This window comes from Pleurodeles waltl, chromosome 7 (assembly GCF_031143425.1).
Source record: "Pleurodeles waltl isolate 20211129_DDA chromosome 7, aPleWal1.hap1.20221129, whole genome shotgun sequence".
NCBI classification, from domain to species: Eukaryota; Metazoa; Chordata; class Amphibia; order Caudata; family Salamandridae; genus Pleurodeles; species Pleurodeles waltl.
Window position 1 is genome coordinate 1,035,042,416 of NC_090446.1, and position 144,179 is coordinate 1,035,186,594.

General features: G+C 45.1%; 1 protein-coding gene and 1 long non-coding RNA gene across 5 annotated transcripts; one reads left to right on the forward strand and one right to left on the reverse strand.

Moving 5' to 3' along the window:
* Positions 1 to 29,788: 29,788 nt before the first annotated feature.
* On the reverse strand, positions 29,789 to 63,603 carry AXIN2 (axin 2). Of its 4 annotated transcripts, none has more exons than XR_011194182.1 (12): positions 63,108 to 63,303; positions 56,763 to 57,697; positions 51,753 to 51,893; positions 46,249 to 46,351; positions 43,135 to 43,275; positions 41,237 to 41,715; positions 37,811 to 37,993; positions 37,393 to 37,623; positions 37,195 to 37,284; positions 36,090 to 36,190; positions 35,119 to 35,286; positions 29,789 to 32,423 (listed from the first exon to the last, which is right to left on the reverse strand). XR_011194182.1 is itself a non-coding variant. In XM_069199878.1 (11 exons), the coding sequence occupies exons 2-11, from the start codon at positions 57,581 to 57,583 to the stop codon at positions 32,297 to 32,299; spliced, it is 2,484 nt and encodes an 827-aa protein (XP_069055979.1). In that variant the 5' UTR covers positions 57,584 to 57,697; positions 63,108 to 63,603; the 3' UTR covers positions 29,789 to 32,296. The 4 variants fall into 4 exon arrangements, 2 of the variants coding, with proteins under 2 accessions (XP_069055979.1, XP_069055978.1); XR_011194181.1 differs by lacking the exon at positions 63,108 to 63,303 and adding an exon at positions 61,899 to 62,033; XM_069199878.1 differs by lacking the exon at positions 36,090 to 36,190 and having other exon boundaries at positions 63,108 to 63,603.
* Positions 63,604 to 63,735: 132 nt separating this feature from the next.
* Positions 63,736 to 112,537, forward strand: LOC138247356 (uncharacterized). Its single transcript, XR_011194465.1, has 3 exons — positions 63,736 to 63,751; positions 101,993 to 102,040; positions 112,417 to 112,537. It is a non-coding gene; the product is annotated as an uncharacterized lncRNA (long non-coding RNA).
* The last annotated feature ends 31,642 nt before the right edge of the window (positions 112,538 to 144,179 follow it).

Here is a 144,179-nt window from a genome sequence, read left to right on the forward strand (position 1 = left end):
ATTATACAGACTTGTTTGTGGCAGAGGCAGGATTCCCGGAGACCAAAAGTTGCGTGTCGTAAGCTTATGAAATGTCACTTCAACCCTCAGAACATCTCCTTTTGATCAGTTACTAATTTCATATGTGCGTCCTTATGGACCCTTTTCACGTCCTACATTAACTCCCTGGATCAAATGGATTTTTTCTGAAGTGGACATTGACGCTTCCAGTTTTTGGTACCCACTCAGTCAGAGGTGAGAAGGCTTCCAAATCTTTCACCATTGTAGCACGCATAGAGAACATCATTCGCAGGGCAGACTGGTCATCAGACTTTATGTTTAAGGAGTTCTATTACAAACAAGTAAGTAATCGGTTTACCGTGATTATGAACAGCTTTCAACTTGCAACAAAATAAACAAGTTAAAGCCTCTTTTATTAGTGAATCCAGGATGAATGTACGCTTTTAAAACATCCCCCAAAGCTACGCCCCTGGCTAGCAAACGATTATTGAATTGAGCTCCTGTCTCGTGTTACTATTTTCAGTCTGTTAGCTCACTGATTGAGTCTCTGCTGCACAGAGGCGTACATAACCTCAAGTTCCAATGCTAGTTTCTCAAGTTGGGATTGGAGGCTGGAGCCTGTACCCCATTGCCCCAATTTACCCTCAAGAAACAAACACAAGCATTGGCAATTCAATAGGTCTTGCTTTTGGGACTTTTTGGTTTTGCCAATTCCATCTGGCAATGATGTACAGCATCAGGGAATAAAAGCAAAATGTTTTTACCTGGTGATACGCACCAATGGGAAAAAAGTAAGAAAAAGGATTTGAGGACATGACCGGTGCAAGAGTGTGTATCGTTCCTCACATATGCGTGTTGATGTATCTGCAGTGGTGCTGGTCCATATGCGCCAGCGGAATGGCATAGGCACCATTCGCTAGGTTTTGCCATTTCTTGATCCAAGATGGCAGACACCATTTGGATTGGTAAAAAAAAAAAACGATATTTTTAGAGTAAAGGAGAAACATTTTAAAAAAAAGAATGCATGGTTGGGGGTCAATGAAGGAAGGAGTGGGGGGAGCCAGTAGGTGGACAAAGGTAAAAGCAACTCATGAGGGAGACAGCAACAAAGGAGAGGTGGAGAAGCACAGTGGGTGAGATCCACAGGGGGCAGGGCAGAAGCAAACGAGAGTGAGTGGAACACTGGGGGGAAGCATATGAAGGAGAGAGTAACACAGAGCGCAGAGTGCAGGTAGAGAAGTACACAAGAAAATACCACACTTGCGAGACAGCAACAGTGGGGAGCACACAAGGGAGAGAGGTGAAAAACTTGCCTACTCTCATGAAGAGCTGAATCAAAAAGAAAAAAAGGATTTTCCTAAAGTTGTGCAGTGGAAGGATGAAAGTCAAGCAATTGCAGAGATTGTAAAGAGGCTGTGCTCCATTGGAGGGACAAACACAAGATAGACAAACCTGGACAAAAAAAGCCATCGAATAAGAAGCAAGCAAATGAGAGGAACAATAAGGCCACTCGTTGTTAAACAAATGGCTCTAAGTCCATATAAGATATTGAAAGCCGACAGTAGGGCTTTCAAAACCAGACATCTTGCACTGTCATGTGGGCAAGACCTAAAATGTAGCTCCAAATATTTGTATGAATGGATTTTTAAGAAGAACGAAATATGATGCCCACAAATTTCCGTACATGTCTGAAAGTGAGCAATGGAGCAAAGTTTTTTTGGGGGGAAGATTCATCATGGTCTCAGAAAGGTGACTTAAAAGAATACCAGTAGATAAAACTAGCTGATGCTAACAGTCAGCAACTCTCATCGGAGTATTAGCAAAAAGGAAGAGTATTTGCTTGTATGAGGTAAGTGTCTTCCCTCACATGAATTATTGATACAAAAGCAGTACAATCTGAAATAAGGCGGTTAATATGCTCAGACCCTCATTAGGAGTGTGATGGATTTTGGATTGGGAATACTGGAGCCTGGAATCTCCAATTCTGGCTGGTATCCATACACCAAAATCTGGTAAATATAAATGTTGTCTCTAGATTGAGCACTAGCCTGTGTTACTCCTGAATGCCAGGTTCTTTTGGGCTAGCGTTTCTCCAGTTCCAGGAGCAAACCCACTGATATTTTTGTCTATTCAGAGCATGCAGAGAATGTCACCATGAAGGGAGGATGAGGGGAGGGATTTAGGGAAGCAATAGGAAAGGCCATATAGTGGGTGTTCTACTCCCCCTTTGTGCAGAAATAGGGGGCTGAGTGCAGCAGATGCCATAGCCCCTGCAGCACTCCTGGAGCTCTGGTGTTAGTTGTATGACCAACAACAATATAAGAATATTGTGACAAAAATATCAACTACACAAATATCGAGTTTAAGTACTCAGGGCTGCGGCAGTCTGATCACCACATTACAAGTCTGGCGGTCAGACTGCCAAAAGACCACGTCTCCGCCAGGATCTCTGATCCCGATGAGCTGACGGCATCTTGGTTGTGATCAGCCAGGGCGGCGCTGAAGTCAGTGCCACCCTGCTGATTACAACCATGTTCTCCATCAGCCTTTTAATGGCGGTTCAACTGCCATGAAAAGGCTGGCTGATAACAAGTGCTGGGGGCCATTGTATGGGCAGTGTAGGGCCCCTCACCCCAGCACCGTCAAAATGCACGCTGTCTGCTCAACAGACAATGTGCATTCCGAGGGTGCTAGGGAGGCCCCCTGTGCGATAGCATTGGACTCTGCTCCATGTGGAGGCGAGTCCAATGCTGGCGGAAGCTTTTCACTGGGCTGACCGGCAGAAACATTGGTTTCCGCCAGTCAGCCAAGTGGAAAACTCCTAATAGTGCAAGTGGGGAGACTGCCAGTTCCGCAGCGGTCTCCTCACCACAGGTCTGATGGTTGGGTTTTCCCACCGCCAAACTCGTAATCAGGCCCTCAGTATGTAAACTGCCACAATATTGTGTCAAAAATATTGCTGAACAAAATATTGTGAAAAAGGAAAGTATACTGGCATTTTAATACATATTGGATTATAAGTAATTTACTTAAAATATTAAACTAGAAAATAATATAATTAAAAATACATAGTTTTACAAGGTATGTAAATAAAATAAAACAATAATTATTTTTTAAAATACATTATCTTAAGAACCTCAAAAATAGCTTTAAATTAAAAAATGACAACTATATACGTAACCAAAACATATCTGTAACCTACTTTAATTGTTAATAATAATATAAAATAGTTTTAATTATTACTGTGAAATAATTAATTAAAAGAATATATATTAAAAAATATATATATATATATTTACACGGTTTTCAGAAATACATGAATAATTTTAACAATAACGTAAAAAATCATATTAGCAAATACATATTAATAACATATCACAATTGATAAAAAAAATTCAATTAACATTTAAGAAGTAACTTTTAAATTAATTTAACATTTACAAAGTAACTTTTCAATAAAAACATTTTAAAATAATATAAGCATTAAAGATAAGAACAAAATATTTAAAAAATAACAACAATCAAAAATTAACAAAGCTAGCAAAGGTGTTGGGCTTCAAAGGAGTAAGATCGTCTAATCTAACTCCAATGTAAGCACAGATAGGAAAAGTAGTAGACTTTGGAGGGGTTGGATTTACTATTCCCACCCCCTCCAACGTAAGGAAAACCAGGGAAAGAGTTGGACTTTGCAGGGTTAGAATTATTATTGCCACTCCAACTTAATGAAAAGCAGGGAAAGTGTGGGTTACAGTTACTACATTCAGTAGCACTGGCCACTGGCTTCTGAGCAAAACTTTGGGCCCCAGCACTTATTCCTTTACAAATTAATCACTGAGCACCAGCACAATCACAGATCTTTACATGAACCCCTTTGTGCAAGCAATTATATCCTGTTAAAGTAAAATAGCAGATAAGGCCTCCTATGATAGACTGCTCAACTTGTTCACAACTCACTATAAAGGCAGCACACTTCAAGTGAGAAATTCATGATCTTTGTGCTGCAATTTCGATTACGCTGGCCTGATTCTCGACATGCCATAGCACAGCTCTATCCCAATAAGGATGATACCCATTTGTGCGGTTTGTACTATGGGTGACTATCGCGATTCATTTTTTCAAGCATTCCACAGCATCCAGCACCTGCCTTCCTTTGACTGGTTGGTCATGATTTTGAGGTTGTAAATTTGGTATTTGTTTAAATTGGATGATCTACCTCTTTTTGCTGCTTTCACTTTTCAAACTGCAGCACATCGTCTGCTTCTGATAACGCATGTCTACTGACCTTGACGTCATTCTTTTTGCTTTTTTTCTGAAAACGCAAACAATGCTACCAAAAATCATTCATTACATCACTTCGGATTTAAAGGCAAACAATGTTGTGTTTTAGCTTTCTATCTCTGTTGCTCATCAGAGCTGTGCATCTTTTCCATAATAGGCAATAAAACGCTGTCCACCAAAACCCCAAAGGCAACACAACCACCCTTATCACTGCCTAAAATGTATTCACCCATTTTCCTCATCCAGTTACAACTCACTGGACAGATCGCATTTCCATTGACGACCAAGGCCCATATAATACTTTTTTAGCGCCGCATTTGTGTCATTTTTTGACGCCAAAGCGGCGCAAACTGGCAAAATACAATTGTATTTTGTAAGTTTGCGCCGTTTTTGCGTCAAAAAGCGGTGCAAATGTGGCACTAAATAGTATAACTATGGGCCCAAATCTCCAGGCCTTCTACTGACAATCATCTACACTACATTAACTGCTATCCACCCACTCACGTCCCTAGTCTGCAGAATCAACCCCAAAATGTATCATTAGGATTCCTTCCAACTGTGAGACCTACCAGCTCTATTCATCATCTTCAAGGAAATGAAAGTATCATCACAGGCGAAAGCCATTGCATCCTAAGGTGGAGGACTCTGGATGGTGTCCCTAACTTCCTTTCAGTGGGATTGAGTTTCACACAGGTGTTGCTTTATTTTCAGAATTTACTTACATGGGCTGCTTCACTAGGTACTGAAATGCTTTTGCCATATGACAAATTCTTTGAATTCACACCTGATTCTATTTCTCGTTATGTCACCATGTCACCAATCTCACGGAAAGCACCTAATTTTAACTACTCTTAGGGATATATTTAACAAGGGTTTTGTGTCACCCTTGCACCACGCAAGAGGGTGCAGGGCAACTCAAAACCTATAATGAGATTTACCAAGCAATGGAAGGCCACCTTGCATGGCTACGTGGCTTGGTAAATTTGGAGTCATCAAAAGCAGCGCAAGTCACTGCCTTGCATTACTCTACCCAGGGAGGCGTTTCCTGGGTGGAGCGTAAGTGTTCCCATGCATCCACCCATGGATTCTGAGGTATTCAAAATGTACCAATACTGGTAGATCTGTGAATTGAATGTGTCAGAGTGCTACGCCTTCCCTGAGGAGGTGTAACAATGAGAAATATCTTTATTTCTCCATGCTTTTTCTTCATTTTACATGTGCAGCATTCTGTGGTGTATTACTGCCCTCTCCAATTCATGTAACCCAACAAGTATCATGCTGCATTGTGTTGCGTGAAATAATGATAAATATGACCCATAGTCTGGAAGATCCATTTTTATCCCTTATCGCAACCGATGACTGTAATCCAATCAATGACCCTGTTTAACTTGCACTGCTGCAACACAATACTTTCTGGTGTACCTCACCCCACTCTTGCTTTCTTTTAAAGCCACCTTTCAAGCAGAAGTCCATCTCATTGTAGGTCCTAGAGAGGCCGGATCATGATGTGATCTAGGCACACTGACTGCCTTCAAGAGCCTCAATGAATATAGCCTGCAACCCCTAAGTTGTATGGAGAAGAGGAAGCTCTTGAAGAAGTTCCCCATTGTTGGAAAATGGCCCTCTCTGAAGGATCAACCCAAACTTTTTGCCATCCTCCTCCTCTTTTTCTTACCTCATTGTTGTTGGCTTTAGGACTCTGGTGGACACTTTGCCACCACTAACCAGTGCTAAAACATGGTAACAATGGCTCATACCCAATTGGCATATTTCATTTACTTGTAAGTCCCTAGTAAAGTGCACTACAGGTGCCCAGGGCCTGTAAATTAACTGCTACTAGTGGGCTTTAGCGCTGATTGTGCCACCCACATAGGTAGCCCCTTCACCCTGTCTTAGTCCTGCCATTGCAAGGCCTGTGTGCGCAGTTTCACTGCCTCTTCGACTTGGCATTTAAAACTACTTGCCAAGCCTTAAAATTCCCCTTTTTCAAAATATACATCAACCCTAAGGTAGGTCCTAGGTAACCCATAGGGCAAGGTACTATGTAAGTAAAATGCAGGACATGTACTTATGTGTTTTACATGTCCTATCAGTGAAAAGCTCACAAATGTGTTTCTCACTACTGTGAGGCCTGTTCCTATCGTAGGCCAGCATTAGTACTGACGTTATGTACTTTAAGTGGTAGATTCTGATCTGAAAGGAGGAGACCCATCAAGTTAGTGTGGTCAGAATGGTAATAAAAAATCCTACTTACTGGTAAAGTTGGATTTAATATTACTATTTTAAAAAATGCCAATTTTAGAAAGTGGGCATTTCTCTACACTTACTGCCACCTGTGCCTTACAGTCTGTCTCCAATCCATGTCTGGGCTTTGCTAGTTGACAGCTCCCCTTGTGCATTCCACCCAGACATCCATAAACACAGGACACTCAGCTGCATCTGCATTCATCTGCATTTGGGTGGGTAGGAAGGGTGGAGGGGCTCTCACTTACATTTCAAAGGCAAGGGGCCTGCTCTCACACAAAGGATTGATAACCTCCCACAAGGACAGGGCTGGGTTGAAAGGGGACCTTGTGCACTTCAAAACCGCTCTTTGAAATTTCCCCCACTTCAAAGTCATTTTTGGGTGTATATATACTGGGTCTCTGACCCCACCAAATCAGACACTTCTGGACCTGCAACTAGACTCTGTCAGAGGGACTGCCTGGCTTCCCAACGGTCTCATCTGGACTACTTTTCTGAGAAGCACTGCTTCCATGCTTGTTGCCCTGCTGCCTGCTGGCCCCTGACTCTGCTGGGAGGACTCTGCCTTCCCCATAAGTGCTCTCCAATGGCTTGGATTGGCTTGCCTCCTGTTCTGAAGGAAATCCCCATGCATAAAAAAATCAACGCAACGCCTGCAGAAATCAACGCGGCGCCTGCCTCGTGGCTGAAAAATCACTGCATAGCCTACCGGATCGACGCAGCACCTGCTCCTTCTTGCCAGTCTATCAAGATCAAGGATTTTCAACACATCGTCCTTGGGCGTCAAACTATCCCAACATCACAGTAAAGAACCAAGGCTGTGCTCCTGTAAATTGATGTATCCCCTTGCAGTGTGGAAAGAAACAACGCAATGTCTGTGCCGCAACAGAAAATCCAATGCTGCACTTTATTGTTCAACACATCTCTTCGGAACCAAGCCGGCGCTCCTGTAAATCGACTCATTACTTTGTACCGTAGAAAAAAACAATGCATTGTCTGTTGCACACCGAAAAATCTGATGCAACACCTTATTTTTCGATGCATCTCCTCCTCTGCGAACCCATGCGTTGTTATTTTTGATGCATCCCAGGTACTGTGTGTTACAAGGATATAACCACTGATTCTTATGGATTGAGACTCATTTAAACCTCTGAAAAGTTATATCTCGACTTGTGCATATTGGATTTTTATACTTTTGTTCTTATTTTATTCAGATAAATATCTATTTTCCTAAACTGGTGTGGAGTACTTTTGTGTTGTTTTCACTGTGTTACTGTGTGAATTATTGCACAAATACTTTACACATTACCTTCTAAGTTAAGCCTGCTTGCTTTGTGCCAAGCTACCGGAGGGTAAGTACAGGATAATTTGGATTGTGTTGTGACTTACCCTGACTAGGATAGTGGTCCCTACTTAGACAAGGGTGTATACCTGTGCCAACTAGAGACCCCATTTCTAACACCCATGAAAATAGAATTCAATGATGTGACCTCTTGCTGAATTGGGCACTTTATCCATAAGGTTACGAAGATCAGCAAAGAAACCATTCCAGCAAGGCATTCCACCCCCTCTGTTTGTAAGGTGTAAACCTACGTTCTATCACACAAACTGTAAGGGTGCTCAATGGTCATTCTCAGCAAGCATACTCAACCCGATAAAGAACTTACAGTAGGTGATTTGACCTACAAAGAATGAAATACAAACATGTTTATCCTACTTTATTTGAGTGATTTGTACCCTAGATTTAATTCCATTGCTCCCTTTGAGGGTGGCCAAGCAGCCTGTGAAATTCTGGGTGAAAATCACTTGGGTTTCATTCTGTTTTCCCTTTCAGCAGTATATTCCAGAGGGTGTGGAGCCAATAGCCCCAGCAAAGGTTGGTGTTTTGCTGAAGCTCTGCCAAAGTCTATGTCCTTGATGATCTAGCAGCACACCCGACCTATGGCACGATTGTGACAGTCCCGGGTCAGTGCAGGTTCGACCTCCGGACATTGTCAGATTCACAGGTAAAGACCAGGAATCGGTTCATGCTGATGTTCATGTACAAAGAAGGTTGCGGGGGAAGTATGCACTTGAGCAGTGCACAGGGAGAGAGATTGTGCACAGAGCACCAGCACGGCGGGGTGGGATGTGTCAGAACCTGCAGTGAGCAAGACTCTGTGTGCCAGCAACAGTACAGACTTCTGAGGCAGAGCGATGACACGAGAAATTGTGGAAGCCAGTGGAAGGCAAGACCTCAAACTGGAGGGCCCGGCTTGGCCTTATGAACATAGAAGAATTATGGGGTCTAGATTAGTTTTGCATCCTGAGTGGAGTGCTCTGGAACAACTGTGCTGGGCCTTCACCATACCTAGCAACAGCACTCAACCCACAAACTTTCAAACCCACCCATAGAGGAGGTTAATCATGAACCTGACACTGATAGCGTCCCACTGTTACTGGGTTTTTCCAAGTGGACATCTTGGCCACAATGCTGAGAGTACCTGCAAACCCACATGCATGTCAACAGAGTACCGTCTCGCCGTGGGAATAAGAGTGACTGTCCTCTTACTGTGAAGTGCCACCAGTACATAGTCCAGGGAGCAATGATGTGAATCTTGATGAGAGGAGGGGACTTGCGGTGCCCCCTACCTTCCCAGAGCAAATAGTACAACTGGGGGTGGAGTCCCTAGCAGTGGTGGAACTGTTTCCTAAGCGAACTGCACTGACACACACCTTAGTCCCTTGTTGACCCTAACATTTCATGCCCCCTCTAGCAGACCTGTGGACCAAGCTACGACACAGAATGGCTGCTCCTCACTTGGGCTCTCCAGCTTTTTGAGTCTGCAATACTGAGCCCTGAGTGGGGTGCAATACTTATCCACAACGCCTTTACCACAGTACCTGCTAACATGTCCAAACCAGCATGACATCTGCTCTTTACTGAGACAGTGGCCTGTAAATTGACTAAGACTATGGCTTGAGACCATCCTGAATGATCTCACCACGTACGACTCTCAAAGGCCACAGTAGAGGATACCACAACCAATTCTGCTGCAGAGATCCTGTTGACATGTTCAGAAAACATATTGTTCCAAAGGTGACTGCAAAGCACAGAAGGCATATTATCCTTAGTGAAACAGAAAATTGATACATCCATAGATTGCGAACAGGATCATCAACTCCTACAATTTAAGATTAATGACTTGGAGAACAGAAGCCAAAAACATAATCTGCATTTTGCCGGTATACCTGAGAAAAGTGAGGGGTAATTAATGGTTGTGTTCCTGACAAAACTTCTCCAGGAGCTCTTGAATACGATATTTGCCCCCACTGGAAATCCAAAGAGTGACCAGACTGAGATCAAGCAACACCAGAGTGCAGGGAAACCCACACAAAGTAAATTGCATGCTTTCTGACATCAATATACCAGGCAAATAATCACCACTGGAAAGACAAATGGTCACTTCTCTGTTCTCTTTTGGTGATCACCGGGTCACTATCAGGTCAGACTTTTCGAACAAAAGAAACCTAAAATAGAAAAGGTTCCTGATTCAGCGCCCGCAACTCAAGAAACTAAAAATCAAATACGAACTACTAGAACTGGCAACAATGCTCATCATGCACAAAGACATAAAAATGAAATGTGATGACCTGGGTCAATTGGAAGTCTGCTGGACTCACTTGAAGATTCGAACGTGAACAAATACTACAACAGTGATGATGATACATGCCAGCCACACCAACCAGCTGTGATTCTAGAGACAGAGAGGCTAAGAGAGAGAGAGATAGTGAATAGGGTGACCAAGCAATGAACTATGAAATCTAAATCAACCCAATAAGTCATTCCCTCCCAGAGACAAATCACGATCACCTCTGAAACCTTACTGATGATGAGGAGAATGGAACTGCAATAGATATGAGACTTTCATTTGTTGATCCAGTTCTTAAATATGCTGTAACGCTATGTGGCTCATCTTTCCTTCTCCTTTTCCTCTGGTTACTGCTCTCCTGATTTCTGATCTTTTGGGGGACCTGCATACATGGTACTTCTTCTGCGTTTCATATACAACAAGGAATGCACAAGGGGTGCCTGCTGTTCCCATTAATATTTATCCCAGCACTCAAATCCTTAGTAAATGCCATCAGGAAGCGCTACTCTATGGCGATGGCATCCTGATCACGATGTCCAACCCAACCACATAGCTCCCTAGCCTTATTGAGACCTTTTCACACTTTTCACCATTCTCCGGTTATGGACTAGAGCAGAACAGGATCTGGCAGGCCTGGATCAGAGCTGAAGTAAAACTAGAGCAGAAGCATAGATGGAGCTGGCATAAGACAAAGACTCGAGTAGAGTTGGGGTAAAAGTAGAACTGATCTAGAGCTGAAGTAAGACCAACACTAGACCAGAGTTGGAGTAAAACTAGAGTTAGAACAGAATTGGAACAGAATTGGAGCTAGCATGCCTGGGGCTGAAGTAAGATCAGGACCGGATCAGAGCTGGAGTAAGGCCACAACTGGAGACGAGCTGAAGCTGGTATGCTTGGCACAGAACTTGAGTAAGACCAGGATTGGAGCAGAGCTGGAGCTGGCAGGCCTGAATCAGAGCTGGTGTAAGATCAAGATTGGAGCGGAGCTGGAGTAAGACAGGACTGGAGCAGAACTGCAGCTGGCAGGCATGGAGCAGAGCTGGAGTAAAACTGGGACTGGAGTAGAATTGGAATAAGACCAGGACAAGAGCAGAAGAAGAGTTCAAAGGCCAAGCGCAGAGCTAGAGTAAAGCCAGGACTGGGGCACGATAGCCGCTGGAGGAGAGCAGAAGAAAAGAATCCAACCACAGAAGATACCAGAGGAGTTGAGACGCACTGGTACTCTGAACAAAGGTGCTTTATTGAAAATGTCACTTACCCAGTGTACATCTGTTCGTGGCATTAGTCGCTGCAGATTCACATGTGTGGCACAGTCCGCTGCCTGGTGTTGGGCTCGGAGTATTACAAGTTGTTTTTCTTCGAAGAAGTCTTTTTGGTCACGGGACCGAAGGACTCCTCCCTCTTCGGCTCCATTGCGCATGGGCGTTGACTCCATCTTAGATTGTTTTCCCCGCAGAGGGTGAGGATGGAGTTGTTTGGTATAAATAGTGCCCATGCAATGGAGTGAATATGTATGTACGTTAAGAGTTTCTAATAATTATTTACAAATGTTCAGATGTTTAAGATTTATGATCTACTTCTAAACGGCTACAGGCTTCCCGGGGAGGTGGGAGGGTACATGTGAATCTGCAGCGACTAATGCCACGAACAGATGTACACTGGGTAAGTGACATTTTCAGTTCGATGGCATATGTTGCTGCAGATACACATGTGTGGCATAGATTATAAAGCAGTTACCTCCCCTAAAAGCGGTGGTTTAGCCTGTAGGAGTTGAAGTAGTTTGGAATAATGTTCTTAGTACAGCTTGGCCCACTGTAGCTTGTTGTGCATTTAGTACGTCTACACAGTAGTGTTTAGTAAACGTGTGAGGCGTAGACCAGGTTGCAGCCTTACATATTTCGCTCATAGGAATGTTTCCTAGAAAGGCCATTGTAGCACCTTTCTTTCTGGTTGAGTGTGCCTTTGGTGTAATAGGCAATTCTCTTTTGGCTTTAAGATAGCATGTTTGAATGCATCTGACTATCCATCTAGCAATGTCTTGTTTAGAGATTGGATTTCCTATGTGTGGTTTTTGAAAAGCTATGAACAGTTGTTTTGTTTTTCTGATTAGCTTTGTTCTGTCAATGTAATACATTAGTGCTCTTTTGATGTCTAATGTATGTAGTGCCCTTTCAGCCACAGAATTTGGTTGTGGGAAGAACACTGGCAATTCTACTGTTTGATTTAAATGGAATGGTGAGATTACTTTTGGCAGAAATTTTGGATTTGTTCTTAGAACTATTTTATTGTTGTGTATTTGAATAAATGGTTCTTGTATGGTAAATGCCTGTATTTCACTTACTCTTCTGAGGGATGTGATTGCAATGAGAAATGCGACCTTCCAGGTTAGATATTGCATTTCACAGGAATGCATGGGTTCGAAAGGTGGACCCATGAGTCTTGTTAAGACGATGTTAAGATTCCATGAAGGAACTGGTGGTGTTCTTGGTGGTATAATTCTTTTTAGCCCTTCCATGAATGCTTTAATAACTGGTATTCTAAATAGAGACGATGAATGAGTAGTTTGTAGGTAAGCAGATATTGCTGCGAGGTGTATTTTTATAGATGAAAAAGCGAGATTTGCTTTTTGCAAATGTAGTAAGTATCCTACTATGTCTTTAGTAGAGGCATGTAATGGTTGTATTTGATTGGAATGGCAGTAGTAAACAAATCTTTTCCACTTAGATGCATAGCAGTGTCTAGTGGAAGGTTTTCTAGCTTGTTTTATGACCTCCATGCATTCTTGTGTGAGGTCTAAGTGTCCGAATTCTAGGACTTCAGGAGCCAAATTGCCAGATTCAATGATGCTGGGTTTGGATGCCTGATCTGTTGTTTGTGTTGTGTTAACAGATCTGGCCTGTTGGGTAGTTTGACATGCGGTACTAGTGAAAGGTCTAGTAGAGTTGTATACCAAGGTTGTCTTGCCCATGTGGGTGCTATCAGTATGAGTTTGAGTTGGTTTTGACTCAACTTGTTTACTAGATATGGAAGGAGAGGGAGAGGGGGAAAAGCGTACGCAAATATCCCTGACCAACTCATCCATAGAGCATTGCCTTGTGATTCGCGGTGTGGGTACCTGGATGCGAAGTTTTGGCATTTTGAGTTTTCTTTTGTTGTGAACAAATCTATCTGGGGTGTTCCCCAAATTTGAAAGTACTTGTTCAGAACTTGGGGGTGAATTTCCCATTCGTGGACTTGTTGGTGGTCTCGCGAAAGGTTGTCTGCTAGTTGGTTTTGTATTCCTGGAATAAATTGTGCTATTAGGCGAATGTTGTTGTGAATCGCCCACTGCCAAATTCTTTGTGTTAGGAGGCACAATTGTGTTGAGTGTGTTCCTCCTTGTTTGTTTAAATAATACATTGTTGTCATGTTGTCTGTTTTGACAAGAATGTATTTGTGTGTTATTATGGGTTGGAAGGCTTTTAACGCTAGAAATACTGCTAACAGTTCTAGGTAATTGATATGAAATTTTGTTTCGTGTATATCCCATTGTCCTTGAATGCTGTGGTGATTGAGGTGTGCTCCCCACCCTGTCATGGAAGCGTCTGTTGTTATAACGTATTGAGGCACTGGGTCCTGAAATGTCCGCCCTTTGTTTAAATTTTTGCTGTTCCACCATAGAAGCGAGAGGTATGTTTGGCGGTTTACCAACACCAGATTTTGAAGTTGACCCTGTGCCTGTGACCATTGTGATGCTAGACACTGTTGTAAGGGTCGCATGTGTAGTCTTGCGTTTGGGACAATGGCTATGCATGATGACATCATGCCTAGAAGTTTTAGCACATGTTTTGCTTGTATCTTTTGGTTTGGAAACATAGCACTTATTACGTTGTGGAATGCCTGCACTCTTTGTGGACTTGGAGTGGCAATTCCTTTTGATGTGTTGATGGTTGCTCCTAGATATTGTTGTGTTTGACACGGTTCTAGGTGTGATTTTGTATAGTTGATGGAAAACCCCAGTTTGTGAAGGGTTTGTATGACAAATGTGGTGTCGAATGCGCATTTTTTTACTGTGTTGGTCTTGATTAGCCAATCGTCTAGGTAAGGGAACACATGTATCTGTTGTCTCCTGATGTGTGCTGCTACTACTGCTAGACATTTTGTGAACACTCTTGGTGCAGTTGTTATTCCGAATGGCAACACCTTGAATTGGTAATGTATTCCTTTGAATACGAACCGTAGGTACTTTCTGTGAGAAGGGTGTATTGGTATATGAAAGTACGCATCCTTTAGGTCTAATGTGGTCATGTAATCTTGCTGTTTGAGCAGTGGAATGATGTCTTGTAGTGTGACCATGTGAAAATGGTCCGATATGATGTAGGTATTTAGTGTCCTGAGATCTAATATTGGTCTTAATGTTTTGTCTTTTTTTGGAATTAGAAAGTACAGGGAGTAAACTCCTGTGTTTTTTTGTTGTACTGGTACTAACTGTATTGCATCCTTTTGCAGTAGTGCTTGAACTTCTAGTCCTAAAAGTTCTAAATGTTGTGGTGACATTTTGCGTGTTTTGGGGGGGATGTTTGGTGGGATGTTGTGGAATTCTATGCAATAGCCATGTTGGATTATTGCTAATACCCAATTGTCTGTTGTAATCTGTTGCCAAGATTGGTAGAATTGGCTTAGTCTTCCCCCCACTGGTGTTGAGTGAAGGGGTTGCGTGACTTGAAAGTCACTGTTTAGGTGGAGGTGTTTTTGGAGTCTGGAATCTTCCCCTACTCCTTGGGAATTGACCCCCCCGATATCCCCTGAAACCTCCCCTTTGGAAGGAACCCTGATATGGTGTGGTTCTTGTTTGTTGGCTGGTGGTGTCTGTGGGTTGGCCACGAAACCCCCCTCTAAATGGAGTTTTTCTGAAAGAGCCTCTGCTCTGCGGGGAGTAGAGTGCGCCCATGGCCTTGGCCGTGTCTGTGTCCTTTTTAAGTTTTTCAATGGCTGTGTCCACTTCAGAGCCAAAAAGTTGTTTCTCGTTGAAGGGCATATTAAGGACAGCCTGCTGGATTTCAGGTTTGAAGCCTGAAGTGCGTAGCCAAGCGTGTCTCCTTATGGTGACAGCAGTGTTGACTGTTCTCGCTGCAGTATCGGCTGCGTCTAGTGAAGAGCGGATTTGATTGTTTGAGATCGTTTGTCCCTCTTCCACTATTTGCTGCGCCCTTTTTTGGTATTCCTGGGGAAGATGGTCTACGAGAAGTTGCATCTCGTCCCAGTGTGCTCGGTCATATCTGGCCAGCAGCGCTTGTGAATTTGCGATGCGCCACTGGTTGGCTGCCTGTGATGCTACTCTTTTCCCTGCCGCATCAAATTTTCGGCTTTCTTTGTCCGGAGGTGGGGCGTCGCCAGATGTATGTGAATTTGCTCTCTTGCGAGCTGCCCCTACTACCACGGAGTCAGGTGGTAACTGCGAAGTAATAAACGCTGGGTCTGTGGGTGGTGGTTTGTATTTCTTATCCACCCTTGGGGTGATGGCTCTTGATTTTACGGGCTCTTCAAAAATTTGTTTTGCGTGCCGTAACATCCCTGGTAGCATTGGGAGACATTGATATTGGCTGTGTGTAGCCGAGAGGGTGTTAAATAAAAAATCATCCTCTATAGGATCGGAATGCAGTTGGACATTGTGGAATTCTGCTGCCCTAGCCACCAGTTGCGAGTATGAGGTACTGTCCTCTGGCGGTGACGGCTTTGTGGGGTATGACTCGGGATCATTGTCCGGCACTGGGGTGTCATACAGGTCCCAAGCGTCTTGATCCTGATCGTCATGACTTATGGTAGTTTGCGCTGGTGAGTGCATTTGTGGCGGTGTTTGTGCCGGCGATGCCTGTGGTGGAGAGGGCGGAGGCGTGACTTTTTTAACCACTTTGGCTTGTGGTTGTGCGTCATCCTTTGGAAGTTCGATCCTTCTTTTCCTCATGATTGGGGGAAGGGTTGATATTTTCCCTGTGTCGTGCTGGATGTACAGTCTCTTTTGTGTGTAGTCCGATTCTACACTTTGGAGCTCTTGTCCAAATCTGTGCATTTGGCCACTTATTCCTTGTTCCTCTGAGTAGGATGAAGGTGTGGTATTTTTCGGCGCCGAGAGAGAATCTTTTTTCGGTTTCGGCACCGACAGAATTTTTGTTCCTTTCGGCATGGATTCTCGGTGCCGATGTTTTTCGGTGCCGGTATCTTGTTTTTGTCTCTCGGAGCCGCTTTCTCGGCTCCGAGGTTGCTCCATGGCGGTCCCTCGACCGGAGTCGGGTGTCTTCGCTATGGGCGTGCCCTTTTTCGGCGCCTTCGACGGGTCGCCTGTTTTATGGGTCGAGCCATGGCCTGTTGGCAGTGGCGTCCCCTGGGCTTTCGGTTTGTCGATGGATTTACTTTTCGACGTCTTACTCACGGTTTGTTGCTGTTGTTCGACGTCGGAGTCTCCGGATTCTGATTCCGGAACCGAGAATGTTTCCTCTTCCTCGTCGAAACGTTGTTTTGTCGACGTGGACGCCATTTGTTGACGCCTGGCTCTTCGGTCCCGGAGTGTTTTTCTGGACCGGAAGGCTCGACAGGCTTCACAGGTATCCTCCTTGTGCTCGGGGGACAAGCACAAGTTACAGACCAAGTGCTGATCTGTATAAGGATACTTACTGTGACATTTTGGGCAGAAACGAAACGGGGTCCGTTCCATCGGCTTCGATGTCGCACGCGGTCGGGCCGACCAGGCCCCGATGGGGGATCAAAACTACCCCAAAGTCTTCCGATGATCGGTGTCGATGTACCTAACTATTCCGATACCGAACGGAACAATACCGACGCTTTCTTCCGAGATTCTGACTAACTTTCCGAACCGAAACACGGAGCGAAAAGGAATACGTCCGAACCCGACAGCGGAAAAAAACAATCTAAGATGGAGTCAACGCCCATGCGCAATGGAGCCGAAGAGGGAGGAGTCCTTCGGTCCCGTGACCAAAAAGACTTCTTCGAAGAAAAACAACTTGTAATACTCCGAGCCCAACACCAGGCAGCGGACTGTGCCACACATGTGTATCTGCAGCAACATATGCCATCGAACATAATGTTAGGCAGGAGCCCCCTCACAGGAAGGGGCTAGTCTCAGAAAGGAACATACTGTAATGGTGTTATAGTGTTTTTTTGCCCATTTTGGAGTGGAGTCTCTACTAAGGTAGGCCTGGACTCCTGCTTCCTGATTACATCCCTTTTGGCTGCCCAGAAACAGTAGTGTGCTGAGTTCCCTCCCAGGCCATTTCACTAAGTGAAAATTTTGTTGGCCATCACACTACGTCACGCTTCCTCCTGTTGCAGCGTGTGATGGCCCCTCCTCCGATTTCAGTTTGCCTTTCATCCCAGCCACGATCCTTTCTAGACATTCACGCAGGGAGCCAATAACTCTCGCGTTCACGCTCATTGCGGCTGTGGCGCTTTGAATTGACTTGCTTATGTCAACTGTTTTACTTTTCATTTTCAATTTATGTGGCAAGAAAAGTCAAGTTAGGAATATACAACGCTAATAGTTTTAACTTGAGCAAACGCGAGCCCTATTGCATTGCAAATGATTGTTTATTTTGTATTTTTACCTCGTCTCCGTCTCAACTTCCCCCCACCCTTCCCCTTGAGTTATGCGGCCCCAGCCGCTGTGTAGATCTGTGTCACCATGCTTAGTCTCGTGCAGCATCCATCCTTCATGCTATCACTGCAGAGAAGAAACTAGATTGCCTCCCCTGCAACAAGAATGCCTTGGTTTTTGAGAGAGGGGATACATGAGATATGAAAATTATACATTAAGGGGCATGTTTAAGAGCCACTACCACCTCATTGCGCCACATTAGTGTCATTCTTTTTATGCTAATGTTGCCCAATGAGGCCAAAATTGCTGCGCCACATTTACGAAGTGGTGCAATGCATACATTGAGCCTCTTTGTAATCCCTTGTGCCACATGTATGCAAGGGGGGGAGCGATCTCCCGTTAGGGGAGCCGAAAAAATGGCACAAAGAAATCTAAAAGATTTCTTTGAGCCATTTATTTCAGCATTTTTAACACCTGCTCAGAGCAGGTGTTAAAATGGGGCTTGCCATTGTTTTCAATGGGCACCAATGTACTGTTCAGGGTTAGCGCAAAAATGTTGGCACTAACCCTTAACACTACATCAATAGGGTCAGAAATTCTGACGCTATTGCCCCCTACCCTATGCCATGGTGCTCCTTATTTTAAATATGGTGCACACTTCGTGGTGGTAGGGGGCGCAAGGGGCCGCAAGAAAAGTGATGCTACATGTAATGTAGTGCCACTTTTCCTAAATCTGGCCCTAAATGTGATAACTCCACACACATAAAAATAATTGAAACCATAGCTACCCCGTAGGGGAAAAAAAGATTGACACATACCCATTTATATGGCATTAAACTCATACCTAAGCACGAAGCACTACAATATAAAAACCTACTATTAGGTGCTGACTCCTTGCTAAAAGCAATACTTTTCTCATTGCGGTGAGGGGTTCTCTAAATTAAAGCTGATAGGAATTGTGAACCCACCAGGCCCGGTTCTAGCAGGTGGGCCAGGAGGGCCAGGCCCATCCAAACATGAGCTTTGGCCCTCCCAGTAACAGCAAAAGAGGCCAAAGAGAAATTATCTGTTAAGTGCTCCCTCCATGTTGGCAAATGTGATTTTTTTCACTTTTGTTTAATGTAATTATCAGTAAGGGGTCCACGAGAAATCCATAGAATACACTTTATAGTGCATTGTTTTAATAATAGCTGTTTTACTTGTGTACTGAGAAGGAGAAAAATCCCATCTTTAGATGATTTTCCCTATTTTTCTACTGTCTGAGACAAAACCCTGGGCATGCTTGTGAAAAGAAAACAGCCTGGTGGCAACCTTAGCTCATGTCTGAGCCAAGCTGCAGTGAGGAGGTGTGTGTTGGGGAAGAGGAGACAGGGGTTTACCTGCCAATGATGCATCAGGTGCAGTGGCACCAGAGCCCAGGTTGTAGGCTCCCTCCAGAATTGTCGAAAATTCGACACACAGAGGCCACCCAAACGCACTCTTGGCCCATCCAGATATAAATTCCTGGAACCGGGCCTGGACCCCACCCGTGGACACGCACCTCATGCCAACTGGATCATCCCAGAGGAGGGAGGGAAGGGTGAAGCACGGGAAAGCCAAATCTGCCAAGGCTAAGAGAACCGACCTCTTTGGAAACTGTGTCCAAGGCAGAGCACCTCCAATCAGAACTTTAAATAGAAATATAGAAGTGCAGTTACTCTCTATTTGGAGTACCTGTTTGCTATTGACGAGTTAAATGTATCGCAGCAGCGATGAGACGCGCAGGTACTCTCCCCTTCAAATTAAAGAAGCGCAGGTACTCGGTACCGGACGGTACCTGCCTATTTAAAGCACTGCTCCAATGCAAAGATGACGTGTGAGACAGCTGCCATTGACTCGAGAGAAAAGTGAGAGACTCGGAGACCCAGCTTGCTGAAACATGTCCTAAAGCAAGCGTCACCACTAAAAGGCTGGCGCGCAGTCTAACCCTCTTCTGCTGCTGTACAACTGCCGGGGTCAGCGTGACGGGACCCGTACTTGACTCACAAGGGTCAGCTGTCAGAAAATGCGCATGGTGCCCAGTTTTAATTTAGACTGCACGTCATTCACACTGACGGCCACACTCGGGCGAAAATTCACTGTCCATCCAGCACTGGCGTGAGAACATGACGCTGACATCCCTGAAAATTCTTTGGGGGATGTAGCCCACCGTACCTTTCCCTATCCAGATCTCCACGAATGTACGCCCCCGGCTAAATTCTTCTGCTGAAGTCACGACACTATTTAGAATTACTTTGGGTGGGGAATTCTTTGACAGATGGCATCCACAGGGATGTGTGAAACATGCTCCTGAAACATGCTTTACATTGTATGGCATCATCTCTAGTGAGGACTGGTTATTTATACTTCTCGGCGCTACTCTAGTGCCACAGCAAGTTCATTATCAAGCTTCCACCTTTCATAATTACGACACAATAATCAATTAACAACAGTAGGTAGGGTAACACGCTCTTGGTCCCCTGAAGCGAAGTTGACACTCAGCTCTTGTTATAATCGAGGATGTGCAGAATAGCCTACACGCATTTTAATACAGTACATAAGGTATAATAAATAGTGAGGGTCTCCAATCTGCCTAGTAACTAATGTGCTAAACAAATTTAGAGTTCCGCAGACAGTTATTCTGTAGCAAACATGACGCCTATCCTGCCCGCCTTATTACAAGTGGATGCACAATGAGGTGGATGGGATATGAAAAAAATGACACAAAGAAATCTTTTAGATTTCTTGGCGCCATTTTTTCAGCCCCCCCAATCGGGGAATGCTCCCTTTGCATACATTATGCCTGGTGCAGGCATAATGTATCACAATGGGTTACAAAGTGGCACAACGCATGCATTGCACAACTTTGTAAATTTGGTGCAGCGATTTTGGCCTTGTTTGGCCACATTAGTGTAAAACAAAATGGAGCTAATGTGGTGCAAGGTGGCGCTAGGGGCTCTTAAATCGGTCCCTAAATATTATATCCTTGGTTGTCTCTAAGAAGGAAGGTTTTTCCTGGTCATAATCACTACATTAAAAAAGCCTTTTTTATGTAAAGTGCACTCTTTCAAACATTTGATGTACCCATACAATGTATTTTGATATCCATTTTCTTCCAGGCCTGTAGAAAACCAAATTGTCGTCAATGGGCCATCTCAACTACACCAACGATGGGGCATATTTGCAAGCCCCTAGCGTACCCTGTGCTGCCCTAGAGTCATTGTTTTTCACGCCAAGGCAATGTTAAGAAGGCCTTTCTTCCGCGCAGTATTTACAAAGTGGCGCAATGCTTGTCCCCCTACATTTTGGTAACAAACATTGATAGGCAAGCTGCACAGTTTGGAGGATCTTTGGGTGACAGTGTTAAACACTACAAAATGCTATGATGGGTTTGCGTGTTTTTGTGCTGCTTCTCTTCATATGGGAACCATACTCTATTTCCTTCCCACAGACTACCTCGAATGTGTCTTAATCATATACATCCCGATTCATACATTGACCCGTCCATCCCTTCTTGTGCTATGGTCATATCCATGGACGCTGTCTAATGTGAACTCTGTGGTTGGTAGAAAGGGCTTGTTGGTAGTGCCCTCATGTTCCCTATTTGTTGTTTCAGCTGAGGGCTTCTTGTGGAGCTGCCAGTGTTGATGATGTTCGATTTCAAAGTATTTTTTGTTTGTTTTTTATTTAGCATTTTGAAAAAACTACAAAAAGACATAGAAATGCATCATGAGCAGTGTGGGGAAACAATGACGTTCAGCAATGTACAACAAGGTCCTGGAAGGCCCATTCAGGAAGACTTCAAAGTAGTTGTTGACACTGAGGGCTAGTTTAGTAGCGGCTGTGATTTGTGTAAATAATCTTGGAACTGAAGGTTCCTGCAGTGAATATCAATTGCTGGTAATGTGTTAGCTACTGCTTATTTGATGTCTTAATGTGAATTTGCTATCTGTATGTTACAACACTGTGAAGGCATTTCTACAGCATTTCTATGATCCTGCACCGCTTTCGGTGTAAAAAACACTTTACTGGTCTCGGAAAGTCGTGGTGTTCTGTTTGGCTAGTGACGTCCTGTCTGTCCAGGTTACTGCTTCAGAATGGTTTGTACTGGTGATGAGGCGAAGGGAGTCTGTTACTGAAAGGGAACGTGTGGATGCACTGTTTGTATGGATGTTGTTGCCAAAGGCCTTTGCCATTCATTTCAGTCTCTGGCTGTTCACTACCTGGCCTGAGTAGACGGTTCTGTTGAGTGGTTTAATAAGGCGTTTATACAGTTTCTGTGCCATCGTGGACTTACCCTCCGATCTGAGGTAGGTTTTAGTAAACTTGTTTTAATATGTGAAATGGTGAAAGAACACGGCTGTGCTGTTAGGTGGAACTCGTTCGCAAAGTTGTAATTCTCATGAGTACTATGATAACTACATGTAGTTCGCGAAGTTTTCTTCATATGGGCTGTCATGGTAAAATCACATCTTTGAAGCCACTTTTTTGGTGATAAGAGAAAAAAAGCAAACATTCATTCTAAGTGAAGAGTCCGGAGGAAAACAGTCTTAAAGTTAACTTGCCAGAAACTGTAGCAACATATTCAGTGCCAACTAGCACTCATCCGGAAACCTTGCCAGTTAGTAGGGGAAGCTATGGCAGGACATAAACGCAGGAAAAGCAAGAAACTGCGAAGTACCGGCAGGTCGATATCAGGGGTTTGTGCTATACTTCCCTGTCATCGAACTCCCAGAAATACTCATAAGCGAACTACATTTTATAAATTCCCTTCTGAATAAATTAATTCTGTACCCTGCAACAACAAAACCCATTAGACTTCTTGGCACACTTATGATTACACAATGATGGCGCTCCAGCAAAGTTGCTCCAGTTCACCTCACTGGCTCAGATAGGTATGTGTCAGCAGCACATTCTGGTTCAAATATGCCATAAAAATCCGCCATACATTCTTTGGAGGATTCAGCTGCCAATGTATTGAAAGGAGACAGGGAATGTGAGGGCACACAGGAAAGCAACCTGCTAAAGTTATTATGTCAAATGTGTTCCCTTTGCTTCCTCAACTCTGCTAAAATGTTTGCTTTACCCTATCGGTTTTCGTGGATATTATGACCCGATTGCTTTTGTTGTATTTAACGCTTGATTTGCGGTGGTATGCTACTGTTACTTCTTATCTGGATTATTCGGCCTTGCACTTTGTGTCCTACCCACCTATTCAAGTGTAAGAAGCAATTTGTTAATTACGTGGGTTTTTCGTATCTCTGGACCTTATTTAGTTTTTGGTGGACGTAATACTTCCTCACAAACGTGGCTGTAATCTTGCTGGTGTTTCCTCTCTTTTTTGTACCATTTATCTTGCCAGGTTTCCTTTGCCGCTAGCGATCCTGTACCCTGTTTATCTTCACCCTATGACCTTCTGCACTTAAATTGGCCAAGATGTAGCTCCCCATGAATGACCGGCTGCTCACTCGAGCTCCCCCTCAGGTAGAAATTTCTGTTAGTGTGTTTCTATCCGCTTGCCAATGGTTGCACCAAAAAGAAACAAGCATTTGCAATTCAATGGGTCTTGCATTTGCTCGATTTAGAGCTATTAGCATTGTAAACTCCTAACCGGACTTTTCTTGCCACATAAACTGAAAAATAAAAGTTTTGCATAAGCGAGCCGACGACTGCCATCAGCGCAAAGCAGACACACAAAAGGAAACAGAGGTTCGCTATCAGTGAAACGTATCGGCAAAAGTGCAATTATACATGTAAATGACAAAAGTGCAATTATCCATGTAACCGGCAAAAGTGCAAATATCCATGTAACAGGGTCAATGTCATGCAAAGTGCTTGACAACTGCCCAGCGAGATCGCGCTGCGAAATAAAGAGAAAAAGTAGTCCAGAAACCATACTGAAAACATCCAACTTCGTATGTTTTCAGTAGTTGGTCATTGCGCTCGAGGAGACGCTAAACACTGGAAAAGGCATGACGTTTGCAAGCCTTTCACTAATTAAATCAAGCAAGTTTTAAAAGGCAAGCCCATGAATCAATCAAACTGATGGAAGTGACATGGGCGTGGTTACAAGCCCATAGAGAGATTACACCAGGGACAGAGCGCTTTGCGCTCAACCCTAAAAAAGTAAAGGTCAGGTATGGCGGATAGGAACTATGTGACAACTAGATATTGAGGAGTGCCCATCATATGTCCCTGAGCAGATGGTGGCCATCCTGGGGGTGGGAGGTCCAGTAGCATCTCAGACCAGCAGGACACCTGAACATGGCACCAGCACCTCAACCAGAAGGCTAAGGCAAGTTGGGATTGCTAGAGGGCCGATTCACTGTGAATCAGGACTTGGTCTCCTAACGAGTTCCATGCTTCACAGGGAAGTTAGGGTTGCATTTTGGCCAATGCGCACCTCATTGTACCCCTCCCCCCAAAAACCACCTTGCATGAGGCTAATGAGATGGCTCAGCAAGCACAGATGGGAAGGAGAGTATGGGGGTCCCTGTTTTCCCTTGACAGACAGCAGACTGCTTGAAACTGGTAAAAAGGAAGGGGGGCTGCTCGATTCATCGTGGGGGTGCTTCCCCACATTAGGAAGAATTCATTGAAACAAGAAGGTTGATGAAAAGTATCTGAGATCGGAACAGTCACACGGAATAAATGATAAAGTGAATTTTGATTGTTTTGTGTAACACTTTAAGCAATAGCAAGATCGTGAAATGACTCCAGAAACGCATATCTCAAAAGATACGTTCCTAGCATGGACTAGAATTAAACAGGAAAGGTATAATTGACTTGCATAAGGAAGGGGGGGCAGAAAGTTAATGCCAATCTGAACACAGAGAGATGGTGATGCCAGTTGAGGAGATGGGCTACAAGGAGGAATCATTCAAGTAAGGTTGAGCTGGCATTTAACTGTTTTTCTGACAGTAATTCCCAATTATTATCATCAGTATGTTTGGTTAATGGTCAAACTTTACAAAACATACTTCGAATTAGGGTGAATGTTACACCCGAAATGCGTATGATTATAAATTGATTAACAAAAAAATAGATGCCCTTAATGATATAGAAGAATACTAGACAATACTCAAAAAAGTTCTCAAATCCTTTTTTCGGTGCTCTTACTGCAGGCTACAGTGGACCTATATTATATGCATATATTATGTTTTACCGCCTTTAGCGGGTGCACTGGTGCTCCTATGACTATAAAGGAAACTCAAAATGTACTGTGTGTCATGTTGACAATGTCTTAAGTTAAGGTCTTATTAGCGAAGCTGATTGAATGGAGTGCCAAAGCCTAACTCTTTGGTCTTGTAACTGATACACAGACCTAGTGATTATCTCATTGGGAGGACGGCTGGTTGAGGGCTTTTCCCTGGGCCTGTTCTGGCAGCAAGAGAGGTGGCTCTTGCCTTTGCTATGAGGTAGCGGTGTTGTCTCTGAACATTCTGTGGTTGACTCTGTGGCAGTCATTGGGCAGTCATTGGGCACCTCCACTTCTACTCCAAGTTTGGTACATACTGTACTGTCCTGGAAATGGTCGAGTTCAGGACGTCCAGCTTGGGGACTAGGTGACAAACTGGGCAGGTTTAGGTGGGCTTTGTCTGGGCTTGCTGGCGAGGGATGCCTTTTTTAGGTTCTTACAATAGATTCAGAAAACATTTCACCATACCAAGGTAGCCATAAGACACTCTGAGCAGAGCTCTCCCTTAAGCAAAATTATCTACATGGTAAACCTAGACGGTGGAATAACGCGTTGCAAAATCGACTATACAGTTCACTCAATCATCACAGCCATCCACCGATACCAGTCATCTAATGATTGGACACAGATAATTTCTTAATGGGAGTAAGAGCCCCTGTAGATTTTATGAAGGCTACATGTGATGATTAGGCCCCATACTCTTTTTTACTCTTGTGCGGGAAGAGTTTCATGTAGCTGCACCCTTATGTTCGCCTCAGTAATGCTGATCTGATCCTACTTCCAGTTGCCATGTAGCCTGCTATGTAACACCAGCATTCACTTCTCTTGTACCTCTTATCAGTTATCTCTTATATCCATTGCATGCGGGAATCTTTGCCCTCTGGATTACCTCTTCCCTGCACTTCGGAGGACTTTCTAAAGGCCTTCTGGTCTTTGAGGGGGACACAAAATAAGGACTTGTTCCTGCACTGCTCGAGGTGTTATTGCAAGAGTACATGTTGCATACCTCTGGGTGGGAAGTAATGGCACCCATATGTTCCCTAGATCATTTACCTACATTGCTGACACTGATCTTCAAGTGGCTGTTTTAACTGTGCACAGTCCTCTTGCAACCCCTTCATAGCTCAGCCGTCTGTGTGATAAGTCACAAAGGGATTCCTCTTGAGCACGAAACGTCTTTAAATGTCATTTCAGTGAGCAGATGTAGTGTGTCCTTCAAATTTCTATCTTCCTAGACTTGGGCCTAAGGAATTTGAGGCAGTAGTCTTCAGAGCCTCAAGTCTGGTCTCTAGTAGCCATCCTATAGGCATCTGGATTGTGTGAAATCCTTCAAGAATCAGGTCTGAATACATATACAGAAAGGTAGTAGTGGTATATAAATCACCACTCCTTTTGAACAAACGTAAATGTGGATAATGTAAACAAAAAACACAGTTGGTTAGTGGGGTGCTTGACTGATGTCATATGCCCTACTTCCAAGACACAAACAATGGTCCAAAAGGTCCACTGTATACTAGACTACAAAAATAGTATTCCAAATGTAAATGTAAGTCCATAGAGTAAGGATTTGTAGATGATAAGTCTAATCAAGTGAATTTATTGAAACATGGAAGATTCTGTGCTCTAAATTGCATATACTATCACAATAGCTGACAAGTGTTTTCTCACTATCCGTGACTTTTTCAAGGCTAGCATATAAAAGTACAAATAGTAGTAACAGATTTCAAAAGGTTGAGTCACATTAAAGCGTCCAAGTCTGAAGTTATGAAGAAAACTTGCAAAACCTGCCAAGGACAAAACGTTGTGACTGAGGCTGTACAATTGGTGTTTCCAGGAGTTATTGGATAGTCTGGGTAAGTTGAACGATGGTCAAACTCAGGACCGTCTTCCAAATACAAGTCCCGGATAACACAAGTTAAGTCAGTAATGAGACCCAGATAAGACTTTGCCTGTCTCTCAAACCAGTCAAAGCTGGGAGGTGTCCAAAGCTTGATCATCGTTTAACTTACCTAGACTATCCAATAACGACTGGAAACACTAATAATACAGGCTCAGTCACATATGATTTTTCCTTTATGAGTTTTCGTCATAACTTCAGACTTGGAAGCTTTCCTGTGAATCAACCTTTTAAAATCTGTTACTGCTGTTTGCACTTTTATATACTTCTAGCCTTGAAAAAGTCACAGATGGTGATGAAGAATCAAGTATGGACTGTGGCGACCATCTTTGTGGTATCGAAATGGTTACTTACCTGTAGTCGTTTTGCAGCTTGAAGAGTTTTCTGGATTCACATGCTGTGCATTTTTCCACCATCTAGTGGTTGGGTCCAGTTGTTTCTACCCAAGGATCATAAATACATATTTAGGTACCCACCGCTTTCAGGTGAAGATAAAGAATACCTCCCTATTGATTTTGCATGCAATGTCATCACAAGTTTGCACAAAAGGATAGCCACGAAGTTTACAACTTGTACGTGCCAAAAGACCAAAGCGCCAAGAGGTGTGAGGCCTGCCCCAAATTTCAGCTAAAAAAGGTTAGGCAGAAACAACAGTAGACACACTAGGGGACGATGCAGTCGCAGCAAAAGCACACCTCACTCAGACATCTGCCTATGGAGCGAGGTGGAGGAGGTTAACCCGGAGGAGACAGAACTCCCACAAGGAGGAGGCTGCGACACAGAAGAAGGAGTTATTAACTTCAAGAGACTGAGGGGCATATTTATACTCTGTTTGCGCCGGAATTGCGTCGTTTTTTTTTTACGCAATTCTGACGCAAAACTAACTCCATATTTATACTTTGGCGTTAGACGCGTCTAGCGCCAAAGTCCATGGAGTTTGCGTCATTTTTTAGCGTGGACACCTACTTTGCGTTAATGATATGCAAGGTAGGCGTTCCCGTCTAAAAAACTGACTCCAAGGCATGTGCGCCGTATTTACACTCCCGGGCAAAATTCACGCCCGGGAGTGGGCAGGTCAAAAAAAATGACGTACGGCCACTTTTGCGCCGTTTTTTAGCGCCTGGACAAGGCAGGCGTTGAGGGACCGGTGGGAAGGAGCCCAGAGGTGCCCTCCCATGCCCCCAGGGACACCCCCTGTCACCCTTGCCCACCCCAGGAGGACACCCAAGGCTGGAGAGACCCATCCCAGGGACATTAAGGTAAGTTCCGGTAAGTATTTTTGTAAAACAAAATTGTGGCATAGGGGGGCCGGATTTGTGCCAGGGGGGCACAAATGGACAAGGGGGCATGACTCCTGTCTTTGCTAAGACAGGAGTCATTTCTATGGGGGTTGGGAGTCGGAAAAAATGGCGCAAATCGGGTTGAGGCGAAAAATTTGCCTCAGCCTGACTTGCCCCATTTTTTGGCGCCCAAGCTCCATATCCCCCTACGCCGGAGCTGCCTGGTGTACGTCGTTTTTTTTCACGCACACCAGGCAGCGCCGGCGGCTAACGCCGGCTAACGTCATTGATTAAATACAGTGCCCGCATGGTGCTTCAGAATGGCGTCAGCCGGCGCTAATTTTTTTTACGCAAAACTGCGTTAGCGCAGTTTTGCGTCAAAAAGTATAAATATGGCCCTGAATGTGGCAACAGCAACAAAGGCATTAAAGGAGACAAAGTCTAGGAAGTGCCCGCGGGAAACGGCACATGCATGCTGCGGCCAAGTCACTGAGAATGGACTCGAAATCCCCAAAGAATCCCAACACCAATAAATTTGAGAATCAAATGTTGACAAAATAAAAATAGCCCCACAGGTCAAAGACCAAAGCCATAAAAATAGCTCCACTGGTCGAAAACCAAAGCCCCAACGGGAGGCAAACCCTCACAGGCTGCTCCTACCTTGAAGAACGATCAACTCCAATTTGAGGAGAAAATGGCAGCCATCACACAAAAATATCCACATAGGATGTACGATGTCCACCACAGACCACACTTGAGGTTCTGGAGGCTACTGCCTTATATTTAGCAGTCCCAAGTCTAGGAAAATGGAAACAAGGTGGACACACTATGGCTGCAGATTTGTGCTGCAAAAATGGACCAAGTGAAATGCTTAGAGCATCGATTATTAAGTATAATAGCCATTTTAGAGGCATACAGACTGTGTGAATGCTTGGGGCCTCCTGTACGGGCAGGCCTGCAAGAGGTGTATGGTTTGTATGAAATGCTTGGTGCATCGAGTATGGACTGTAAAGGCCATCGTAAATGTATAGTGATTGAGTGAAATGCTTGGAACATTCAGAATGGTCCGTGTGGGCCATCTGAGAGGTATATGGATTGTGTGAAATGCTTACAGCGTACAGTATGGACTGTGAAAGGCTCCTTAAAGGAATAGCGATTTTGTGAATGCTTGCAGCATCCAGTATGGACCCTGGAGGCCATCTGAGATATATAGAGATTTTGTTAAATGCTTGCAGCATTCATTATGGACCCTGGTGGTCATTCTAAAGGTATATAAATTGTGTGAAACTGTTTAAGCATTCAGTGTGGACAGCGGTATCCCAGAAGTGTGTGGTTTTGTGAAGGCATCTAGTTCAAAGGGAATTTGCATTATTTGCAGGTTACGCATTATGACTAATTACTTGTAAGTGGATCAGAGAATGTGCATAGTTTGTGCTGGCATAGATTAATGCATTTTTCTTTAACTTTGTGAATAGGTTTAATGTGTAAGGCTTCGAACAGGAAGAAAAACACTCTAGTGCCTAGAATTTGAATCACATTAACAAAGTAAGATGGGAAAAAAAGAAAGGCCCGTCACTAGCAAACAACACATAAGGACATGGGAGATCACATAACAACTGACAGAACACGACAATTCCCCATTAAAAGACACAATTGTAATTTGAAAAATATAAAATTTTAATAAAGGCTACATCTCTTAATAATTACAATAATTATTGTACCAAGTAATTTTCTTTAAATGAAACTCTTTATATAATGTATAATTTACAGTATAAGTAGAGCGAATGCCATAGCAAAAGTCATGAGTACAAGACTTGTAATAAAAGGCATAATATATATTTATACATAGACCCCTTTCAAAAATCAAGGGATGTTTGAACCCTGAATATAGGGTGACACACGGTGGAATTCCCACCATGCAGGCACAGGTACTGTACTTTTTTCACCAAACACTAGAGATAGTGTATTAAAAATATTTTCTTCCACCAGATATGTACATATTATATACATGGTAGGAACGGCAAATGTGCAGAAAAAGTTTTCACAAAACCCAAATACAGAAAGGCCATGAGTCTCATTTTGCGGGGCAGCTTCAGTGGCGATTTTTTTTTTTTAATTTTAAAACTCCCCAAAGGTGAAATAAAAGAAATTAGAATAGGAAAGGCGGGCCAAAATATCTGGATACGTGATAACATTTCATACCAATATTTTAACTTTGCAGTAGAGTTTCTTAGGGCCAGATGTAGCAAAGGGTTTTACCCATTCTGTGTCTATGGGAAAATGTGTCGTACATATGGCCCTTAATTACAACATTAACATAATCATGTCACCAGAAGTCTGCACAAAGTCTGCTCTTTTCTTACTTTCTCATAAAATCAACTTATAAGCCATGGGCACAACATTTTTTTTACAGTACTACGGCACAGATGCCACGTAAGCACACAGAGAGCAGGTTGATAAAGTTGCAACTGCTGTCCCCATGAACACATCCTTGTAGGGGCAAGCACTATAACCTCAAAGTGTACTTGCTATCAACACAACGCCCTGTTGCATATGTCAGAATGTTTAGCAAGTTGTGACACCAAAGGCATAATAATGTGAGTTGTTTTGCTATAGACATACTACTAATCCATCTATATGACAATCCTTCCGCCAGGACGCTAGGCAGGCTGTGTTGAAGCACGGTGTATGCTAAATTGATTTTGCTCCAGTATTCAAAACAAAAATTTAAGAAGCACAAATCGTGAGAGTACAAGGCACGCTGTGAAGCAGCAGGCACATTACACCTTGAATGTACTATAGAAAGAACCAGCGATGGTTCATGAACCATTAACAGTGAAAGAAATGCCATGGTCCCCACCCTTGCTTTGTCAAAGTCTGCTTAGCCATCTGGGCAGGAAACATGATTTGTTCAGGTGAAGGTTTACAAAAATGTTGAAAAAACTGCAGGAACTTATTACATTGCATTTGAGTGAGTAGTCCAATCCTACACATTCCTATGGTTTACTACTCAACTATCATTCTATATCTAAAGGCTTCTTGATGTGTCTGGGTAGAATGGCGCAGACTACTGTGCAACGCCAGTAAGAGATGGGGAGAAGGCACACAACATGGATGCTACATGAAAACAAGAGAACACACATACCACAGTATATGCCCAAAGAAAGGACACAAAAGCCCAATGGTGGTCACCCATATACACTTTGCATTAAGACCTCTGTGCAAAGGTGAACCCTAACAGCAAAGACAGTGCTGCACTGAAAAGTCCTAGAAAAGTCTGGTCCCCTAGGCCCCCCAAAACCCAGGATCGGCAGTCTTTTGATCACACACATATGGTCTCTGGTCAAAGTGGCCTCTGTTGTTCATCGGAAGTTGGTAGTCTTCTCAGCCAGTTTATACGGAGGAGCTTGGCTGTGAAGTAAAGTTGCTTTAGCACATTGCTTCCTTGGAGAGCAAACCATCTCTCATATGGGATTGTTGGTGTCATACAAGGGCCACTGACACAACAAACCATTCCTCAACAAATGTAGGGCATACATGAAAATGAAACAAGTTACCACAACAGAGACACCCCACGTGCATGAGGTCAGAAAGAGATATATTAATTCTTGCAGACATTGGTGGCACAGTGCAGCTCCTTTGTTGTCCTATACTAAAAACAATAACACATCCAAAGTTAACACTCTTTACATATTAGTGGAACAGGAAATAACTCTTCTCTTTTGGATTCTCTCCATCACTTGCACACACTTTCTTTTCAACTGGTAAAGCAGCATGTCCGTACTCTGGACTTGAGGGGAACTGAGAGTTCAATAAATATCAATAAGGATTTTTGTTCAGATCAGATATGCACATTTTCTCTCCTCTTCGTAAATAGATTTCAGATCCTTAGGAAGTCATATATTATATATGGAAGTCTTTCACGTGTGGTCTGTATCTTCTATAATCCAAAGTGGTCATATTTTAAATAAATAGATAGACGTTTTCCCTCATCTCTGTACATAGCTCATGGGTGTCCAATGCCATTGCCCAGGTTTATAAGGCTGTCTCAGTTTTTCATTGGCTCCTCACCCCCTCCCTCCCACCACCCAAAAAACATTCTTCATTGGTTCGATTTCCTTCAAAAGTCCAACGCTCTCCTCCAGAGTCCACCTGAACGTGCTAATCAATCCGTTCCACTTTCCCAAGGATCCGTCCTTCGTACATGGGCAGCATGGAGTCGTCCTCCCAGATTTCCTCAAATACTGCCCCGCAGTCAAATTCGTTGCTAGGCTTCTTAAAGTAATACCTGAAAAACACAAATGGAAAAATTGTTCAAGGACTGGTACTGGCCATTATACAATTTCTTTGAACGGAATGATGCCACTAGCAAGGCAAAAACTCATCCCTGCCTACGAACCTCCATGGTTAGACAGCAATGGGTCAGATAAGCCAGACTGGGAGGTACCTATTAATGTTTTAAAGAACCTCCAAGAAAAGATTACACAAAGTCGATCACCTGGTCAGCAGTGTTAGCTGGGTCTGGGACTGCTTTATGGGGAAACTGGATTCTGACAACTCAATTTCCCATTCGAACACAATTCGCACAAACGGGGCTCAAAGCAGTGAAAACTCAGAAAACAATAAAATGGTTCATTTGTTAAAAATTCTTTAAAATCCGCTGTCCCCAAACCCCCTATGGCACCAGCATTGTCCCACAGTCAAGTCCACTGAGACAGCAAGAGGAAACGGCACTGCAGAATTTCCCTAAGAATTTTTTAATGCAACACTAAAGAACAGCTTCCATGAAAGAAACCAAGCTTATGAGTCACTCGAGGACATCTTTCTGGTAATTAATCAGCCTAATTAACAAAGACGGCTCCTATAATTCATCCCGCAGAATGGTTGTGGAATTCATAATGATACAATAAGCAGTAAAAAAGACATCACAGTGCAACAGGTCTTCTTAACTGTGATCCCAATTTGCAACATTTCGCAATCGGAATCTCCACCATCACTACCGATCGAGCAGAAAAGACATGATCCGACCTCTAAAGCCTGGCCTGTCAGCTTCGGCCTTAAAGGTCCCTCCTCTCTCCAACTCGCAGACTTCCTTCAAACTCAGGCTGCCTAATCATAATTAAAGGGCTTCCATTTGAACAGCTCCCATCTTGTGTCATCTGTGGTCACCCCTCCATCCCCAGAAACAAACCTGCTCAGTGATTCAAACAACCAGTTTAAAAATAAAACTAACTTTTGTAAAATTAGCAACTGCCCCTGGCACTTATCTAAAAGAGAAAGATAAACTGTGTGGCCTCGGTTGTGGTTTCCGACCGTTAGCTCAAGAGACTCCACATGGTGGCTAGGAGCAGCAATACTTCAAAGTCTTCCTACCAATAATTTTTCTGAAAGATGTTGGTGCACTCACCGCTGACCAGCAGATCTAGAAACTGAGAAAGGCTTAGTTGATGTAAAAACAGGACTAGGTGTGTGCACAAAAGGGGCTGCGCTGTTCGAAAGAGCCCTCAAAAGATACAGTACCATGACCCAATGACACACGGATGTAAAAAAAAAAAAACTGGGTGGCTCAAAAGAGGTAGAAAGAGGGTAGATTAACAGATGGGGGGAATTGGCCCTGAATCACTCAAAACTTCATTCAAGATTTACCCCCTGCCTCACGAGTTTGAGCCCGGCCCAGGAAGTGTTCCGTTACTTATGGTAATATTCATTACCCTCATTAGGGGTCTTCCTCGTCCCAGTCCTCTTCATTTGTTTGGACAAGGAGGACCCCATGAGGGACAATGAATGACCTCACTTGCAAACCGAGGCCCGTATTTATACTTCTTTAGCGCCGCATGTGTGTCATTTTTTGACGCAAAAATGGCGCAAACTTGCAAAATGCAATTGTGGGGCATATTTATACTCCTTTTGCGCCGAATTTGCGTCGTTTTTTTCGACGCAAAACTAACTCCATATTTATACTTTGGCGTTAGACGTGTCTAGCGCCAAAGTTCATGGAGTTAGCGTCATTTTTTTGCGTGAACACTTTCCTAGCGTTAATGATATGCAAGGTAGGCGTTCCCGTCTTAAAAAATGACTCCGATGCATATGCGTCGTATTTATACTCCTGGGCAAAAATGACGCCCGGGAGTGGGCGGGTCTAAAAAACCTGCATTAGCGCCGCATTTTAGCGCCTGGGTCAGGTCAGGCGTTAAGGGACCTGTGGGCTCAGAATGAGCCCAGAGGTGCCCTCCCCTGCCCCCAGGGACACCCCCTGCCACCCTTGCCCACCCCAGAAGGACACCCAAGGATGGAGGGACCCACCCCAGGGACATTAAGGTAAGTTCAGGTAAGTATTTTTTTTAAAAAAAAATTGTGGCATAGGGGGGCCTGATTTGTGCCCCCCTACATGCCACTATGCCCAATGACCATGCCCAGGGGACAGAAGTCCCCTGGGCATGGTCATTGGGCAAGGGGGCATGACTCCTGTCTTTGCTAAGACAGGAGTCATTTCAATGGGGGTTGGGCGTCGTAAAAAAATGGCGCAAATCGGGTTGAGGCGATTTTTTTGCCTCAGCCTGGCTTGCACCATTTGTGGACGCCCATACGCCATTTTCCCCCTACGCTGGCGCTGCCTGGTGTACGTCGTTTTTTTTAACGCACACCAGACAGCGCCGGCGGCTAACGCCGGCTAACGTCATTGAATAAATACGGTGCCCGCATGGTGCTTCAGAATGGCGTTAGCCGGCGCTAAATTTTTTGGCGCAAAACTGCGTTAGTGCAGTTTTGCGTCAAAAAGTATAAATATGGCCCTGTATTTTGAAAGTTTGCGCAGTTTTTGCGTCAAAAAAGCGGCGCAAATGCAGCGCTAAAAAAGTATAAATATGGGCCTGAGTCTCCGATGGAACAGAGAGCTCGCCCAGACAAGCCACAAAGCAAGAAGCTTTAGGTAGCAAGAAGCGCCACAGAGAGGCCACTAGGATACATAAGCACATAAATCTCACCTGTAACTGCCCTTTTTGCTTAGCTGCTCTTTGAAGTGCCCAAGCGTCAGACTCTGGGCCTTCAGAAGCCTCCGGTACGGGATTTCTTCTCCGCAGAAGAAGTAAGTGACAACCAGCTCGCTGGGTGGGGGGCCAGGGGCCGCCGGGGGCTTCTTTGGCTCCTTGTGGCTGTAAAAGAACAATACGGTAGCATCAGTGCATGTGTCACCACGCCGACACTGCCAGTCCAAACAAAACACACATTTAAATTAAAAAATACGTATTTTTTCCTTGTAGACACTGTAACGTGAACCCTGCTAGGGCTTGAAAAGTTTTTATTTAGGAAGTAAATTAGGAGATCTCGAACTGACTCCAGACACAATTACTAGAAGGCTTCAGCTCTGTGAGCAGGATGAGCGGCTCAAACCCTTGGCCCAGTGCTCGAGGATCCCACTTGCTGCGTGCCCATTTAACCTCTTCCCTCTCTGCTGAGAATGACAAACCAAGGTTATTTTTAATGTGAACTGCCGCTTTGCCCAGCCGGAGCTGGCTTAGCAGGGCCCATATGCTTCATTAGAGCTGCTGGACATAAGGCAAGGAGGTTCGACTAACTTCAAGCTCGCAAATTCAAACAAGCAACCCAGACATGAAAGGTCAAAACATGGATCCATGTCAACCCCATCCACCATTCTCCGGAAGGAGAATTGTTGGGAACTTTTTTGTCAGATTCGCCTTTTAGCATTCTAAAATGTACACATTCTTGCAAATGATGGATTGGAGACATGCAGACACAGCGATCATGTTGACAAGACGCATGGACTTGACCCCTAATCAAAAAAATGGTTGGGTCCCGTTCCCTCGCCAACCGGTCTCAAAGCCACAGACTAACTTAAAGCTTTGGAAGGCAGCTCGGTTAGGGAGGTCTTTTCCAGGCAGGGAACACGGGATCCAGTGGGTGCACACAAAAAAATGAGTTTTTTCGGGTGTAGTACCTGCGAGGTCTGCCTGGCAGGCAATAAGGGGGATGCCCAAGCCCTCCACTGAAAACCTCTATCTTGCATGGCCGCAATGCTGAAGCCCGGCTTTTCTGGAACTGAAAACAAAAGGCCTCGTTACTACCCAGAGTTAACAACCTGCCCGTGTCATCATATTTGTGCCCCAATCTGGTAAAATCGTCCTTTGCCTGACCTGTGCATGCCCCAAAGACATCAAGAGACTTCCACACACAGACCAGAGGCCCTTAAGGCCAGTCAGGCTGCGGACGAATCAACCACAAAGCCTGTGGCTCGCCTCCCGCCCTTTTCAAGAGGTTCTGGTCGCCTGTGTTCTACACAGGGCTGCCATTAGCTGAAACGTTCCCAGTCCCTCCATCCTTAACTGGGAAATCCCCCCATTTACAGAGGCCAGTCTTCCTAGGACTTTTAACAGGGAAGCGCGCGGGGGAGGGGCTGTAAGAGTCTGAACTTCACCTAAGGGTCCCATCAGTAGCCACTCAGTGCTTCTACGGCGTGATTAAGTCTCGCTAATTTGTTCTACGTCCTTTTAGAGTCGCCCCGTACAGAAGGTGGGGGTGGAGGAGACTGCCAGCAAAGACAGCTGAGGGACTTAGGGGGTCAACCAATTAAAAGAAAACCCCAGTCAGGCGGCTGAGCAAAGACTTCAAAACACAACTCTGGATAAAGAGGACATGCTAGCAAAATTTTAATTATTTAGACAGCAATTCGGCCTTTCAGCATAAAGAACCCTCGTTACAGAAAGCGCTGTGCAATTAAGGCTTCTCTCGGAAATGGCAGCACTGAACGCGAGCCCGCACCCGGGACAGAAAATATCCGCTATGTGGGTTTCGTCCTCCACCCACAGTAAAGGGATTGGAGGAGCACGCCCCACATAAACTCCCTCATCAAGGGTTGAAGCTGTGAGCGGAGGGGCATAGTTTAATACAGAAACCCCCTGCATGGACAGCAGACTCCTCCAGTCCCCTCAGCGACCTCAGCCCCCACATACTCTCCAATGGAAGAGGCTGAGACACCCCCAACACCTCTCCCTCCCCCCCCCCCCAAAAAAAAAACCGCTTTACTGGTCAATAAAGGTACTTACTCTTCCGGAAGGCTGACCGCGGAGAAAGAGGCACTTCCGACCTGCACAGCGGGGTGGGGCCGATCTCTAGGCACATTAGATGCGGAGCACCTGAACGGGAAAAAGCACATGGGAGGGTTACGGTTAGGGCCGTCTTTTTGGGGACGACGGTGACAGGTTTTATTTCGCAGGGAGAGCGGATTGCTTAGCGAACATTACCATTGCTTTGGAGGCTTGGACACCTCCGTTAGCCTCCGACAAGCTTCCTCCAGTTGGGCCAGCGTGTTTGGGGGCGGAAGCGGGGGCATAGCGGGGTCCTGAACAAAGGGGTGAGCGGGCTGAGCAGTCCGGACATGGCCGCTGCTTCCCGATTGATGGTGCCGGGTCACGCGCTCACACGCCAGGCCCCGCGTGGAGTCGGAGCTGTAGGCTTTCTTAGCATTTGGTACACTGGAAAAAACAGACAGAAAAGAGATCGTTGGTACATAAATGCAATGATGGTCAGCTTGGTAGATTTAAAATGCCCCTGAATCGACGTGCTTGCATCACTGCAGGTTCCCAGGCATAACAATCTCATTATCTACAATTGTATAAAAAACACAAGGGGGACATATATGCGGTTAATTATGCCGCCTACCTGTGGGGTTTATGTTTGTTTTGCCTTTCGCTCTCCAGCATCCACTGCCAGACGTTCTGGGACCGGTCAGCCTCGTTGCCTTGAAGGGGCAGGCCCAGTGATACCGTGGGGCATCCTTCACTGCCCAGCTGGCGCTCCGCTGGAACTTTCCCGTTTCTCTTGGAGAGGGTACTGCTCCTGCTGCTGCGAGGAGAGGAGGAAACACAAACACGGGTTCATAAGTTATAAAGAACGAGCGTTCCAGCACAAGCACCTCCCAAACCAGCCAGCCACAACCTCCACCACTACATAGATGCATCAAGCCTACAACTCGCTGCCTGGGGCCTCTACAGGTTTAGGGTCGTACGGTTGGGTCAGCTGGGTTCTCTTTTATGAGGATGGGATGTCAGCAAACGAGCTTCCAGAGAGACGGGGGTGGGGAAGGATGGGGGGAGGGTAGGTTTGCTGTTGTCCTCAGGTTGCTGCAGTGGCCCATGAAGAGCCTATGCAGTGGAACAAGAGCAAAGCGCGGATGGTGCAGATTACATGATGGACTGAAACCTGTCGCCCCTAGGTAGGTGTGAGGTACCTGCAAGGGTCAAGCGGACACACCACGCCCTCATGGCTTGGACCGATAGACGATAGCGCTGCTTGACATAGGACTACTTTGTGTGCGCCACGGTATAAGGGCCAGTCCTGCAGGATGATGGCATGCCCATGCGAGGCTAGGCTAGGCAGAGGAAGTAGCTTCTGGCAATGATGGCGGTACTTGGGCACCTAAGGCTGTGAAGCAGTATCTGCCCATGTGTAAATATTAAATGAGCACCCGATGAAACTAGAAGTCTATATATGGGGACACTAGTGCATGCAAAGCTTGTATGCAAGGACCAAATGAGTACGTTCTAACGAATAAGATCATATGCTAGGTAAGGTTAGCTAATTTATTAAAAAAATAAACAAATCTGGCACTGCTGGCCATTGTGGAGCATATCACAGCTTTCCTTAGCTTATGGCATCACAGAACGTATTACTTGACATATTGAAGGTTGCCATTAATACTTGTATCTTAGAATTACTGGGTGTTTCATGGTATTGTTTTATGTTAACAGCTGATTGATGTCTTGAAGCCACCATGCATATCACAAATATATGACTGGGATAAGAGGCACAATCTATATAATTTAAAGGCGTTAGTGGCTATACCGTGGTATGAGCATATTGCAATTGTGTTTATATAGCACTTACTACCCCCGACGAGACGTTGAAAATATTAATATAATATAATATTAATATTTTTGTATATTGCTTAATAACACATTTGCGTTATCTGTAAGTGCTCCAAATAAACAGTGATACTCCTAGAAGGATGACGTGCTGCGGTGCCTGGATTCACACTTGAGACCTGCAGGCCACATCAGCGGTCAGCAATCCAGCAGCGGCCCGTCCTTAAGAGCCCCACACCTTTTTACAAATGTTAAGACTGTCAGGCTGAGCAAAGATCATCCTGACAGACACTCTTCATGTCAGGTCAGGCAGCCAGGCACTGTACGTGCGCTAAATGCGCAGATTGCCTGAGCCATGCTTAAGAAGTCACAGCCCTGTGGGTGTGACATCCGCAGCCCGGCGAAGCGCATGGTGGTCCTACCCCTCACGATGAAGGGGAGTGTCACTGATAGCCTCAGACCTGGGCGCTTAGTTTTCAGCTCTGAACTGCCCAGAGCCGAGTGCCTTAGATTGGAGTCAGCAGTCTCACTGACCCCCATCCCACTCTGTGACGAATAAGAGACTGCCACCTCATGTCACTGGCTGACCCATGGTCAGTCAATGAGTGGAGGCAGCAGTTCCTATCGTCAGGAACCACCAAGGCTTACTTCCCGCTACACAGGATCGCTGCTGCGGCCCGGAATGTTGTATATTTTTTTAGTAATGTTTGATGCGTGCATACATGCGTGTGTGTTTAAATGTATGGGTATTTGTGAGTGTGTGCTGTGAATCTGTCTGTGTATGTGCATGGTGGGTGTATGTATGCTTGCATGTGCATGGGTGTCAGTGTGTGTGCATGTGTGGCCGGCTCCACTCCCGCTCGTATTACCGGCCACTACTGCAGCGGTCACGGTTTAAGTCACTGAGCTATCTTGCTGTCTTGTCTGGGCATTTAATAGCTCTGCTTAGGCACGGTTTACATAATGCGATTGCTCTGCATATTAGAACCATTCCTAGAATTTGATCAGCTTACATTACTTATCAAGTTAGTGCCTGCGGAAGCGAGGCTGTATCTCTGGGTATGTGAATATGAACGTGAGCGGATTAAGAGATACCTGGCACGTGGGTCTGGTGGGCATGCTTATGAGGCTATACCCACCCATGTGTCGAATAAGAAAGCAAAAGCTAAAGAAACCTGTTGCTCTGGGTGCAAATTTGGTACATTTCCAACGAATTTCAAGCTAGTATGTGATTGATAATTCATGCACGTTTTTGTTGAGTTGGCTCACTTCAGTGGTTTACTGTTTGGGGTCTAAGACAGACTGTAAATGTTTTCAACATGCTCAGATTTAGCTTGGTGGCTCAAGCTGCCTGCTGACGTGATGCCGCAAAGGGGAAAGTACAGGAATACTTCAGCAGGTGAACATGAGAGAAATCAAATCAGAATCTATGATCTGAATGTTTCGGTCAATGACTGCACCTGTTCCTAGGCCCCTTCTCCCCTCGCACACACATTGTAGAAACAAGGAAGGTCTATGAACAAAACAAATAATCTCATATGGAATATGTCTACAAATCTTATGAAGTGCAGCACCAGCACAGAGGAAGAAAACACCTGACACCTCATGGGAAAAGATGAGCCAGATGATCACAGACCAGTCAAGCTAAAGACATGGTCTGAACGATAGGTAAACGCATGGCAAGGTTTGGTAAAATGGATTATTAGTGCTGAGCAGCACACCTTCACCTATGTAATTAGGGGACTAGAATACCTTCATAAGAAGGGAGCATGGAGTATGCTGATTAGAAGGTGGCCCCAATTGTAGTACATCACTGAGCACAAGAGATGCATCCTACTTATGGAACACAACCAAGTACACTTGTTAATAAAGGAATCATGTCCCAAGTGCAGCGCCAATCACACTGTGGATGGCTAATCACAAGGTACACCCGGGAAGTGGGAAGTCAACCTCACGTACAGTATAGTCACACACCAATGAAGATAGTAAAACTTAATCCAAAGTGTAAAATTCCCTGCACAAGAGGATTGTAAGGTACACAGCATGAGAAGAAGCTTAGCACCCACCACTTAACACAGCACACATGATCCCCCTCATAGGGAGCCAGTGAAAATTGAGGATTGTGCGTCTCCTTCCCTCTGCCCTCATCATACACAATGACTACATTTATGAGGGTGTCACTACACCCAGGCATGGAACAGGTAAGAGGGTTTATTTTTCTTACCCAAGGAGTTCTGTAGGTCCAGAGGCTACTTCCATGCCTTTGGGGTGGCTTTTGCTTTTTAAGTAGCAGCAATAGTCCGTACTGCTGGTGCAGAAGCATTGCGCGCGTCGGGCAGCCTCCGCCTCCAGCTGTTCCTTCGTTTTGGGGCCATTGTGATGGTGGATGTAGTGATGATGCACATGCTTGGTGGTCTGCTTGGTGATAAATCCCTTGGTCAGCACTGGGCAGGGGGCAAATACAGGAAGTGGCTTCACCCCTCGGGGGAATTCAGGGGACCGAGAGCGAGGGCTGTGTCGAGCCACCCCTGGTGACTGACAGCCGGGAGTCTTCAAAACGCGAGACAAGTGGTCATCCAGGATAGCTTGTGGGTCTTCTTCATAGCTGCCGGAGGGGAGGAGGGCAAGAGGATGCTGCATTGGCAAACTTTCCCGACTGTCCGGAGTGATGAGAGGTAAGTCAGAGTCTTCCTTCTCTTCTTCCTAGAGGAGAAGGACATTGTTAAGGATGCGGTATGCTGGGAAAAGAATCTTAACGTTTATAAATGGACATGCTAATATAAAATACACACAGTGTGCTCTTGCATCCAAGCATGAGCCAACGGAGACACAAGAACAACCACATAAAGCGTAAGTCACAAAGAATCCATCTTCAAGAACAAGGGTAGGAATAACAACCTTCACACTGCTATCCAACTGTAAACTCCCAACAACTGGTATAACCTCTAGTTGAACAGAAAGTCATGCTATAAAGGAACCCCTGAAACATGTTCAAGGAGAAAAATTACTGGACAACACTGTGATGGCCGCAAATTCAGAGTTCAGGAATACCCTCAGAACCCTCTTTGTATTCAGTGAAGAGGCTCATTGAAATAATCCTACAACCACTACAATTCCAAGGTGGGGACATCAACACTTATCTTGACATTGCTAGGAATTTATAATCCAGGCCACCAGGAACAGCTAGAGATAACTAAAATCCCATTACAGGGGCATCTGAAGCATCATAAGTCTTGTTGCGCTGGATCAGAAATGTCAGACTGAGTCTACCAGGGACCTCAATGCATCAAAGTGAGAAGGGAAGCAGAAACTGACATCATGCATCCTTTCATCTCAGATGACACCACAATATTGCCCCTTTCTTGTCCGCACCTCAGACCACAAACAGTCTGCTGCAGAGGGTGGGCAAGGGGTGCAAACTACAGAAAGTAAAGTAGGTTCCTAGAGGCATCTACTTTGTGTTCCTGCTGCTGCCTCAATAATCCTGGGAGACTTGGGGTAGTGGAAGCTGTGACATGGGTACCAAAGGGCATGTGATGAATACCTACTGCTACCCCTGGACACAACGAGGTTGAAAAAAAGGTGGGAAACAGAATCAACCTTTCAACTGAAACACTGGGCAATAGGAACATCACTAGTAACTAAAGGCATCTAATAACTATTTAAACCCAGGCTAAGCATGAAAATATGCCTATTGGCTCATAGGAAACAAGATCAGCACAAACCACATCAGAACCACCACGAAACAATGGACAGAGGTGCATGCATTACTCCTCAACTACCATCAACTCTAAGGAATGGTCTACTTCTGGTGCATTCACAACTTGGGAACTGGGTGATCAATGTCTGGCCCACCATCAATACCAACAGGTAAAGGGAAAGAAACCTGCAACGTGCCATCAATGTGAATCCAGGTGCACAAGCAAAGACAATGGGCCACCAACAACTTGGAACCAAAAGCCCAGAGGGCTATATCAAATCCAGTTACAGGGATATGAAGTCAACCATTCACTGACAACCATAAAACTGGGAGCGAGGAAAACAGCAGGACATATTCAAGACCTAATGAATACCTGACATTGCTATAGACTGAACATAACCGTGTTGGGTTACCCATCCTACCTCTTTGATCTGCTGCAATCGCTCTTCAAGGCAGTCCATCGTCTCCTTCTCCTGCTTCAGCCTCTCAAGGCGGGAGATGAGCTCTGCAGCAAAAGCGGCTGGTTCCACAGGGGTCATCTCCTTGGGCAGGCGACTGGTCCTCTACACGGAAGGGAGACACAAAAAAGGGGCCATACATTAACAGTGCATCCAAGAGAGCAGAAGAAGCAAAAACATGAGCCGGAGCCTTAGCGGCGAAGCCAGGCAATCCAGCGCGTAACAGATGAAGCAGAGAGAGAGCACAGCCGGGCATGGCCAGCACCAGGTTTTTATCCTCCGCGTCCTGTGGCCTCATGGAGCGACATCCTCCCTGCCGGCACTCGCCTTCGGCGGGAGCAGTTGGTCGCACTCCGTGCAGCACTGCTTGTTCCCTCTGTAGTACAACCAGCCCATCAGTAGCTTACTCTGAAGTCGAGGATCTTCAAAGACTGTTGTCAAACATCAAAAAAAAAACTCCAGAGGTGGGGAGGGAGGGTGACTAACTCAAGGAATGAAAAAGGCGCCTATAAACAGAAAGGAGCTTGGAAAATTTAGAAAAAAAACATAAGATTGGGCAAAGAAAAAGAAGTCAAACAGCTCCAGATCAGAGGAGAAGTGGTAATTTATTTTCTGCCTACACACTGGGCACCTTTGAGGTAGTTTTGCCTCTTTGTCCTAGATCTTCCTCCTACCCTTCCTCGCTATCCCTTTGTACAAAAAAGAAAAGAAAAAAGCTGCTGCGGGCTGTAGTGATACACTGCTGAGCCAGGCTGCCTGCAGCAGAGCTATCAAGGGGAAACGGGAGCATTTCCAAATCGAGAATGAAATATGGGAAGGGGAAAGCGCAGCATCTTGGTATGAGGTGGCAGAACAGACAGAACTGTGCCTGCCTCCTCCACCCGCACACCACAACTTCCACAAGAGTGTAAAAAACACAAGCTGCCCGTGGCTGGCCAGGGCACATCAGCCCGGCGGACAGACGAGGTAGGGTCTGTTTTCGCTCTCTGGCAACCGCTTGGCTGCAGAAGTGATGCTGAGGGGAAAAACAGTGTGGAAGGGCGCCCGGCAGGAAGCCGTCAGCTGAACACAGGCCGGCTGTATTCAGAGAATGATCAAAGCACCAGCCGAGGGAGAAAGTCGATTTCCACGCCCCGGGACAAAATAATGTAATTTACAAGCCGGGTCTATAGAACATTCATTAAAAGAAGGCGGGGGATAAGAACAAGAAAGGGGGGACGAGCAGGCGGGAAATGTTATCCAACACTCCTGGTTGCTCAGGACAACTGTGGTCAGGGTGGGCCACACTGGACAAGGGACTGCGTGGAGTCGGGACCTCGCTACAGTCATTAATTAGAGACTCGAGGAGGCACATTTTAGGGTCACACGAAAACAGCCCTTGCCCACGCAGCCAAGATGGCAAAGGGCCACCGTTTCACCCTTTTCTGCTCATTCCATTTAGAGCCGCACTGAACACTGGCTAATAATACACTAGTCACTGTGGGCAATGGATTATTGGTAACCTTTTACAATAGCGCCTAATATCGATGTGTAGTTTTTTCACACACCCCCTTTAACTTCTGGCAGGTACACCAAACAAGACACAGAGAATAAAGACATCTGACCGGTCATAAAAACCTGGGTCAGGTGCATATCCTGGGTAATAACTGTTGTCTTCTAGGTCATCAATTAACATCTTAGTCACAGCTTCAGCTCATCTCAAGCCTAGTAATGCAATTTTCTGATTTATGGAAACCACATGCCACCCCGCTAGTCGATCACGCAAAGTTAAACGACTGCTTTCAAAACACGAGTTATTTGAATCCAAAAAGGGATTGGTGTGTAAAGGGGAGCCATTATTTAGGTTTTGTTCCCCAAGGGTTTGCCCCGTGGACGGGATCCTATACAATTTCGTGGAATCTGCATGTTTGCTGTATCATTTTGTTAGGTGACCCGGGGTTCAGCACTCACTCTCCCTAAGTGCCAAGTACCTACTTGGTATCTACTTCCAAGTATCTAAGGGGGTGGCGTATAATATGCAACAAGGGGGTTGTGGGTGTCTGGTCACTCGCACCCACCAACATAACAGCAACATGCCTGCGCTATCAGCAGAATTGAGGGTGTCAGGTGCCGAGATCCCGCTGCCAATTACTTTTCAACAATGAACAAGTGACCTACGTCGATTACAAAATGAAATAACCTGGTCGGAAGGCAGCGGGTAAGACACAACAGTTCGCTGGATGCATAAAATGAACGCCCTGGAGCTGCTCTTTCACTGTCTTGTGCTGCTTCTGTTCCAGCAGCGTCAGGCAGCATCTTTAAACACATATTGAATGCCATTGCCGACTGAGTGGATTTGCCTTTTCTTGGAACATCTCCCCTTCTTTTCTAGGTCTTTTTGCGAACCACATTAGTTGTCTCGGCTACTGGATGGCTGACATATTTCAGAGATGTCTTCACAACAGTGTCCAAACTTTTGTGATTTCCTTGCGAGTCAATGTTCTCAGTGGGAAAGGGAATTAGAGAAGAGCTGTATTACTGACACCCCCATCTCCCAGATCAGGGCACTGATTGCCAAAGTGGGACCAATCAGTTGTTACTGATAATACATTTTTTAAAAAGCATCAAAATGGGAACTTGTGAGTCACCTTTTTAAATCCCACACTAACCAAAGTCTATTTTTAGATAACTTCTAAAGCAGTAATGGAGAACAGCAACGGGATTGCTGTGAATGTGGGGTCTATATACTGGTATCCTTAGATCTACTATGCTGTTTTGCCTGAAAATGCATCTCCTTCCCCTTGAAATGGTAAACATACGTGTCCAAGCAGATGGAGAAACGGTTCCTCCTAAAGTCCCAGAAAAGGCATGGCCCCCCAATATGAACTTCTAAAAATCAGCTTGCATTTTGCACCCATTTTAATTGTTATGTGATAATGGTCAGGGCAGATATGGACGTAGGAATCTAATGAACGCTTTTTACATCCTCGGTAGCCTCTCTATTGGAATAATGGGCTCAAAACATACACATTTACAGTTACAACTCGGCAGATATGACTTTTTGGTTTAACAATCCCTAACCACGAGTGTTTGACTTACTGGAAAATGAGGTAGAGACACTTGGCCATTGGCCTTCACACTGCGCTGCATTGCCCGTTGGATGTGTTTCCGGCTGGCGAGTCGATGAGGTGGCATTTCATCTCTGAAACATTAAAAGAAACGCTATGTCAGACCAAACCTTACCGAAGTTCTTTAAAAAAATGGCTCAATCTCACACTTATCCTTATTTTAGAAGCTGCCCAAACAGCTACATTACACGGTTCCTGAATCATCTAAAGTATCATGTGCTAAAACCTGCTGCTCAGTGCTTCAGATTTTGGAGGGGGAAGTGCCACTTTGAAGGAACAGGAGATGGCTTAGGAATAAATTCATGATTACGGTTTAATACCACTCTCTAGCCAACAGACCAAGTCTCCGTCCTTGGATAACTCACTCACCGGCCACCATGTGGTTGATTGAAATGGCTGTCACCCAATGGCCATGTGATCCTACTCAAAAGATGGATACTTCAGCAACAATTGAAAGCTGTAGTTGGTTTTAAACTATTGGTCCTATCAGCCTTACATAGAGTAATGAACCCATGGCACTTAACCACATTCCAAGGTCAGGCCGCTCTTCAACATTGAGTCCTAATTGATTTTCATTTATTTTCTGACATCCCTATGTGGATTACAACAAGAGCTGGACATGAAACATGCAGCCCTACAGAAGAACTGTCATGGCTTTCAGTTTACCAAATTAGTGGAAAGTTGATGTGGGGCCAGCTGACCAACTCAGAATCAGCGAGTTAAATTGTGAATTCCTCCCCTTTTACAAGGAAGGTTCAGAGTCTTAAGCACTGTTTGTAAATATTAACTTGACACAGTCCAAAAAGTATTAGCTATTGGAAGGCCATGACTGCTGTATCTGAGACAGTAAAATGCAGCTGTGTTACAACTGGTGCCACCCTTTGCATCCGCTTGGAGGGGTGCAAGGTTTCTGGCTGCATTGGAAAACCTGTTCCTAGAGAAGTAGTGCATCCCATAAGTCCGCGTTACAGGAACACAGAACTGTCACCTCTTGGCAATGCAAAGCATTCTGGGATCATCAGAGTTGATTCGTTATAATCAGCCCAGCTAACAGGACAAGGTGAAATGGTACACCGATTTGCAGAACAAACTGGCAACACTTCACCACATGTCTCCAACTTAAAAAGCCCTGTAAGAAACCCAACCGAAAGGTGGACAATGTCGTTCCTGTAGGGTCAGCTCAACACTAGTTTTTGTAGGTTATCCAGGAGAAAAGCGCATGTCCTTACTCAAAACAACACCTCATTTACACAGTCAATGACAACCTGACCAGGATCCAGCCCTCCGAAACCCACGTTAGAAATTGATACCATACACCATATGCAAAAAAAATAGCATTGAAATATCCAGTGTCCTGTGCAGAAAATTAAAAAAGCTTGTCAAACAAGCCTGCCTGCTCGGAAAGCCCATCCCACACATCAAACATAAGTTAGTCTAATCACAACACATTACAATGGGAGTCAGCCAACAATCTCCCAGCATCCTTACTCGATGTCTTTCTGTAGTGTACGTCTGTGAAGCTAGAAGTGAAAAACAACGAGCCGATGAGCTCCTCCACAAGTGAGGCGCCCACAGATGACGCGCTTCATCAGACGAGAGCCGTCTGGCACGCTGCCCACACGTTACTGGGGCGCACTGGTGTGAACTCAGCTGCCACTGCAGAAGAGCCAATTACCTCGGCCTTTTGACTCAGGCAGGGCCTGGCCCTACCTGCGTGAAGTTGCACGGCCCCTTTGAAACATCAGACGCCCGCGCGCGCGCAGCCACTCCCGGCCTAATTTGGCAGCGGGTCTATAAGCGCGCGCCGCTCGCTCTGATCTCGCCAACATCAAAAGCGTGGTTTGTGAGATAAGGTAATGTTTGAAGTTCACTCAGCGCGGTCCCCTGGGTCCCGGCTAAATCCATAAATAAGACGCACGAGAGGGGGTCCGAGTTTAAATCAACCCTTCCCTCAATCCCGCCTTTATCAAGAAAGGGGGGTGCAGCCTGCACGCAGTTTTATGGACATTAGAGATATCCAAAAATCAAATTGATCTCTGGAGGGGGGTTGAAGGTCTTTTATGTTTTGGCAACTGCAGTGTTGTGGCCACGGCGAAGGGCCTGCAGTTTTCCTAACTCATGCAGTTCCAGTTACCCTCTCATGAGTACAAACGCGGTTTAAAGATATCCAGCAGAACGAACACATATTTACGGTTTCGCATCTGTCGGAAATGTGTACCTAGGGACAGGCCATCCCTTCCATGGTTTAAAACCAGCAACTAGGACAAAATAGAGGGTACTACTTGCCTTGACTGCACAACATCCTCCTAACCTTGTCTTTTAAAATTGCAGCTTATTTATTTTTTGTAGTTTAAAATCGTTCGCGTATGATAGGCAACAGAAAAGTCACAATCTTTCACCAACAGTCAATGCTATACCGTGCGTCGCGTTCTAACCACCCGACAAGAAACGCTGCTTAAACCCTGGGCTCACCGGTTTCATGGGGCTGTGGGAGTGCAGAGAGTGACCCCTTTTGCTACAGAGGAGTTGCTTTTGATTTCTCATACAAGGGAGCATAGCGCCCGCAGATCTTCCAACTCCCAACCACCTCTAAATCTATCGGGGGTGGAGGTGATTGTCTTGAGCAGGAGTGATACTCAAAATACAGTGTAACTTGATTATGGTGTTGCAGTCGATTCAAACCAACCCAAAAATGGGGCGGTTGCCTGATGTCTACTGAACAAAGCATATGAAGCATGGGTTGGCGTTTCAACTGTTACGCATTAGAATTCATGTGAATTTCAAAAGATTGGCTACATTACAGACTGTCCATTCAGCAAGTGGGTAACTTGGACTGGTGTACATATTTGACATTTAGACCCGGACAGAATTTCACAAATCAATCCCCATGACTTGCAGAACACCCTCCAGGGTTTCCCATGTAAGTCTATATCCCAGAAATGCAGGCATGCATGCAGTACCCCAGGATCTTGATTTTATTGAAAAATGACAAGTCTGTAGTCCTGGGGGCTTCTCTCCACGTTCACTAGTTTAATGGGTGGAGAGAGGGTATGCATGATGGTACAGGAGTGTTGTAAACCCCAGGGCCAGGTTGGCGTTCAGTTGGTTCTCATTCACAAGGCCTTGTGCTGAAATTAACCATTCTTGCATTGACAGGGAAAATGTTGTAGCAGAACCCTCTAGGCCCCTCAAAAGTGGAGGGACCTCCACCCCTAACACAACATCAATGGCAATGTGCAGCCACCAGCTCCAAAGAATTACTGCCAGCAATAAGCACTCTAGAGGGTTAAAGTGGACACACATTATTGTAGAGTTCAATTTTGGGAAATTTGTGCACCTCTGTCTATACGTTTGTTTCCGACTAAATAAAATGTGGATGTAGTAAGCAACCCTACACAACAGCAGAAAGATTAAGAGAAAAAAACGCAAACAGCTGTCCACTCCAAAAACATCTCAGCTTGTGGCTAACCAGCCAAGCGTCCACAGGCTTCCCACCGCTGCCACAGCCTTGGTGAGCACCACACAGAAACCGCTAGGTCCATTTCATTCTCTGCCGTAAGAGAACTACCACTGACTAGTTGTAGTGGCTTCCAAGGTTGCCTGCCACTCCCTCGCCTGCTGTAAGCTCTCCTGAACTAACAATAACCTGAAAGTGATTCGGCAAAGCTTCCACGCAGTCAACTTAAAGTTTTTGTAGGCTGCACTCAACTGCGACAGGCCCGCCACAGGCCAGGCTGCGAAAGAGGACATTTTATCCCGGGCCTGCGAATCCCAGGTGACCCCAAAGTGGCCAGAAGTGACTAACCCCCGCAAATGTTCCGTTGACACATGATCAAATGGGAGTCGGGCCAGGCCGGGCCCCGGCATGAGTCAGCCGGCTTTCAAGCAGGGCCAGTACCGTCCAATAAACCGTGTGCGCCTGGGACGGCAGAACAGTTTCTTCCGCCACGGTATCAGTTCGAAAAAACGCACATGTGCTGGCCAAACATCTGTATTCTCTATTTATTCTTCTGCTAGAGTCTGTGGGTTCGCTGGAATGAAAAGCCCTGCCTTTGATCTGAATTAGGATCTGAACATCGTGCAACAACTTTGGTTGCCTCGAGAGAGGGGGGAAATCGTTTGAACCTCCGCGCGTTATGCAACCCCATGAAAAAGTATACTGAAAAGAATTGGCCCGTCCCCTGCAAGGCCTAGTTAATGGACACGTTTTTGGGTTTGAAAGTATGAATTTCTGGCATTCCTACATTTTGCAATATCCGTCATCTGGTCTCAGTTTCGTTGCCAGCGGGCAGACATCCAGACACAAACCAACACATGATACGAGATGGCGGCCAACCACCGGGGCCGTGTCTGTCGGGATCCGAACCAGGCTCCCGACACCAAATGCTATCAACTGTCGACATAAAGAGCAGACAAGTGGGAAGGCATAAGGCACCTTAATTAAACCTGTGATGGGGCCACGTGGGTGGTAATCACCCACGTGCAATACCCCCCACTCTCCGAACACCTCGTCCTTCCGCGTTTTAATATCTAGCTGGCTTCATATAAATGATTCGTCTTTTGCAAGACTTGCCGTCATCACGAGCAATTTTTTTTCAAAATGAAGATTTTCTGGAGGTGCTCAGACACCATCTTAGGCCAAGGCTGCAGAAGTGGTATTCAGAGCGTATCACACACTACACACCAGTGGCACACTAAAGCTTTTGATATGACACTACATACCAGCGGCTCCCTAAAACTTGCGACATGACATGGACTCCTTTTAAAGACGTCTTTGACTGAGAGGCACGTCTCAAGAGTTGCGTTGAGACTGTGTGCTTTTGCTTGAACTCTCAGAACCTAACACTGTTTTTCTTGAATAAAAGATCGAATACGTAGATCTTGTGCTGTCTGTTTAGGACAACATTGTTTTATAAAAGACCACAGCTTAGGGCCATGCTTTTGTCACTTTACTATTCCCCGCCTCGCCTTAACACCATCAGTGCAATTGATATGTAGCGATCATTATATTCCTTCTCATCAGGATCCAGTTCCATAGGTCTTCAGAATTGTCTCAGTGTGAATATTAGGGCCAGCAGAAGGGATCAGATGTACACTTGTGCCCATCTAAGGAAAATCACATGGCTGCTGTACCAATTGAAGATGATGGTCGCAGTCAAAACGAAACCTTACTTAGGTTTGAGGAGACTGGGGTTCTTAAAGTTCACTCCCTCTGAAGGCGGTTTAGGACTGGGGGAAATATAATTTGCATGTCAGGCAGCGCCACTGATCTGCGGTGGGCCACTCTGGATTTCCAGAGTCATGAGCTTAACAAAGACTTCCCGTTTCCTGATAAGCCAGCCCATTTCCAAACTAAAAGACAAATTTGACAAAGGCGCATGGCTGAGAAGGGTTCAAAATGTTACATATTGACATGTGAGGCCTCCGTCACTGGAGGGTGCGGCACTGATTAGCCAGTGACGTGTCAGTACTTACACACTGCTGTCCGTCATGGACATGGAGTCATCCGTCATAGCATCACTGGAGACCTCGCTGTCGTTGGCGCTTGTGGCTGGTGCGAAGACATGGCCAGAGTTCACATGGTATGGATTCACTGGATCATTTCTTTTAAAGGACCTGGAGGGAAGGAGAAGAATATGTCAGAAAACAAGCTTCCTTGTGAGGCAAAGCACAACTCAAGAAAGTTGAATAAGAGAGAGGCAAAACAATGATTCAGATCCCGACAGGCTCCCTGCAGCCCTCACAACTCCTCGTGTGTCTACCCAAACCTCTCAATAGCTAGGGAATCACAAAATGGCAAACTCTTGCTTGATGTCTTTTGTGGTGCACTCCACACTACCTTAAACCCCTTACCTGAATATCACATCAGGCCCAGCCATTACCTCGAGGTGCCTCCACGAACACCCAAGCTGGCTGGGACTGACATCACAACAGCAAATCTTTCCACTGGAAGTCAAGTCATAGTGGATGGAGCGGGCATGTCAATGTGGTGCCAACCACTGGAAGGTGGCTGAGGTTGTGGCATTCTACCGCAGATTACGTTTCAACTGCGCAGCATATACCACAACAGGGTTCTGAATGTGGTGTCCCGGGGTGAGGGTGTATCTGCATTGCACAGGTTCGGTTGTGGAGTTTTAAACAACCCTCAACTTGTCCAAATCCAAATCAAGCCGGAGAGATGAAAGCTCTGTGATCTGTTACACTACTTTCCTCTTCCTTGGTCCCAAAAGAAAACCTGTGGATAGTGAATAAGTGCGGGACAGGCAGAGCCCGGGTGGTGCACAACACAACCCTACACGCCAGCCAACAGAACTCAACAGTGGTGTTTTTTTATATATAATAATCCTAGGGTGACCCGCTTCTTGAAAGGGATGCCTTCTTCACATGTCCAGTCCCGATTTATCTCCAAGCAACAAAAAAAAGAAAAACTATAAAAAACACCAGGGTAGGGGTTAAACATGAGGAAGATACGACGGATAATAGGGAGGGACAGTGGAAAGCTGGTGATCCGAATGGGTCTGTGAGGAGAGAGCATACAATATGCAGAGGTCCCCACTCGTTTCCAGGTGGATACAAAGTATGCTGTTTAATGGAGTGTGGTTCGGGGTTGCGAAGCACAGGCACCTAACAATGGTTTCCTTAGGATCTGGGTGGGGGTGAATTTCTCAGTTGGGGGGGGGGGGGGTATTTTTTAAATGAAGCAAACATTTACTTGCCTGTGCACTCCTACTAATATGCATACTTTGTTCAGTGTGAGTGTGGTGGGGTTCGCTGGGGCAGGCAAATTACACTTAACATATCCATTATATACTAACCCCCCCCCCCCTTTTAATATCGTGTGTGTGCACATATAATAAAGTCCCAGCATGCAAAGTGCTGATAGCTATGTGCCAATCTGTGTCGGTGAAGCTGGGTTCATGCAGGGGCTTTCGTAGTGTACACAGTACTAACCAGTTATTAGCAGCCCGTTAGGATCATACTTACACCACGAGAACGGTCTACAAGTGCCAAGAAGTAAAGCGCTGTTGGTTGAGAAGATGGAACGTATCATTTGGGGCATAAAGCCGCTTGTCGACACAACAATGTGTAGTATATCACACATGCCAAGTGCCCCCGTACTTTTTTACGTGAAATTGTTAGCCAGAATCTAATTACGTCCTGGGGCTTGTAATTTCACGTTGTGCGCGCGAGCGCAAACATCCCGGCATCTAAAGTGCTGTCTGGTCGTACGGCACATGTATGGAGGTCTCATGGCCCTGGTGACAGACAGGTGTCTGTTGAAAAGAACAGGACAGCTGCCTCGATGGGGCGCAGCCCTTCTTCGCCTCGCTACACGTCTCCTTTATTTACCCCTTGCCCCTAGGGTGCCCACTTTCGCCCTCTTTGTACGGGCACTGGATCCCCGCGAGTGCTGCCACTGCGTAGCATTCCTCTGGCAGGAAAAACGGGAGGCCTTAGGAAAGGGGGCCTAAGCAGAGAAATGTGGAGCGCGGGGGCGGATGGGAAGGGGCTCTCGGGTGTGATCAGTCCTTGTTCTGCTACAGCAGCCTGGCTGAGCCGTGCAGGCCTCACTCGAGGTGGACTTTTGCACGAGAGACTGAGCGAGTGGGGTCGCTGAGATTTCTTAAAATCGAGTGTGATGCCTCTGAATAGTCCGCTGGCTCCCTTCATCCCAGCAGGACACCGTCTATCCAAGCCCAGAGAGTTTATCTCATTGGCCTCACTAAGGATAACACACCTGGAAGATACGCCTGGGCCTCAAAGCAATGCGTCCTGGTCAGGCGAAACTGCTACTTCTGAAGTTCTGCAGGGCTGGGGCAGCCAAGCGCCTATGCAAAGCCTTTCAACGACGGCCCGGTGGCCCAGTGCTTCTAGCCCAGGCCTTGCAGGGAGGGGTCTGGGGCACAGACCCGGCTGGACCACGCCACCCTTCCAACACGGGCAAGATGAAAACATAACCGCGAACGGACAACGCACGAAACCCATCAGATCAAAAGTGGACTTGATAAAGTCTTAAAACGAGAGCAGATCACATAAAGCATACTGCTCCAACAGCAAACATACAAATGTGCGGTCATAAACATTCCCCTACATCTTTACACAGCGAAATCAAACTGGAAACATAGACTAGGATTTTGCAGAAACATCGAACTCGTATTTTACTTTCAAAAAGGTGCCTCCTCATTACCCAACAACAACAAACTGCTAGTGACTGACCTACGAAGGATGAAAAGCTTAGCCAGTCCAACCTACTAAGTGACAGTCAAGCAGCAGATATGTACACAGTGGCTCCATTAGCGCCCACATTAGCATAATAACCACTGCATTTAAAATACTTTCCCTCCAAAGCATATTAGCATCAATATGTATATAAATAAATACAATAATGAAAAGTAGGAGGAAGCTCACGCAAAAGGCTCCTTCGGTGTGATGGCGCCCTCTGCGTGAAACAGGCGGAAAGGCGCTACTGCAGGGTGACAGGTGGAAAGAAACGGGATGGGAATACAAGTTCGACGTGTCGTGAATAGTTTCTCAATCCTTGTAACTGATCCAAACCCCCCCCCCCCCCCCCCATCTCCCCCAACACTTTAACATCAGTGACCATAAACGACACCAGCAAGCATGGTATTGTTTCAGAGAGAGGGCAAGAACAGTATGCAACAGCAGGAAGAAATACAGGTATTCAGTGTGATAAAGTCTGGTACAGACAGCGCAGAGAAGTGATGCAGAGAGATCAGGGGCAGAGCTGGAGACCGCCCGCGTGCTATTGAAATCAAAGAACTTAGCAGTCTGGACTGGCAGCCAAACAAAGTAAGATGCTCAGACGAGCGTGATGCGCGCTACAGTTATTGAGATGGTGAACAGACACCTTTCTCCAGTCTTACAGCCTCTGCAATCGCAGAGCAGCGCTCACATCCATCGCACTTGTTCACATTTCCCAGAAAACAGGGGCGCTGCTTTCTAGGGTTACCTTCTGAAGAGAGACTGAACTAGGGAGCTCCAGTCGTGGCTTCTTCGCCTGTGTAATAAGATCTGACCCTGGACAAATCTCTCTCCAAGTGTTCTCTGTACAAACAAACATGTCGCTGTATTATGCATCACAGCTGTGAACCACTTATACAACATTACATCCTGGAAGCTGGAATTCAGCCGGGAGGAGGGGGTGTCGAGGCGTCAGAAGTTTGCAAATTGGACCAATAAAGCTTAAAAGCTACTACCCAGGTTGCGCCGTAACACTTTTTCTAACACGGGTCCAAAGATGCAAAAACATGTGGATCTGCGCCCGCAAACTAACTGTGCCTTGAAGACGAGCTCCGCGGGCACTGCGCCTCGATGCAAGGATGGGAGCGCAGCATCTCGGGTGGGTTCCTTTGGAGCTCTGACAGGACAGGAAGCTCTTGGAGCCAGCAGAGGGCCATGTGCGAGCGCGAGCAGGAGGCAGCGTACTCACTGGTGTGATACTACCCGGAGGAGGAGGGGGCGAGGAGGGAGTAATGGGACGCAGATGAGCCCCACCTCTGACTGTATCAAATCAAAGCCAGCGGGAAACCAGCGCTGCCCAGCTGCACCCTGAGATCAGGACTGTCTAATATTACCACCCCCTTCCCGAGCAGCCGACATGAAAGCATGCAAGACTTTTTGTTCAGGGTTGTCTAAAAGAGAAAAAAATCAGAAACTAACTCAACAACTTTGAAATCCGAGCCCTGAACTACTGTCACAAGTAAAACGTTCTTTTTATTTTTAGTTTCCCATGTTTACCCGGTCGACCTAGGGGACACATTTGGATAATCAGCTGAAGCTACGGCCATGCAATTGACAATGAGCCAGGGCAGATGTTTCTTTTTTGCCGAGGGTGGAGAATTGGGGTATTGAGTCTCCCCATTACACCGATACTGACGCATTAGGTCATATTTTCAAATGTGTGCAGTGATGTCTGAATAAGGCTCTTCGCTCAGAGGATCATTCCCTGCCCTTTCTATGCTCAACAAACGGCGCACAGGAACTCCCCAGACGCATCCACCCGCCACATACCCCAGCCTGCCAGAGCAACCATCCCAAACAGTATCCGGGTCCACTGCTCCCTGGTGGCTGCCGCAGGCCTCTGGAATTAATGCAACCTTTATACCCCGAAGGAAGGGGCCCTCTTTCTATTCACTGCTCAAGACAACCCAAAACAAAAAAATTGGGTCTCTTCCAGTCTACACTCTACTTTAATATCGCCACTTTGGATCCCTATTCCAGACTCCTGGTCAGGCCTGTTGTCTGTGAGACGTGCAGTTCCTCTCATACACCCCGCAGCTTCCCAGACTGCCTCCACTGTGCCTGCATCCTTGTGGAGATGTGAGCCCCACCCCGCACCTGACACATTACTGCTCGCCACACTGGTGAGCCGCGCAGTGATGAAACACCGGACAACAGGTTACACTACAGCCACAAACAGCAGAGGAACAACCGTAAAGCTGAAAGCATGCCAGTCAACCTCACCTGTACGCGTTCTCCAGCGCCTCTGCTGCCCTCAGGTCTGCGGTGGCCCTCAGCGCCTTGCTGGACAGGCCCAGGGCCGAGGGCAGGCTCTTATTCCGCAGCTCCACGCAGCTCCACTCTTCCTCCTCATTCAAGGTGGGCAGGTAGCCGCACACCACCTTGAGGCGGCCCAGCTCGGCGATGTGCGCGTAGGCGGGGTTCTCGCCGCCACTGCGTACGTACTCGAGGTAGATGTCGGAGGTCAGGAACATCTGGTAGGCGTTGTCCTCCATGGAGGTCTGGACCTCCGTCTGCGCCTGGTCGAAGGTCGTGGAGTCGATGGTGGCCCTCTTCAAGCTGTCCTTGATGAAGGTCTTGGTGGCAGGCTTCAGCTGCTTGGAGACCACGCTGTTGTTCTCCACGTACCGCTTGTAGATGGCCTTGGCCACCCGCCACGTCTTGGCATCCTTGATGTCCATCTGCCGGAAACCATTGCAGGCGAACCAGAAGTCTAAGCTGTCCACGCACTTCTCCCGCTCCAAGAAGGTCCGGTAGAGCTGGGCCCCATCCTGGTCGCTCAGCAGTGAGTGCAGGGACTTGGTCCACCTGGAGAGGGGTGAATCCGGGGAGGCGCTGCCCTCGGGCTCCCCCAGCCCGTCCTCATTCCTCCGGGGCGTGGAGGAGAGCGGCATGGCCTTGGCGAAGCCGCCTTGGCTTCTGGTGGCCAGTGGCGGCGGTGGGCATGGCGTCTCCTCACCCCCTGGCACAGGGGGGCGCGGGGCGTCCTCGCGGAAGCTGCTGCTGGGATCTGGGAGGCGAGTGCCCAGCACAGCACTAATCATGGCTCTCGCGAGTCCTTTATTGTGCGTCCTTTTTTTCAAGTTCCACAGTGATCTGGGCCCCGTCTCTCCCTCCCCTCTTCAAGTCAGCAGGGATCCTTCGGAGCCTTCTCCGTTCTGAAAGAAGAAAAAAAAAGAAAGTTTTGATCTAATCCAAACCAGATCCGCCCCAACATCAAAGGCAAAACGTAAACAGGCTTTTCAAGTCTTCACAAGTCAAATAAAAGCATGCCAAGCCATCTACAATGCAAACCAGCGGTTATCAGATGAGGCTACAAACAGGTGAGGCGCTCTGGCGAGGTGAAGGGATAGGGTCACTTTCTACAGCAGGAGGGTGAGAAACGGGGTTTCATGAGGGAAAAATGCAATTACATCCCAAGCCCACGCTCCCCCACCTCTTCTGGTTACCACATCCACAATCCGAGTTATAACTTGGATCAGCCGTGTGTTTTACAGGTGAAACCAATTTGGTAACATTCCCCCTCTTTCCCTCGCCCCTGCCTTTCTTCTCTGCAGATTATCTCAAGGCAAACTACAAAAAAGTGCCTCCCGGGGCATCTGTTTCCCATTCGCCCTCTCTCCCTCCCAAACACACTTCTCTCAGTTCATTACTTCAGTATGGAGTGGAGGGGGAGCGGAGATTGCGAACGCACAAGAGAGGGGCGCGCAGCTGAATGGGGAAAGCTGCGCAGACTGTCCACTGAAAAAAACAAGCACATAAGGGAAAAAACACCACATTTACAGACAGTGTACCCGGGCTCCAATCTTTCCACGGAGCATTCTACCCTAGTTTAAGAGTTGTTCAAAGTTGGGAAATGAGAAATACGGCATTAGAGGCTCCGGGATACGCAAAAGCCAGGCATACACCGTCCTGTCATCAGAGTCGGTCGTCCAAGTGCAGCAGGCAGGGGAAGGTGACGGGGTGACCCAGGAGATGGGAGGCGCCGGGAATGAACCACCGAGGGGGGTACCAGGAGCTGAATGCTGACACACCAACAGGAATGCAGGGCATCCCGCGATCAATGATCTGACCAAGCAGGTGGGCACACGTTATATGTATCATGAATACGCGTAACTTGGACAGGCAGCGCTAGAGACTGTTCTGCGAGCGCCCCGACGTGCACCACTCGGCAGAGCGCGAGCATGTACCAGGCACAGGCGTGAAGATCCTCTAGAGTCTATGGATGGTACAGGGGCAGCCAGAAAGGCACACCCTGGTACAATAATGCACACTTCGTGCCAGACATAGTGGCATCGCCGATGGTAAAGGGTGTGATGGAGTGATTGTGCAAGAGGCTGGCATACCGGATGTACAGCGCACGGGAACGGGCACACACAGTGTACATGCTAGTGCACACACGCAGGTGCCAGGGATCTGGACGGAAACGGAAGCCGCGGCTGCCCTCGGCTAGGTGCACCTCGCAGGCGGGCAGGTAGAGGGAGCCCCATGCAGCGCACACAGACACATCTCACAAGCAGGCACAGGAGGCGGGATACACGCGTGCAAGGCACACAGAGCAGGGAGGGCGCGGAGATCCTGGAACCAGCACCGGGTACCCAGGCAAGGGCACACCCAGCGTGTGGGTAGAATGTACACGGGCGCGCGTGGCATACACAGAGAACTGCACAGAAGAGGGCAGGCACACACTATCCTACTAGGCACGGAGAGACGACAAGGCTAGACATCAGGTGCAGCGATACAGATGGGCAGCACGGACACATATAGAATCGGCACAGTGGCACCCATACATACTAGGTGGCCGGAGACTCGACACGGAAAGAATCTAGATGCAGATATACAGATGGGCAGCACGGGCACACGCAGAAGAGGGCACAGTGGCACTGGCACACAATCATACCAAGTGGCCTGAGACCTGACACGGATTGGCATCGGGTGCAGAGATAAGAGATGGGCAGCACGGGCACACACAGCGGCGGGCACAGTAGAACTGGCACAAATAAATACTAGATGGCCAGAGACATGACACGAATAGTCATCGAATGCAGAGACACTGACACACACATGTGAGACGCGCTCAGACACCGATGGGCGGCAGAGGCAGTGCTGGGTACATGCTACATTTCAACACAAACATCTGAACACGGACTTCTCCCGCGGATAAAAACGGCTATGCAGACATGTCCCCGACGCCTGCACGCCCATCCCCGGTACCTGCAGCTGCAGTCGCCCCGAGAGCCTGGCCTTGGATGCCACTGGAGAGTGTCGTGGCAGAAGGGGAACTCCTAACATATATGAGCCAAATACATTTTAGTTCAGTGTTGAGGATGAACAAGAGCCCGAAAGAGTGAAATAAAGTGGCAGAGTGTGAGGGCGCGGAAAGTGGAATCAACATTAGGCAGCGGCCTTGTTATTTAGCGACCCCGGCACATCAAGAACGGCCTCTAGTGGCTTTTGAACTTCGTAGAATGGTCAGGTTTGTTGTTTAAACACAGCGCACATTGTCGGTTCTCAGCTTCAGCCCACGGGCCCTTAACTTTAGCAAAAAAGGACGAGAAACTAACTGAAATGCACTAGTTTACATAATGAGACATCAGAATTGTAACTCGTATTCCCTTCATCTTCCCCCGTTTTAAAGTGCGGCCAGGCACCCGGGGATATATGCCGTACTAGTATGTGGGTTCCGTGACACCCACAGGTACAGACTCACATTCATCCAGGGTGCCGAGAAGGGCAGGTCGTTGTTATTTTTGGGTGGTGACACGGCAGCTGTCAAGAGAAAGATGACTGCTGTATTTCTTTCACCTCTCGGCTGCTTCAGGTCACTATGGCACACGAGATACGATGATCCGACAGGCAGACGCCGAGTAAGCACAGTAGTAAGGCGCCCTTCTGGGAGGCCGAGTCTGCAATCACGTGCTATTAGGGTGCCCTGCTAGTGTCCAGTGAGCCACGAGGCACTTTGAAATCCGATACATTGATATGGTCACGCACACATACTTATTATAGCAAAAACATCTCACTGTACCATAAAGGCCTGGTCCGGTTTGTTGGGCGTCAAAAATGCGACCCTGAAGTTATTACAACAATATTCCAATAGGCGCCTTGACCAGCCGAGCATCTCCACTGTATACTCTCTTTGGGAACATCCTGGCTCGCTCGCTGTGTCCCTCGAGGTGAAAGGCGGGCCACTGAGTACACGGGCTGGAGTGTCAGTGGCCGACTCGCCACGGCTTACACGCTGCCATAGGTGCCTCGCCTCCTACCCCAGAGCCAAGAGCCGAGCATCGCGGAACTCAGATGCCCCACCGGGAGGCACCATTCACTCCATGCTCAGACAGACTGCAGCGCCACTTGATTAAAGCATGTTATTACTTCAAGAGACTCGTGCCAAAACCGTAAAGATGAAAGGCCGAGTTGACCCTGCTGGAAAATGAGACCTGCGGGTTTTACCCAGATCTTTGCCGCGACCAACAACCCACTGAGATATCATTCCTACTTTTCTTCGTGACCATTCTCGCCGTCGCCCAAACCAAGGACCCTGCAGTGGACTGAGTCCAAAACCTAGGAAGGTTTCAAGCTCTGCCGAAGAGGCTTGAAACCCGCTGCCTGCTATCAGGACTCGTCATTATAGTGTAAACCTGCGCCCTCTACCCCCCCCCCCCCCCAAAAAAAAAAACACCTAAGAATTGCGAGGTCGACTCCGTCTCAGTTCAAGACACAGGCACCCATAACCACCATGAAAAATCCGAGTGATTTTAATGGAGTCTCATCCCATAGTGAAGTCTCGCCCATACTACTCAGAATAATTCAATATACGGCAAAGGAAGATCACTCCAAACCAAAGTATCACCCATAATCACTTTGCATTCTACCGTCTCACACGTAAGCCCTGAAGACTTCAAGGGAGTTACACTGCGCCTCACTCCGGTACAGTCTCACCCTAACTATTCTCCACGGCACACTCCCACCCTTAGCCGCTACGGAGAAATCCAAGGGGGTTTATTTGAGTTTCGCTCCACAGTATAGTCTCATCCATAACTACTTTCGGTGGTACACTCTCGCCCTTACCCACTATGACGAATTGTAGCACCTCGAGGCTCTTCTACGGGGTCTCCCCCACCTAGCGCTAGCCCCATCAGAAGCCTTGCCTATTGTAAAAGTCTCCACATAACATGCAGTTCAAGGCACCCCAGGCTTGCACGTGCTCTGAATCCTTGGAGTACCGTAACGCCCACGAACCGCCTTAACCACCCAAAGCTTACAAGTGAGTCGCAAACCCCACAATCTGCCCTCTCTATCACACACAACCTCCCCTAGTTCCCAGGCATTCCATGAGCAGCTCGGGGTCAGAATTACCTTAAAATGTCCGCGCATGTTCATCTCCTCTGCAGACACCAACAAATGAGCAAAAGATGGTCCCAAAATCAAATAATCGAAGCCAGCACATCTCATTAGGTGCAGGAACAAAAAAGCCATTCACCAGGAGCCAGGCACAAAGTCAACATCCTTGAAAAGTCAGTACAAAAATACAGGGTGAGCGCGTGTGGAAAGAAATCTGCGTTTCAAATTCAGGGTCCGCACAGAACGCTCCCTTCCAAAAGTATGTAGTGTCTCCAGCAGCCTGGGTTCTCTCCTCCAAGTCCTGTGCAACAACTAGACCCCTCTCCCAGTGTGCAGAGCCTCTTAGAGATCACAGGAGGTGGGGATAGAGGGAAGGGGCGGGAGTGGGAGGAGGAGAGGGGGGTGTAAGGCTCTCTTACACATCCCACCTTTGGAAGAAAATGTAAGGAAACGGCCAGCTTTAGCCAGCAGGGCTTAAATCAACTCTTACACGGAGGAGACACACGCATTTTATCCACAACTGCAAAATCACAAGGCTATGCTCCCCCCCCCCCCCCCACAAACTTCAAAGGACAGAGTCTCGTTTGCCCATATCTTGCAAATACACAACATATCTCTATATGCAGACACGCCTGCAAATATGCTGCTGAAACACCACAAATTCACCCGTCCTTAAAATAACGTGCCAATGGCTGAGAGAAAGCAGTCTCTTTTGCAGGAAAACAAACTAACACATCAAACTGATCCTTAATGCCGCAAGCACGGGGCAGCGTGGTCCTGCACCCTCTCCTGCGCAGTAGGTAGCCTGGGGTTGCAGTGAAGTCCCCCTTTCGAAAGCCGAAGAGACGGCAGTCGTAGTAAACACTTCCGATAATGACATTCAAAACACACCTCCTCTTACCACCCTACCCTGCCAGCAAACGCGCATAGCTGCTTTGCAAAGTAAACTGTCAGTTGGCAACAACCCTGTATTGGGGGCGACTAGAATCTATTCACGCTAACAACACGACATCGATACATACACGGATGCCCCAGCATACAATATGAACGCAAATATTTGCCTCTTGTATCGTATGATTAACAAAAATACAACCGTTACAGACAGCGCTAACAAACCCCTATTGATTCCACCACTTGGCCCCGGTGCAGCTTCCCTTCCAAGCTTCAAAGGCAGCAGATCAGAGAGAGAGGCCCGTCAGCAGGGTTTCCAGGCATGCAACGTACCCTGGCTGCAGGAGTTGGCTCCTCCGGTGATGCAGGGGTCCTCAGGACTATGATCCACAGGGAAGGAGGGGGTGTGCTGGGCTCCTACTGACTTCAGAGCCCCCAGATCGCCCCCTTCCTGCTGCCAAAGCAGGTCCTGCAGCAGGCAGTTCATTCCATGTACCCAAATGTCCTCCAGGCTCTTCCAGCACACACTGAGCTCAGGGTTTAACTCTGCAAACATCAAAGGCGCAGGCCCTAGCAGGCGCGTAGTGAGAGAGTCGGAGGAACTCGTCCCGGAAAAATCAGCCTTTAGGTCATTCCCGGTGAAGAGGGCCGCTTTTCTTGTAATCGGAAGGTTGCTTTCGATCAGCGATGATTTGGGATTTTTCCTCGTCGTTTCTTGGACTGTGGAGCGGGAAGGGGCGCGGGCGCAAAGAGGGCCTATAGCGGCTGCTGAGCAGCTGCCAGGACCTGATCAAAGCCCGTCAGTCTGCAGCCAACTCCCTGGGGCTCTGGAACGTCAGGGCGCCGAGTGATCCAGCCGCGCCAATCAGAAACCTTCCCTGGCCTTAAAGGCACAGGCGGGCGCTTCCCAGCCAGGCAGATGCTTGCCAGGAAGGGCCTCCATCAGCAGGAGATACTCAAACGGCATTCTTTCTCTAGTGAGCATTTTACATCTGTCCTGTTAAGTTCAATGTGTTTTTTTGTAACTTTACCTTATGGTAATTTGGGGAACTTTTAAATTATAAGTGTTACGAAGTACATATATAGTGGACAGACATAGCAAAAGATTCAAGTGAGGGACTTTATATAATGGCTTTCTTAATCTTTTATTCTGCAATGCAACCTCCGTCCACAAGTCATGCATTAAAATGTGTGCATTTTTTTTATTCAGAACCCAATCCAGCACCCATGTACATACAATGAAAAAATGCACTGCTTTGTATTCTGAAACTACACCGCTACGCACAAAGCGACTTAATGTCCATTTCATTTACTTTTAAAAAGCTGCTTCAAGTTTCAGGGATAGTTGAGGTCATTGTATCAATTTCTTAGATTTTTTTAGATTCAGCAGTGTGGCAAAGCTCCGTACATTTTCTTCACATCGGTATTTTAGAAAAGCAGATTAACCGTTGATCCCCACTTCGACACCTGTCTCTACGCATGTAGCACCCTCATACAACACAGTGCCGTTGTGCTGTTCCTAATGTAAAATTGTGTTCCCACTTGTACTGTACATCATGCACAAGGAGGTGTCCTCAAAAGACATTGTGAAGCCAAATTGGTGTGCCCTCTAGCTTTATCTTCCAGGCCAACTAAGAGTAACACGCCCACCAACATGACTTAATAGCACTGTTCAGCCTAAACAACTTTAAAAACAACCTGAAAAATGCCCTTTTCAAGAAATCTTTCCCCCATGCCCACAGACCATACAGGCATGAGGCAACCACTACCTCTTCCCCTGACAGTGCTCTGTTACTCTAGGGCCTGACCACCCCTTCCCCCAATCTGCTTTATCTGTAGGGCAGGACCTGTCCACCCTTTGGGTGGGCTTTTGCCAGATGGACAATGAGGTCGTTAAGTGCTATCATAAGGATACTGGGGCCATGAGCAAGACATATTTGAGGAGCCTCTGTTTGGAACAACCTTGGATTCTTTTACCCATTTTGTGCAAATTCAAGGCCACATGCTAATCCTTCAGCAATAGGGTCACACAAAAACAGGTAAAATATGTCTTGCACAGGGCTCAAACTTTATTAAGATATGAGACAGAGGTAGGCAGAAAAGAGGGAGAGAGGTTAGGATAGGGAAATACGAGAGAAAGGTAACTTTCACAGGGAGCCCATTGAATGCTGGGGGCCATGAGCTGTTGTCCTCTTTGACCATGCCTTGGAACGTTTCTGAAGACTTGATGGTCTTCAAAGACAAAGATGAGATATAAGTTGGCACTTTATTATCTAACATACTATGTAATAACGTAAATCATAGCTGCTGAGTTAAGAAAATTGAAGAACTGGACAAGGAGCACAAATCATCAAACCGCATGGAGCCTAATTTATTTTTGGATTGAGGTGAATCAAGAAACTATAGATTTTAAAAGACAAATTTTTAAAATTCCTAGTGATGAACTATTTCCATATAGTAAACTATCATGTTTGGTAGAGCTGAAACCAGAGGATCAGTTCCCAGCAGTTTTGAGCTACCTAGCTATAATTTTGAAATGAAATATGCTCAGACCAACCAACGAAAAATACATTTGTAGACTCTGACCAGTTCTAAACCAAAACATTGCTCTAGTTGGGTGATGCAAATCTCATTGTAAAATTTCAGAAACCCACAAAATATGTGTAACCTGACCACTGGAACGTCAAGCTAATTAGTTTGGATGAGATTTTTATTTTAAGTTGCTGGTTTTAGGCGTGGTAGCCCATGTGAAATGTAATGGTGACTAAGTCCAGAAGACAAAACACGCTCACAAATCAGTAACCTTAAGGGAAGGCTCAGTGGAGACGCCAGTGTCAGAATTTGTAGCGAGACTGATCTATGCTCTCACCTAGATGTGTCTGTTTGAGGCGCAGTAGGGGTCAGTGCGAGCAAGCAGTTGATTTTCACTGTGCTTGTTCTCAACATGATACCTTCCAAAAGCACTGAAGTTTAGTGCCTTATTAGTACTGGTGGTCCACGTGGTGCACAATACCATACTTTATGGGAACCATGACTTATATTTCATCCATGGTTGACCCAGAGTCAGAGGGAAAGGCAGAAAAGGGAGAAAGGCAGGAAAACAGTGACAAATGGAGAGGACAGGGATGAAAAATGACTCTCCAGAGAGATAAAGAGGAACAACTGTAGTGTGATGGAAGAACAGAGGGATCAGCATATCTAAATGAAAAGGGAGAAACAGACTTCTAAATATTCACAAGGCCACAAATGTAAGCCACCTCTCACTTGTCAGATCCTACGTCCCTTAGCATTATGACATAGAACATTTACTTCACTTGTACAAAACTACCCTCTTTAAATGCACCAAACCAAAGTATCCCTTTAAAAAAATGCCATGTTGAGTAGTTTTTAAGGTCCACTACCCCCAGTATGTGGAAAGTACACGTTATTTATAATAAGCAAAATAACTTATATGTTCTTCTCACATTTCCATTTGTGATAATGTCTTAATTGCAATTTTCCCTTATATTCATTGCCATGGTTTTAATTAACTAATATATCAAAGATTTTTGAATCGGAAAAAAGTATCCACTTCATCATTACTTTTGTAGGCCTCTCACGCAGTCAGAAAACGTATTATGATGGCAAACCTCTGTGATCCCTGGACCTGATTCAATTATGAAAATATACACCCTAACTGATGCATTTAAAAGCATAAATTATATATGATGCAACGTTTTTACCTTGGTTATGAAACCAAAGGAAGGCGCAGTAAGGTTGTGAGAGCTCTTCATGTGATGAAGTGACATAATCGCTCATTGTTTGTGCTAATTATTCCCCGCATATGCATTTAGGAATTATTTCTTTCTTTTGTTGTTCAAGGTAGAGCAACCTGTGCGCCTAGTGCTGCTTGGTTGATGTTATACAACATGAATAAATGGGTGCTTTACTCATGGTTGGTGATTTGCGGGGTTCGTACGTTCCTGGATCTTTTCCAGGGACCATTGGGCAGATAAGTCAGGATATTCCACAGGCCACACTTGCTAGTTCACCTCGATGGAGCTGCTCAGATGACCTGGACCCATCAATAATTTGGTGAATCAGATCTTAAGTGGAGGAAAGAGACTTAGCTGCAGTCAATACTAAGAATACTTGGTATTCAGCAACCTAGGAATGAGGTAGTGCCAGCCAATGGCTCCAAAGAAAAACTTTGGCCCCTGCATTTCTTTTCTTTTTCAAATTAAGCACCAACTACATTTAACATGCCGATGCGACAACAGCCCCAGATTTTGCAAGCCCCGTAAACTTGGCAATTGTTCATTTGAAAAATCAGCCTCACCAAGAGACATATACAGCAGCTACGGCTGCAGCCCGTAGAACTGTTGCCGAGGCCTACTGGTTAAACAGGGATTTCACTTTTTGACACATTATTTTGTAGGCTTCTTTCCTTCTGTTGCTTGTCGACGTGTGTGAAATGCAAGCATGCTATTAAAAAGGTGCAGATTTCCGAAGGAATAATTCGGCAGGGGAAAATTAATAAAACCTGCTTTCAGTGGTGTTGCTCACAGTGCTGCTAAACATCCCCCACATGTTAGGTATTAAAACATGCTAGAGGAATGCACTTTGCTTGTGTACACAAGGTTTCCATTTGTATGCATACCGAGGGCCTTTTTTCTGTAAACCTTTTTATGTGCCCACTAGTTCCTGGCCCAAAAATTAAATGGGAAGTTAGTATTTCTTATTATTATCATGTTTTTAATTTTTCAACATAGCACTAAACTGCAAACATGTGACTTCTAAATGGCAGTGCTTTTTAATATGTGGATCAAGGAAATAGCTTTTTTTAAACATGGGTTTACAGACCGCTGTGTGTTAAAGTATGTAATTACACTGGGATGCTAGGATGGTCTTCGCAAAATGGCGCTGGCGGGATGACGCGAAAGCACGGATACCTGCTTGTGCGTGGTCCTTGACATTGTTACGTTTTACGAGGTGACTACACGATAAGGCTGTTAGATGCCCGTCTCTTGTTCTTAATTACTTCAACAGCCAAAAATCAGTGTAAGGCAGTCCCGATGGGTGAATGCGTGCGCAGTACAGTCCCTGTGGTCCATAAAACTGGAGCGACAGTGGGTTGGCCAATAACAACATGAAGTATTTGCCGGTGCCTCCCTTTAGAGCACGACATACTCCTATACACCACGGCTGCAGTTGCAATGTAAAAAAAAACAAATTCTTAAGTTGTTATTAGCCATCTTGTTTATATGAAATCCTTCCTGCGAAAACATATTCTATTCGTGATTCTCTATACAGAAAAGTTTCCAGGGCCTCTGCCCCTTAAAGTGCACCCTGGGTTATCGTTCAGATACATCTTTGGAGGATACAAATGTTTTTCCCATGGCTTGCCTGTAGGTGGCAGCATCTTCAGGCTGGATATGAGCGCTCACAGACTTAAGGCAACTTAGTAAAGACCTTATTTTACAAGCACCATCGATCAGAGAGCTAAGGGTTCGTTACATGGTTCTGTCGGTAAATTGAGGGTCAAAAGTTCAATGGGATGGGAGTTCTTTATTATACCATCATTTTATCTGACATGCCGACATAGTAGGAATTGTTTATCATATGTATCTTCCCTCCAAAATAATTATGATTCATTAAAATAAAAAATAATTGACGCCCTTAATGTGTAAATCTCATGTAATGTAATTATGAAATATGTTATTATGAATAACATTACTTAATCACATTTTACATTCTCAGCATTGCCATCTAAATATATTTCCATAGGAGAACAAATAGCACGTGAATTTTGTTCTCTCCTTTATTACATGATCTTAGTCAAATAATAAAAATATAGAAAAAGAAAGACAGAATAGAATAATACAGCTCTATCATATATGTTACCGAAACCTTTCTATACAGTCTTCTCTCTAGCAAAAACTAATAGAAAAGCGAAAAACCATGGTGTGGGGACATTTTGTAGTTTTCAGTGCCCCTTACCTACATGTTTTACCTGGCAGTGATGGACAGTGAAAACTGGCCATTTGACCCCCCACTCTAAATTGGGCAGGAGTTCATCTCCGACTGTCCTTACTGCACGGGCCATCAGAGGTGTATATCAGCGACCAAGACAGAATAGACTCTGCCTGTCACAATGAGGGTCCACCCCCTCTAAATGATGCTGGCGGACCCCCAGTTTGACCGAGCGTACTCTGTTACAGCGGAGCACTTTCTCTCCCAAACTCTAAATCAGGCTGTAAGTCACACATACTCTCATTAAAATCTGTGGGAATCTGGAAAAGTGCCCCCCCCAACATGGGGGAGGAGGGCAGCCTTTTAGGGGTCAGGGACGCCGGGGGCCTGATCCTCACACTAGTTGTGCGCGGGCTGGCCTGCGTCTTCCGCTCGCATGCCTCGCGAGGCGTGGGAGCGTAAGTAGCGCCGCATTGAGGACGTTGGTCCAACGATGGTGCCGGACCGGTTTGGGCCGCCGCGAGCTAGTGGGGGGCATAAAAGCGCCCCCCCAGAAGGCTCGGCCTTCTTCTTCCTGGCGCGGCGGCCTGAACGGACAGGCTTTTTGTTGAGTCTGTTACAACACAGACAGACTGAGACAGAAAAACGTGTGAACACATCGCAGTTTACAAAAAATAATTGAAGTTTTCCCATCTTTCCAAAATATTCATAATTCCGGTGTTGAGCAAAAGACAAGGCAGCCGCTTGTTCCCCATTTTGACAAGTAAGTTATATAGAGCTCTAGCATATTCTAACATCCGTTTTTTGGGCGGAGGATGGGGGGGGGGACAGCAGGTGCATTTATATGTAGTTAGCACAAAAATGCTCTTTGCCTTTTTCCTGCCGCACTGCTTGCCAGCTGGCCACCGAGCGAGCCATAACCTGCTGCATCACTGGCGCAATGCAGGCCCCGGCAGCCCCTGCAGCGCAGGGGACCCCCAACCTTTCAAAGGGCTGCAGGCCCTTCAGTGGAGCCCCATTCAACTCAAGGGCAATTATATCTGCCAGAAATTAAAGACTTTGTGCCCCCCCAATCACTTTCTGCAAAGGTCCCCCATCATTTTGCGTTACCACTGTGTTGGATGCCACAACCTGTTGCTATGACAGATGATGATGGAGCATTAAAGCCCTACCAAACTCAGGAAGAGGTGCAACATCTGTTGATTGCACTGCTGTAAGAATTCATTAAAATCCTATCCATGATGTCCTCTACTAACTGGCGTGCACGGGTGACATCAACATTCAGGTCTCGGCTGTGTTCCTCTATCTGTCTCTTCTAGGCCGTGATCTTACTTTTGTCACAGTCCCAAACCCTCACTTTGACCTGTGCTCTCATGGGATGAATCCTAGTCCCACCCGTTCCCTGCCCCTAATGTCACCCTGTCCCCTTATGGCTGCAGTGCTCGACCCGAAAACTTGCATACCTGTAACCTATTTATGCCCCTTCTAAACCAAGACCCTAGATGCCCAGTCCAGCAGCTGCAACTCTAACTCAGACCATTTCCACACTTCACCCCTACCCCGGGCCGAACAACCATTACTAAACCAAACTCTGTCATACCATGTTTACTGTCGCTCCCCTGATATATTAAATAAATAAAACCAATGAGCCATTTGTCTGTGCGCCCCATAAAACATTTTCGATTAAGAAAGCCAAACTTTAGTACACTAGGCAGACTTAAGCTCCATGGAAGGATATCGAACGGAGTTGAAGGCACTTATTGCTGGAATTCTTTCTACCTAAACCTTAGAACTCTCCCAAACCTGACAACATTGAAATTAAAATGCAAGCAGAGCCTCTTTACCGGCCCTTCACACCCTTCCTTGAAAACTACAGGGACTATCGCCCTCAATGGAAGGAGAAAAGCTAACTTACACCAGGAAGCAGATGCTCACGCTTCCATACAGGGAGCTCCAGCAACTCATCAAGGCAATGGCAATAGCAACAAACATTGGCAAGACCAGTAGGTCTCGCTTTCTTAATGCAAGTGCAAAACTATAGGCTTTGTCAATGTTTTTTTTTTTATAAAGCATTCTTTCAAAAAAGAAAAGAAAACAATTCAAAATACTAGAGGAAAAGCAGCACCTAGCTTAGGGTATCCAGAAACAGTACATTACATTCAATATTTTTGATCTTGATGAATGACATACTTTATCTTTCAAATATTCCTCACGCGTGAAATTCCTATCAGAATTTAAAAATCCTGTTGCATGTAATGCGGCTTTGAAATAACACAGAGGACTAGTTGCTGGTGCTTAAAATAACATATCATGTGTTACAGGCCTTGAATAAGAAGTGCCATAAATTAAAGGAAAATGCTTAACAATGCCAAATACTTTCCCTGAACACGGAATTGAAACAAATGCTGCAGCTATCCGTGCTCTGCAGCAGTTTAGAGAGCAGATTTATGGACCTCCAAGAGAAGAGATTTCTAATTTATTCAAGATAAATACACTTTCTGCCTCAAACACCAGGTGAGTGAAGCAGGCCCTTCATACCACAACAAAATGAAGGCCGCCTTTGCACCACAAAGAAGGGGCTTGCATGCAACGTGTGGAATGCAGGAGACTGGCGAAGTATATTGGTCTCACCTTTGTGACCTGTTGGCTTTGCCAATGCCTTTTGCCAATTCAGTCCAGCATCGGTAAAAAGCAAATGCTTTTTGCCTATGCTATGGAGCATCAGCAAAAAAGAAAAAAATGTTTGTTGATGCGACACATGCATAGCGCTTATGCCCCATTCAGAAGACGTGCATGTGTAATGATGAATGCATGTTAATGCATCACCACATCACTACTCATGTGCAGATCTACTGATTGGATGCAGGCACCATTTTCTTTATTTTTTGCTCACCCGTTTACCAATCCAAGATGACGGACACCACTTGGATTGGCAAATAAAAAAATCCCTGCATAAAAGCGCTCTTCAAAAAACATATCAGTACGCCAGCAAAACACAGCTGCTGGTCTCTTCAGATCAGTGATACTTAAAGTATGGCCTGTCAAGGGGCCGCATGCTGCCCTCCTGATCTTTACATGCAGCCCACTGGTCAACAGCAGCAAGGGGATGCTTTTTACTCAACTTAGCACTAACATTAAAACATGCATTTGTAATGCAATGGCTCTCGCATTTGCTTGAGTTAAATCTATTGGTGTTGTAAATTTATAACTGGACTTTTATTGCCACATAAATTGGTCAACCCTGTCTCATAATTTCGTCTTTTCCTGCCATATAATTTCAGTGGCCCTGCATATAACTAAAGCACTTCCATCTACCTTCTTCCTCTATCTGCAGCCAAAATTTAAATGTTGCCATTTAGCATCATAATTTAAATCTGCCATGCTAATACCAATAGAATACCACTTTCACCACCCCACCATCAGAGTTGCTAGCTGGCTAATACAATGACCCCAAAAAAGGCACAAGGCAGCCAAGAGGAGAAATAAACTAGAAAGGTCACCCAAACATATCAAGAGTGTTCAAACAGTCAAAGTGTAATAAGGATGTTAAGTTGGCCTGAATTATAGTCATAATTGTGATAAGGAGAGATTATTAAAATATATACAATTATCATGTAAACCTTTATCAGAAATAAACTTTTGACATTAAACTGTAATGCTCAAAACAGCCCCTAGAGGGCACCACAACAAAACTATCATTTGTAAGAAACATGGTCATGTAACCATATTATTAGCCCCTAGAGGGCATAATCCCATGAAAAAAAACAGGAGAAAGTAATGCAGTGTAACCATATACTTAGTCTACAGAGAGTGTTTTAGGGCTAGCATGCCTACTACAATGATATTACAAATAAGGCATTTAAAACATAACTTCTTCCATCTGTAAAACAAAAGTTCTATCCAGGACAAAGCTTCAAAGACACAGAATGGTGGGATGAGTTATTATTTTGGGGTCCCCCACTAACCTAGTGTGGGGACCCAGATACGATGTAGACAGAAAGTGTTTTGAAGGTGGTCCCATTGTCCTCCTAGGACCACCACAGGCTGAATTATGAGCAACAATGTTTTGCAAAAGTAATGCCCTGCAAAGCATTCTGTGCTGCAAATATTATAGTATGTTGACTGCAAAGCACAGAACACCACAATAAAAATAGCATTTGGAAGAAACATGGTCATGTAACCATACACTCAGCCCTTAGAGAGCATAACCACATGAAAAAAGAATGGTAGAAAATAATGCAGTGTAACCATATATTTAACCCCTAGGGCATAGTGGATTACACATTTTCAAAGCTAGCAGACCTATTGCAATGATATTACAAACAAAGTCCATAAAACATAACTTCCCCCACCTGTAAAACAAAGGTTCCAGACATTCAGAGAGCTTAAAAAGATAATGTTAGGGGTTATTATTTTGGAGTTCCCACTAACATAGTGTGGGGACCGCGAGACGATGTAGACAGAAAGAACACACTGTGGTCAAAGTTTTGTAGCTGGTCCAATTTTTTTAGGATCACCACAGGCTGAGTTATGAGCGAAAATGTGTCATAAAAGTCATGCCCTGCATAGTATTATGGGGCAAGTTTCTGTGCCACGAATATTCCACTATGTTGATATGACTGTAATGCTTAGAACAGCTTTAGAGGACACCACAATGAAAATAGCATTTGTAAGAAACATGGGGCCAGATGTAGCAACTTAAAAATTTGCGAGGTGCACCTTGCAAATTGGTATGCAGTACGGTGTCTCAGACACCGACTGCAACTCGCTATGGGGTCGCAATGACCCACCTCATGAATATTCATGAGGTGGGTCGCAAATTGCGGCCCCATAGCGAGTCAAGGCACTCGCAAACATGGAGGCCTGCTGTAGTCAGCAGACCTCCGTGTTCGTGACTGCTTTAAATAAAGCAGTTTTTTTTTTTTTAAAGTGTAGCCCGTTTTCCTTAAAGGAAAACGAGCTGCACTTAAAAAAAAAAACGAAACCTTTAGTTTCGGTATTTTTTCAGGGCAGGGAGTGGTCCCTTGAAAAAATATTTTTGGGTCCATTCACAAAGTGGGAGGGGTCCCATGGGGACCCCTTCCAATTTGCGAGTGGGTTACCATCCACTTCAAGTGGATGGTAACTGCGACTCTATTTGCGACCGCGTACGCGGTCGCAAATGGAATTGCATCCCACTGCGAGTCGCAAATAGGAAGGGAACACCCCTTCCTATTTGCGAGTCGGAAATGCATTTTGCGAGTCGGTCCCGACTCGCAAAATGCATTTCTGCATAGGAAACTCACATTTGCGACTCGCAAACGGCAAGTTTTGCCTTTTGCGAGTCGCAAATCGTTTCCTACATCTGGCCCATGGTCATATAACTATATAGTTAGCCCCTAGAGAGAATAACCACACTATAAGAAAATGGCAATAAATAATGCAGTGTAACCCTATATTTAGCCCCCAGAGAGTATAGTGCATTACATAGTTTCAGGGGTAGCAGCTCTATAACAATGATATTACAAACAAGGTCCTTAAAAAACAAGCTATTCCTAGCTGTAAAACAAAAGCTCCAGCCATGAGAGCACTTAAAAAGACAATGAATCATGGGAAGGGTTATTATATCGGGGTCCCCACTAACCTAGTGTGGGGACCCAGAGATGACCTATAAAGAAAGAGCACGTCATGGTGAATGTTTTGTAGGTGATCCGATTGTCCTAGGACCACCACAGGCTGAGTTATGAGCAAAAATGTTTTGTAAAAGTAATGCCCTGCAAAGCATCATGGGGCAAGTTCCAGGAGAACTGCTTCCGTTTTGAGGATTTCTGTTTAACTGTAAAGAATTTACCACTTTCATGTGTTTTAAGGAGAGACCCGCAATAAATTACTCTGATTAGTTAACTGTGAACAATGTGACCAGCACTCCAATACCACCGATCGAGTACACGCTGTTGTGCCCATTCGTACTCTGAGTGCCATGGATGCAATGCAGCACGAAGGGGAGAGACAAAAAAAAAAAGTTTGCGCACACATAAATATATGAGCAATTGTGCAATAATCCATGTATCGGGCAGTCTGCAAGGCATGACAAAGACAGCCTCAAGACGGGACAAGCTTACAGCATTTACCAATGACATCAAGTGCTTCTTGAAAGGCATGCCGACAAATGAGTGAAAGTGATGGGCATGAGATGGTTGTGGTTGAAAACCTACCATACTTACAACAGGTCAAAGCGATTGCGCGCTCTTCCAAAACAAATTAACTAAACAGGCTACAGTGTATTTACAGGTTAACTTAAGTTAAAACAAACATTTGCAATGCAATGGGTCTCGTATTTGCTCGACTTAGAGCTATTAGCGTTGTAAAGTCCTAACAGGACTATGTTTTACTGCACCACCTAACTTTAGGAACACTTTCAGTTTTAAAGACATCTTGCAGCAAAAATATAAAAATATGATAGGTCTCTTCAGAATGCAAAAAGTGTATTTTATTAACATGCAGAACCATTTCACCTTAGTAAATCAGATTATATCAGTGCATTGATTTTTTTTTAAAAGTGATATTGTTTTAAACATGAATCTAGAAACATTTATTTCCCCCCAACCTGACAACAATGCCAATAGTGAACTAAGAGGCAAGTCAGTTGTTATGTGACCCCTTGGGTGGCCTGGGTTCGTACTATTCATGAACAACAATATAGTTTATAAAATCAAACATTGGAGAACATTTTGTACAGCGTGCATCCTGAAGTCCTGTATTTCGTGATTCTTATTACATGTGGTAGTGGAGGTTAAGTGGAATAAAACAAACTGCCTACGATCACACAATGTGGTAAAGTGGAGAAGCCAGTATTAATCCCAGGTTATCTGGTTTCACATTATGCAATTCAGTCACTAGATGTATATGCTTCACTTCTCATAAGCCCACCTAACCTTCTACGCACCCCCGAACCCCACCCTCAACCACACCGTCTCTGCATCAATGCAGCCCTCAGTCACATCACAGACCAAAGTTTTGGCCCCCAGGAAAATCTTTGCAAGTACCCATGCTTCAAATAATGTTTTTTGAATTACTGCAAAGGGTTGATGAGCAACGAAGGAGCAAGTGGAAAGGAAGCACCAGAGCGAAGCAGGGCAAGCAACGGACGGGGAAGAATAATTACAACTTTTTTTAAAAGGCCATGGAGAAGGAAGCAATGGACAGAGTTGGAGGTTGGAGGGGAGGGAACAACACAGATGCCTGAGTTAATGGGCTGGTTTTGAACTAAAAACAAGGGCAATGACGAAGCAGCATGGAGCACTTGGGAGGAGAGTGCAGTGTTTTGTGGTGAGGAAAACAGCACACAAGGGACAGATCCTGAAAACACATGCACTCTCATGGAATGTTTAAAGAAAAATAAAAAAGCAGTACTCTAATGGTGAGCAGTGGAAAGATGCAAGTCAGCCAATCAAAAGGATGCTCAAGATGCTGTGTTTCATGTGAGAGATAAACTCAAGAAGAAGGCAAGCCATCAAATAGGAAGCAAGCATACAAGAAAAAGAGTAAAGCCAACCAATCGTATGAATGGGTAGGCTTTAATGTCACTATAACTACTGGTAGTGCCCACACTAGCCATTAGCCCCCACCGTAGCATCACTCTTTGTGATGCTGCTGCAGCGCAAGCAGTCCTCTACACTGTACCACATTTACAGACTGGCTCAATGGGACCATTGCACCAAATTTGTAAAGCCCTGCACCACTTATACCTGTGCCACGTATAATGTAGGCAGGGTGGGTGTTACCAAGTCAAAAGTCACACAGAACTGGCACAATGAAATTGACTACATTTCACTGCACCATTCTGCGCCTTCACAATGTCACTTTTTTAATGCCTGCTCAGAGCAGGTGTTAAAGTGACGCTGTGCTTTTTGACATGGGACCCTCCTCACATTGCTGAAGTAGTGGCAGATTACCAACGCTACTCCGGCACTGCACCACGTTTGCACCAACAAATGCGCCAGAATTTCTGGCACATCTGTGGAATGGACGCCATGGAGCGCTGTGTCATAAATACAGTACTACCATGGCGTTGTCAAGGGTTCTAGGGCTGGGGCAAGAAAACTGGTGCATCGATGCAGATGCACTAGCTTCTAGAAAATGAGGCCCTTGGTCTGCCACTCCTGTCTGCAGAGGACACATAAAAGGCTAATTTTTACTCCTTGTGTAGTAATTCAGATCTGTTAGAAATGGGGTTTTTGGTTGGCAGTCAGGTTACCTCCTGTCCAAGCAAAAGCCCTCACTCTAGTCAGGGTAAGTCACACACTATCCAAGATTATCCTGTGCCCACCCTCTGGTAGCTTGGCACGAGCAGTCAGGCTTAACTTAGAAGGCAATGTGTAAAGTATTTGTGCAATAAATCATACAATACCACCATATAGCACCACAAAAATACACCACACAGTGTTTAGAAAAATATATAATATTTATCAGGATAATTGTAGGTCAAAAAGAATAAAGTTGCAATGGAAAATTGTAGAAATATCACAGGGAAGTGATATAGAGTGTCTTAAGTCTTTAGAATGCAATACAGTGTCTTTCAAGCACAAAGTACCTGGTTTCTGGTGGAAAATCTCCTCAGAGGGCCACAGGAGAAGAGATGCGTGGAAAAAGGGGTGTGTGCGTCGATTTCTCCTCAGCACACACAGACTTGCGTCGGTCTTTTCCACGCGGGGAAGTCGGGCGTCGTTTTCCGGCGCGCAGACAGTCTCTTTTTGTGGATCGCGGGGATTACCAGATGTCCCGGGTCTGTGCGTGGATTCTCCTGCTTGTTTTCCGGCTGCGCGTCGTTCTGCGGGGCTGCGCGTCGTAGTTTCGATCTCACGGTAGGCGTCGCGTCGATTTCTCCTTGGAAGTCGGGCGGCGTTGTCCTTGCGAGGCCGTGCGTCGAAAGTTTGGTCTCACGGCAGGCGTCGCGTCGATTTCTCCTTGGAAGTCGGGCGGCGTTGTCCTTGCGAGGCCGTGCGTCAAAGTTTCGCACTCACGGTGGGCGTCGCGTCGATTTCTCCTGGAAAGTCGAGCGGCTTTGTCCTTGCGAGGTTGTGCGTCGAAGTCTCGATCGCCCCGAGGGCGTCGCGTCGATCAGCGTCGGTGTGCGGCGTTTTTCTCGCCGCGAAACAAGCTGTGCGTCGAAATTTTCGGCGCACGGAGCGTCCAAGTGAAAGGAAGAAGTCTTTTTGGTCCTGAGACTTCAAGGAACAGGAGGCAAGCTCTATCCAAGCCCTTGGAGAGCACTTTCACAGCCAGACAAGAGTTCAGCAAGGCAGCAGGGCAACAGCAAGACAGCAGTCCTTTGTAGAAAGCAGACAGGTGAGTCCTTTGAGCAGCCAGGCAGTTCTTCTTGGCAGGATGTAGTTTCTGGTTCCGGTTTCTTCTCCAGCAAGTGTCTGATGAGGTAGGGCAGAGGCCCTGTTTTATACCCAAATGTGCCTTTGAAGTGGGGGAGACTTCAAAGAGTGGCTAAGAAGTGCACCAGGTCCCCTTTCAGTTCAATCCTGTCTGCCAGGGTCCCAGTAGGGGGTGTGGCAGTCCTTTGTGTGAGGGCAGGCCCTCCACCCTCCCAGCCCAGGAAGACCCATTCAAAATGCAGATGTATGCAAGTGAGGCTGAGTACCCTGTGTTTGGGGTGTGTCTGAGTGAATGCACAAGGAGCTGTCAACTAAACCTAGCCAGACGTGGATTGTAAGGCACAGAAGGATTTAAGTGCAAAGAAATGCTCACTTTCTAAAAGTGGCATTTCTAGAATAGTAATATTAAATCCGACTTCACCAGTCAGTAGGATTTTGTATTACCATTCTGGCCATACTAAATATGACCTCCCTGCTCCTTTCAGATCAGCAGCTGCCACTTCAACAGTGTATGAGGGCAGCCCCAATGTTAGCCTATGAAGGGAGCAGGTCTCCCAGTAGTGCAAAAACGAATTTAGGAGTTTTACACTACCAGGACATATAACTACACAGGTACATGTCCTGTCTTTTACCTACACAGCACCCTGCTCTAGGGGATACCCAGGGCACACATTAAGGGTGACTTATATGCAGAAAAAGGGGAGTTCTAGGCTTGGCAAGTACTTTTAAATGCCAAGTCGAGGTGGCAGTGAAACTGCACACACAGTCCTAGCAATGGTAGGCCTGAGACAAGGAAAAGGGGCTACTTAAGTGGGTGGCACAATCCGTGCTGCAGGTCCACTAGTAGCATTTAATCTATATGCCCTAGGCACCTGGAGTGCACATGACTGGGGACTTATAAGTAGATTAAATAGTTCAATCAGGTATGATCCAAAGTTACCATGTTTACAGAGAGAGAGCATATACACTTTATCACTGGTTAGCAGTGGTAAAGTGCGCAGAGTCTAAAAACCAGCAAGAACAGTATCCAAAACGAGGAGGGAGGCAGGCAAAAAGTTAGGGGTGACTACCCTAAGGCTGTCAGGTCTAACATGTGTCCCCCCCAGCTGAAAGTGGGGAGAGCTACCCGACCTCCTGGGAGCTCTCATCGCTAAGGCGGAAGTACCTGGAGAGACCATCAGCATTGGCGTGGTCAACCCCTGGGCGATGTTCCACCGTAAAGTCCATCCCCTGTAGGGAAATGGACCACCTCAGAAGTTTTGGATTCTCACCCCTCATCTGCATGAGCCATCTGAGGGGCCTGTGGTCTGTCTGAACTAGGAAGTGAGTCCCAAACAGGTAGGGCCTCAGCTTCTTCAGTGCCCAGACCACAGCAAAAGCTTCTCTTTCAATAGCACTCCACCTCTGTTCCCGTGGTAATAGCCTTCTGCTAATAAAGACTACCGGTTGATCTTGGCCCTCCTCATTTAGCTGTGCTAGGACTGCCCCTATGCCATGCTCTGAAGCGTCTGTCTGCACGATAAATTCCTGGGAGTAGTCAGGGGCCTTGAGCACGGGGGCGTGCACATGGCTTCCTTTAGGGCGTGAAAGGCTTTCTGACAAGCCTCTGTCCAATTCACCAACCTAGGTTGCTTCTTGGACGTGAGTTCTGTCAAGGGGGACACAATGGTACCATAGCCCTTGACAAACCTGCGGTAGTATCCGGTGAGGCCTAAAAAGGCTCTCACCTCAGTCTGGGTTCGAGGTGGTTGCCAGGCCTTGATAGTTTCGATCTTGGCCTGGAGTGGCTGCACCTTGCCACCACCTACTAGGTGTCCCAAGTACACCACGGAACCCTGCCCAATCTGGCACTTACTAGCCTTGATGGTCAGGCCTGCCTGTTGCAGGGCCTGAAGCACCTCCTTGAGGTGGAGCAGGTGTTCCTCCCAGCTGGAACTGTAGACAGCTATGTCATCCAGGTAGGCTGCACAGAAGGCATCCTTGCCAGCCAGGACCCCGTTAACCAACCGTTGGAAGGTAGCGGGGGCATTTTTCAATCCAAACGGCATCACCCGGAACTGGTAATGGCCGTCAGGGGTGGAAAAGGCGGACCTTTCCTTAGCCCCCTCAGTCAGGGCGATCTGCCAGTACCCTGAAGTAAGATCAAACGTACTCAGGAACTTGGCAGCGCCTAGCCTGTCCACGAGCTCATCAGCTCGGGGGATGGGGTGAGCATCAGTCCGTGTGACTGAGTTGAGACCCCGGTAGTCCACGCAGAACCGGAGTTCTGGCTTCGCGCCTGGGGCAGTAGCCTTGGGGACCAACACCACTGGGCTGGCCCAGGGACTACTGGACTTCTCAATAACCCCTAGCGTCAACATCTTGGAGACCTCCTCCTTGATGCTGGCCTTCACCTTATCTGACAACCTGTAAATTTTGTTCTTCACAGGGAGACTGTCACCGGTGTCAATATCATGAACACAGAGGTGGGTCAGTCCCGGAGTAAGGGAGAAGAGGGGGGAGAACTGCTCCAACAGCTCATAGCAGTCTCCTTTCTGGTTTAGAGTCAGGGAGTCAGACAGAATGACCCCGCTTACGGACCCATCACCTTCTTGGGCAGAGAGGAGGTCCGGGAGAGGTTCACTCTCCTCTTCCATTCCTTCATCTGTGACCAGAAGCATGTTGATCTCCGACCTCTCAAAATGAGCTTTTAGTCGGTTCACGTGGAGCACCCTTAGGGGGTTCCTAGGGGTTTGGAGGTCCACTAGGTAAGTGGCCTCCCCATTCCGCTCCTTTATTTCAAATGGGCCAGACCAGCGGTCCTGGAGAGCTCTGGGCTCTACTGGCTCCATTACCCACACTTTGTCTCCAGGTTGAAACTCTACCAGAGTGGCCTTCTGGTCATACCATTGTTTCATCACCTCTTGACTGGCCTCCAGGTTACTTTGGGCCTCTTTCCAGAAGCGGGTCATCTGATTGCGGAGGGCCAACATGTAGCTGACCACGTCCTGAGGGGGTGTCTTTGGAGCGTTCTCCAATCCCTCCTTGACAATGCTTAAGGGTCCCCTGACGGGGTACCCATAGAGAAGCTCAAAGGGACTGAACCCTACCCCCCTCTGGGGGACCTCTCTGTAAGCAAAGAGAAGGCATGGTAAGAGGACGTCCCATTTACGCCTCATGGCCTCAGGGAGGCCACCAATCATGCCTTCCAGGGTCTTGTTGAATCTCTCCACAAGCCCATTAGACTGGGGGTGATAGGGTGTGGTGAACTTGTAGGTTACACCACACGCATCCCACAGATGCTTCATGTACGCGGACATGAAGTTAGTGCCTCTGTCAGACACTATCTCCTTGGGGAATCCCACACGGGTAAATATCCCCATCAGGGTTCTGGCTACCACCGATGCAGTTACGGTCCTCAGAGGGATTGCCTCTGGGTACCGGGTGGCATGGTCCACCAAAACCAGGATAAACCTGTTGCCTAAGGCAGTTTTGGGGTCCAAGGGGCCAACAATGTCGACGCCCACCCTTTCAAAGGGGGTGCCAACGACAGGAAGTGGAATCAGGGGGGTTTTAACCCTCTTTCCTGCTTTACCACTAGCCTGGCAGGTAGGACAAGCCCTGCAGAATTTGTCTGAGTGTGTCCTCATTTTGGGCCAGTGAAAGTGGGTGACAAGCCTGTTGAAGGTCTTGTCTTGTCCCAAATGTCCTGCCAGGGGAATGTCGTGAGCCAGACCCAGTAGGAAGGCTCGGTAACATTGGGGGACCACCAGCACACGTGCTGCCCCAAAGACCGGAACCCTAAGCTCACTGTAGAGGAGATCATTCTCCCAATATAGGTGGTGATCGCCAGAGGCGTCACCTGCTGCCTGGTTTAAGGCTTGTTTCCTCAACCCTTCTAGAGTGGGACACTCTTTCTGCGCCTTGCAGAATTCCTCCCTGGTGGGTCCACCCTCAACTTGCCAGCCAGCAAGCTCCGGTAAGTCACCTAGGGTGGCAATGTCTTCCCCAGTTGGCTCGGGAGTCTCCTCCTCAGGAGCCCCGTCAGCCACTGTGGGAACTTCTGGGGCCGGTTTCCCGCGCCCCTCGTCCCTCCTCTTGGCAGCTCCCTGGGCCATCGTTCCAGGCTCCAGATGCCCTTGACTTCCCTCTCGGTCAGCCATGGACCGGATGGTCATGCAGACCCACTCAGGTAACCCTAACATCTCCAGGTGAGATCTGAGCTCTACTTCTTTCCAAGCAGTATGCTCTAGATCATTGCCTAACAGACAATCTACAGGCATGGCAGGACTCACAGCTACTTTCAGAGTACCAGAGACCCCCCCCCCACTCAAAGGGAACCCGAGCCACCGGTAGGTGACTCTCGCGATTGTCAGCGACTATGACCTGGTGGAATGTATTAGGGATTATCTGCTCTGTGGACACCAGCTGACTCTTGATAGTAGTCATACTGGCTCCTGTGTCACGCAGAGCCTCCACCTTCTGCCCATCAATGAGGACCCACTGCCGGTACTTTGAAGTATTTTTAGGCATGTGGACCTTGGACATCATTTCTCCTTCTCCCAGGGACACTAGGGAAATCTCTACCTGCTCCCCAAAGCTAGTGGGGTCCATCTCCCCCCCGAGTGCTACACTAGTCAACCCAGGTGCCTGTCCGGTAGTGGACGGTGCCCTCTTGGGGCACTGTGGATCGCCTTTGTAGTGACCATATTGGTAACACTCCATGCATTTGGGGCTAGATTTTCCTGACCTGTCAAATGTCCCTGGTTTCTTCCCAAATTTGGAAAAGGAAGGGTTGCCACCCCCTCCCTGGGAATTCTTTTGGGGGCCTTTAGAGAGTTCCTTATCTGTAAGTTTATCTCCCCCCTCTTTCTTCTGTTGGGAACCCTGACCACCTTTGTGGGAGTCCCCCCCAGGTACCTTTTTGGACACTCTGGTGCTAACCCAGAGGTCCGCCTCCTCAGCAAGCTTCCTGGGATCAGTCAGCTTACTATCCACTAGGTGCTGGCGCAAATCGGTATAAGTAACATTAAGCATATGCTCTCTCAGGATCAAGTCATATAAACCTTTATAATCTGCTACTTTGTTGCCCCGCACCCATCCATTCAGTGCCTTACTAGAGAAATCAAAGAAATCTACCCATGTTTGTGTGGTTTGTTTGGTGCTGTCCCTGAACCTCTGACGGTATCCCTCAGGGGTCAGCCCAAACTTGGCAAGTAAAGTGGCTTTCTGGAGTGGGTATGTGTTTTGATCCGGTGGATCCAATGTGAGAAGTGTGTCCCTCCCGAATGGCGGCACATAACCCCACATAGCTACCCCCCATTGCCCTTCAGGAACCTCATGAGCCCTTAGTGCAACTTCATAAGCAGCTAACCATTTATCTATGTCATCTCCCACCACAAAACTGGGCACCACATTTTTGGGTATACGAACCTTCTTTTCTCCAGCAGGTCCTGTCTGTATGCTGCCACCATTATTGCTGGATTCAGACTGTCTTGCCTTGATCTCCAGCTCCTTGAGACTCAGTTCATGAGCCAACAATAGTTTCTTTTCAGCCAACGCTCTTTCAGCTTCCACTTGTTTGGCTGCTCTTTCAGCTTCTGCTTGTTTGGCTGTTCTTTCAGCTTCAATCTGTTTGGCTGCTCTTTCAGCCTCAGCTTGTTTGGCTTCTCTTTCTGCCCTCCTCTCCTCCTGTTGTGCCTCAATTTTCAGTTTTGCCATTTGTAATTGGAACTCCCTTTCCTCTCTCCTTTCCTCTGCGGTCAGGCTTTGCATGGAGACACTGCTCCCTGGTCTGGAAGGGTGCACAATTGCAGTGGTAACACCATCCATAGATAGTGAAAATCCTTCTGAGGGGCCATTTTCTGGCTCCTCTTCCTCATCATCCTCTAAATGGGCTTCTGCCCAGGCCCTCAGCGCCACTTGAAAGTCCTCCTTTCTGGAGGCCCCTTGGGTGGGTACCCTTAATGCCCTGCAGAATCCTCTTAGTTGTTTGACCGTGTATGTATCCAACTGGACTAGGTCAAAGTCCCCTGTCTGAGACCCAGTCAGAGACATGTTGAGTGAGGATTTAGTTTTTGAAAATTGTCAGGAAAAAACGGATTTTCAAAAAGAGATAAAAACCAAGTTGACCTTCAACTGTGGGTATGTAGTGAAATACTTAGCTACTGTATGTCACTGCACAAATACAAGTCCTATCCTCACCGCTGATCACCAATGTTAGAAATTGGGTTTTTGGTTGGCAGTCAGGTTACCTCCTGTCCAAGCAAAAGCCCTCACTCTAGTCAGGGTAAGTCACACACTATCCAAGATTATCCTGTGCCCACCCTCTGGTAGCTTGGCACGAGCAGTCAGGCTTAACTTAGAAGGCAATGTGTAAAGTATTTGTGCAATAAATCATACAATACCACCATATAGCACCACAAAAATACACCACACAGTGTTTAGAAAAATATATAATATTTATCAGGATAATTGTAGGTCAAAAAGAATAAAGTTGCAATGGAAAATTGTAGAAATATCACAGGGAAGTGATATAGAGTGTCTTAAGTCTTTAGAATGCAATACAGTGTCTTTCAAGCACAAAGTACCTGGTTTCTGGTGGAAAATCTCCTCAGAGGGCCACAGGAGAAGAGATGCGTGGAAAAAGGGGTGTGTGCGTCGATTTCTCCTCAGCACACACAGACTTGCGTCGGTCTTTTCCACGCGGGGAAGTCGGGCGTCGTTTTCCGGCGCGCAGACAGTCTCTTTTTGTGGATCGCGGGGATTACCAGATGTCCCGGGTCTGTGCGTGGATTCTCCTGCTTGTTTTCCGGCTGCGCGTCGTTCTGCGGGGCTGCGCGTCGTAGTTTCGATCTCACGGTAGGCGTCGCGTCGATTTCTCCTTGGAAGTCGGGCGGCGTTGTCCTTGCGAGGCCGTGCGTCGAAAGTTTGGTCTCACGGCAGGCGTCGCGTCGATTTCTCCTTGGAAGTCGGGCGGCGTTGTCCTTGCGAGGCCGTGCGTCAAAGTTTCGCACTCACGGTGGGCGTCGCGTCGATTTCTCCTGGAAAGTCGAGCGGCTTTGTCCTTGCGAGGTTGTGCGTCGAAGTCTCGATCGCCCCGAGGGCGTCGCGTCGATCAGCGTCGGTGTGCGGCGTTTTTCTCGCCGCGAAACAAGCTGTGCGTCGAAATTTTCGGCGCACGGAGCGTCCAAGTGAAAGGAAGAAGTCTTTTTGGTCCTGAGACTTCAAGGAACAGGAGGCAAGCTCTATCCAAGCCCTTGGAGAGCACTTTCACAGCCAGACAAGAGTTCAGCAAGGCAGCAGGGCAACAGCAAGACAGCAGTCCTTTGTAGAAAGCAGACAGGTGAGTCCTTTGAGCAGCCAGGCAGTTCTTCTTGGCAGGATGTAGTTTCTGGTTCCGGTTTCTTCTCCAGCAAGTGTCTGATGAGGTAGGGCAGAGGCCCTGTTTTATACCCAAATGTGCCTTTGAAGTGGGGGAGACTTCAAAGAGTGGCTAAGAAGTGCACCAGGTCCCCTTTCAGTTCAATCCTGTCTGCCAGGGTCCCAGTAGGGGGTGTGGCAGTCCTTTGTGTGAGGGCAGGCCCTCCACCCTCCCAGCCCAGGAAGACCCATTCAAAATGCAGATGTATGCAAGTGAGGCTGAGTACCCTGTGTTTGGGGTGTGTCTGAGTGAATGCACAAGGAGCTGTCAACTAAACCTAGCCAGACGTGGATTGTAAGGCACAGAAGGATTTAAGTGCAAAGAAATGCTCACTTTCTAAAAGTGGCATTTCTAGAATAGTAATATTAAATCCGACTTCACCAGTCAGTAGGATTTTGTATTACCATTCTGGCCATACTAAATATGACCTCCCTGCTCCTTTCAGATCAGCAGCTGCCACTTCAACAGTGTATGAGGGCAGCCCCAATGTTAGCCTATGAAGGGAGCAGGTCTCCCAGTAGTGCAAAAACGAATTTAGGAGTTTTACACTACCAGGACATATAACTACACAGGTACATGTCCTGTCTTTTACCTACACAGCACCCTGCTCTAGGGGATACCCAGGGCACACATTAAGGGTGACTTATATGCAGAAAAAGGGGAGTTCTAGGCTTGGCAAGTACTTTTAAATGCCAAGTCGAGGTGGCAGTGAAACTGCACACACAGGCCTAGCAATGGTAGGCCTGAGACAAGGAAAAGGGGCTACTTAAGTGGGTGGCACAATCCGTGCTGCAGGTCCACTAGTAGCATTTAATCTATATGCCCTAGGCACCTGGAGTGCACATGACTGGGGACTTATAAGTAGATTAAATAGTTCAATCAGGTATGATCCAAAGTTACCATGTTTACAGAGAGAGAGCATATACACTTTATCACTGGTTAGCAGTGGTAAAGTGCGCAGAGTCTAAAAACCAGCAAGAACAGTATCCAAAACGAGGAGGGAGGCAGGCAAAAAGTTAGGGGTGACTACCCTAAGGCTGTCAGGTCTAACAAGATCCAACACAAGTGGTGCCCTATCATGCAACATGGAAGGGCCAGCTGCGACTGCTGGAACATTATGAAACTGGCAGACACTATATGAAGAAACCTCACACTGCCATAGTTCTGTGGTACTAGCAAAACCCTGACAGTGCTGGTATCCTAGAGCTCTGATTTAATTGTCAATCATTCCTCCCTGGAAGCCTGCAATAATGGCCTCACTAGAACTATGTAGCACTGCAAAGGACTGCTAAAGGGAATTACGCTGCTGAGGTTCTGTAGCACTGACTGCAGACTGTTTGCTAAACACAGAGCTTGAAGCCTGCATTAATGGCTTCACTAGCACTATGTAGTACTATAAAGGCACAGCTGAAGGGAAGCACGGGCTGCTGAAAGACAGTAGCAACATAAGTATTTGGTATGGTCAACAAGAGGTTTTGAGCAAACAGTCAGATAAAATCTGTCCGGTAGGTGAGGCCTAAAAACAACCCAATAAAGTCTGCTGTTTAGTCAAACCCTGCAAAAGTATACCTGGAGTTGTGCTGTTCTACTTGAGCCGGAAGGGGTGGTGAGCAATATGAATAGTGCAGATGCAGGGTTGTAAGGGAAAAGCAGCACATGGGAAAGAGAACAAAAACATGTGTTCTTCCATGGAGCGCTCAAGAAAAAAAGAACAAAATATTTGAGTGATGTGATCCATGGGAAGATACAAGTCATCCTATCAAAATGAAGGTAAAGAAGCTATGCTCCAGGGTACGTACATGCACAACAAGTGTAAGGAAAACCATCAAAGAGGTAAGCAAACAAGATTGACAAGAAAGCCAACCAATGATAAGCAATGGCCTGATCCAAAGCCCACTCTAAGTAATGGTGTTGTACACAAAAAGTCTTCGACAATAGACAGCTAAAAGTTGACTGTAGATGAGACCAAAAACTGGCTCCACATAATTACTACCACCACACAGTTACTGGAGCCATGAACTGTCTTTCTGTCACAAGCCAGCACTTTACCAAATTATTATTTGAATACATTGATCCCACGTAGCAATCAAAATCCACAGTATAACCATCAATCTTATCAAAACAGTACTAAAATCAATGACTGAAGTACATTGAGAAATAGGATCTTATCAACCCAGTGGAATTTACATTAGTTACCTTCTCAATATGGCAGTTCAAGAAATCGTTTCCTTTCAATTTGAGGTACTCTACAAGATAAAAGCGTTCAGTGCCGTACAATCTCCAGGCACTTTTAGAGTGCCTTATAAAAAGATGTTAATATTAACAGGAAAGTGGTGAAATTACAAAATAAAGAACAAATACGACAGCTTCAAATTTTTACCAAAGTGTCCTCCCACTAATTCTGTACCAAATTTTTTCTCCCCTCCCTATGACCTCATAAATCTGAAGTAAGCTGCATTGGGGTAACCACATGACTCCTAGTCATTATGGACACTGTCTCCATCCATAAACGTTTCAGCTACACATCGTTGTTTTCAGCTATTAGTCTAACTAGTTCAATGGAAACAAATCAAGACTACAACACCCAGAATGCATTAGGTTATAGCTCAAGATTTCAGGAATGGTACCAGTGCTCCTTATGACCTGGAAGAAGGTGGTCACCATAACTGTTACTCTCTTTATATAGTGTAACCTTTCAGTTACATCGGTCCCAAGTGGTTTCTCTGTTCCAGTGAACGCACACTTTGCCCCCTTCTGTGAAACGCTGTGCTTGTCGAGCATGAGAGATACAAATATATGCTTTGGTTGGCCTACACAAACCATTTTGAAGGATGTCTCCCATGCAGGACAATTTTCCATGGCATTTCCCAAGGTTCAAAATTAGAGATAATTACTTTGAGCAAAACTTCATAAAAGCAGGTGGATGCTGCCATGTATATTAATATGGGACTGCCACTGCCTGCCATGGACTTCCTGCCTGATGTAGGAGAATCAATACTGCAGCCCAAGTATGCTGATCCGCTCACAAGGTAGCCTGAGCCATCAATAGACGCTCTGCCTCACGTGTGAAAGACCTGGCTAATAACAGGAAGTCGCAGTTGTTACAGGAAGTTTCACAAGGCCTTAGAACGCAAAGTACTCCCAGCTGTAAAGCAAAACCTCCAACCATGAGAGAGCTTAAAAAGACAGTGAATGGTTGGAGAGGCTATGATTTTGGGGCCCCCCATCCTAGTGTGGGGACCCAGAAGACGAGATGAATAGAAAGAGCACACTGTGCTGAAAGTTTTGGTGGTGGCCCCATTGTCCTAGGACCACCACAGGGTGAGTTATGGGCAAAATGTGTTATAAAAGAAATGCCCCACAAAGCATTATGGGGCGAGTTTCCAGAATGCAGTGAATATTGAAGTATCTGCTCTCCCTCTGTACCGGGGAGAGCTGCGTTGAGGGTTTCCCTTGTGTTTTTTGTATTTAAAAGGTGCCAGTTTGTATATTTTTCAACTCCTAAACTTGGGAAGAATTTAAGAATGGGGCTTCAAATTTAACCAGTGCTCATGTAGAGTGATCGAATCTTCTGGTCGAGTTCACACTATATAAATAAATAAAAAATAATTCTTCTCTAGCTTGCAGCCTTTGTCGGGTGCAGACAGTGCAAAGAAACAGCAAGATGCCAGAGGAAGAAACAACATACTGCCATGAGTACAAAGCAGAGAGGCAAAAGAAAAAAAGTAGTGCGCCCAACACTAAGGTATATGGCCGATGGTGCAAAGTACCATGTAACAGGGTCAGTCTCCCTGGTAGTAACAAAACAGCCTCAAGGCGGCACAAAGCTACAGCATTTACCTAACAAGCCAAAGGAATTAAGAAAGACACGCCAATGAACGAATGAAAGTGATGAGCGTGTGATGGGAATGGTGGAAGCCCACAGAAGAAGATTACAGCATGTCCAGAGACAGCGCATGTGCGCTGCCTAGGTTCAGCCTAAAAATGGGGGGATTGGTTAAAAACAATATATTTGCCTAAGATCACACAGTTTGGTAAAGGGGTCATGCTGGAATATTGATCCCATGTTTTCTGGTTTCACTTTGTACCACAGATGGTAATGCTCTGTTTTAAACATTGTCCATGAAGAAAGAGTGAGTTTAGCAAGCAGAAGCCACATGAAAGTTTGACTCATATTGGGCTCGTTTTTCCAAAAGGACCTTGTGCAGAGTGAGAGCCCAGGATGGGGCTTGTGCTTTAAACGGCTTGCCCACCTCAGTGACTGGGTGTGTTGGATGTATAGTGCTTAATGCACTGTAGAAAGTGCTGTGTTATATTAGACCTAGACCAGCATTACAAGTTAAGGACTAAATTCCTGTCGCAGTGCAACAAAAGTTTGCACAGGGATCAGAATTACAATTATCACACCCTTGCAGTTTTCCCTTGGTAAATTCAGGCTGGTAAAACATGCTTGGGGTCTCAGCATAGTGCAGCGATCACCAATTACTTGGGCTCTTGCACCTTTATTTTGTTCTGGGTAGAATCCTGTTAGCTATTGTATGTTTAACCGATAGATGGTCTTCTTGGAGGAAGGAAGATTCATTTCAATTTTCCACTTCCCAGTGTAAGTGTGAGTGGTGTGCTTGCAAGATGAGGGTTTCTCCTACTGTGGAGTTTCTCAGGGTGAGGACAGAAGGTGTGGCCTTCTAACCAATGACAGTATAAGAATAACAGCAAGCATAACAAGCACTGGCCAATGCTTGTTGTTTGTGGCAGGAGGGGAAGGGGCAAGCAACAAAGTGGGAGGGTGTGGGGTAAGCAAGAAAGCAGGATGGGACGATGGGGGAATGGTGGGATCGGTCAAGCAAGAACACAGGGTGGTGCAGGCAATGCTGGAGGAGGGTGAGGGTTCTGGTGCAAGCAACAACACAGGAAGAGGGGGTCAGGGCAAACAATAATGGGGCATGCAACCACTGGGGAAGCAACAACGAGGCAACATCAGCGGGGCACCAATGACAATGGGGCAAGAAATGACAGAACAACAACTGGACAAGAAACGACGAAGCAACAACGTGGCAAGCACCAACAGAGGGGCAACATTGATGGGGCAAACCACAGCGGGGCAATAGCAACAATGGAGCAACAACAGTGCTGAGCAAATGAGGAGGGGGAAGACAGCCTGCAAACACATGCTCTTTTATGGAGCACTACAACCAAAATTTTAAAAATTACATCGCAAAGCATGAGCAGCGGATGCTGGGAGCTGGAAGGATGCAGTACTTGGGACATACTCAGGGAAGAGACACAAACACACAAAGGGGAAGTGAAGCTGGCACACCAGGACCCAAAAAGAAGCAAGGGAATGAGAGTAATGATTAAGCCAACCATTGGTTAGCAATGTAGCACAATAAATTCTCATAAACCAGGTAAAATGTAACAATGCTTGGATCGGGATATGGAAGTATGGTTCAGGATGTAGACGGAATTTCAGGATGTCAAAGCATGGTTCGGGCGACAGGCAGCTTTGGAAGCACTAGGTTAGATTGGAACTTTCCATAGAAACCTCACAACAATTTTTATGTATAGAATCTGTGTGTGAAAAGCACGGTTTCTAGTTTTCAGCAGAGGTCAGGCAGGGGAGGTGCGTTTATATATGATGACAGTTTATTCATAACACTAACTGCAAGGCACCTTATTTGAAAATGCATACTTTTACTTTCATGTGGGCTCGGCAAAGAAAGCTGGCTCTCTTATTATCTGAGCATTTAATGGAGTCAGGGGCTATGTGCACGAGCTTGAGATTGGTAAATCTAATACTTTGTTGTCAGAACATGAAGCTATTTCTCTCGCTGCCAGACTCTTCTTTCGGAGAGCCTTTCCAATTGGATAACAGCCTCACCAATCCCAGTAGTGACTCTAAATCTCCCAGAAATAGCTAACACACCCTGACAGCTACCTTGATGACACAACGACTAAAAACCATAGAGTATATAAATATATTCACAGCCATGCTATTGGAAAAATTTCTTTATGCCTTGTTAGTAAAAAAAGGTGACCCTTGCTCGTAGTCTGTCCTTTGAGAAGTCCCACTACCCTCTCTGCAAACGAGCCTCTCACCCATCCGTGGAATCTTAGCTCCTGCCTCTCTCTAAAACGTTCCTGCAGAAGCCTCTCCTGGAATCTGATCTCAACCCGCTGGAGTATCCGTGTGGCCCTATACTGCCGGGGATGTACCCGCTATTAGTGCAGGAGGTGGATTGATACCGGAGCCCAGGGGTTGCCACCAGCAGCAAAGTTACCATGAGTGCAGGAGGTACAGTGATACCGGGGCCCGGGGGTTGCCACCAGCAGCATAGTTACCATAAGTGCAGGAGGTACAGTGATACCGGGGCCCGGCCGGGGATTGCCACCAGGAATACAGATTTCACTAGTGCAGGAGGTGCAATGATATCACGGTCCAGGAGTTGCCACCAGGGGTATATTAGTGTAGGAGGTGCAGTGGTAACGAGGCCCAGTGGAAACACAAAGTTCATTCAGATGCTTCCATCTCCTCGGCTTTCTCCACTGTAGCTCTCTCTCTCGGAGCTGAGTGTCTCTTATGCTAAAAGCTAATGTCCTTCAAACAGAGGCTCGGAAGGGACAACCATTCTCCCTCCCCATGCCCCTGTGCTCATAAATATGTATCTTTAATAGTGCGCTGCATGTGCCTTCTGTCTTTCATCTCCTCTGCCACCTCTCCCTGTTGCATTTCAATGTCCCTATTCCGCCGTTTTCACTTCCATGTGGTCTTTAATGCTTCTCTTCAAAACGCCATTAACAGGGATCTATAAACTAACAAGCAGATCAAAAATTGGCTGAGGGTCTGACTATTGCCAGCATAGGTTTAAGTTTGCCCACCGGACTACCAGGCCAGATGTGTGTTCATTGCGCCAAAATCACTGGAGTGGTCTTTTCCCGTAATTATCCTTCCATCTACGGCCACTCATGAATGCTTAGAACCGTGTCTGCACCATACAAGAACCCGGCCTTCCATCCACCCCCTGTAAGCTGACAATGTGCGCTCTTGAGCAGAGCCGGACACGGATGCCTTCAGTGTGCAGCCAGCGTGCGCGCGCCTGCTCTCGCTGACGAGGAGCCAGGCTGAGGGGGCACTGACTGTTTATTCAGCTTTTATGAATGAGCGCTCCCACTCCCACGCGTTAGGCACCGGCCCTGCAAACGATGTACGTGAGGCGTCAGCGTCATGTGTGCTGTGAGCACGAATAACTGTCTGCAAGGTCCACAAGCACTTGGAATGGTGTGTAAATAATGCAGGTCGGGAGGATCTTGCGTTAACCAGATATGAAGAGAGGAAACAGACATACACGTGAACAGGTAAAGCCAATAATCATGGCTTCACCTGGCCATTAGTAAGTGAGTTTAAATTCACCTATTTTTCTTTCGGATGTGTTTTTTTCACTTTCGACGAGCATCTCTGTCCGTGGGTGCTGGGATATTGTGTTTGGAGAGGAAACAAACTACACAATTACATCCAAGTTCACAGTAGATAAACAGATAGCGAGACAGGTAGTTAAATAAACGGACGGACAGCCCTATCGATCGATTCTAGTAAAGCATTTCACAGTACTCCTGGTCCAGGGTCCAGGATGCGCTTGGGTTTAAAGTGTGACATTTTCCATGGTTTAAACTGCTTCTAGGAACACGTTTGAGAGTGCTGCAGGGCACAGGTGTCAGAGTAGCTACCCGACTTCCATTTTAGGAACAGCATGGTCATTTGGTGAATGTGAACAGCAGTGCTCAATTTGTAAATAAAAATGTGCTGGTGCCCAAAGCCCTCCTCTTAAATGCACGGCTGCTGCAATTAAATGTAGGAACACGGAATACTGAGGCAGTGTAAACCTGAAGCCATCTCGGGCCTCTTCCATCCATTTACAGCCACTCCTTGCCCCTTCAGCTCACTCTTGCAGCTTTCTACTTTCTCCCTTTGTGACGCTTTTTCATTTTTCCTGTCCTCCGTCTTTTCCATATGTGTCTTTTGCGCGCAGCAAATGCTTGAGGCAGAGGAATAATCACTGGTCCGGAAAAATAGGTGCCGGTGCTCAACACTGGAAACACCAAGCACAAATTAAGCACTGGTGAACAGTATAGGTTCTATTCACAAACTGCATTTTGTAGTATGTTTAGTAGTACTAGAATAATAATACCAACGGTCTACAAATGCTATTCACTGGCCTATATGCAAAAGTCTAGACTCCACCTCTCCTATCTTTTATGTGCGGAGCTCTCGCCCGAATGGGAGATCCCAGCAAATAAGTATATGTTTTAGTAGTAAATGACAGAGGGTCAAGAGGCATGCCTGGAAAATGGGCAATGTTTACAAATAAATGGGAAGGGTTTAGTGAGGATTAAGGAGGATTGAGGGAGAGATATGGACCCAACCACAAAAGAGTACCCACAGTGCTATTCACAGACTGCGCTTCTATAGTTACTATAGCAAGCAGGCATTATTAGCAAATCCAAAAACATCTTGTCCATGCAAGAGTTACTGACTTTGCCAATGTGTTTTAGCCATGTTCAGCATGGCTAATAGTTAATGGCATAGAAGAGAGTAGCATGGAGTGTAGTGACATGTTGTGGAGTGGAGTGGAATAGAGTGTCATGGAATGGCGTATAGTGGCATGAAGTGGCATAGAGTGTTGTGAACTGGTGTAGAGTGGAATGGAGTAGAGTAGAACAGAGTACAGTAGAGTAGAGTGGCGTGAACTGGTGTGGAGTGGCATGAACTGGCATGGAGTGGGGTGGAGTGAAAAGGAGTGAAATGGAGTATTGTGGACTGGTTTACAGTGGGATGTCATGGAGTGGTGTAGAGTGGCATAGAGGGAGTAGAATAGGGTGAATTAGAGTGTCTTACAATGGAGTGACATAGATTGGAGTACAGCGTTGTAGAATGGAGTGCAACAGAGTGTTGTAGAGTGGAATAAAGTGGCGTGGAGTGGCATAGATGAAATTGTGTACAGTAAATAAAGTGGAGTAGAGTGTCACAGAATGCAGTGGCATAGAGTGTCATGGAGTGGAGTTGTGTAGAGTGGAGTGGAATGGCATCAAGGGAGATACATACAGTGGAGTAGAGCGGTGTAGAGTAGAGTGAAGTAGATTGTCATAGAGTGGAATGGCATAGCGTGGAGTAGAGTGTTGTAGAGTGGAGTGTCATTGATGGATCGCCATTGAGTGCAGCGTCGTCCAGAGGAGTGGCATAGAGTTGAGTTGAGTGTTGTAGAGTGGAGTGGCATAGGTGTCATAGAGTGGAGTGGCATAATACAGTAGAGTGAAATTATATGTCATAGAGAAGAGTGGAGTAAAATGGCGTGGAGTGGTATAGAGGGAGTTCCGTAGAGTGCCATAAAGAAGAGTGTTGTAGTGTGACATAGAATGGAGTGGAGTGACATATAGTGCAGTAGAGTGTTATAGAGTGGAGGGATGTAGAGTGTCTTAGAGTATAGTTGAGTGTCATAGAGCAGAGGAGAGTAGGGTGGCATAAAGAGGAGTAAAGTGTCATAGAGTGGAGTAAAGGGTTGTAGAGTTAAGTGAATTGTCATAGAGTGGAGTAGAGGGCAGTGGAGTAGAGTGGAGTGGAATGTTATAGAGTGAAGTACAGTTTCGTAGAGTGGAGCGTCAGAGTATTGTATCATGGAGGAGAGTGTCCAAGAGTGTTGTGGTGTAGAGTGCCATGTTGTAGAGATGGAGTTTAGTAGAGTGGAGTGCCATAGAATGGAGTCTTGTGTTGTGTCATAGAGTGAAGTGTCATAAAATGCAGTATCATAGAGTGGAGGGGTGCAGAGTGTTGGGGTGTAGAATGGAGTGGCATAGAGAAGAGTGGCATAAAGTGGAGCGGCATGCAGTAGAGTGGGGTTTTGTAGAATAGAGTAGAGTGAAGTTTCATAGAGTGGCGTATTGTAGACTGTCTCAGAGTGGAAGGGCATAAAGTACAGTGCCTTGAAGTGGAGTGGCATTGTCATGGAACAGAGTGGAATGGCGTGTTGTAGAGTGTTTAATAATGGAAAGACGTAGAGTGGCTTTTAGAAGAGGAGCGGCATGTTGTTGAGTGGTGTAGAGTGGAGTGGTGAAGAGAGGAGTGTTGTAGAGTGTCATAGAGTGGTGTAAAGTGTTATAGAGTAGAATAAAGTGGAATAAAGTGTCACAGAGTGGAGTAAAGTATTATAGAGTGGAGTGAGTGGAGCAGAGTAGAGTGGAGTGAGGTAGAGGAGAATGGAGTGCCATAGAGTGTTTTAAAGTGTCATGTCGTAGAGTGTTGTGGTGTAGTGTCATGGCATAGAGTGTTTGGTCATAGAGTGAAGGGGCGTAGAGTTGAATTGCACAGAGTGGAGTGGTATAGAGTGGAGTGGCATGTCATAAAGCAGAGTGGCGTAGAGTTGACGGGTGTGTAGTAAAGTAGAGTGGAGTGGAATGTCATAGAGTGGTGTGTCAGAGAGTATCACAGAGTGGAAGGGTGTAGGGTAGAATCGCATGTCGTAGAAGAGACTAGGGTGGTGTGTCGTAGAGTGGAGTGGCATGTTGTAGAGTGGAGTGGCATATTGTGTAGTGGTTTAAGAGACGATTGGTCTGGAGAGGAGTGTTTTAGAAAAGAAGGGTGTGCCATAAAAAGTTGTAGATTGTCATTGCGTGGAGGGGCATAGAGTACAGTAAAGTGTTGTAGAGTGGAGTGGTATAAAGTCTAATGGGGTAGCGTGGTAGTGCACTCCCTTTACGGTCAATACATTTTTCATTTGAAATGATCATTACATTTGGAGAGACATACACTTTTAGTAATACAAGTATACAGCCCACAAACGATAATGTGTAGAAATGACATCAACTAGTGTATTGGTTTGTTTTGGTCATATTAAAATATTTGTTCCCACCACACTTCAAAATTACAAATTAAGGGCTTCACTTGTTCTTTTCTAATTCTAATATATTCTGAAATATCTCCACAGTTAATTTACAGACATTTAAATAAATATTGTTTTGTGCTAGAAAAAAGCCTTTCTTTTCACAGTACGATCTTCACATGAATCCTCCTCTTTAAAGTCAGAGAAAGAAGAGTAAACACCAAGCTCCTTCGGAAGACAGAGCCTGATATCTGACCTTTGTCTTTGAATGCACAGCAAATGTGACAAGATAAGATCAAGATTTAAAGGCCGGTTTACAGAAAGTGAGCACTCATGGAAGAATACAGTAAATAGCTATGCTTCATGGGAGGGACAACCTCAAGCTGGACAGCCTAAACCAAAGAAGGCAAAATATACATTATGAAGATGTTTTTGTTCTAAAATATATTTTAATAATCTTTTTATTTAAGAATACATGTAACGTTATTTAAAAAATAATCATTACATTATTTAAATGAATTCTATACATGACATTTATTAACTTTTAACACACAATACATAAATATAAACATTTTACTTTAGGTTGTTTTTTTTGTAATAACTTAAAAAAAAAAAATTGACTAGGCTCAAATTAAGTTTTTAATTAATTTCAAAATTAAGTTAATAGTGATGTTGCATTTTTTAAATGTGTTCTATATGCAAAATAAATCTATAAAATTAATATACATTAACATTTGACATACAAATATTTTACTATTTTTTTCTACATTTTATGGTAGGGAGATTGCAGATTGCAAACGTCACCATCAAGTGTGTGGTATATAAGATACTATTGTAGAGTCCCTGGTAGCAGTAACTTTACTTTATATTTCTGACTTCATTCCTTGTTTCAGGGAGTGGGAAAATGTAAGTCTGCATTTTTGAGTAACTTTACACTTGTAAATATACCTTTGTAAATACCCCCTGGCTCTTATTATTACCAAGGGTGGGCCTGGTGGGGTATGTGAGATTAGGGGCACAAGAAGTGTGGGTGAGGTAGTTGTGCTGTGGGCAGAGGGTACACAGTCATGTGGTCTGTCATTGGCCTGGGGCTGGCTGTCCTCCTTCTGGGCGTGAGGGGAATGCCCAGGGTCTGCTCACCTTGTGGTACTGTAAGAGTCAGGCTGGGACAAGGCTGTTGTCATTCCCTCAGGCTGTGTAAAAATGTAGAGGAGGACGAGAGAGTGAATGACTGGGAGTTGCCAGGTTCCAGGGAGAAACGTGAAGGTCATTGTGTGTGTATAGCACAGGCCAAAAGAGGGTTTACTATCCTTCAGCTTATGGTACTGTAACTTCTACCTGACAGCCAGCACTTCCTACTCACCCAACATGGCACCACATCTGACAGTAAGCTCTTGGACTAGGAGCTAGCCTTCCTAACGAAGTATATTGTCAAAGAGGAGGCTAACAAAGGATTAAGATAACTCCAAAGGCCGCTTCCAAGATTTGATGTACAATTGTGGACAAGGTCAACACTGTTTCTACATACTACTGAGAACAGAATGAAATTAAAAGCAATAAAACAATCTCAAGAGAACTGGTTGTTCCCCACTCCAGGAGCATCTGGTCATGTCAATCTTGAACCTTTAAAGGTTTGTTCATGGTCCTAGGAGAGGCTGAGGCTGAAAGTGCCCCATGGCAGGCAGAAGTGAAACACCTGTAATCTATCTAAACAAAATTAGCTCATCATACATGTTATATAACAATAGTCTAGTTGTGGGTTGTGTAATAATAATAAAAAAGGCACAAATAGTTTCCCACACATGTACTGACAGGCCACTTCTGAAGTAAAATCAGTCTGTAAAATGGTATGCAATGCACTTTGACTAACCAGTAGGACTAAAACCACACCAGCACCACCATAAAATCTTATTCAATTATAATTTAGATAATCATAAAATAAGTGCAGAAACACAGACATTAAAGGAATGCACACAAACACCTTGTTACATTTGGATTATTAATGCATAGAGGCTGCTGCATCACACAATACATTTTAAAAAGGAGCCTACCACTGAACAAAACCCATCATCACTTAATACCTGGAAAAAATATAAAGGTGACGAACAACTTATTTTAAAATCGGAATTAAATATCCTTTAGTGTAAAGTACATACAATTGACAAATGCCAAGTGCAGCAATATATGTTTTTCGAGGTGCCATCACACCTCAGTTGATAATGATGTCTGAGGCATATTGGCCCAGTGGGAAGCGTCCAATAGGGGTTGGATTGTGCCTGGTCTGAACCTAAATAAAACAGCAAGCATGCTCCCAGTATCTAGTATTGCACAAGTGAAAGGGTTCTATAAATAGTGTAGTATTGAGCACAAAAACTATTGCATAACACCGAACTTGGTGAATTCGCTGTGATCACGATGAGAACGTCTTAAAGCTGGAAAAGTGCTCTTGGCCCACACGCTGTCCTTCTTGAATATGAAGGTGGTATGGTCAAAGAAATCCCTTATTGCAATAAGAATGCAGGTCAGCTATACATAACATAACCATGGGATGTTTGATCAATGGTTACATTTCAAACAATCTCTATTAGTCTCATGGTTAATTAAGGCACATGCGTTAGACCAGATGGACAGGCAAAGCAGCAAAGGAGCTAACTTGAATAAATGCTCACTCTTCCTAAGACTCAGTTTTCATGACAAATATGATTTGAGCTACTGTGGGGAACCGGGTTACCTCGGTTTGTAGTGTTGTAGTGATCGAGTATCATCATATTCCAGAGCCATAGGTGGATATAGGCAGGCACTGTGTTATGTAGATGTTGAGGAAGGAATTACTTTTTGATGCAGATTTTCTATACCCCTGCATAATTATAAGTAATTTGGAGGGAAAAACACTACAGCGAAAGCACAAGTAGTGAGAATGAGCAACCACTTGCACTCACGATTCGTGTTCAACTACAATTAGCGGTATTTCTTGACCCAAATTCATCCATTTTGCTCTAAAAAAATAGTGCTAAATGCTGAGAGTAAGTTAGGGAAAAATACTACCCTTGGAGCACATTTAGCACTATTTCTTAGTGAAAAATGCATTCTCCCACCCACTATGGACACAAGGGGGCATTTTGTGCTAAGACAGTAGGTCTAAATGACAGGGAGTAAGTTGGGGTAAAATCCTATCCCAAAAGCCCGCTATTCGTGTTCTGCTGCAATTAGTGCTATTTCTTAGCTCAAAATGCCTTCTCACACCCAATTTGTGAATCTGAGTAGTGTGCCAAGTGAATCCATTGTGGATGCCCTTGTTTTAGCATGGCACACAACGGACAGCCAGGACAGCTTCTCTGAGACAGTGCAAGTATACTGCCTGCATTCTGCTGGCTGGAGATGAAGAAACAACGCCCAATTGAGGAGGCTGGAGAAAGCGCACCAGTTAGAAGTTCCATGACAACCTTATTAGCAATGGACTGCTGATCAGTTATTTCAGAGCACTGCCGTGTGATAGATTTAAGGATGAGGGGTCGCACTGTAGTTTCTGATTTTCAAGGTGAGGAGGTTTACAGGCAAGGGATGCCTTTTTGTCTGTCTGTGATTAGTGCTTCAGGAAGTATGATGACAGCCAGGTGCACAGAATCCATACTCCATTGTGACACTCCTGCTTGGAGCCAGTCCTATTACCTGTTGTGAGAAGCATTACTTTCCACAGAAGCTGTGACTGGAGAGCAGTCTGAAAATTAAATTTGAAAGAGACCCAACCCAAACCATTTATAAACCTCAGACAGAGCATTCACATCCTCTGTCTGGAAAATGTGTATGAAGGTAGGATCCAAACCATCTCACTTTGTTCCAGCCCTAGGTTCTTCTTGACCAATGAAGGAGGTGCTCCACAGAGCACTCAAAGAGTTGCTGTGTAAGCAGTGCTAGTGTCTGTCTGTCAGCCAGTCTCCTAAAGAAGAGGGGACATCACCTAAAGTGAACACTTCAATTAAGGAGTTGAGGGTCTGCCCAACAAATCTGGAAATCTGACTGCCCTATGAGAGAGGGAAGGACAATGCCTGTCCCTGCAGGAGGGGAGAGACTATCCAGGAGAAAAAGCTCAGTTATCTCTCATGTGATGAGCCTTGGAGAAACCTGACGACCCAAGAGAGCGGTCCAAGAGTGACCCATGGTGTAAATTGTCCCCCGTCTCTCAGCACAGTCCTCAAGTGAGCTGTATAAGAACTGTACCAGAATATTTACTCACATGAAGCCTACCAGTTCACAGCGAGTTTGAGAGACTAGTGCTAACACTGACAAGAGGAGAGGAAAAGTGTGCCGAACTGTTGAACTGGAGAACTCTTCTCGGTCTAGAGACCGCAACGGTCCTCAAAGACATCACATACACAAACTTGGTCTAGGAACTAGAACTGCCACTGCTGAGTACCTGGCCACAAACCTACCAGGAGTGCTGCCACAGGCCTGCCTCCCCAAGACTGTCCTGTAAACCTTGCATGAACAATGTCTCTGCCGTGGTTCCACATGAAGCAAAGTGTCAAGCCGAGACGGCAGAAGTGCAGCAGGGGTCCACAGCACAGACTGCCACATGCAACCAGGAGGTAAACCTCGAGGCTTGGTTTGCACGTAGAACAAGAGACTGAGGCTCGCAGTTGAGCCAGACATGCCTGCTTGAGAGCACTTGCAATAAGAATGTTACTCATCAAGCCAGTGAAAACATTTGAGCCATGTGCACATGACTGCTCCTGCCTGAGCCCATAGAGGGCTGAAACTTGCAGGGCCTCACCCTAAAGGGAGGGACAGTAATTACTGTAAAGGTGGAGAAGGGTGTGCCACTACACAGGGACATTTTAAGCATTTTGGGGCCCCTGGGTCAAACATATTTTTGGGCCCCCTCTTCAGAAAAGCTTTGAATTTATGATCCAATTACAGCTCTTTCGTGCCCTCTCTTGCAAGGTCTCTGAATGTTCACAGGCAAATTGCTCCAAATTCTAAATGTGTTTCATCCAATATTAAGGGTTTGTGCCATGTGTTTTCAGTAGTGTATTATTGCAAATAATCTCTGTAACCCCCTCCCATTTCTCAAATGCGAGGTCCTGTTTCTATCTGAGAGAAACTTTTTATGGATGTTGCATGGTGTTGAAAAACAGGAACACAACATTCTTCTGCAAAATGTCTGTAATAAACTACCACACATTAGGTGTATTAAAATACATTTAAGAAAAACAGTATTTTAAACATTCTATGTTTAAGAATTATTTAAGGTAATCAGGACAGGATTGTCTGCAGAACAGAGCCTATCAAGGCCCCCCTGAAAGGTTGGGGCCCTGGGCCAGTGCCCACTTTGCCCACACCTTAAAACGTCTCTGGCACTACAGTTTTAAAATGCAGCTTATTACATCCCTGTGTATTAGATCCACAGGATAGAGTGGTATTTAGTACTGCTGCGATATTGGACATGCAGTGAGCTTCTATTGCATCAGAGGCGCTACACCAAGTCATTAAATTACAGTTTCTACATCAAGAACCATTACAAATCAGTACTCTGAATCCCAGGGAAGTTATTTGTAAGTAATTTTATGTGCATATTTATCTGTCTATGTACTATGACCCTGAATGTAATTTTGTACTTTGTTCCAACTCCAGACGATGATCGTTGAAAGTGAAAACATAACATCTGAAAGAAAAAAATAGGTGAGTTTAAACTCACCTTCTGATAAACTCGCGAAGCCATGATTATTGGCTTTACCTGCTCACGTGTATGTCTGTCTCCTCTCTTTCCACATCTGGTTAAAGCAAGATCCCGCCGACCTGCTTTATTTAAACACCTTTCTAAGTGCGTGTGTGCCTTGCAGACAGTTATTCGTGCTCACAGCACACATGACGCTGACGCCTCACGTACATCGTTTGCAGGGCCGGTGCTTAACGCGTGGGAGTGGGAGCGCTCATTCATAAAAGCTGAATAAACAGTCAGTGCCCCCTCAGCCTGGCTCCTCGTCAGCGAGAGCAGGCGCGCGCACGCTGGCTGCACACTGAAGGCATCCGTGGACCTGGAACTTGGAAGTAGAAGATCCTCAGTCCCCAGTGGAGAAAACCGAGAAGACGGCAGGATATGGACCAGGGTGCGGTGTGGGCAGGTTACAGGCGTGTAGCAAGGGCGCAGGGGGCCCCGATGCAAGCAAACACATTTGCCCCCCTTTGCCCTTCTCCTTCTTGCCCTCCTGTGTTGTAGTTAGAACAGGGACATTTATAATTGGGCTGCAGGGGGCCCTCGCAGCCTTGCGCATTTGGGGCCAGATGCAGGAAACTATTTGCGAGTCTCAAACGGCAAAAAATGCCGTTTGCGAGTCGCAAATTCCAGTTTCCAATGTAGAAATGCATTTTGCGAGTCGGGACCGACTCGCAAAATGCATTTCAGAATCGCAAATAGGAAGGGGTGTTCCCTTCCTAATTGCGATTCGGAGTGGTATGCAATACCATTTGCGACCGCATATGCGGTCGCAAATGGTGTCGCAGTTACCATCCACTTCAAGTGGATGGTAACCCACTCGCAAATTGGAAGGGGTCCCCATGGGACCCCTTCCCCTTTGTGAATGGACCACAAATTATTTTTTCAGGGTAGGTAGTGGTCCAACGGACCACTACCTGCCCTGAAAAAATACCGAAACTAAAGGTTTCGTTTTTTTTTTTAAGTGCAGCTCGTTTTCCTTTAAGGAAAACGGGCTACACTTAAAAAAAAAAAACTGCTTTATTTAAAAGCAGTCACGAACATGGAGGTCTGCTGACTACAGCAGGCCTCCATGTTTGCGAGTGCCCATAGTCGGTATGGGGCCGCAATTTGCGACCCACCTCATTAATATTAATGAGGTGGGTCTCTGCGACCCCATAGCGAGTCGCAGACGGTGTCTGAGACACCGTTCTGCATTGGAAATTGCGACTTGCAATTTGCGAGTCGCTCCGACTTGCAAATTGCAAGTCCCAATTTACAAATTTGCTACATCTGGCCCTTGGTAACAATGGCAAATGCGCCCTTTCTGTTCACCCCAAGGCCCCATTACTACTGCTGCTCCTGCACTAGTGGTAGTTGTGCCCCTGGTAGCCTGCACCAGGTCTCGGTGCTACTGCACATCCTCAAATCAAATTATTTAATGATTTAGACCTTGGTCAACACTATAAAATCAAGAGATAACTTTACATTTTAAAATAGGATACAAATTACCTTACATCTCAAAAACATTTAAAAGCGTGCTATAAAAGATTCCAAAAATGTAAAAAGTGTATAACATGCACTCATTTGCAGGAGACATTAAAACATTAAGCAGTTTATTACCTTTTGTTATATTGCGTTTAAAATACAAAGGGTGAATATAACGTTTCCTTGCTTGAGCAACAGCAGCATCAGACAAACAAAAAGTGCATGTGTTGTCTTGTGCTCCACCACAGCAGAGATCACATATTTACCTTTCGCAGGTTTGACCAATGCTTTTTCTAGTTTAAACGGAGAATACCCAGATGGAGCATTATCATTACACGTCCTCTGCTGTCGTCTAGAGACAGATATAGATATTTTTAGACTGTGTAAAATAAAAACTATAATATCGGGAACAGCCTTAAACAGTTTCAGGCTCCTACTATAAAAACTATCATTGAGATAACTTAACCTTGGGATTGCGTTTTTAAAAATAGCTTAAGTTGAGCAAATGGTTTATTGTACATTCTAATTGTGATAAAACAAACCTGAGCTTAGTATCAAAACTAAAATCCCTTGTAAAAGTACAAAATGCTTCCTATTTCAAAAAATCTCTTAGGGCCTCACTATGACACTGCCGGTCACCAGACCAGACGCAGGGTCACAGTCGGACCGCTGCCAAAGTGGTGGTCCAACCGCAACATTATGACTGTGGCAGAGCTGCCACGGTCCAACTGCCGACACTGCCAGGCTGCCGCCAGCCTACATTCTGCAGCCTGGCAGTCCCAGCAGTTGTAATCCGCCAGGGCATTGCTGCCATGGGGATTAAGAGTTCCCCATTCCACCAGCCTTTCCATGGTGATTTACACCGCCATGGAAAGGCTGGCGGAATGGGGGACTCGAGGGTCCCACATGCACAGCCCCGTTGCTCATTTCACTGCCCAAATTACGGGCAGTGGAATACACAACGGGTGCTGCTGCACCTGCCGTACCACCACATTGCAGCCGGCCCCATTAGGAGCCGGCTGCAATATTAAGGCCGTGTTCCTCGCTGGGCCGGCTGGCGGAAACACTGTTTCTGCCCACTGGCCCAGCGAGGAACTCAAAATAGGAATGGCAGGATTCAGGCCGCACAGGCGGCCTGATGGGGGGAAGAGATTGGCGGCCAGCCTCCGCCACCCGCCAAACTCATAATGAGGCCCTAAATGTGCCATTTGGTGCGTGAAGAAGACTGCAGGCCTATTTAGGTATGTTGCCATTACTAAAGAAGGTGAACTTGATAGTGCAAATTCCAGCGCAATGTTTGCACAGGAATTGCTTGGCTTACAGACAATAATTATCGGTGGATCTTCCCTTTGTACAAATTCAAGGTAGACCATTTATCAAAAGGATGGTGCTACCTTTTTCCGTTGAAGGGTATCGCTTTACGTTTAGCAGTATTGATGTTCAGGAAATTATCTTTCGCATATGCACCTACTGCATTCAGATTACGTTGGAGACCAATTGGAATGAGATAAAAAATAATTACTTCATCTGCCTACATCAGGACATGCACGTCCTGAGTAGTGGGAGGGTGAAATTCTTGATGTTTGCAAACTAGGCTGGCAAAACATACAAATAAATTGCGAACAATAGAGAAGCAAATCTGTAGCCCTGTTTTAGGCCACTCCGTGTAGAAGTGTTAGTAGTTAGGCCTTTGCTCCTGCTCATCAAAAGTTTACACCAGGTGGAGGAGTGTAAAGTGACAATCAACCACAGTAAATGTGAAGGTATTCCTAGCTTAATTAGTTTCTTCCAAAGAGTTGGCCTCTCCACTCTGTCAAATGCTATCAAGAAATCAACGAAAACAAGAGTGCGGAATTTGGGATTCAAACACTACATACTCATCTATCAGGGATTTCACAATTGAAATATTATCAGTTTCTGAGAGTTTATCTCTAAAACCCCTTGTACACAGAGAATCAATCCTTTTGCAGCAGTTCAGTTTTCAAGATGTTCCAGGATGCTGCATTCAGAGATCTTCCCTTCCACATCAAGTAAAGAGATCTGGCAGAAACTGCCAAGAATAGATAAAGAGCCTTTTTCTGTACCAGAACCACTATACTTCCAGTCCAGAAATACAGGATTTGACACTTTGAATAACAATATGCAAACAAAGGTGCTAAGAGTTGCCCCAAACTTCAGGGGGCTCTTTCAATACTTTTACAGGGATGTGGTCAGGGCCCATAGCTACAGAATATCTTTCTCTTTTTATATATATCGCAATTTACTTATCTGTTGGAAATTTTAGCGCCTCAAATTTTTTTGTTTGGTTAGGTTGTGGATTTAGAGAAGTCTCATTTTCTTTAGAGTCAACGTTTTCTGAGTAAAAATGTGAAATATATTTAGACCATTCCGAGGCTGGAATTGAGACCATGGTGGAAGCTTGTTTATTTCCACTGTATTTTGCAATTAAACTACAACAAAGCTTATGAATTTTTATAAGAGCTGCTTGCTGTAGTTCAAACCTGTTCGAGGTGCTATTGTCTGTTTAAGTAGGAGACGAATATGCCTCTTTTTTCCATAAAAATTGGATTTCTCTCTCCCTGGTAACTGTATCTTGAATAAATTGTTGCCACACAAGTTCATTTATTTTACAGGAGTGTTCCTTATCTGCAGGATCCTTTGCCATTATTGTCCTCTTTTTTAGGGGCTTACTAGCTCTTGGTCTACTGAGGACAGTTTCCGTAATTTTTTCCTTATAAACTGGATGTTCATAGTATTTCTTACTCTGATCCCAGAAAGAGTAAAGTTTATTGTTCATGTGGGCAGTAGTACATAGGTTCCAATAAATCCATTTTTGTTTAGAGTCTAAAAATGTAATACCATTAGCCGCCTCCAATGTCCATTCTGAGTTTTGGTGAGGTTGAAGATCCATTGCGGTACTCATGACTGCGCGGTCACTGCGATGGTAGAGGTGGACAGAAAGATGTGACGTTTTTGGAAACAAGTCAGGACTGGAGAAGATGTAATCAATAATTGAGGAAATAGTTGCTCTGTTTCTTGTGACTGATGCAGGAGCGTCGCTATTTATTCTTCCATTCAAAATCACCCTGTTGATGCCTGAGAGTAGATCGAGGACTAGTCTTCCTAGTTTATCATTTTTTTGTTTAATTGGAAAAATGGAGTCAGGAATCGCCCATTCTTCTTCTAGGTCTCTGTTTTATAGGCGTGTAATACAACATTTCATATCTTAGCATTAAAATCACCTGTTATTAGCATATGAAATGTTGTTCCTGCTCAAAGATCGATTCTAGTTCATCAAACATCTGGATCAAGAGAGCATATTATTGTGGGCCTGGGGGAATATAAATATTAAACAAGAGATGGGTGTTTATGGAGGATCTTTCTGTCTTTGGCAATTTCATTCAACTGCATTGAATATTTATCGATGAAAGACAGAGAATATCTTAGTCCCAGTAAAAATCTATAGAGAGCCAAATATATTACATACTAAGAATCTGTGACAATTGTTTTTAAAGTACCAGGTCTGCTGGAGGCAAACAATTGAGGGTTTTAAATTAGCAAAGTTATTATGGTTTGCATTACGTAAACCATCTAGGTTCCAAAAGAGCAAAAGCATTTTATTACTAAAAAGGTCGTTTGAAGAGTTTATTTGCTTTATTTTCATTTAATTTCACACATAGCCAAGAACAATAAGCTTCACTAGATAAGGGTCTGCAGAGAGTTTGATCATAACTTGTATTATGCCTGCATCGGAATCAACTTGTATCGAAAGAGGATTGGCAGCTGTCTTATAAATTATGCTGTCAGGGGAGATGAATTTAAGTGGATCTATGGTTTGTAACAGATGCAATTTCACAACTAGGCTGCCTTCTCAGAATTTCCAAGTGCCTACCACATCACACGTCATAACCATTTTTGTGAAGTATTTTATGATTCTTCATAATGATTATTGACCAGAAATCTTCACTTATGATGGACTGATTGTCTTTTTCTGGAAACAAAAACAGTTGAATTTCTGCTGAAGACAGAGACTTCAGTCGTGGGTACCGGTGGAGTAGAGTAGCCATAATATCCCCCTCAGGAAATAAATCTGTGAGTTTTGTGCTTGAAGAGCAGTACGAAGGCATGCCAGGGTTTGTTACTGTGTTCGTTTGATCATGGTTGAAGGCAGCTTCTGGAGCTACACACTAAGGGATCCTTCCCTTAAATGTTAACAAGAGGGAGTAAATTCTGGGGGTTGTGGATTTCTCTCAATTTGAAATTCTTCTGAAGAAGCAAGGGGACATATGGGCTGTAACTGCACTCCTTGATCTAAATTTTAATGAGGGGTAATATTATTTGAATTAATTTCATTAACAGTCCTTAATAAGTGTGGTTCAAATTGTTTGCATTTGGAAGTTTACTTGGTGATTCTTTGCTTGACTTTATTCCGTTTACCACCTTCTCTGATTTTAACTGATCCTGCCACAGTCGAGGGGCATGTATTTTCCTATGATGGAACGGCTTGTACTTCTACTTTGTCTTCTTTAATACCTTCACTGGTACATTTGGTAAAAACTGGGAAGCAGGGGAGAGAAGGTGCGTTTAGCTTCAGATTGAGCTTTTGGAAATCTTCGTAGAACAATTTACGTAAGGAGAAGATTCTACCTTCATCCTTTTTAGGTTTGTCATGTGCTCTTTCTCTCCTTGTTTGGGCTGCCCTTATATTTTTGTTGATTATGCTCCAACACAATTTTGGCATCCTCTGTTATATGTTCTAAGTGCCAAGCTCTAGGCCCCAGTGTCACTGCACCTTCTCCACTAATGGTAACTATGGTCCTGGAACCAATCCATAAGTGCAACCATGAGGCATGGTGTCAATGCAGCTCCTGCACTAATGCTAGCTATGTTCCTGCTGAAACCCCTAAGTGCTGGTATCACCACAACTCCTGCTTTATTTATAGCTATGTTCCTGGGGGCAAACCATGGGCCCTGGTACCGCTACACTACCTGCACTAATGCAAGCTATGTTTCTAGTGGCATCCCCGGTGCCCCAGTACCATGGGATCTCCTGAACTAATAGTGTTTACACTCCTGTTGGCAACCCCTGTGGGCTGGTAGCATGCACCTCTTGCACTATGCTTTATGTGTTATAGTCATGACGTCATCAAGGTAGCTGTAAGGGTGTGTAAGTCATTTTTGGGAGATTTTTGGGATCAGAGGGGCTGTTATCCAATTTAAAAGCCTCCCAGAAACAAGAGAGTCTGGCAGCAAGATAAATAATTTGATGCTCTGACAATAAAGTGACAGATTTACCAATTTCAATGTCATGCATATAGTCCCTCCCCTGACTCTATTCAATGTGCAGCCTTTTTTCAAGCCGCCATTGAAAGTAGAAATGTACGATTTCTAACAAGTGATTTAAATGGGCAGGTACTTTCGGGTACTAAGTACCTGCACTTCTTCAATGTAAAATGGACAGTACCTGCACTTCTCAGCACTGCTGCAATACATTCAATGTGAGAGCACTGGCACTTCTCACGAGCAAACAGGTACTCTAAGGAGTGAGTAACTGTGCTTCTACATGTCCAAGCACTGTATGTAACTGTATAATCAGTAAACTATAACTGATGAATTTCAGTGGTTTTGGAGTCTACAATGATAAGGCCTAACTGTCACGTTCACATAACTATAGCATCATTTAAACCTTTGGGTTTTTTCAGTGAAAGTTTTAGATTTTTTTAATGTTAAGTAAGATATTATTACCAGACCTAACTATAACTTCACTTTCATTTTTTTTTTTTTCAGTGAATTTCTAGGTTTCTTTTTTTAATGTAAAGAAAGAAATTATTACCAGATATTACTATAATGTCACATTATATTTCAGTGTATTTTTGTGGCTTTTTTTTAACCTAAAGCAACATCTTATTACAAGTAATAAGTCCACAAGTATCTTCTAACTGGGAACCAAATAACCCATTGTAGCACTTCACTCTCGCAGGGTAGCAAGGGAGAGCAGTTCAAGGCCTACCCAGGGGAGGTGGTATGGTTAGTAATCTCCATTCACTTGCATGCAACATCAACGCTCAACAAATTATTATTCAGTCAGTGCTTTTTCTTGTAAAAAGGAAAAGTAAAATTATTGAACAAACTACTAAATGCTATGCATTAAATCACAAATGTGTAAATTTAATACATGTAAACAACTTTACCTACACTTTTAAATCACATTTTCCCCTTAGTCGGTTATGACCCCCATAATAACAATCCCCACCACCTATACCAGATGCAACATCACAATATAAGGGGTGCCATTTTGAATAAGGCAGGCCTACTCGCTTTGTCAAGGGGTCACTATGTCACTATATAAAAAGCCCGGCTATTGGCTTTTGCAAGAAGTGGCCACATCACGTATTGGCTTTCAAAGAGAGCACTACTTAATAAAAAAGTATTCATGTGTTAGGATTCAACATTAAAACGAAGAGAATCCAAAAACATATTCAAATGTATTTATTCTTAATCAATACGCCACTAAATAAAGCATTTGTGTTAAAACAACATCAAATGTGTCAGCATTTTTCTTTTACTCTCCTCAGACCATGTAATGCAGCCATAAGACCAACCACAAGGGGTCCCTACATTTTTCAGCTGAAGATCAAAAGCTTCAATTCTGGATATGCTTAAAAATATCATTAACCTTTCCAGGGGTAATGTTCTATATGCCCCAGGAAAAAATAGAGTTACTTTTAATAATCATTTTGGGGGGTACCACACTCTCTGCAGCCTCCTACAACACTCTGATAACATGCTGGTGGTGCCACGACTAGACTGTGGCACCATAAAGGAAGATAAAATATGCCATTTAGCCGATGAAGGGTCTTATGGCCCTTGTGCTCATGCTTAAAGACTGGAGCAAGATTAAGTTCAGCGTACAGATGTTATAGGTATTCAGGATGCAACATATTCCAAACAAATGCAAACAAATTATGAAAATCACATCCATTTTGATTAATTGCATGCCAATGTAGCTTATCAGGTGATCCTGAAAATCTGTCCAGAATCCAGCTGCCTAGCATAAACCCTTTAAAGCAGCACTGCTTAACCTGGGATGCATGGCCCTGAGGGGTCCCCAAAACCTACTCCAAGGGTCTGCGACTCTTTAGAAAAGTAAAGAATGCTAGCAGATTAATAAAGTATCTAAACATAAAAATGCCAAATGAGATTTTTAAAATGCTCTGTAAATGTTAAGGAATTTGAAATTGATGACTAAAAATTAAGTTGGTATTCCTATTTTAATTTGTGGGAGCAACACAAATACAGCAAACAGAAACTAGTACTGACAATTGGTGGCTTTAATTGAAGCACTAAAAAGAGAGCATGTGTTGGGAACAACAACAAAAAAACAAAGCGATGTGCTAAATTTTACTCTATTGCTTCCCCTTTTAAAAATAAAATATATTTTGAAAAGCTCCAAACTTTCCACTAATATTAAAATGTAGATGTTTGCATATTTTTTCCATTAGTGAATTAAGTAAAATATTTCATAATTTATGCATTTGTTTGATTTATACTTGTTTCTGTATTTTGTGGATTGTTTTGTGATTCAATTTGTTGAAATTGCTTAGGCAGGGCTCCTGTCCCCCAACTTCCAGGAGTGAATCAATGGGAGTTCACAGAAGTCAAAAGGTTAACAACCACAGCTTTAGAGGCTTTGCCAATCCCATCAAGTAGGGACCAAAGATCCTAGTCTAGCGGTTTAACTAATTTGGCCAGTCATTCCTCTCATACAGATCATGCACCCTCTAGCGGCTTAGTAGAACAATTAGGTCACGGCATTCTCTCTGCCACTTATCTTGCCTCTATTAGGAAGCAATTTTCGAACTGAGTGATAGTAGTAATACTGGTATTTCGCTTCACTGCAATGTCCCACCAAGCCAACAAGGCCCAATTAAAGACTTAATTAAAGAGAACCATAAACATGGTTGCCTAAAACTGGAGGCTTTCCATCTAGTTTCTTAGTGTTACATCAGTTCCTGTGTTCTTGAGCAATGACACAGTTTCGTTTCAGGGCATAATTTATGGTTGCAAAAAGCGGGAACACCTTTCTGAAGATACTCAAGAAATGCTTAGAGGTGTGCCCTATCAATGGTGCATTTGGTGCAGAGGCATTGGGACCCAGTGATGTGACAGGCTGATTGACCTTATATTTTGATACACAATCAGAGATTTAGTGGAAAGAGAAAATTATGAGGAGAAATAAAGATATTTTTCCTTGTTACACCTCTGTTGGGAAGGTGAACAATTCTGATGTAATCCCAGGTTTACTAACCATAGTAAATCTGGGAGTGCTTCAAAATCCATGGGCGGATGCATGGGAACGGCCATGCTCCACCCACGGAACACCTTCCTAATGCAGAGTAGCGCAAGGCAGCCATTTGTGCTACCTCGCGCTACTCTGGATTTCTGTATGGCTTAGTTAAATACCACTACATGGCTGATGTTGCCTGGGCTGATGCAAGGGCAATGCAGGCCCTTTGAAAATTTGAGCCTAGGCCTTCATCAGCGGGCTATTTCAGTCATGCAGGTGAGAGAGCGTAGCTTATGTAATCTATATTAACATGAAATGTTTATATATCAATGTGTGATGATGCTGCATAGAAATTATAATGATAGTGATTTTGCGTAGATGTGCATCTAAATTGTGACCACGGAGAGTGGCCACCAATGTATACGTGAACTAGAATAATAATCAAAATGTTTATATTACGTTCAAATGAGCTTATACTAACAACCGCGTTATTAAAATCTGTATTGAAAATCTCATAGGCCTTAAGTTAGCATGAGCCGAAGCTTAGCTGCCTGGCTCTCGTATTAAATGCATTTTTCTATTTTTCAGTGTGCTGACTCACAGGGGACATGACCCTGTTTGTTCTTTCCTCTTCAAACTTTGAAGGATGAATGTAACCATATAAATCCATTTCCCACCGCTTCTCATCGTCTTGCAAAATAAATGTTATAATAAATTGAAACAGTGTAGAGTAATGTAATGTACAAGGTCATTCAAACCGGTGAAGACAATGGAGCTGCTGACCAAAAGATGTGCAAAGAATTACAAAGGGATGAAATCACACCGGACGTGCCACCTCTGAAGACGTCAATTATGAAGACCAATCAAAAGCTTGTAAAATAATATGGGGTGAAGATTAGGATTACCTAATGTTTAATTTGATAGGTTAAAGATAGTGGGGTATAGTTCATGACCAATAGAATTTTGGGGGAATGTACTACGAAAAAGGGATAAAAACCCATGTCACAGGGAGGTCATTTAGGTGGGTTAGGGAATGCTATTGATTTTATCCAGAAACTCTGTCACTCTGTTCGGTGACTTGTGGTTTTACTTAAAACCATCCTTGCCCTTAGTTTGCCCATAGTTTACACTTTTCCTCCTTATGAGGGAAGTGCCCTTTTTGCCCCGGAGCCGAGTTCTGACTGATGGCGAATTGACTGATGTCCTGAAGACGAAGACCGAGCCTGTGTGCTGACCTAAACTTTGGAGGGTAATTATGACAATGCAATTGTAATTTGTCTGTTTGCTTTCCTTTCTAGGTACCAACTGCTTGTTTTTGACAGAGACCTTAGTTAGATGTTTTCCAAATTGGTGTTCCAAATTGTTTTGCATGAAGCGCAACATGCTAATGCTAATCAGTGGTTAGGACAGGTCTTTCACCAAAACTGACGCAAACAGACAAACGACCAAGACTATGCTTTGTTGAACTGACGCATTACTGATACTCTGCTAAATCGATCTATGTTCACGCCGTGTTATGTTCTGATGTTTGTGATTCGCGCCTTAATGAAATCTTACCACAGTTGCCATATTGTGACTATGTTATTATGTTTCTTGGTTTTTAGATTGACACATCTGATATTAGAATTGTAAGCAATAGGGAATAAAAACTCATAAAATTCTACTAAATTGGTGTGGTTATTCATGGCTGAAAGGTCATGGTTGCGTCGTTGAATTGATTAATGACTTTGACTAAAGTGAAATGCATTGTCGTGATAAATATTGATGACATTATTGATGTATTGATTGACATATTGATCAGCTATCACGTCCTAAGGTGTCTCTCAACTGGGTCAAAAGATTCATTGGCCTAAAACGAGTCCTGATGTGTAATAAATTATCATAGAGGGACGCGTTAACAGTTCTGGTAGCAGAGCGACGGTTTGGCCCTTTGGGACCCTAGGACGGAGAATCATTGTTTAAGTTGTTTTTCTGTGATAATGCAAATTGGAGGTATGATGCGTTTCTAAATTCACCATGACTTTCCTGGGATCTCGGAGCCTACCTAAGTGAGTTGGGGATGTTCTCGGCATCATAGTATGTGTGGTATAGGGTTTGCGCTTGCTCAGCTTATGCATTTTTGCAGGTGATTTGTGAAGTTTGTGTGTATTATGGCCGGATAATGTTGTTCTAGTAGGAGTGGGCATACTCCGCAGTATGAGAGTAGGGAAGTCGGCGTACTTCATATGAGTGTGGTGCTTTGTGCTCAAAATTATCCACATGGTTGGTTGTTATGTACGGACCCTTCGTGGTCTAAGACTCCGGAGTATATTGACAAGTGTAGGAGACACTTGGGTTTATGTTGTAATTTGCGTGGTTTAATAGGTCAATCGGGCGTGGTTGACAAGTCGAGTTTGAGTCAAATTGTATGTGTGAAACCTTCGATGGAGATTTGGCAAGTTCTAAAGTGCACTAGGACGAACCATTGACAAGTCGAGAGTAGGATTTGCAGGTCGAATTCTGCTTGCAGGTGCGGGAACTGAGAAGGTGAGAGTAGCGGCCGAGGCTTCAAGTGAAATCTCTGTAAAGTTCTGAAGCGAATGTGTTACCCTTCCTGTAGTAAACCGGCAAATTTGTGTTGTTGTTGAAGGTGCTCGCAGTAATTTTGCATTAGTCTGGTGTGAATCCAGTGAAGGGAGGACGAGCCGCAAGACTTTGTCAGCTGCAGTGTGTGACTGTGACGTCAGTGGTGCTGCGCTGAGATAGGTCAGTTTTCGAGAGGGATCGTGCACGGATTGGCTGCCATCCTTGAGAGGCAACAGGTTGAGAAAGGTGGGTGAAGAGTGTCCTGGGAATTAAAGTCACTTTTTGATCAAATACAAACAAAAGAGAAGACGCAAAAATTAATTTTGTCAAAGCTTTTAAGAGCGCTCTGAAAGGAGACGCATACATTATGGCGAGTGAAGGGGAGCCTACACCGCCTGAGGGAACTCCGGCTTACATAGTCATGGAAGAAAAAGGTATTGCGCCTTGTTTATGGAAGACACAGTGGCGCAAATTGACAGAAAAAGAGGGATGTTTGGCGTTCCCAGAACATGGGGCGTTCAACGTAAGAGTGCTAGAAAACCTAAGGTGGATGTTAAGTGTACAGAAACCGCCTCCGAGGCCAGCTCAGTATGAGGCTTTAGCAATTTGGGATTTAATGGCTCTTAAACAGAGACAAGAGAAGTTCCAAAGAAGACTGAAAAGGGCAGAAAAAACGTATGCGGAAGCTAGGTGGGATAACGAGAGCCAAATGTGGAGACGGGTAATAGTTGACGGATTAAAATTGTTTCCAGCAATAACACAGGGAGATGAGACGCAGGGAAAGAAAGCCACATGCAAAACAGACAAAGACTCTAGTAAGCCTAAAGAAACTAAAAGATCTTGGGAAGAAGAAGATGATTCAGATGATGAAGAATTCCTAAATCAGATATTACATGATCGCCCGCCACCTTATGCGGTAAGTGATAATGTCCCGAGCACTAGCGTGGGTCCTGGGAACCAGACGCAGGAGAAGGGAGTTACTGATACAGCACAGACTAGTGATATGGGTTTGATACAGAATGGTGTCAGTGTACCCACTGCGCCAGACATGCAGATACAGTTGCAACCTCCACCGCAGATACAGAGAATCTATCCAGACGTCCCAGTGCTGGAAACTACTACAAATTTGATAGTGCCGCCAGACCCGATATATACAAAATCGAGGTTAGTACAGATGGAGTCAACTCCGCAATTGCTGCCCCAGCTGCAGCCACAACTGATCCCAGGGTATAATCCAGCAGTAGGTCCTCCATTAATACCTGCCCCGGCTTCAGAAGATCAGACCTTTGGAGTTGCTGCTCCACGAGGTTTGGGACCAGGTCAGACTCCAGCTGCCATATCATTACCAATTACTGTTGGTCCACCGGTGCCATTGTATGAACAAGGTAAGCCAGGTGTATGCGATCAGGGAGTAATGACCCAAGATGTGCTAAGAGGAGGGTCCATAGGAACCCCTCAGTTAATGGCCCCAGGAGAACAAGCAGGTGAAAAGCCAACGCCTTTGATAGACCTTAGCCCAGTTGGAGCACCGTTGGAGGCAATGAGACAGACAAGGCTAGAGGTGTTAACTCCACAGACAATAAGTACGAATGCTTCACAGTCGCCAATGATGCATGCAGGGAACATTTCACTGCAAGGTTTTACAGTACAGCAGTTGAATGAGTGGTTAGAGAAGACCTTTACTACGCAAAAGACCACAGTAACAGCAGTACAACCGGAAAGGTCAGAGAAAAATGATTACCTGAACTTCGTGAGACTGGGTGTGGAAGCTGCTGAATTAGTGGAAGGAACAATGGGGGTAAACAGATTAGAGTCATATACCGAAGCAGAGTTGAGGTATCTGTGCCCCAAGATTACTAAAGAAGTGGGCAAGGTGCATCAGAGGTTAGCGAACCTGGCAGACAAATACAATATTGACATAGAAAATACTAAACATTTGAAAAGAAGTTACAGGTTAGACTTTGATTCAAAAGACTTTGAGCACATGAGGTCTGCTGGAATGAAAGCACATTTAAAAGAATTATTGCAGAGTGCGCAAATCTGGGGAGCTTTAGAAAAATGGGAAGGCAGATGGGCTAAGAAAAGAGACAAGGAGAAAGGTGACAGCCCGGGTGCGAGTAAGACTAAAACCACACCAGCCACAGAATCGGTAAAAATACTACTGATGAGAGAAACAGCTGGTGGAGTTTTAATTAATGTACCGTGGTCCTGAGGCGACATCCTATCTTTCACTAATGATTATCCCAGGTTGAGGGAAAAAACGATCGAGTGGTACCAACAAACAGATATGTTTGTGAAGCTTGCGAAGTGTCTCTGGGAAGACTTGAATATCTTGTTTGAGATCATTGTTCCGCCCGACTTATGGCTTGAGTGCAAGAGAGGAGTAGACTGGCCGACGCAGGAGCCGGCAAGGGATAAGGTGACCGGAGCACCCTCTGAGGAGGTGATGAAGTACTATCATAAAGTGATTGAGTTTTTGAAGCAGAAAGTGTCGCCGAAAGTAACTGATTGGCAGAAAATCGACCGGACCTCACAGGAGGTTAAGGAATCAATACATGCTTACTATGAGAGGTTGTTGAAGGCATTCAAACATTACAGTGGTACTGAGACCATTGAGCCGAAAGACATGAACCATCTCGTATTCAGATTTGTTGAAGGGTTGAGACCAGAGGTTAGCCAGATGATTAAGAATAATTTGATCTGTTGGCAAGCGAAGCCGATTGATGAGGTGTTGCAGTAAGCGAAATACTGTAGTGATGAGATTAAACTGAAGCAGAAAAAGTTGAAGGAGAAAGGGATGGTGATGCAGATAAGGGCTGCACAGGCAGGAATGCAGGGAAATGGAATTCAACAGATGATACAGCAGCAACCGCAAGGGAATGGCGTGTTTCAGGCACAACCGAGAGGTAGAGGTCGAGGTTTTGTGAATCGCGGTCCAGACTTAAATACGGTTGTGATTCAAAATGACGTGCAAGGGATAAAAAGGATGTCACCATGTCACGCGTGCGGGGGCATGGGGCATTGGAAACGGGAATGCCCAAATGTGGTGCAGGATGGTGTCGTTCAACAAAGCACTAATGTTGGTACATTGCAAAATATGAAAGGTCCAAAATTGAGAAATCAAAACCCAAACTTTCAAAATAACATGGTCCAGATGCAAGGGTTACAGCCCATGCAGCAAGTGCAAATGTCGCACGTTCAACAAGCGCAAATGCAGCAAGTACAACAGCAGATTCCCATGGTACCTAGGCAGCAAATGCAATTACCATTGGCTCCGATGGGACAGCAACAGGTTTGCTTACTCAGCAGGTCACAGGTCAAGTGATGAGTCAAAATAATACAGTACAACAGTTCCCATTGCGAGGTGAAGATGGAATGAATGAGGAATGGTCGGATGACAGCTCAGACAGCGAAGAGTGCAGGCTTGCAGAGTCGCTAGAGGTAGATCAGAGGGGACCCTATGTAGAAGGAAAGGTAATGGGTCACAAGGTTTCATTCTTGGTTGATACCGGAGCTACACGCTCTACGGTCAGAAGTGCAGAAGTTCCGAAATTGCCACTTTCAGGGCGTACCATAAGGGTGGTCGGAGTAGCAAACCAGTACTTGACAAATCCAATTACAGATCCAGTGCAAGTTGAAATTGGCAACTTCCAGGGACTGCATAAGTTTGTAGTCTGCGATTCAAGTCCGGTATCCCTACTGGGAAGAGACTTACTGTGCAAGACGAAATGTTCGATTACATGTTCCAATGATGGAATTGAGGTACAGACAAACAGTGATGATGAAGGGGAGGATGGTCAGTTCTCAGAATTAGAGACAGACACTGCAAATGCAGATTACCCTTTGATAACATTGTTCCCGATGCTTACAGTGATTGACTTGCCTGCCGAGTTACAGGGAACGATGACAGAGAAAGTGTGGGATTTGACAGGAAAAGAAGTGGGACTGATAAAAGGTGTAGAACCAGTTAAAGTACAAGTGAAGCCAGATGCAGTGTTTCCCCAGGTGCCACAATATCACATGGCACAAGATGTTCTTATCCAGGTGGCACAAATAATTGCGGATTTTGTAAAGCAAGGAGTTCTGAAAGAAGAGTTGAGCAGCCCATGTAATTCACCAATAATGGGTCTGAAAAAGCCTTGTGGGAAGGTTTGAATTGTGCAGGACTTAAGAAAAATAAACAAGATTGTGGTAAAATGTTGCCCCATAGTACCCAATCCAGCAGTGATTATGTTTCAGGTCCCGTGTGATGCTGAATGGTTCACTGTTGTAGACCTCTCACAAGCCTTCTTTTCGGTGCCTCTTCATGAGGACAGCCAGTTTTTATTCAGTTTCAAATTCCTGGATAAGGTGTACAGTTGGTGCAGAATTCCTCAAGGGTTTTCTGAATCACCATCCATCTTCAATCAGATATTGAAAAAGGACTTAGAATCCTTATCACTGCCTTTTAACTCAACTCTAGTGCAGTACATTGACGATTTGCTGATCGCATCCAGAACAAGGGATGATTGTAGGTATGACACAATTGCCTTACTGACCCATTTGGGAAAAAACGGACATAAAGTGTCACCCAAGAAGCTGCAGTATTCTCAGAAGGAAGTGAAGTACTTAGGACACTTGATTGAAAGAGGGTCCAGGAGAATATCGAAGGAAAGGATAACAGCCATTTTACAAATGAACCCCCCAACAACAAAGAGAGATGTCAGGATGTTTTTGGGAATGGTAGGCTTCTGTCGCCAGTGGATACCCAACTTCTCAATTATCTCAAAACCTTTGATAAAACTGACAGGAAAGGAGATTAAGGATGAGCCGTATACCATAGCTTTATCCAAAGAAGAACTTGAGTCATTCAGGGAATTGAGAGAGTGCATGTGCAGGGCACCAGCTTTGGGTATGCCTGACTATACGAAGCCTTTTCTACTGTTTTGTCATGAACGTGATGCTTGTTCTTTGTCTGTCTTAACACAGGTCCATGGAGGTGCAAATCGCCCTGTAGCATATTTTTCAGCTACTTTGGACCCCGTCGCAGCAGCCTTACCAGGTTGTTTGGGCACAGTTGCAGCAGTTGGTCAAAGCCTCACACAGTGTGAAGGCATAGTGATGGGACACCCCTTGACAGTAATGGTTCCGCATTCAGTTGAAATTTTGTTGACTCAAACCAAAACTCGGCACATGACAAATGCTCGTCTTACCAGACATGAGACAATAATTTTGGGGTCACCTAATGTTTCGCTGAAACGATGTACTGTGTTGAACCCAGCAACTCTACTTCCTGCTGAGAATACTGAGGTTAATAATGAAGAGGAAGGTGAGCATGACTGTCTAGAGGTAACAGAACTATGTACCAAACCACGACCTGATATTTAAGATACGCAGTTAAAAGAAAATGACTGCATTATGTTTGTTGATGGATCCTGTTTGAGAGACTCAGTCGGAATGCTGAGAGACGGTTACGCTGTATGTACCATAGCTGGTATCATTGAAGCTTCCTCGCTTGAGAGAGTGTATTCCGCACAAGTGGCAGAATTAATTGCCCTTACTAAGGCATGCCACGCAGCTGAAAATCTGAGAGTCACTATCTATACTGACAGCAGATACGGATTCGGAATTGTACATGATTTTGGTCAATTGTGGTCGCAGAGAGGTTTCATGACCTCTTCTGGTTCTCCTGTGAAAAATGGTGAACAAATTAAGGATTTGTTACATGCGATTCAGTTACCTCTTGAAATTGCCGTGGTGAAATGCAATGCTCATGTTAAGTCGCAAGACTTTGTGTCCATGGGAAACAGCTATGCAGATCAAGTCGCAAGATTTTGCGCACTGAACTGTATATCGTTCAAGGACCAGTGGGAATTGTTACCGCAAACTGAAAGTGACACGTGCCTGAACCTTGCATTAAGGGTGGTCGATACATTAGATGAGCTAAAAACACTGCAGGGTCGTGCTAGCAAAGAGGAAAAACGCTCCTGGCAGAGAATGCAATGTGTACAAAGGGCTGATGACTTCTGGGTCTCAGAGGAAGGGAAATTAGTTTTGCCAAACAGTCTTCTGTCACAATTCGCAAGGCTCTATCACGGACAGGCTCATCTTGGAAGGGATGCAATGATCAGGTCATTTAAAATCGATTGGTTTAACCCAAAATTCAGACATGCTGCAGAGGTTACCTGTCACAGGTGCATCATTTGTCAACATATGAATGCTGGGAAAGGGACTGTGGTAACGTTGAGCCACATATGGAGATCTGGTGGTCCATTTAGCAAGATGCAAATGGATTTCATTGAGATGCCTGTTTGTGGAGGATTGAAGTACGTGTTGGTGATTGTGTGTGTTTTCAGTCATTGGATTGAAGCTTACCCCACACGTAGAAACAACAGTCTTACAGTCACAAAGCTGCTGCTTAGGGAACTAAAACCCAGGTTCGGGTTTCCGGTCTCTATAGAATCAGATAGGGGAAGACACTTCGACAATGAGGTGATTAAACTCTTGTGTGCTGCATTAGACATCGAACAGAAGCTGCATTGTAGCTACCGCCCGAAGCATCAGGATTAGTAGAGCAAATGAATGGTACTTTGAAATCGAGAATGGCGAAGATGTGCGCAGCTACCAATATGAAATGGCCAGATGCATTGCCCTTAGTGCTGATGTCAATGAGGAACACCCCTGATAAGAAGACAGGACTATCACCACACAAAATCCTTATGGGTAGAGCTATGAGGCTGCCCGCAGTACCTGCAAATGCTCGTGTGAATATCACGGATAATATGGTGTTGGATTACTGAAAAGGCTTGGCTGATGTGATTCGCTCTTTTTCTCACCAGGTGGAAGCTAACATATTGCCACCGATCGGTGATCCAGGTCACACCCTGCAAGTCGGTGACTGGGTGGTTGTCAAGAAGCATGTGAGAAAGTCGTGTTTGGAACCGCGCTGGAAGGGGCCATTTCAAGTAATACTGACAACAACCACTGCTGTGAAATGTGCAGGCGTTCCAAACTGGATACATGCCAGCCACACAAATAAGGTAACGTGTCCAACTGACGAGGAACTTGAAGTTTCCGACTCAACAGTTCCAGAGAGGGAAGTCTCAGGGTTTGAAAATAGCCAAGAGAGAACTGAAACTGCAGAAGAGCCCACTGAGAACAGCCTTGTCCCTCAAACAGTAAACGAGTTCGGGAGAGGTGACAGTGTGCCTATCTCAGTAGAGGCAGCAGGAGAACTAAGTCAAGGAGAAGTTCTCCCAGAAGTAGACGGATACGGGTTAGAACTTGAACCCGTCACGGATCCAGAAGAAGAAGAGAAAGAAGAAGGCAAAATAGTAGAAAGAGATCGAAGTACATCGGCATCTCCTGAGCCAATTGCAGGTCCATCAAGAGAAAACACCATATTACAAGAGGAGGGTGCCGTTCAGCGTCCTGAAAAGTCAAGCTGGAAGAAAACGCATAAGGGAGATAACTGGCCAGAAAAACAGGCTGCAAAAGCTAGAGGCATACCAGGTGAAACAATAACAGAAGAAATTGATACATCCCGAGTAGAGGATCTGAGTGAAGGAGAATTGCAAGGTGAACGCAGACTGAAAAGAAAAAGAATCGCAAATAGAAGGTACGCATGTCCTGAATGGGCATATGCAACAACATCTGAATGGCAACAAGAATTCTTAGCGTTCTGTTTTGATCGAGAAGTACCAGGCCAATACTACGGTACCTGAAAATTAAGTAAAAGAAAGAGACTTTGTGGAAACTGAAATTTAGAAAAGAAAATAGAAAGCTGAAGAACTGAGAAAGAGACTTATAAATTACAGGATATGACACTGATAACCTGAATTGACTTTGAAAACCCGATTATGACAAGCTGCTAACCTGATTGACAAAAGGGGTCCTGGAGTGAGTGAAAAGCTGTAAATACAGGCAGAGAGAAAGAGACTTTTGCATCAAGAAAAAAAAAATATATATATATATTATATCGTCCTCAAGTTGATTATTGTTCTACTATCTGATTCTTTACAGACATGGCTTATAATAGAAATAGTAACAAAAAGGGTAAGGTGTGCAGTTGGTTGAGTCTTATAATAGGTATTGTGTGTGCAATAATAATTGTGGGAGTGATTGTGGGAATGCCGTGGTTGGATAAGAAAGTGACTAACAATGCTTCAAAACCTGAGACTGCAACACTAACACCGTGGGAAAAGTTTCAGCAGGATGCAAGACACTTGCATGAGGGAACTAACTCAAAAGGGGAACTTTCCACTAATGTCTTCTATCGCTTGCTGAATGAGTATGTTGAGACAATGGATGCGAAAAACTGTTATGTGTGCACAAAGATTCCTTCATCAGTGCAAGAAGGAGTCACCTATCATAGCCTTCCGTTAACCTACGGGATAAGCTGTAGTCTGCTATTAACACGATTCTATGATCAAGAGCATGTGCAATATTTTTATTCAAATTTAGATGTGGTGTTTTCCTTTGTGCCTGCGATTAATTTTCTGAACAAGCTAGCTAAGGAGCATAGTATAAAATTAGTTAGAGGCTTCTTTGAAACAACGCTTACATTTGGGACAGCTTATGCACACCGCAACAATTTGACTTGCTTATTGACACCTGTAGAGAAAAGCTTCTTAGATCACACTGATGATAGACGCAAGGCATTGAAAGAAAGATTAGAAAAAGGGTTAGAGAAACGCACATATGCAAACGATTATGCTTACACTGCAACAAAGACACAAGGCAAACTAGCTATAGATGCATTACATGTAGGGAGGCTTTGTATATACAGGCCAAAATCTGATCATGACACTTTATTTGTGGGAACGAGTGAATGCAGACATGTGTTTTTGTTTCAGAGTAAATGGACATTCATGTTAAATGGACAGGATCCAGCGATCCCTGGGATCTATTACATCTGTGGACTTAATGCTTATTACCGTCTCCCTAAGGGATGGTATGGGACATGTTATTTGGGAATAGTTTTTCCAAAAATTTACCAGATCGATGACTTGAAGCAAATACCTAAAACGTCTGAATTACAACATGCTAGGCAAAAACGAGAGACAGCGGCTGCTGTCGTTGGAGACATATTTGGAGCCATTATTCCTTCAGTAGGGGTTATTTTAAACTCCATAAAGATTCAAAAGTTGTCTACTATTGTGGATAACATGCTGACAAACTTCACAGGGGCTATACTCCTGATGGATACTGAACTTGCTGCAGAAAGAGCTATGACTCTTCAAAATCGGCTTGCTTTAGACATCCTTTTAGCAAAGAGTGGGGGAGTCTGTAAGATGCTCAACGAACGTCATTGTTGCTCATATATACCTGATAATAGTAAAAAGATTAGAGGTATGCTTACTAACCTGACTAGCGATAGTAAAGATTTGAAAGATTTGAAGGAACCTGGAGTGTGGGAGAAATTTGGAAAAGGAATTCCCAGAGTAGGGAGCTGCTTTAGCAACATTTGGAATGGGGTACTTGCAAAAATATTAGGGGGTCTCTTAATAGTTATGGCCTGTCTATTAGGATTATGGGGAGCATGCAAAATTAATGAAAAGGTTAAAAGAAATTGGACAAAGAGAACCAGAAAGAATGAAGAAAATGAAAGGGAGAAAATGTTCAACGAAATTTGGGAAAGTTCACACCAGGGACAAGATGTTGAAATGAGCATTATGCGTAAGGTGAAAAATTAAAGCGAAAGGTCAAAGGGAAAGGTTTCGTGTGATGACGAACGTCATCAGAAGAGGGACTGAGAGAGCGTATCTTATATAATCTATATTAACATGAAATGTTTATATATCAATGTGTGATGATGCTGCATAGAAATTATAATGATAGTGATTTTGCTTAGATGTGCATCTAAATTGTGACCACGGAGAGTGGCCACCAATGTATACGTGAACTAGAATAATAATCAAAATGTTTATATTACGTTCAAATGAGCTTATACTAACAACCGCGTTATTAAAATCTGTATTGAAAATCTCATAGGCCTTAAGTTAGCATGAGCCGAAGCTTAGCTGCCTGGCTCTCGTATTAAATGCATTTTTCTATTTTTCAGTGTGCTGACTCACAGGGGGCGTGACCCTGTTTGTTCTTTCCTCTTCAAACTTTGAAGGATGAATGTAACCATATAAATCCAATTCCCACCGCTTCTCATCGTCTTGCAAAATAAATGTTATAATAAATTGAAACAGTGTAGAGTAATGTAATGTACAAGGTCATTCAAACCGGTGAAGACAATGGAGCTGCTGACCAAAAGATGTGCAAAGAATTACAAAGGGATGAAATCACACCGGACGTGCCACCTCTGAAGACGTCAATTATGAAGACCAATCAAAAGCTTGTAAAATAATATGGGGTGAAGATTAGGATTACCTAATGTTTAATTTGATAGGTTAAAGATAGTGGGGTATAGTTCATGTCCAATAGAATTTTGGGGGAATGTACTACGAAACAGGGATAAAATCCCATGTCACAGGGAGGTCATTTAGGTGGGTTAGGGAATGCTATTGATTTTATCCAGAAACTCTGTCACTCTGTTCGGTGACTTGTGGTTTTACTTAAAACCATCCTTGCCCTTAGTTTGCCCATAGTTTACACTTTTCCTCCTTATGAGGGAAGTGCCCTTTTTGCCCCAGAGCTGAGTTCAGACTGATGGCGAATTGACTGATGTCCTGAAGACGAAGACCGAGCCTGTGTGCTGACCTAAACTTTGGAGGGTAATTATGACAATGCAATTGTAATTTGTCTGTTTGCTTTCCTTTCTAGGTACCAACTGCTTGTTTTTGACAGAGACCTTAGTTAGATGTTTTCCAAATTGGTGTTCCAAATTGTTTTGCATGAAGCGCAACATGCTAATGCTAATCAGTGGTTAGGACAGGTGTTCACCAAAACTGACGCAAACAGACAAACGACCAAGACTATGCTTTGTTGAACTGACGCATTACTGATACTCTGCTAAATCGATCTATGTTCACGCCGTGTTATGTTCTGATGTTTGTGATTCGCGCCTTAATGAAATCTTACCACAGTTGCCATATTGTGACTATGTTATTATGTTTCTTGGTTTTTAGATTGACACATCTGATATTAGAATTGTAAGCAATAGGGAATAAAAACTCATAAAATTCTACTAAATTGGTGTGGTTATTCATGGCTGAAAGGTCGTGGTTCGTCGTTGAATTGATTAATGACTTTGACTAAAGTGAAATGCATTGTCCTGATAAATATTGATGACATTATTGATGTATTGATTGACATATTGATCAGCTATCACGTCCTAAGGTGTCTCTCAACTGGGTCAAAAGATTCATTGGCCTAAAACGAGTCCTGATGTGTAATAAATTATCATAGAGGAACGCGTTAATACAGGTATTGAACTTTATCCAGGTACTGGGAGTCTTGTCCGTGAGGGCGAGAATAAATTGTGTGTCCTCAGCATGTAAATGTCTGCAACTGGCTAATCTGCAAATCTAAAATCTCCTTGGGAGCCAGTTTAGGCTTTAATTGGCAGAAGCGGGAATTTACCCTTTTAATGGCAAGCTATAAAAAAAAGGTTTACACTAAGTACAATCAACTTACTACTAAAAACATACATTAAGAAAGCACTGTGAACATTTAAACAAAACCTTTTTGCACATTTTGTGACAGCCTACTTACATTTAGGTTAACCTATCTTATACTGTGTGTAATGCATCGTTTATTAAACTACTGGCTTACTTATTCACGGTCACAGGCTTGGACCTCCTCCAACGAGGATTCAAGTTAGCGAACCTCCACTCACAGGTATATGATGAGATCGCGTAAAACAAACTGAACTGTCCTACCAGAAAACTGCATTTTCCACAGATAAATTTAAGTTGTTTTTATTTTTCATTTAAGGTCTGTGTATTATGTTTTACATGCAATTACCTTTAGGCGAAAGGCCAACGAAGCAGATGAACTTCAGTTTACGAGCGAATCAAGGATTACCGTAATTCATGTAATAAGGCTCCCTTATAATCGGCAATGCATGTCTCAAAGTAAAGTTCTCTGCCTGGCAATTCTCTCCCCACTTTGCAAGACACACTTTTTCCTGGAGGGTTTCCGGTCTAATCTAATACATCCCAAACCTGGTGAAATGCGATATAAATATGAAACATGTTATTTGTAAAATGGTTTTCGCTGGCCAGTGTCTCCTTTCGTTTAGAAATAGCGCTCACTGATTTCCTGCCGCCAAGTGAGTTCCGATCATATTTGGGATTTAGCTGGCTACTAGCCTGCAGATCGTATCACTGGCCGCGTCCAAAGGCATTCCGTTATTAGCTGGCACATGAGTAATGTTGAAAAGGCCTGTCGAGTCCTTTCAGTTCTTTTTATTAAACGTGTTTTCGTTTTTTGTTCAGTCTTTCCTATTCATTTTGGTTTGTTCATCTACGTAGGCGTTGGGTATTTCATGATCTATGTTAGGATGTGCGTTATGCCTACGGTTCCATTTCCTCAGGATGCTTATTTGTGGTCAGCGTGTTTTCATTGTTGTAAGGTTGGAATCCGCGTGTAAGTCATTCGCTGTAGTAAGGTCAAAATCCAGTGGGATGTCTCTTCCTCAACAGCATCTGAAGTCATCTTAACTCGACTTTTTTTATTGCGAAATTGCCCCTCCTTAGCCAAACATACATCAAACATGATCACATTAATTGAAGATGAACATCCCCATGCCTAGTTTCTTGAAGAAACTTGGCTGCAAAAAAGATCAATGCCAGATGTCTGTTTAGCTATCCCGCATGGGGGTAAACATACTGAACAAGGAGGTCTAAACCACTACTTGCCTGAACCACTACTGCTAAACAACTAAAGAGTCTCTACAACTAAGTACTGAACAACTACTGTCTAAACAACAATTGTGCCTGAATAACAATCGCCTGAACAACTAATTTTAAGGTAAGTTTATCTTTTTGTTTTTTTATGGTTTATTAGTTGCTTAGAATTTATATATTTATATATATATATATTTAAATATATATACTTTGTTTAGAATATATATATATATATATATATATATATATATCTCCAAAAAACGAAAAGCCCAGGCACCAGTCCATGTTAAAATCCAAGCATTTAATAGCATTTCTGAGCAGCAAGACAAAAAATCCTGACGCGTTTCGGCAACAGCATGCCTTGTTCACAGGTAAGTAAGAGCAGGTGTGAGTGAGCCAGTGCTTATTAAATACAGTCATGTGACTTCAATAACCAAACTCCAACTCCCATAATGCACAGTTCCATATAAATAACTTCCTGAACTGGAGCGCTTAATTTCCATATAGCTGCAATAGCGTCACAGGCACTTCAGTTCACATATTTTTTTTTTTTTTAAATCTGTTTATTCAACGTTATACAAAACATAATACAAGAGCTGCAGTACATTCCACTTAACTTAGCGAGAGAATACACAACTTTCCTACTCATGTATATCCGTGCATATTAGTGGTTTGTGTATAATACAGGTACATTTTAGCGTACTGGCGTATAACTTAACATTGTGTAACTTTCAATACTAGTCTTGTCAATCAATATGCGTAGGTCTATATGTCGGTGTCAGAAGTAATGATGTTTACGTTAGGCTGTATAGGCGCGAAAGGTAACTATCTTTTGCGTTTGCCTGGCATGGTTAGTTAGTTGTATTGGAACAGGGCCGGAGGATTAGTGGTGCGCGAGCGTGGTGTTTCAGTTCGCCTTAGGGTACGGCTCCGTGTCTTTTATGCTTTAGTTGAGTGTGATAATATCCTGTCAGCCTATTAGTGCATAGTAAAAGGAAGGGAGAGGGGTGAGGAGGCAGGTATTGTGTTTGCTGAGTATCGGACCGGGGGTTCACTGATGGACGTACATTACTTTGGGTGTTTCAGGGAGGGTACTTGTCATCTCTGGTCTCTATTTTTACTACGAAAAGATCCCAACTTGCAGCGCCTTCCTGTATCTGTCCCTTAAGTTGCAGTTGTCTAAGTGTTTGAGCCTCTGCTATTGCGCAACTATGTAAGTCTCTCAGCCAGGTGGAGTGAGAAGGGGCATTTGGGGCCTTCCAGTGAGTGGCGATCAGGCGCTTGTATATCACAAATGCCAGGTCCACAAACTTGTGGGTGTGTTTATCTCCCTTAGCACGGTGTCGTATACCAAGCAGGCAGGATTCCGGAGTGGGTGTTAACGCGTGGTCCACTATGTCTGCCGTGGTTTCAATAATGTGACACCAACCAGTATTTATAGAGTGACATTCCCAAACCATATGGTAGAAGTTAGCTGCAGAGGTGGCGCACCTTGGACATATTGGTTTAGAATTTGGGTATATTTTATGGATACGAGCCGGAGAAAGATATGATTGATGTATGTAATTAAATTGCGTATATCTTAGCCTAGTATTACGAGATACGGACTTAATAGAGGTGAGGGCTGCTTCCCAGGATTTTTGAGTGGTTGGTGTATTGAGGACTGAATCCCATCGGTGTTTAGCCTGAGTTAAGGCAGTGCAGTTGCTTGTTAGGAGCGTTTTATATAATTTGGTAATGGTGCCTTTTGCTTTGCCCATTGAAAGCACTGAAGTGAGTAGAAGGGATTCATTAGGTTTGTTGGGGGTTCGTCCCCATAGGTTGTGTAAAAGATTAGCGATGGCGCTGTATGTCAAGAAAGCCCTAGGTTGTATTATATCTGCCGCTACCAATTCTGCAAACGTACTTGCTTTGGAGCTCGAGTAGAGGTCTCCCAGGTTCAAGGTATTGGTCACGTGTATATCGTGATAGGATGAAAGGGCTTGTATGCCTGGTACCTGCGACAGTGGAAGCAAGGGGGAGTAGGGGGGGGACAGTGCCTTGCCTTGTACGTATCTCTGCCAACAGTGCCTGGCCGTGTTCCATAGAGGTGAATACTTTGCTGGGTAGGGGGGTCCTGCCAGCAAAGAGGTCAGTATCGCTTGTGGTGCTGTATGAGCAGCTATCGCTATGCTCTCCGGAATGGTCGGTTCGTTGAGCCACATTTTGACCCATTGCAGTTGGGCTGCTACGTAATATAATTCTAGATTCGGCATGCCAAGCCCACCTTCTTCTTGTGGGTATTGCGTAACGGCTAGTGCTACCCTGCGCCTGTCCTTGCCCCAGACTAAGTCAGTTAGTAGTGAGTGTATTTTGCGAAAAAACGAGCGTGGCAAGGGTATTGGGAGCACGTTGAAGTAATATAGGAATCTCGGTAGTACTAGCATCTTGGCTATGGCCGTCCTGCCCATTGGTGATAAGGGTAGCGAGCTCCAAAATGACAGGGAGCCACGGGTGGAGCGGAATAAACAATCTAGGTTACCTTCTCGTAGGTCTGACAAAGAGTGGTATATCTGAACGCCCAAGTATTTGAAGGTCTGGTAAGCCCATGGTAACTGGTGACTCGGGATTGTCGTTTGCTGCTCGGTGGGTATACGAGTGAGGGGGAAAATACATGATTTAGTCCAATTGACACGTAGGCCAGAGGCAAGAGCAAAAGTATCCAATATTTGCATAACCCTAGATAGAGAGGTAGAATAATTGCGTAAATATATCAGGGCATCATCTGCGTATAGGGATATTATGTGGTATGTTTTAAATTCCTGGATGCCCCATTTTTTAGCATAGCTGCGAAGCTTAATTGCCAATGGTTCCATGGCTATTGCAAATAATAACGGAGAGAGCGGGCATCCCTGTCTAGTGCCTCTACCGATAGGGAATGCTTCCGATATTACTTGACCGGTTTTGACCCGAGCTATTGGTTTGGAGTATAATGTTGCGATCCAGCTGATGAAGCCGCTCTGGAAACCAAACGCTTTAAGAGTGCGGAAGAGGTAATCCCAACCGAGCGTGTCAAATGCTTTTTCTATATCTAAAGACACAGCCACCGTTTCTGGTTCTGTGGTATTATGCATGATACAAATTAACCGTCTGATGTTTAAGAAGGTGTTCCTACCCGGGATAAATCCTGATTGGTCTGAGTGTATGAGGTGCGGTAGATGAGGGAGCAGTCTGTTTGCCAGGATCTTCCCTAACAGTTTGCAGTCGGAGTTCAGAAGGGAGAGTGGTCTGTAGGATCTGACGTCTAGTGGGTCGCGGCCTGGTTTTGGCAGGACTACTATAAGTGCTTCGCGCATGGAGTCTGGTAGCTGTTTTCTATTGCGTGCTTCGTTAAACACCTCGAGCAGAGGTTGTAGAAGGTGAGTGGTTTGTGAGTTATAGTATTCTACTGGCAGACCATCTGAGCCAGGGGTCTTGCCGCGTGCCATTTGAGAGAGAGCCAAGCGAAGTTCCTCAATGGTGATGGGACCGTTAAGTATAACTGCGCTGCTAGTGATATTTGGATTTTGGGGAATCTGTGCCAATAGCTCGGTCAATTGTTGGTCTTTTGGAGGGGTAGTAGGTTGATATAAAGAGCGGCAGTACATATAGAAGGCTCTGTTTATGTCTACCTGAGTATTAACCATATCACCTGATTGTAACCTAACCGCACCTATTGGCAGAGATTGCGACGGTTGTCGTACCAGCCATGCTAACAATCTTCCTGATCTGTCTCCTTCTGCGTGCTGTCTCATTTTAAAGTGTCTATAGTCATGCCTACCAAGTCTATCATCGGTTTCTCTGTATTTGCCTTCAGTAGATTTAGTGTTGCTGATGGGGTGTTGCTTGTGGAGGCTTCAATCTCTGCTCTATGTATTTTGGCTTCCAGCGTAAGTAGTTCCCTAGTGAGCGTTTTTTTGACCCCCACAGAGGCTGCCAAGCATTGTCCCCTGATTACGACCTTATGGGCATCCCATTCCGTAGCGCGTGTTAGTGTTGAATTTCTGTTTAGGGAGAAATAGTCCGATAGCCAATTGGTTATTTCAGCATTAAAGGGAGGATCAGTTAGGGCGTCTGGTTGTAGGCGCCATGTTGGGATGCGGGTGTTTGTGTAGCCCCATAGCAAGGTTGCGTAGTGTGGGTTATGGTCTGATATGGTACGGGCTAGATAGCCGGATGTGCTTATTTTTGAGATTATGTTGGGTGATGCGAAAAACATATCTATTCTAGTGTAAATTTGGTGTACTGGTGAATAGAAAGAGTATTCGCGCAATGTAGGGTGGCCAGTTCTCCAGATTTCGCTTAACCCATTGTTAGAGGCCCATTCTGTCAGGTCGAGTGATGCACGTTTAGTTGGGGCACTAGGTAGTGGGGGGATGGAGCGATCTTTTTGGGTGTCTAAGACACAATTAAAGTCGCCTCCCCATACTGCATCTACCGCGGGGTCTCCGAGCCTACTGTTGTTAAGTGACCAGAGGAATTCTCGTTGATTTACATTGGGGGTGTATAGTGCTATCAATGCTATAGGGTTACCGTCTAATACACCTTCTAAAATCACGTACCGACCATTTGGGTCACTTTGAGCATGGGACACAATATATGGGACCCCGGGGGCAATCCAGATTACCACTCCTCGTGCATATGTTGAAAAGGTGGTGCCATATAGTTGTCCCCTCCATTTTGTTTTTATGCTTGCAAGCAAGGGTGCATCCAGATGTGTTTCTTGGAGCATGGCAATTTGTATTTGGTGTCTTCTGAGATATGCATAGATCCGTTGTCGTTTACTAAAGGATGCCATGCCTCTTATATTCCATGTGAGTATTTTATAATGTGGGATATGTCGTTGATTTTGAGAGGCCATGGTGTATATGTGGTTTTACGCGAGCGAATAGTGATTTCGCATATCTAACTTCCCATATGTTGATGATGTACTTTGCGCCTATTAAGCTCAGCCATTTTGCCTCAGGTTTACCTAGCTTGTTCTTTATGTTTGCATTGTGGTAGACCAACTTGGTATTGACATTGATTAACTCATGTAACCGGGAAACGTCCCATTTGGTTTTAACAATAACTTTTACCGAAGTTAACTTTAACTGTAAGTGTGACGAGCACAAGGTTGGTGCAGAATTTGCCAACCTGCTGTAACGGTCCATATGGAGCGGGGGGTGCTTCAGGTTGATGGGTGCAAGACAGCGTTGATCCCGGCCCATTTTACACTTGGTGGTGTAGCTGCTGTCCGGGAGCCACAGTCAACAAAATAGTATTGCTGGGAAAGATGGTGTCACCGTGGCGTGCCAGAGCGGTATTCGAGGGAAAAAAAAAAAAAAAAAAAAGGGGGGGGGGGAGGGGGAAGGGAGCTAACAGATATCGTCCGCTGTCCGTGGAGTGAGGTTGGGGCCACGGGCCGAGTCTGCAGAGTCCGAGTTTACTTCTGGTTCAGGGTCTGCTTCCGATTGCGCAGACATGGATGTTGGTGATGTCGAAGCAAAGCGCGATGTGGTTTGTAATAGTAGTGAGCGCTCTTCACGAGACTGCTCAGGGGTAGGTCTGATGTCTTGTTTTCTGCGGGTTCTCCGTTTATCCATTGGTGGAGGTCTTTTGTCTGTGGGGTTACTTGCGGATAACGGGTCAGCAAGGCCTTTTGCGTGAAGCCACGTCCACGCGTCTTCCGGAGTAGTAAAAAAGAGAGTGCGGGCGTTATCTTGTATTCTGAGTTTAGCGGGGAACAACAGGGAATATTTGATGTTATGGTCTCTTAGTCGTTCTTTGACTCGATAGAATGAATTGCGCTTCTTCTGTACCTCAACCGTGAAGTCTGGATAGGCCGAGATTACGGTACTTTCAAAGCGTATTGGGCCTGACATTCGGAATAGCTGTAATATGAGGTCTCTGTCCCGATAGTTAAGGAGTCTTGCTATTAGGGGCCGAGGCTGAGCACCTGGTGGTAAGGGCCTACCGGGGACCCTATGGGCGCGTTCTATGGAGAAAAACTTTGGGACATTGCTCTTTAAGACCGTTTCAGTTAGCCATTGTTCGATGAACAGTTCTGCGCTCGGGCCCTCGGCCCGCTCAGGAAAACCCACAAAACGGATGTTGTTGCGGCGGGACCTGCCTTCTGCGTCTTCGGCTCTGCGTTTTAGTGCTTCCACCTCCATTGTTACGGCTCCCATCCGTGAATTGAGTTCAAGTATAGATGGTGTAAGGTGTGACGTGTCCTTTTCCAGTCCTGCAACCTTTTCAGCCAGCGCTTGTTGATCTGCGCGTAGCAGGTTAACATCCTCAATTACTGAGCCTATTTTTGCTTCCAAGGTGGTTTTAGTGTCTAGTACGGCTTGCAGTACTTTTTCAAATTGTATTGTATGTGTTTGTAGAGTTGCATCCATTTTTTGCAGAGCCTGGAATGTGTCAGAAGCCACCGCAGGCGGGGGCGAAGCACCTGAGTCCATGTCTCCTGGGGGCCCACGTAGCGGCTTTGGTTTGCCCATTTGTTGGCTGTTTTGTAGTATTGTTGTTGGTAGCTGGATTCTATGCTGTGCTGATTGATTGGTGCTGCAATAATTTGCCGTTATTATATGGGCACCTTGTTTAGGATGGTGCAAGAAAGCTGTAGAGTGCTCAGGTCCTCGGTTGCAGTAAATGATTGGTTTAATTATTATAGTAGGCACTCAGACTTTATAAATTCGTTATTCGGTTTCCTTGGGTGCTGTGCAAATGTTTAAGCCTTTGGGGCAGACAGTACTGAATGTAATTGTATGTTGGGACAGCCTATTAATTGCGTAATGTGTATTACACAGGGTATTTGCGTTACTTTCTCTTTTCTCTTCTCTTTCCTTTCCTTCCTCCCGTCTTTCAACACACTCCACCTTTGTGTAGTGTTATGGTTAGCTAGTATTGGTAAACTGCTAACTTCAATTTTACGGGCGTTTATTTAAAAATTGCTTTGGGGGGGTTGATATCAGCAAAAGTTTGCTTTACTGCATGCTTTTGTGTTCATTAAAGGAGAATTTCATGTCTTTGCGCTGCGACTCGCTTTATGTCGCCGGTTATGCGCGTTGTGTGCGTTCCTGTTAGCAGTTGTCTGAATGCTGCTTTGTAACTTTACTGGCTGCCTGCAGATGAAAAGGGCACGGTATGTCCCAGCGCTTCGTTGTGCTTTTAGGCCCCCACGGAGCCACGGGAGTACTCCAGGAGTCGTAGTGGCCCCCACGGCGGCCACCTCAGATTCAGCGTAGCACAGCAGGAAGTGGACAGCCGACAGGGCGCTCGCGCGTCGCACCGGAGCTCCGGTCTTCCCCACAGCGGGCGCGATCTCCTCGTCCCAGGGCCACGTACCCGACGCGGCAGCGCAGCCTCACATCCGCACCCCCGACCGCAATCACGGCACGGGGCGCGCGCTGATGGCTCAAGCCGGCTTTCCCTATTCGGTGCAGGAGCCGCTCGGGCCGGCGCCGACTCCGTGCAGGCCACGACACTTACTGCGCGGCTTGGTCAGCACCGCAGGCGGACAGGTCCTCACTTCGCTCCTAGCGGCTCCCGACAGGACGCCTCGCGTTGCACCGGTCTCCCACCTCAAAGGATCTTCAGCGCCTGCCTTTCCAGTGTGTGCAGGCGCCTAGGTGAGGATATTTGTTTAGGGCCGGGATCGGAGCTATGGCTTATGCGTCCGACCCGGTCGCCATGTTGGACACGCCCCTTAAGTTCACATATAAATGTTCTTGTGTGCATTAGGTATCCATTACTTGATAGTCCACTTGCTTTTACAGTTGCTGCCCAGCATGATAACAGCTATACAAGGAATACATGAAAAGTAAGAGGAGAGGCACACTGTCTCCCTCCTATACCTTGCTCACCTCCATCACAATATATTTCTCGGATAAATGCCTTGTTTGCATGAAGGAGAGCGGGTCGGGCCCCTTCCATCAAACTATGATTGTCAACTCCTGCTCCGTAAGGGGCCACAGACCCTGCAGGGCAGCCTGGGTTACTGGGGCGAAGCATCCCACAGAAAATATCTCCAAAAAACGAAAAGCCCAGGCACCAGTCCATGTTAAAATCCAAGCATTTAATAGCATTTCTGAGCAGCAAGACAAAAAATCCTGACGCGTTTCGGCAACAGCATGCCTTGTTCACAGGTAAGTAAGAGCAGGTGTGAGTGAGCCAGTGCTATATATATATATATATAAAAAAATAAATATAAGTTGTTTAAAAACCAAAAAGAAAACCTTACCTTAAAATTAGTAGTTCAGGCAATTGTTGTTCAGGCACAATTGTTGTTTAGACAGTAGTTGCTCAGTACTTAGTTGTAGAGACTTTTTAGTTGTTTAGCAGTAGTGGTTTAGGCTATAGTTGTTTAGGACCTAGTTGTTCTGTCACATATTCCCGCATGGCTACTGATTATCAGGATCAGTGCTGTAAAAGGTGTGTGTGGGTGGGAGTGGAATTGCGATTGTACATAAATCCACGCTAAGCTGCGAAATTTCAGACTGCGAGGGTATGTGCGTTTTTCTCTTAAACTCGCGCATACTTTCTCGCTACCCGGGGCCTTAGTACTCCAACCCACAGCAGAGTACCCAACCTTTTCTACAGACCTTGTCTGATGTGATTGCTATACAAGCCCTTCAGACTCCAAACGTCATCCTTTTAGGAGATCTAAATTAATTTTGATATCCAGTGCCCTCAGGTAAATAATTCCATTCAAGATTTGTCTGTCTCAGTTATTGCAGTTAGTTAAGTTACCTACACATAAAGCAGGACATATCTTCAAACCAATTGTTATCCAATATCCTGCACTTGAAGGTAAGCACCCCATTGGCTATTATATAGACACACTATCTGGTTGCTCCAATTACAATAATGTTCCCTACTGGAAACACTATGACCCCTATTTTGTCCAACGCCATGAAGGGTGGTCCAAACTTGACCTGTCTGACCTGGTTAGTTTGTTACAATCTTCTAGGCCAGACTTGAAAAACACAGTCATTGAAGCCGAACACACATATAAAGAGTGGCGTTCGTCAACCCTAGGCAAGGCGGTCCCTCTAAATGCTCTCCCAGTCTCATCCTTTAACAAGCATTTGCAATACAATAGGGCTGGAATTTGTGAGAGTTAGAGCTATTGCCCTTGTAAATGACAATGTCTTTACCTATGTGTTTTGGTTTGGATTGCAGTGGATGTATGCCAGGTGCCACTGCAACCCTCCCATGCCTGTCCCTGCAGTAGAGAGGACACAACAAGGCCCCCATCTTGGGAGTGTTTCAGCCTGGCTGTGATACCATAGAGATGCAGCCTTTTCTAGTGTGCTTACCTAAAGTTTTATAGCACCAAACAAGCCACAAAGAGACACCTTCCTGGTATTTAACTTGGAGAATGAGGGGGTCAAAAGAGTTAGGAGCAAAGAAAAGGGGGCAGCCATATATTTCTGTGTGCTACATAAAACTGCAAAAAATATAAATAAAAAAGACCCCGTGGACGTGAAACAGCAAGATCACTGAAAACAAGGAAGAAGAAGAAACAACATATGGCCATGAGCTCGAAATGGCGAGGCAAAAGAGAACGCGAAGCGGCGAGGCAAAAGAAAACAAGGGGGTACAGGGCAAGTGGCCACGGTGGCACAGATGTTAACAAGCAACAGTGGGAGGATGGTGACTGAGTGGCGGGACAAGCAAGAATACGACATGGGGGAGTGCGATTTAAGCGCTATTGACCAAGCCGTAGGGTGCGTGTACAGTGCACCCGAGCTCAGCATTGTAAGCACATTGACTCACAGGAGCAGGTAACCAAGAAAAAAAAAAAAAAAAGAACAGATAAACATGTGGAAAGCGTAATTATACAGTAGTTAGTACCTGCTCCCAAAGAGTAAAAGGAGGGACAAAGAGGCACTACTGACCAATGGCAAGCAAGGATTTTTAAAATGACATTGAAACAAACAAATGAAATAGCTTTAACCCCACAGACGTAAGTATACTGAAGGTATACAAGAGGCCGTATGCTTACACTCAGCCTAAAAAGCCAGCCCCTTGGTTTGACTCCCGTCATCTTGACTTCAAAAAGAAGTGCAATATTTTGGAAAGAAAGTAGAGAAAAATCTATGATCTGGCAACAAACTAGAGTATGGAAGAGCTTCAAAAAACTACCATAGGACTTTTAAGAGGACCATAGCCACCTTCTTTGGAGCTAAAATAGATTTAGCTTCTAACTCTGAGAAATAAGTTTTTGCAATTGTTAAATCAATACTTGATTGATCTGCTAAAAATCCGGTGGTGCCATTGCATATCTCCCATGTAACAAACTAGCCAGCTTTTCTTCGAAGAAAATCTGGATCATCTATGCAACTTTTTCAATTCACCTTGCTCCCTGGAACCCTTGGGCAACTGTAACATCATCTAGGCCTTTATGTGCCATCCTATCTTCTTTCCACCATATAGAAGCAGATGATGTGGTAGTACTGGAAAACACTGTTAAATCGAGATTCCAATTAGACCCAATCGTCTATCCCATTCTTAGAAAGCTATTACATTTCTCACTACACTTACTCTAAATTCCTGAAAACCTGCAATAGTTCAACTCCTAAACTGCTCTGAATCCGACTGTGGTGGAGAATTACAGACCTATACGATTTATCTTTTTTCCAACTAAGGTCTTAAAAAATTGTCAACTGGCATTTGCCGGGCCATTCAAATAGCATAATCTCCATCTCTCTCAGCCTGGCTTTTGACCTTGCCATAGTACTGAGTCTGCCCTACTTGCAGTCTCTGAGGAATTGTGGAGGACCTTGGACCGAGTGGCACAGCAGCTTTAATTTTGTTTGACCTCAGTGCGGCCTTCAGCACTGTCGCTAATAGTCTAGATTGGAAGCTCGCAGAGTCACCAAGCAGTGGTTTGCTTTTTTTCTTCAAGGTCATTGTTATTAGCTGTATGATAAGCCTTTCTATTGAGACGTTTTTCCTTTGGTGTGTGTGGTGTGTGCAGTCCTACAGTCCTGCAGGGGTGTTCTCTGAGCCCTACATTATTCAACATATATGTCTGCTCGCTAGCAGACGTTGTGCAGCCTTCTGAGTTACCTTGATCGCCAGCGCTGATGACACACAGTTAGTGATGTCCCTCTCCGCAGATGGAGGTAACAATACTTGCCAGTTAAAGAAGTGCATTTCTGTTGCAGTTGAGTGGAAGGGAAAGAGTTGCCTAAAGATGAATGAGCACAAAACCAAAGTCACCCTAGTAGGCAACAACCCTCATTGCTGGACGTATGGTAGTTTACTGGACTGTCTCGAACATCTACCTCAAACTAAACTTCTAATTAAAAATGTAGGGTTTTGGCTTGATTATAAGCTTACATTTGAAACATAGGTCAGGAAAATTTCACCCTGTTGTTTTGACCTGTTAAGAGCTCTAAGAAAGATTTTATCGACCCTCTGAAGTGCCCCCAAGAAAATTAATTCAAAATATGATTACGTCACGTCCGGTCTATGAAAATGTGCTACATTTAGGAGCCACTAAAGCAGTGCTGAACATATTACAGACAGTTCAGAATGCGACAGCCTGACTCCTCCTCCATAATCCTAGGTTGGAGTTGATGGCCTCTTCCCTAGCAGTGCTAAACTGGCTGCCCATAGAGAAGTGAGTACACTTTAATGTGCTCTGTGTCACTTTTCATGCATTTACTACCTCAGGACCAGTCTTCCCAAGACATCTTGTTCAACACTGCACTCCTCACAAATCTTTAAGATTTTATAACTTGTACTCAGTCGCAGTCCACAAGATCCTCACATCAATTAAAAGTGGGACTTCCTTTACCTACTTTTCCCCCAAGCTATGGACCTCCCTCCCCTATAACAGATCCCTATACGTTTAGAAAATATTTGAAGACCTGGCTGGTCCACAGTCTGTAACTACTAAATCTCTTGGATCTCCTCTGTCTGCAAACTCTGGGAACCTACTTCGGGCATAGGCTTAATACATTTTATCAACATCACTGTGGTTAGGGCAGTGCCAATGTATGATGTCACGAGGGAAGCAGACCATAGCGAGATACACTGTAGTAAGGACAGAGCCTAATATAATTCAATTGCAGTGAGGACAACTTGTGGTGTCATCACTGCAGTAAGGACAGTGTCCTGTAGGATGTCACAAGGGCAGCAGCCCGGTGTGTGATCTCACTGTAGTAAGGGCAGTACAAGTGTGAAGATCGCAGCAGTGAGGACAGTTCCAAGTTCCATTTTGGTTGGCGCAATAAGTGTTGCTCCAAGTGTGTTTTCACTGTAGTCATGGCAGCTCCATAATGTGACGTCAGTCTAGTAACAGATGCTCCTAATGTAGTTGTCATCGCAGTAAGAGCACCTACTAAGAGTGCCATGTTATTGGCAGCTCCCTGTATGCCACAGTCCCAGTGTGGGGTCAGTGCAGCACTTAACGTGGAATTACTGACGTAGGGGCAATAACCCAATATGATGTCACTATGTCACGACCTACACGCTGCTTTAACTTGGAGTCCGCAGAACGAGTGGCGAGGATCTTGTTCCTGAATGTTCGGCCTTAGCCCAGGTAGGGGCGACTCTTTATGGTAGCCACGGTGCTGCAGGCAATGGAAACACCAAGAGCAGGCCGTGTCCTTCAGAAGTAGTGCCAGAGGGAAAAAAACCCTGAAAGGGGAAAAAGCTCCAAAAAGGAAAGGTTCCTGAAAATGGAGCAAATGAATAGGTAAATACAAGAGCAAAAGTACAGGAAAAACACTGGAACAGACGTTAGCCAGTATTGAATACGAGGAAGCAGGAGCGAAGACACCATCCAAACAGAAAGTGTTGCAGCACAAGGAGAGAAAGAATCACAGCCCTTAAATACCAACAAACAGGAAGCGACCAACAGGAAGTACAAGGACACCATCTTAGATAGGGAAAAACACATAGAACATAATGGATTAGGAGCCATAGAGAGTAGGGAACAAAGGCATGCTGGGAAGAGAGGGGTAATATGGGAAAAGGAAAAAAACATAAAGGAAGGCACAATGAAAGACAGGAAAAGAAGAAGAGAAGAAGAACAGGTGAGTGGGGGAGGTCAGACCTGCCTGGACCGCATCGCTCTAAGAAAGAACGAGGCCCCATGCCCAATTTGGGGCCTCGTAATGTGCACAGGAGGCTGGGGACGCGGCGCGTCTTCAGATCGCATGCCGAGGCCCGAGCCGAATGTTCGGTTCATGCATCACGCGGCGGCGCAACAGTAGGTCCCCCCCCGAAGGTCCAGGTTTGTGCGGAAACAAGCGGTGAAAAGGACGAATCAGAAGAGGGGTGTGAACAGAAGATGCATCTTACCAAGAGCATTCACTGAGAGGGTAACCCTTCCAATGAATCAGATACTGAAGACGTTTGTGAAAGATACGAGAGTCACAAATTTCTTGTACCTCATGTTCTGGTACATCATTCACTAACAAAGGAGGAGGACATGTAAACCGTAGAGAGTAAGGATTAGGTACATAGGGTTTGAGCTAGGAAACATGAAAGACCGGATGAATCCTCTAGGTACAAGGCAAGTGAAGATGGACAGTGACAGGATTAATCAGCTGAAGAATACAGAAAGGACCGTAGTATCGAGGTGTGAACTTATTCTGAGAAAGGCGCAAAGGCAAAAATTTTGAAGAAAGCCAGACTTTATCCTGGAGGTGATGTACTGGAGCATCCCTACGCTTCTTATCTGCTATTCTCTTCATGTATCTCTTAGTGTTCAGCAAGTTAGATCGAATCAATTTATGGATCTGTAAAAGTCATCTGGAAAATGAAGTGACAGCGGGAAGAGAAGAGGTAGACTGAGGAGTAGTAGGAAAAGAGGTAGGATGGTATCCATAAGAACAGAAAAAGGGGGTGACCTTGGAGGCACTATGGACAGTGTTATTGTAAGAGAATTCAGCGATAGGAAGGTAAGTGTTCCAGTTGCTCTGGGTAGAATTACAAAAGCAGCGAAGGTACTGCTCCAATCCTTGGTTGAGACGCTCGGTCTGTCCATTGGTTTTAGGATGGAAACCAGATGATAGTGCTATATTGATATTCAGTATCCTACAGAAATGTTTCCAAAACCGGGAGATGTACTGAGGTCCCCGTTCAGATACAATGCTGTGTGGGAGTCCATGGAGACGAAAAATATGATGGATAAATATCTGACTTAGTTCTTGAGAGGTAGGTAATTTCTTCAGGGCAGTGAAGTGAGCGATCTTTGTAAAGGAATCTATTGTGACCATGATAACCCGGTTTCCTGCTGATGGAGGTAGTGAACACATGAAATCAGTAGAAATGGTGTGCCAGGGAGCCGGTGGAACAGGTAAGGGTTGTAGTAATCCCACAGGTCTGGTACAGGGTATTTTTACTTGGGCACATATGGGACAAAACCTGAACGTATCTTTCGACATCCAATTTCCAGGTAGGCCACCAGAAATCCGCGAGAGCAGTTCCTGTGTGGCCTTGATGCCTATATGACCAGCAACCGGAGAATCATGGCACATTTGTAGCGCCTTTTCTCTTACTCCGTTAGTAGGGAGGAACAACTGGTTCTTATAATAATAATACCCCTTCTGTTTACGTATTAGGGGGTTTAGGTTCTTTAACTCTTGATCAGACAGGTTGGAATATTCCAGTTGGACCTCATCCAGTAAAGATTGAGCTACACCGATGATTTTACTGGGCTCAAGTAGGTATTGTGATGGGGTAGGAGTACAATCTGGATAACGGTGAGACAGAGCATCGGCCAGTATGTTTTGGGATCCAGGAATATAGGTGACATAAAAGTCATACTGACTGAAGAAAAAGGCCCAACAAGCCTGACGACTGTTCTGGCATAGAAAATTACGTAAACATTGTAGGTTACAATGGTCTGTTCTCACCTCGAAGTGCTCTTTGGAACCCATAAGAAACTGTCTCCACTCTAGGCAGGCTGTTTTCAGGGCTAATAACTCCCTTTCTAGTACTGAGTAATGTTGTTCTGACGCAGAGAGTACATGGGACAAATAGAAACAAGACCCTCATTTTCTTGTTGTTTGAGTAAGGCAGCTCTGATGGCTCTTTCAGAAGCATCAGTAACAACAATAAATTGTTTGGTGGTATCTGGGTGTTTCAATATCGGTGCTTAGGTGAAGGCCTTTTTTTAGACTCTGAAAAGCAGTTTTCGCCTCTCTTGTCCAGACAAAGCCTTTATTTAAATTCTCCTTCTTTAATGTTTGAGTTATGTGGCTGGTTTGTTCTGCAAAGTCAAAAATAAACTGTTGATACAAATTAGCCAGTCCTAGAAAACATTGCATTTCCTTAATAGAGGAAGGCCAGTCTAGTATGGCTTGTACCTTTTCCTGGTCCATTGCTATTCCAGTGGGATTAAGGTGATATCCCAAATATTTAACTTCGGTCTTGTCAAACTCACATTTTTCTGGATTACAGGACAGTTGATGTTCCCTGAGTCTTTGGAGGACCTGTTTTACGTGAGTAGAATGAAGTTCAGGACGTCTAAAGTAAATAAGGATATCGTCTAAGTAGATGACGACCGTATGGTTCAAGAGATCAGAAAACACAGAGTCCATAAATCTTTGGAAAATTGAGGGGGCGTTAGTGAGACCAAAAGGCATAACTGTACTCATAATGACCAAATGGGGTTCGGAAAGCAGTCTTCCACGCGTCTCCTTCTTTGATATGCAAAAGGTGGTAGGCTCCACAAAGATCTAGTTTGGTAAATCGTTGAGCCCCTCTGACTGCCTCTAGAATATCCTTGATGAGGGGCAAAGGATAACGGTCTTTTATAGTTATCTTATTTAGACCTCGAAAATCCAGACAGGGACGAAGATCCTTCGTCTTCTTGGGTACAAAAAAGAGAGGAGCCCCTGCTGGAGAGGATGATGGTACAATCAGACCGCTATGCAGGTTTTCTTGCAGATACTCCTTGAGAACTTCCCTTTCGGGTTCCGTGAGTGAATACATTCTCCCAAAAGGAACGATCGCCCCAGGTTCCAAGGGAATAGCACAATTGTAATCTCGATATGGGGGTAACACAGGTCTGGATGGTTTTTGGAATACATCTTGAAATTCTAGATAGTGATCGGGGACTCCTTGGACTGTATTGATGGAACATCCAGTAGTAATTTCAGTGGGCATCAATCTCTTGGGTGACCAGTATGTGTCTGAAGCAAAGCAGTTTTCATGACAAAACTGTGAGGACAAGGAAATAGTCCGGGTTTCCCAATTTACATAAGGGTTATGTCTTATGAACCACGGAATTCCTAAAATGATAGTATGATTGGGGGATGATATTAGGTCAAATGAGATGTGTTCTTGGTGGTTCCCAAATTGTAAGCTTAGTGTCAGGGTGGTAGTATCGACTGGACCAGAGGATATTAAGGATCCATCCACTGTGTGAACTTGTTCCGGCAGTTCTTTGGGTCGTGTTGGTATTTGTTGTGTTGTGGCCCAAGCCTTATCCATATATATGCCACTAGCACCACAATCAAGTAAAGCCATTGTTCTTTCTTCACGACCGTCAGGTAACTGTAACGTCACAGGTAACATAAACAAAGTTGTGGCATTGTCCTTGAATGAACTGATGGAAGGTATAGCAGATGATCCCGTCCCTCCCATCTTACAGAGGACGGGAAGTGGCGTTTCCCGATGGCCTTAGAGGATGAACGGGGCAGGTACGAAGCATGTGACCAGCAGCACCACAATACAGGCACAATCCTTTCTTGTGTCTTTCTTCCCACTAGCTAACGGATAGTGGGCCTCGAGTAGTATCTACCTACATAGGTTCACCTTCTGTGTCTCTGACGGGAGGGCGAGGTTCCTCAGAACGATGCAAAAAGACACGTGAAGTGCTTGGCTGGGAGGATACTCTACTTTTTCTCTTCTCCATACGTCGTTCTTGGAGACGGTATTCGATGGAAAGAGCTAGATCCATCAGACCACGAAGATCTTCAACTCGGGTGGAGTGTACTAACTCATCTTTGATCTCCTCTTTAAGTCCTCTACGGA

Coding starts and splice junctions, on each gene's coding strand:
- AXIN2 (XM_069199878.1), bottom strand. CDS start 57,583: ATGATTAGTGCTGTGCTGGGCACTCGCCTCCCAGATCCCAGCAGCAGC. Junction 51,894..56,762: donor GCGCTGGAGAACGCGTACAG/GTGAGGTTGACT, acceptor CCTTCCCTCCAG/GTCCTTTAAAAGAAATGATC. Junction 37,624..37,810: donor AACAAACATAAACCCCACAG/GTAGGCGGCATA, acceptor TGTTTTTTCCAG/TGTACCAAATGCTAAGAAAG.